General features: G+C 42.7%; 2 protein-coding genes and 1 pseudogene across 4 annotated transcripts; 2 read left to right on the forward strand and 1 right to left on the reverse strand.

The window, feature by feature from the left end:
* Positions 1-5,639: 5,639 nt before the first annotated feature.
* On the reverse strand, positions 5,640-117,343 carry LOC142435926 (histone deacetylase 8-like). 3 transcript variants are annotated; one of them, XM_075539966.1, is made up of 5 exons: positions 116,989-117,343; positions 116,452-116,504; positions 102,277-102,407; positions 101,201-101,342; positions 5,640-5,919 (listed from the first exon to the last, which is right to left on the reverse strand). In XM_075539966.1, the coding sequence occupies exons 1-5, from the start codon at positions 117,088-117,090 to the stop codon at positions 5,655-5,657; spliced, it is 693 nt and encodes a 230-aa protein (XP_075396081.1). In that variant the 5' UTR covers positions 117,091-117,343; the 3' UTR covers positions 5,640-5,654. The 3 variants fall into 3 exon arrangements, with proteins under 3 accessions (XP_075396081.1, XP_075396082.1, XP_075396083.1); XM_075539967.1 differs by lacking the exon at positions 5,640-5,919 and adding an exon at positions 24,716-26,237 and having other exon boundaries at positions 116,989-117,334; XM_075539968.1 differs by lacking the exon at positions 5,640-5,919 and adding an exon at positions 91,200-91,619 and having other exon boundaries at positions 116,989-117,334.
* Positions 57,563-58,300, forward strand: LOC142435925 (gamma-interferon-inducible-lysosomal thiol reductase-like). The gene has a single exon (XM_075539965.1). The coding sequence runs from the start codon at positions 57,563-57,565 to the stop codon at positions 58,298-58,300; it is 738 nt and encodes a 245-aa protein (XP_075396080.1).
* A 20,833-nt stretch (positions 117,344-138,176) lies between the features above and the next one.
* On the forward strand, positions 138,177-139,343 carry LOC142435931 (dehydrogenase/reductase SDR family member 7-like; annotated as a pseudogene).
* The last annotated feature ends 4,836 nt before the right edge of the window (positions 139,344-144,179 follow it).

Genomic DNA, 144,179 nt, shown 5'->3' on the forward strand with positions numbered 1-144,179 from the left:
CGTGTACGCACTGGAGTCACCAGAGGCCCCTGCCCCAGTTCCCATGTGACTGCCAACTCATGGGAGACTCCAAGCACGACCCAGTGGCCTCCCAGCAACCACACGATGATGGTCCTTGTTTGAAGCCACTGTGTTTGGCCGAGGGGGCGTTTCTTGCCCAGCCACAGGGATGAGAACCTGCATCTCAACAACATGCAGGTGGGTGAGGGGGCCGTCTCTTGAGCAAGGCAGCCTCCCTTCTTGTCAACTCCTGGGGATTTTTGTTGTTCTTGCCACTGCTGCCCCAATTCCCCAGGAGCTAGAGGAAGGCAGGCAGCAGGCCTCAGGTGGCCAGGAGGCAGGAGCCTCTGTGGGATGCAGTTACAATGGGAGATATAACCTTAAAGGCAGGAGCCTGACTTTACCTTTGCCTCCTGGAGATTTCGGGTGCAGAACACCTGTCAAATCCCATCTTCTGTCCAACCCTGATCATATGTCTGTCTTATGTTTGCACACAGGACGCAGACTTGTGAGCACCCAAAGAACAGGGTCTGGCGCCAAAAAAGCAGCGCCACAAGGAACTGATGTTTCTCCAGCAATGGGGAGGGGTGGGATGAGAGGAAGAAAGGAGTGCAAATCACTGGATCAAAACAAGGTGGGGAAAGGAAGGAGGAAAGGGAGAGAGTGAAGGAGGGAGCCTGGGAGGCTGAGGGGAAAAGGCAGGGAAGGAAAGGAGAAAGGTGGGGGTGGGGAGAGAAGAGCGAAGAAGAAATGGAGGAGTGTGGGAGGGAAGATGGAAGGTGAAGGCAGGCAGGAAGACGTGAGCAAAGGGAGGGAAGGAAGAAAAGAGAAAGAGAAGGGCAAGAAGAAGAAAGGAAGGTAGGGAAGAAAGGAAGAAAACGAGAAACCTAATGTCAATGGCACCCTCTATGTTTTTATTTCCTGTTTTTCTGAGGTAGCCTCTTCAGCAGAAGCAAATGGGCTGAATCGCCTCAAACTCCACCTAGGTAGAAAGCACGGGTTTCATTTCGCCAGGGCCTGTGAAAATGTTTGAACTGAGCAGCATTAACACGGAGACAGCGATTACCCCACGTGGCTGTTGCGCTCTGATGATACCAAGGCAACGGGAATGGGGGCTCATTATTTCACCAGGTGACAAAAAAAATTGTATTTTGACGTTTCACCCTGAACGTGGGGAAGGGGGGCGTGGGGGAGGAATCAGGGGCCCTTTGTGGAGTCTCCTCTTGCCATTGTGATGCCCCTTGGCCTGCCAACAACCTGAGGTCCTGCACTCTGCCAGTGAGGGGCTTGGCTGCAGGCCCTAGCCCAGCATTTCTTATCAGATTTACTGTGACAAGTGATGGGAGAAAAGCAAGATGCTGTTAACAGCGCATCCGTTCAGACCCTGCTATTTAGAAATTTGGATTTATATTTTGTCAGAGAGAAGTAGCACTGATGTTAATCTTTGCACTACCCTTGGAAAAAAAGCATTCATAATCTTAAAACAATAATCCATAGCATTTGTGGAGCTCTGAGAACCAAGGGATGGTCAGAAGCATTTTTAGACAGATGTCTCATTTCATCTTCAAAGCAACCCAGTGAGGAATAAGAAAAGTTGGCTTATGACTTCCCTTTTGGAAAGTGAGTCTTTGGAAGCACAGAGAGGTCCAAGGTCACATAGTCAATAAGTTAGAGAGCCTGGGTTTGAACCTGAGCGGTCTGCTGCCAGAGGTACTTTTTTTGCTCGTGTTTATTAAGGCAACTTGCAGCCCTGGCAAGGATTCAGATAGAATTGAGGATCTTTTTTTTTTAACAATTTATTAGGGGCTCATACAACTCTTATCACAGTTCATACATATACATACATCAATTGTATAAAGCACATCTGTACAGTCTTTGCCCTAATCATTTTTTTTCTCCTCTTTTCTTACATTTTAATAGGGACTCATACAACTCTTATCACAATCCACCCATATTCACACTTCAATTGTATAAAGCACATCCATACATTCCCTACCCCAATCATTCTCAAAGCATTTGCTCTCCACTTAAGCCCTTTGCATCAGGTCCTCTTTTTTTCCCCCTCCCACCCCTTCCCCCCTCCCTCATGTGCCCTTGGTAATTTATACATCGTTATTTTGTCATATCTTGCCATATCCGGAGTCTCCCTTCCCCCGTTCTCTGCTGTCCCTCTCCCATGGAAGAGGTCACATGTGGATCCTTGTAATCAGTTCCCCTTTTCCAACCCACTCACCCTCCACTCTCCCAGCATCGCCCCTCACACCCTTGGTCCTGAAGGTATCGTCCACCCTGGATTCCCTGTACCTCCAGCCCTCATATGTACCAGTATACAGCCTCTGCCCTATCCAGCCCTAACAGTGCTTCTCGCTATCCTTGTGGAGCCCTGGTGATGGGCTGGGCTGCTAAGTAGTAGGTTAAACAGGCTTTCCCCTCCTGTGAAAAGTTACACTCTCGGGAAACTCACGGGTTGCTCTGAATCAAGGTCAACTCAATGGCAGTGAGTTTGGCTTTTTAATGTCTCTCCCTGTTGTTGTTGTTGTTGTTAGTTTGCCATCCAGTTGGTTCTGGTCCATGGCAAACCTATTCACAGCAGAATGTAACAATAACAGCTCCTCCTCCATCCACCCAAGTGTTCCTATGCTCAGTCCTCTTGTTGTAGTCACTGTGTCAATCCAGCTCTTCAAGGGCCTTCACCCTTTTTTCACAGCCCTTCCATTTTTCTAAGCATGATGCCTCTCCAGGGACTGGTCTCCACTGACAACATGTCCAAAGTCTCACCATCCTTACTTCTAATGGGAATTCTGGCCGTACTTCCAAGACAGATTTTGTTTGTTCTTTTGGCAGTCCATGGTACTGTCAATATTCTTTGCCAGTACCATGGTTCAAATTCATACAGTTTACCTGGGTCTTCTTCACTCAATGGCAAGCTTTTCACATGCAGATGAGGCCAATGAAAATACCATGGTTTGGATCAGGTGCACTTCCTGCTTAAAGTAACATCCTAACTTTTCAACATTCTAAAGAGCTCTTATGCAGCAGATCTACCCAGTGCAATGTATCTTTTCATCTCTTGACTGCTGCTTCCAGGAGCATTGCTTGTGGATCCAGACAAGACAAAATCCTTGACAACTTCAAGTTTTTCTCGATTTATCATCATGTTACCTATTGGTTCAGTTGTGAGGACTTTGGTTTTCTTTGTGTTGAGTTGTATCCCACATTGAAGGCTGCAATCCTTGATCTTCACCAGCAAGTGCTTCAAGTCCCCCATCCTTGTCAGTAAGCCTAACTGTGTCGTCTGCATATAGCAGGTTGTTAATAATATTTCCTCCAAATCTGATTCTGTGCTCTTCTTCATATAATTTGGCTTCTCTGATTATTTGCTCAACATACAGATTGAAAAAGTATAATAAGTGGGTGCAACCTGGATGCACACTTTTCTTGATTCTTAAACCATGCAATCTACCCTTGTTCTATTTGTGCTACTGCTTCTTAATCCATGTACAAGTTTCACATGAGCAAGACAAAGTGTTCTGGAATTCCCTTCTCAAAACTATCCATGTTTTGTTATGATCCACACAGTCAGATACCTTGGGTGTTAATAAAACTTAAGTAAACATCTTTTGGGTATTCACTGCTTTCAGGCAAGATCCATCTGATATCTGATATCCTTTGTTCCACATCCTCTTCTGAATCTGGCTTAAATCTCTGGGAAACCAAACTCACTGCCTTGTAGTTGATGACAACTCATCCTGACCCTATAGTATAGGGTAGAACCAACTGCCTCTGTGAGTTTCTGAGACTGTACCTCATTATGGGAGTAGAAAACCTTGCCTTTCTCCCACGGAGTGACTGGTGGTTTTGAACTGCTGACCTTGGGGTTTGCAATCCAACCTGTAACCACTGTGCCACGATGGCTCTTGAATGCTGAATATGGTAACTTTCTGTCAATGAATTAATGCAACTGTTGTTGTATTAGCTTCAGTACAATTTGACTCACATGTGATGCCAATGATAGGGTTACATAATTTGACCATTCCGTTGGTCTCCCTTCTTTGGTATGTATACACATATGGATCTCTTCCAGTCCGTTAGCCAAGTAGCTGTATTCCAAATTTCTGACATAGATGAGTGAGTGCTGCCAGTGCTTTATCGGCTTGTGGAAACATTTCAATAGATATCCCAGCAATTCCTGGCATCTTGTTTTGGGCTAGTGCTTTCCATGCATCTTGGATTTCTTCTTTCCTGACCATTGGTTCTTGCTCATATGTTACCTCCTGAAATGGTTGAATGTTGGTCTATTATTTTTGATACAGTGACTCCATATGGTTTCCATCTTCCTCAGATGTTTCCTTCATCATTCAATATTTTGCCCATAGAAATTTTTAATATTGCACCTCGATACTTGACATTTTTCTTCAGTTCTTTCAGTTTAAGATATGCTGAATATATTCTGTTTTGGTTTTCTAACTCTAGGCCTTTGCACATTTTGTGATAATATTTTACTTTGTATTCTCGAGTTGTCCTTTGAAATTTTCTTTTTAGCTCTTTACTTCATCATTTCTTCCATTTGCCTTAGCTACTCTCTGATTAAGAGTAAGTTTCAGAGTCTCTTCTGATAAGCACTTGTATCTTTTCTTTATTTCCTTTTTTTAAAAATGACACTGTGCTTTATTCAGAGATGTTCTCAAAATTTGGTGGGTTATTATGAAGGTTGTATATTGACTCTCGTGTACTTGTTTGCATTTTCTTGAACTTCAACTTGAGCTCACATATGAACAATTGCTGATCTGTTCCACAATCAGCCCCTGGACTGGTTTCAGTTGCTGATATTGAGCTTCTTTTATTGTCTCTTCCCACAGGTGTAGTCAATTTGATTTCTGTGTATTCCATCTGGAGAAGTACACATTTATGGTCACCTTTTTTGTTGTTGATCATATGTTTGAAGAAATCATTAATCATGCAAAATTCTAACATACAATCAAGATAAATTGGTAATTATTGGTGATTGGAGTGCAAATGTAGGAACCAAAGAGGAAAGAACAGAAGTTGGAAAATATAGTATGTGCTATCAGCAATTTATTGGTCTTGCAAACTCTGTCATGCGATCTCCAGCTTGGTTTCTATCACCAAGACCATATTTTTCAACTACTGATCCTTCCTCTTTGTTTTCAACTTTTGCATTCCAATAGCATTTTGATAGCAAGTCTGACAAATTTGGGACTGAATATGGTGGTAGAATTATTCAATTTCTGTGTCACCAGCTTTGGGTGGTTGGTGCATAAATTTGAACAATAGTTGTATTGATTGGTTCTCCTTGAAGGGGGCTACATAGCATCCTATCAAAGATAGCATTGTACATTAAAATAGATCTTAAAATGTCCTTTTGATGATGAATGCAATGTTGTTTCTCTTGATTGTGTCATTTCCAGCAGAGTAAACCATAAGATTTTCTGTTTCAAAATGGTCAATATCAGTCCATTTCAGCTAACTAATGCTTACAATATCAATCTTTATGTATTCCATTTCATTTTTAATGACTTCCAATGTCCCTAGATTCATATTTCATACATCCCAAGTTTCAATTATTAATGACGATTTGAACTGTTTCTCCTCATTTTGAGTTGTGCCCCATCAGCAAATGAAGGTCCTGATGGCTATACTCGATTTGCATCATTATGGCAGACTTGCCTATGAAAAGTCAGCTCTTCCTCCTCAGCCGTATTTTGAGTACTTTCCAAGTTGAAGAGCTCATCTTCTGGCACACGTTCTGACAATGTTCTTCTGTTGTTCATGGGGGGTCTAGTAACTGACAGTGTTGCTGCTATCCATAGGGTTTTCAATGGCTCATTCTTCCCATGCGGGCAGCCAATTCCTTCTTCATTGTCTGTTCTTTGTCTGGAAGCTCTTTGGGTGACCCTGCTGGTATATGAAATGCCAATCACATAGCTCCCAGTATCACACAAAACAAAAGTCACCACAGTACCACAAAATGCCAGACAAGTGATGGACCTCTATTCTTAGTGAGACGTGGCCTGGTGGGAGGAGTGGGCCCTTAGTTGGTTCTGATCCACTTACTGGAACAAATACTGTTAGTTCTTATTTTGTAAATGTGAAATGCATAAAAGAGACCCCCCAAAATATCCTCCAATTCAGACTTTCTGCCTTTTAAAAGAGGATAACCCACTCTGATTCAAAGTAATTGAGGTGTTTTGTTTTCCCCTCCCTCTGAGGCTACAGAGACTAGACTAATCACAGCTGAGGTGGAGCGACTGAAATGACTTAAAGCACCAGCTAGACTGGCTGTCAGAAGCAGCGACAGTCAACAGCTACAGACTGACAGAGCTGCTCAGCCAAGAGCTGAGGGTTCTCAACTCCCACTTCTACTGATGGGCACAGCCAGTGGCCTCTGGGAGTTGACTGGAAGCCAGCAGCCAGCTGTGAGGAGCAAGCTAATTCATCTCAGCCTGGCCCAGGTCATCAAGTCACTGAAGGAGTATCGGGAAAGAGGGAAGAAATTTGGGGTCCCACATTTGGCCACAGACAAAAGTTGTTCTGTGTTTAGAAAGTAGTTCTGGGCCTGAGTTTGGGGCAGGTGTGATGAAGGAAAGTGGGCTCCTTCCCTGCATCTGGGAACAGATGGTGGGGCTGCCCTGGAAACAGCAGGCCAGTCAGGTGGAGCAAAAAAGGCTTGGACTCTAAAGCCCTGGCAGGGCAACTGAAGCTACCTCGACTGTTTTTTCTTAACCCAATGGCTCCCGCTACCCTCACCACCCCCAACTAGGTAAAAGGGAAGAAAGATGCATTTACTTTACAGAGGCAACTTTCTAGAAAGGAGACCAGCCCACCAGCTGTGAAAGGTCCCCTTAAACCATTTTACTTTGAGCAGGAGGAAGAAATGTTGAGATTCCCAGAGCCACGTGGAATTGTGGATCCTCTAGTTTAGGTTCCAGTGATGCCAGATCGATTTTTCTAGAGAAAGTCAAAATTCCTGTTTTCTTAAAAAGCTCCTGATTTTTTCAAAGGCGATTCAATAACATTGGATAGAAGCCAGTTAGGCCAAAGAGCCCTGATGGCACAGTGGGTTATGTGTTGGGCAGCTAACTAGAAGGTCAGTAGTTTGAAACCACCAGTCACACTGGGGGAGCGGGGGGTTGGGGATAGGGTGGGGGTTGTGCAGAGATGAGACTTTCTAGTCCATATAGAATTTCAACCTCGGAAACCCACAGGGGCAGTTCTGCTCGGTCTTACAGGGTCACGGTGAGTTGGAATCTTCTAGATGGCAGTGAATAAGCAGGCCAACCAGAGTCCACACAGGTCCTCATTTGGCTATGGGAGTCCCAAGTCTGTGACCCTCACAGAATCGACCTTTGTGTATCGATGTTAAAAGTGAGATCCAGAGAGGGGAGCGCCTGTCCGCTTGAGGAGCAACGAGTTGACTTTCCAGTCTCCAATCTGTAGCAGACACTCCCGGTGCTCCTTCTCTTCACTCCCAAATTCCTGATTCTGTGTACTCGCCTCAGTCACCACGGGCCAGCTCTGAAGGTCCCTTTGCTGGTGCTGGCTGAATGTGCTGAGGAACATATGCCCCTGGGAACAGCCCTGACCAGGCCCCTCACTCCTTGGATGGCAAAACTCTGAGAGGCGTGTGCTACACCCTACCCCTGGAGACTTCCTAAGTGATTAAGCAGCAGGTTCCCAGGTTTGTCATTGGATTCACAATCTATTTGTTATCGGTGGCCTTCCCTCCACTGGCTCACAACCCCACATCATTACCTGCATGCTCAGAGTTTCCTAAATAAGCTCATTGCCTTTAAGTCTTTGGCCAGGGTCTGCTTCAGTGAGAACCCAAACTAAGCCCAGGTCTGAATCGTTATGTGTCCTTCCTGCCATCCAGTTGATGCCGACTCATGGCAACTCTACAGTTTGGGGTAGAACTGCACCTGTGAGTTTCTGAGACTGGAACTCTTTTTTTTTTAAACATTTTATTAGGGGCTCATACAACTCTTATTACAATCCATACATATACATACATCAATTGTATAAAGCATATCCGTACATTATTTGCCCTAATCACTCTCAAAGCATTTGCTCTCCACTTAAGCCCTTTGCATCAGGTCCTCTTTTTTTTTAACCTCCCTCCCCGCTCCCCACTCCATCATGAGCCCTTGATAATCTACAGATTGTTATTTTGTCATATCTTGCCCTATCCGGAGTCTCCCTCCCCCCCTTCTCTGCCATCTGTCTCCCAGGGAGGAGGTTACATGTGGATCCTTGTAATCTGTTCCCCGTTTCCAACCCACTCACCCTCTACTCTCCCAGTATCACCCCTCACACTCCTGGTCCTGAAGGTATCATCCACCCTGGATTCCCTATGCCTCCAGCTCCTATATGTACCAGTGTACAACCTCTGCCCTATCCAGTCCTGCAAGGTAGAATACGGATCATGGTAGTTGTGGGGAGGAAGCATCCAGGATCTAGGGAAAAGCTGTGTTTTTCATCAGTACTACATCGCACCCTGACTGACCCATCTCCTCTCCTAAACCCCTTTGTGAGGGGATCTCCAGTGGCCGGCAAATGGGCTTTGGGTCTCCACTCTGCACTTCCCCCTTCATTCACTATTATATATATATATATATATATATATATACACACACACACATATATATATACCATATACATACCATATATATGGTATATATATATATTTTTTGCATAATACCTTATACCTGGTCCCTTTGGCACCATGTGATCGCACAGGCTGGTGTGCTTCTTCCATGTGGGCTTTTTTGCTTCTGAGCTAGATGGCCGCTTGTTCACCTTCAAGCCTTTAAGACCCCAGACACTATCTCTTTTGATAGCCAGGCACCATCAGCTTTCTTCGCCACATTTGCTTATGCACCCATTTGTCTTCGCCAATCGTATCATGGAGGTGTGCAGCCAATACTGTGATTTTTTTGTTTTTTGATGCCTGATAACTGATCCCTTCGGGACCTCGTGATCACACAGGTTGGTGTGCTCTTCCATGTGGGCTTTGTTGCTTCTGAGCTAGATGGCCGCTTGTTTATCTTCAAGTCTTTAAGACCCCAGACACTATCTCTTTTGAAAGCCGGGCACCATCAGCTTTCTTCACCACATTTACTTGTTCACCAGCTTTGGCTTCAGCAGTTGTGTCGGGAGGATGAGCACTGTAGAGTGCCAATTTAATAAAAGAAAGTATTCATGCATTGAGGGAGTGCTTGAGTTAAGGCCCAAGGTCCTGCCACCACCTTAATATTAAACCTATAAATATAGACACAGAGATCTATTTCCCCATACATATATATATATATTTGCATGTACATGTCTTTGTCTAGACCTCTATAAATGCACTTTGACTCCTAGCTCTCTCCTCCATCTCCCTTGACTTTCCTCCTGTCCCACTACCATGCTCCGTCCCAACCTGGGTTACAGCTATACCTCTTCTTTACGTAATCTTACCCTTGATCATTCCCTACCAGGCCTGCCACTTCCCCCTTACTACCATTTTGAGTCCCATATTGTTCCCTTGTCCCTGTGTTTGTTAACACCACTTCCTTACCCCGCCCCCCCGCACCTCCCCCTATCCCAAGTGCCCCCGGAACTGTTGGTCCTGTTGTTTTCCTCCAGATAGTTCATCCAGCCTGTCTTATTTAGACAGACCTGTGGAGACACTAACATGCACGAAAACAAGACAGAGGAAAACAGAGCAACAGTATACAACCAGACAACAAAACAACGAAAACAAACCACTGACAAAGAACAAAACAAAACACATCAAGAAAGAAGAGCTTATAGTTAGTTCAAGGATCATTTGTTGGACCTTAGGAGTGTTTTCCAATCCATTCTGTTGAGGCACCACAACCTGGCCCCAAACTCCACTTTCAGCATTCCCTGGGGACCTTGCCACTCCATTCCCTTGCTGTTCCACTGCACTCCACCACACTTTGCCTCGGTGTGGTGGAATCAGGTTAGGTGCAATTCGCACACTGTGTCTCCAGTGCTGTCCCCTGTATCAACCTTGGTCACTGAGGGGCATCCTGTCTCATAGTGGGGCCAGCCATGTTGTTCTCTTTGTCGACTGGCTGCTCTGAGACTAGAACTCTTTAGGGGAGTAGAAAGCCTCATCTTTCTCCCTTGGAGTGGCTGGGGATTTCAAATTTGCCATTTCAGACATTGCGTTTAGCAGCACAACACATAACCCCTATACCCCACCATAGCTACAGAAAACAATAAAGAAACAAAATCCAACAACACTCATTGCCATTGGGTGCATAACAATCCTATCGAGAGAAAATACTCCGGCCTCCTGGGTTTCCAAGGCTATAACTCTTTGTAAAAATAAAATTGTGTTATGTTTACAGTGAAAGTTTACATAACCGATTAGATTCTCATTTAACAAATTCTCTACTTGTTTAGTGACATTAGTTACTTTTTTCAATAAAAAGGAAAGCAGAATATTAAAAAAAGAACAAATGAAAACGTGTTAAGAGTAAAGACAAATGATAAGATGTTAATGTTTAACCTAATCATATCTGCAACAATACACTTTCTGATGTACTGACGGTGAGCAGGGTTTAATCCCATCCCTGGTGAATGGTCCCAGGGGATTTAATGGAGGCTTATTCTCTGTGGAATCTCTGCCAATGCATTTTGAGTTTTTATACTCATCTAAGGCTATAACTCTTTATGGGAGAAGAAAGCCTCATCTTTCTCCAAAGGAGCGACTGGTGAATTCCAACTGCTGACCTTGCAGTTAATAGCCCAACACATAACCCATTATGCCACCAGATGAGAGATTTGTCTCTGGGTGCCTTCCAATGCAAGCACTACAATTATGCAAGGAGGATATTTTTTTTCTGTACTGGAGCCAGGTCAAGTCAGAACCAGTGTGTCCATGGTTTGCAGCGAAGTCAGAGGAAGAAGAGGGTAGACTGTCTATAACTTCTCATAGTCCAGGGAAATGCTAGGCCTGGAAGGGGGCATGCTGGCTCAACCATATTCAGAAAGTCCGCACATTAACCTCCCCGGCTCAAATAATTACCAGCACCATGTCTCTGAATATCACCTAAAAGCAAAATAGTGAAAGCACCATTTCCATTTCATAATACTTTTATTAAAAGTAAAGTTCAATTCAGTGATGTGAAGAAGCTGGGAAAATTATCTTTTCATTTCTTTCTTTTTCTTTCCCTCCCTTTCCCCTTCTTCTCCACAGAACTGAGAGGCAGAGGGAATAAAGGCAGCATGGCACCAACTGGAGGACACCGTGGGGTCAAGGTCACCATTTAACTCATGCTTGTCCAGTTTGGAGGGGCAACTGGATGTCCTCATTTGTGAAATTGCTTGTTAATCTTTTTGAGTTAACAAGGTATGGTAAAAAATGATTGTTGGTGTTTTTGTTAGGAACCTTCTAGTCCAGTCCAACTCATAGTGACTCAATGCATCAGTGCAGAGCTCTCTAGACCAATGGTTCTCCACCTGTGGGGCCCTTGCACAGGGTGACTGTAACAAAATTACAGTTATGAAGTAGCAATGAGAATATTTTTATGGTTGTGGTGGTCACCACAACATGAGGAACTGTATGAAAGGGTTGTGGCATTAGGAAGTTTGAGAACCACTGCTCTAGGCTTTTCTATGCTGTAATCTATACAAGAATGAGTTGCCTGGTTTTTCTTCCAAGAACAGAGCCACTGGTGGGTTCAAACCTTCAACCTTTTGGATAGCAGCTGAGCACTTAACCATTGTGCCTCCAGGGCTCTTTGATAAACTCTATTAGAGGGTCTTAACCATTGCAACCCCATGGATCCTTTTGGCATTTAGGAAAGGCTATGGAACACCTGCCCACTCCCCAGAATAATATTTCCAAATACCTCCAATGAAATACAGAATCACAAAGGCACAAATTGTATTGAAATGCAGTGATAAAAATAAAAGACATTGGATTTGTGGCAAATATACATGTTAATAAAAACATTAAATATGATCTGATAGTGGGTCTAATAAACCAAACCAACACCATTGAGTTGATCCTGACTCATTGTGACCCTATATAAAATTCCTCAGGCTAAATCTTTACAGGAGCAGATCATCTCACCTTCCTCTCAGTGAACAACTGGTGCCTTTGAACTGCCAACCTTGAGGTTACCTGCCCAACGGCTCACCCACAGCGTCACCGTGAGTTCTAGATAGTGATGAGCATGAACTGTACTCAACGATGGCTGCAACGAGTAGCATGGGGTGTGAAAGCATGTAGAATTTCTCTCGGTGGTAATCGCATGGCTATTCTGAACACAGCTGTGGACATGCTAAACTGCCCTGCGAGCTTAGGGAAACTAACTCAACCAGGATTGTCCCTCATCCAATTTGATATTGCTCCCCAGCCTGCTGGGGCTCAGTGGCTCAGTGTTAGGGTCCCTTGTCTAGATACCAGGGCTGGCATGGAGAAAGTCATTCCTCTGCAGCCTTCTAGTGTGTGGCGGAAGATATTAGTGTTAAGCCTTGGCAGGAAATTGCTGGATTTTCCTGGCAGCCACATTCTTAATAACCATTTACTGGATACATATTATATTCTGAGGGTAAATTGGTGGTTCAGTTGTAGAATTCTCCTTTTTCATGTGGGAGATCTGGGTTTGAGTCCAAGACAATGAAACTCATGTGCATCCATCCAACACTCATTTGTCAGGGGGATGCTTGGTTATTGCTGAGGTACTGAACTGATTCTGTGTTGCTATGTCACTGAAATGGGGAAGCTTGGTTGGGTGCGGCTTTGAGACTGAACCTGTTTCTGTGATGTGTCCAGACTAAGATGAGCGATGAAGAAGAGCGTGGCTTTCTTCTTCTGAAAACCAGTTAACGAAAACCCCTGTGAATCACAATCTGATGCACAACCAAAGAGATGGTGCAGGACCAGGGAGAATATTGCCCATGGAGTCACTGGGAGCTGGTTGTCACAGTGAGTTGGAATGGAGGCTGACTCAACAGCAGCTAACAACCATTGTGTTCCAGCCACTCGATTTGCTTTAAAAATCTAGCTCAGCCTTCTGGTACAGGGAAGTGATTAATCATGCCTACTTTATAGCACACCGTGAACCCTGATCAATGTCAGGCCCTGCTTGTGTTTTGTCCCTCCTTTTCCACATTCACATCACTTCCATTCCCCTCTTCAGACTAATACCCCCTGCTGGGTGCTTGGTGTGTGTGTGTCCTTATAGGCATACAGCCATGTGCACTAGACCATGCTGCTTGGTGAATGGGCTTTCAGCTTCCATGAATGGTACTGCAATATAAATCTCATTCCGTTTTTGACCTTTTCAACTCCTTGCAATGTCATTAAGAGTTATTGCCATGCTGCATATCAATTGTATGTGCTGCTGCGTGCCACTTGGTCATGAGCAATCATCATCTTTCTTTTGTTTCCTTCTTCAGTTGTCTGTTGATTGGCATCCAATTCAGCTCCAACTCTTCTCTACTGCAGGTATCAGTGTGGTGACCATTCTTGTAAAAATGTCCCAAGGGCCCTGTGAATTGGATAAATAGCTTGGCCTATATACCCAGGAATTATGTGTTGGGCTGCTAACCCCAAGGTGAGCAGTTCCAACCCACCAGCTATTCCATGGAGCAAAGAGAGGCTGTCTGCTGTCGTAAGAATTTAGTTTTGTTAACCTAAAGCAGCAATTCTACTGTGCCTTGTAGGGTTGCTAATGAGGAAGAATCAACTGGGGTTTTGTTTGTTTTTATACATCCAGGAGAGAGCTTTGATGGGGGAGATATTAAGTGCTTGGCTGCTAACCCAAAGGTCAGTAGTTTGAAGCCGTCTTCCACACACTGTGGGATAAAGGCATGGCTGTCTACTTCCCAATAGAAGCCTTGAAAACATCATGGGACCATTCAACTTTGTTTGATAGGGTCACGAGGAATGAAAGTCAACTCAGTGACTGCGCTTCTTTGGTTGTACGCCCAGGAGGGGCTCACTAGGTCCTAGGGTCCATTCAATGGACTTTTACTAAGCTCTGCCAGATTACTGTGCAGCAAACCTGCATCATTAGCAGTGTTTCTCTGCTTTCCCCGGATCTCCAATGACACTTGGTATGTTTGACTTTCTAACTGTTGCCCGTTTGATGGTTTTAAAAGGCCAAGCACAATAAACTCATCTATCCCAGGCACTTTATGGTTCTGTAGCAGATTCTTAGGGTTGCCATGCCACATTCCTTTGACCCATCTCTGACACCATCTCACTGCCTTCCAGTCAATACCGACTCATAGCGATCCTGTGAGGCAGTGTACAATTGCCCCCTGCGAGTTTCAAACACTACAACTCTTTATTGGAGTAGAAAACCCCATCTTTCTTCCTTGGAGCTAGTAGTTTTGAGCTGCTGACCTTGAAGTTAGCAAACCAACTTGTAACCACTGCACTTCCAGGGCTCCTCCTGATATCCATCATAGCAGTGGCGAACGGCTCTATGTAAGTGCAGGCTCCTGCTGAAATGGTGTCTTATCACAACTGTGCAGCACGCAGCTCTCCATGTCCTTCTGCCTCGAAGCCTTTTCAAAGGCATGGAAAGCCAAACCCAGGAAGGTAGGAGAGGTCACCTTACTAGGAGGAATGCTCAACACCACTACAGGCGAAGAAGAGCCCAGCCTCCTGTTTCTGGTAGACAATTCTAGGACAGAACCCATGTTCCTCAGAAGTCCTGGGGGAATCAAGCCCCTGTATCCTACATTAAAAGCCTCAACACCCCATTCCCATTGTGATTGCTTCTCCCCCTAACTCAGTCTTGCGTCCGCTTTCTTATTCCCACTCCCTGCCATCAGATCTCAAATAGACTCCCTGCACCCAGGCCTGAGGAATAAGCTCGGCATGCACGGGCACTCTATCAAAGACACACATATTACTCTGATTCTCCAAAAGAACCCTGTGGGCTACGTGTGTAATCCCCAGTTCACAGATGAGAAATGGATTGAAAAACAGTGACACACCAATGATCACACAGGCAAGGGTTCAAGTCTGTGTCTATCAGTTATTCTTTTATTCAAGTATGCCTGAGAAGACTGGGTCTTAACACTTGAGCAATCTTCTTGGAAGAATAAGGCAAACTACAGAAAACACAAAATGAATATCGCTTTTGTTCGTTTATCCATTTGCAAAAGACATAATACCTACAGTGCTAAGAATAGTATTCAAAGTATCTATTACTACCCCCTCAAAGCTTACATACTAGTCACCAAACTCAAACAAATAAAATGCTATCAAGTTGATTACAACTTATAGCAACCCCATATAGGGCTTCCAAGACTGTAAATCTTTACAGAAGCAGAGAGCTTCACTTTTCTCCCCCTGAGTGACTGGTGCATTTGAACTACTGACCTTGTGGTTAGCAGCCCATTGCTACATGATTAGTTCCATAATCATTACGCTTACTTAACTCTACATTCTTTTATTTATTTCTCTATCAGTCCAAATTGCATCTGGCTACATGGGAAAAAAACAAACCGACTCTAGTGGTCTAATCACAAAAGCTTCATTTTTCTTATATTAACACCAAAAATACCAAACCAGTTGCCACTGAATTGATTCTGATACAGTTACCCCATATGATTCAGGGTAGAACTGTGCTCCATGAAGTTTTCAAGGGCTGAATTTTTAAATGTAGATCGCCAGGTTTTTCTTCCAAGGCATCTTTGGCTTAGGAGTGAATTGTGTTAACCCTTTGCACCACACAGGGGTTTGTCTTATACAATAGTAAGTCTTGAAATAGGTAGCCTAGGTCTGGCGTATTTGCTTAGGGACTCATCTTGGATATAGGAGAATGCATGCTTTTTGGTCTGCCAAACTCATGTAACCTATGTGACTCTCCCATCTTTCAATATTCTGACTAGGGAGCATGACAGCAGAAGAGCCAAGGACAAAAATGAAATGGGTTATGCCAGACAAGTGTTTTGCCTTAAACAACAACAAAAACTTTCTTGGGAGTCCTACTCAGTATCTTTCACCTACACATATTTGGCCCAAACTGGGTCAAATGTTTATGCATAGCTGCAAGGCAGCCTAGGAGTGAGCGATTTAAGTAGGTACATTATCACCCTAAACAAAATTGAGCTTCTATTAGTAGTAAGAATGAGAAAAACGGATACTGTTTAGGCATATAGCAGGGTTGGGTAGAATTCTATTTTGTGTCTTAATTTACATTTTGAATGAACTCAGAAAAAGTCATAGAGAGTAGAACAAAGGGATGGATGTGCATCCAACCACCTCAACTACTCATTTCTTTTCATGCTCTCCCTCTAGCTTCCCTGAATAGTTCTTGGTTACACATTGGGCTGCTAATTGCACGGTCGGTATTTTGAAATCACCGGCTGCCCTTCGGGAGAAAGATGGGACTCTACTCTGTAAAGAGGTACAGTCTCAGAACCTCACAGGTACAATTTTACCCATGTCCTGTAGGGTCGATATGAGTTAGCATTGATTCAATGGCAGTGAGCTTGGTTTGGATAGATCTGTAGAATCTTAAGGATGGAATAGTTTGAATACACAGAAAAAAATTCAGTGGAATCATAACCCTCCAAATAATTACCCTCTAAAGTCACAAAGATCAACTGTGTCCAGCATGGTGACAGTTTAGCATATGACATGGGGACATTGCTCATATCCCAGTGTTGTTAATCAACAAAAACTCACACACTGCCACTTATAGTGACCCTATGCACAATAGAATAAAAGCCTTTCTAGTCCTGTGACATCCTCACAATGGTCACATTTTAGCCTATTGTTACAGCCACTGTGTTGATCCATCTCATTCCGGGTTTACCTGTTTTTTGATGATGCTCTACCAAGTATTTTGTCCTTTTCTAGGGACTAATTTCTCCTGATACCATGTTCAAAGTATATGAAATGAAGTTTTACTATCCTCACTTCTAAAACACATTCTGGCTGTACTTCTTCTGGGACAGACCTCTTTGTTCTGCTGGGCATTCGTGGTATATTCAATATTATTTGCAACATCATATTTTAAAGGTATCATATTTTCTTCAGTCTTCCTTAATTATGGTCCATCTTTCACATGCATATGTCAAACATTACCATCAAGTCTATTGTTATTCATAGTGACCATATAGGGTTTCCAAGGCTGTAAATCTTTACAGGGTCAAACAGCTTCCTCTTTCTTCTGTGGAGCAGCAAGTGGGTTGAACCACCAACCTTGCTGTGAGTCATTCAACCCATACCAGACACTGAAATTAAGACTCCTTTCACATGTATCTAAGGTGATTAAAAATATCAAGGCTAAAAGCAGGCATAACTTGCTAATCCCCAGAGTAAAACATTTGCTCTTTCACATTTTAAAGAGGTCTTTTACCACAGATTTTTCCAATGAAATACGTTGATTTATTGACTGCTGCTTCTGTGAGTATTGATTGTGGGTCCAAGTAAAATAGATGTTAGCTACATTTCTCTATTTGTAATGATGTTGTGTGTTTATATTTGTCAAGTTGAGAAGACATTTGTATTCTTAGTGTTGAAGACTAATTTATATGAGCTTTATCAGTAAGTACTTCAAGGCCTATTGACTTTCAGCCAGCAAGATTGGGTCATCTGCATAACACAGGTTGTTAATGATTCTTCCTCCAATTCAGATGCCTCAACTTCTTCATACAGAGCAGCTTCTCAGATTATTTGAATAAGTATAGTGTGATAGATAGGTAGGTTTATAGTGCCAACCTGGCCAATAGGAACATGTGGGATTAATAAGTTCGCAGTTTGATTCGTGGGCAAAGAGATAAATGGCTCAGCAAGCCACACCTATCTCTCAGTTGCTCTCTGGTGATCAGACCAGTGTGTGGCTGCCTTACCTAGTTCTGCAGTTTGCTGCCTGGCTGTACTGCCATATTTACTGTTGCATGGAAGTGAGCTAAACTGAGTCCTCTGTACTGCTATGTGGACTAATTAGCTGTTATATTCCTTCGTGTTCTATCTATCTATCAAATCATAAATGTCCTGGTTTTGTTTCTCTAGAGAACCCTGTCTAACACATATGGTGAAAGGACATAACCACAACACACACTCTCCTGATTTTAAACCACGCACTATCCGCTTGTTCTATTCGAACCACTTCCTGTTGGTTTATGTACAGGTACCACAGGAGCACAATTAAATGTACGGGAATTCCAATTGTTCTCATATGTATTCATATGCTACCCAAAGTTTGTTATGATACACAGTAAAGTCCTCTGCATAGTCAATAGTACATAAGTAAGCATTTTCCTTGTATCCTCTGTTTTCAGCCAAGGTCCATCTGAAATCAGCATTGATATACCTTGCCTCATGCCCTCTTTTAATACAGCCTGGATTTCTGGCAGCTTCCTGTTCACATATTGCTATAACTACTTTTAAAGTTATCTTCAATAAAATTGTACTTGCATGTCATATTAATGTTATTTTAAATTAATTTGCAGATTTTGTTGCGTCATATTTCTTTAGAATGGACACAAATATTAATCACTTCCAGTTGGTTGGCCAGATAGCTATCTTCCAAATTTCTTGACATGGACTATCACTGCATGAGCGTGTTGAAATATTTCCATTGCTATCCCTTCCTTGCTTTGCACTAATGCTTACATTGCAGCTTCAACTTCCTCTTGGCCTTTTGAACTAGTAGAACCTCAACTAATTCTTGGGTAGAGAGACTCTGTATACTCCTTCCATGTTCTTTGGATTCTCCCTGCATCATTCAATAGTTTGATAAATAATCCTTCAACATTTTAGTCCAAGGCTTGGATTTTTTCTTCTGTTCTTTCAATTTATGATATGCTGACTGTACTCATTCCTTTTGCTTTCCTAATTCCAGGTCTTTACACGTTACAATATAATTGCTTACTTTATCTTCTCAAGCTGGCCTTTCAAATTTTTCTGTTCAACTCTTTTATTTCATCATTTCTTCCATTTGCTTTAGCTGCTTTAGGTTCAAGAGCAAGTTTCACAGTCTTCTCTGATATGCACTGTAGTATTTTCTTTCTTTCCTATATTATTAATGATCTTTTTGAGGAGCCCCCAATAAAATAATTTATGATAAATAAATAAATAGCCCCTGTTCACATGACAAAAAAAAAAGATTGATGACCTTGATGCTATTTCACAAGTCTTCTGGTAGCTGATCATTAATGTTCAATATGTCTGAACCATTCTTGAGATAGGCTCTAAATTCAGGTGAGATATTGTGATAGTAAAGTTTGGTGTCAATTTAGCTTGACCAGGATCTTCAGAAGGTGCAGGTCACAGTCTCCTTGGGGGTGTGACCTATTTCATAGCTATAAGTAGACTGTGGAGAATGGGCTCACTCTTTTTCTTCCTGATGAAAAGACCCTGGACCCTATGGCTAGCTTCTTGGGATGGCAATCACCATGAGACCTGCTGACCCTAAGAGCTGTCTGTGGCCTGCCAACTGCCTGCTGACTTTGGATTCTCCCAACTCTGCCTCCACCAACCTGTGGTTTTCCTGTTTCTTGGGCTATTCCTCCAACAGCTTCATGAGTCTGGAAGGGCCTCTAGTTTGCATCTGATTTATGGGCTGGAGTTGGACTGGGGTTTCTTGTTGTGTGGACTTCTTAATGTAAAATTCTTTATTGATATAAATTTCCTTCTTCTACATGTATCAGTATCACTGGTTTGTTTCTCTAGAAACCCCAGCCTACCACAGATATAATGTAGGCTGTATTTGGGCTCTATTGCGTTCTTATTTTAATTTTCTTCAGGTATGACTTGAACTTGCATATTAGTAATTGATAGTCTGTTACATAGTTGGCCCCTGGTCTTATTTTGTCTCAATGATATTGAGCTTCTCTATCATGTCTTCCCACAGATTTAATCAGTTCCATTCCTGTGTATTCCACATGTATATATGCCGCTCCTGTTGTTGAATAAAGATGTTTGCAATGAGGCAGTTATTGCTCTTGCAGAATTCTTTCGTGCATTCTTCAGCTTCTTTTCGATCCCCAAAGCCATAGTTTCTAATTACTCTTCCTTCCTTTATGTTTCCATGTGTGCATTCCAATTGTCAGCAATTATTAATGCATTTTCAGTACATGTGTGATCAATTTCAGACTAAAGAAGTTGGTACAATTCTTCATTGGCTTTAGTGGTTTGTGAGAAAATTTGAATAATGGTTCTATTAACCGGCCTTCCTTGTGTGTGAAGATAGATATTATACTGTCACAGGCAGCATTGCATTTCAAGATTGATCTAGAAATGCTCTTTTTGAGGATGAAAGAGACATTCTTTTGAATTTGTCATTGTCAGCATAGTCATTCTTATCATTTTAAGATTCAAAGGGACTATTTCAACTCACCAATGCCTAGGATACTGATCTTTATAGATCAGATTCCGTTTTTTATGATTTCCAATTTTCCTAGATTCTTATTTTTCACGTTTCATGTTCTGATTATTAATGAATGGTTGCAATGATTTTTCTCATTTTGAATTATAATCCATCAGCAAATGAAGGTGCCAGAAAGCTTTAGTACACTTTGTTGCTAGATGCCTTCAAGTCAGTTCTGTCTCATAATAATGCCTACACAACAGAATGAAACATTGCCTGGTCCTGCTCCATACTAAAAAATTTTGTTATGTTTGAGCCCATTGTTGTAGGAATTGTCTCGATCCATTTGATCGGGTGTCTTCCTCTTTTTGCAACCCTTCCACTGTAATGTGTATGATGTCCTCCAGGGACTGGTCTGTCCTGATAACATCTGCAAAGTACAGGAGATGAAGTCTCACCATCCTATCTGCCAAGGAACATTTAGCTGCACTTCTTCTCAGACAGATTTGTTTGTTCTTCTCTCCACCCATGGTACTTTCAGTATTTTTTTGTCAGTACCTTAATTCAAATGCACCAGTTCTCCTTCAGTCGTTCTCATTCAATGTTCAAATTTCACATGCATAAGATGTGGCGGAAAATACCATGCCTTGGGTCAGGCGCAACTTAATCCTAAGTGAAATTCTTGATCTTCCGTACTTTAAAGTGGTTATGTGCAGTAGATTTGCCTAATGTAATATGTTATTTGGTTTCTTGATTGTTGTTTCCATGATCATTAGTTGTGAATCTAAACAACACGAAATCCTTGATAACTTCAATATTTTCTCCATTTATTATGATGTTATCTCCAGCTCCTGTTGTGAGGTTTTGAGTTATCATTAAGGTGGACTCTACTTTGAGGAAGCTCTCTTTCTCGGTGATATTTTGATTGTTTTGCAATCTGAGGGGCTCATTTTCTGGCATTATATCAGACAATATTTTACTGCTATGCAGAAAGTTTTCAATGGTGAATCCCTCAGAAGTGGACTGATTGTTTTGTCGTCCTGTCAGTTCTTAGTCTGGAAGCTGTGTTGAAATCTGTTCACCGTGGGTGATCCTGTCTGGTAATTGAAGTACTAGTGGACTAACTCCCAGCATTACAGCAAAGCACAAGCTACCACAGTGCAGTAAATTGACAGATGGGGCGGGGGAGGGGAGTTGTCATTGTTAGACACTGTTAATTTGGCTCTAACTCATAGCACCCACATCCTGTTTCCTCACAGTGAATGTTGGAGACCGTTTTTGCAGCCAGTATGCCAATTCATCCCATTGAGGACCTTCTTCTTTTTTTCACCACTCCAATTTATCAAGTATGATATCCTTCTCTAGGGACTATGCTCAGCTGTTAACATGTCCAAAGTATGTGATATGAAGTCTTGCCATTCTCACGTCTAGGAAGCATTCTGGCTCTACTTACGCCAAGAAAGATTTGTTCCTTCTTCTGAAAGTCCATGGAATATTCAATATTCTTCACCAGCATCATAATTCAAAGACATCAACTTTTATTTTACCTTTCATAATTATTGTCCATTTTCAAGTACATATGAGGTGATTGAAAATGCCATAGTATGATAGTTATATAATTTTATGTCAGTTTGAAGATATGTAAAAGTGTAAGGTTGGTATCCAATCTGTCAATCACACCATAGCCTGATGGTGCCTCTTTGTGGCCATGGCTTTCTCATAAGGAGGGCCCTGGGAACCTCCCCTTCTTTTTGCATTCACCTGACTGCTTCCTGCCCACGTTGAGAGCTGCCAGAGTCTTGCCATGCTTCCATCGACCTTGGGTCCACAAGACATTGCAATCACTGGCCTTTGACATCCCTGCATTCTGCATCATTGCATGTAACTGCGTAAGTTGGAAAGGAACTTATGGGCTAGTGTTGGACTTATGGACTTGAGTTGGACTGGCCTGGGATATTTCCTTGAAATAGAAATACTATAATGACTTCTTGATAGAAAACTATTTATTGCACATATATGAGTAGCACTTGATTTGTGTCTCTAGTCAGCCTGGCTTACATCCAGTTCACTGCCATCAAGTTGATTCCAACCCTTAGCAACTCTATAGGACAGGGGAGAGATATCCCTGTGGGTTTCCAATACTGGAACTTTGTATGGGAGCAGAACTGTTGATCTTGTGTTGAGCAACCCAACTGGGTTGGTTCTGACGCATTATATTTGTAACCACTATACCACTAGGGCTCAGCTGTGCCTTATTCTTCAAAGTGACATCTTTTAACACTGGAAATTGGTTCAGCAAGATTTACCAGTGTACTCGGTCATGCGACTTATTTTCTTTTTACACTGTCTTGATTGTCATGTGAGGGAAAATCTACAGAGTAAATTGATTTTCCTTACAATTCATGCAATGTTTTATGATATTGATTGCAATACCTATAATGCAATACTACTTTTCCTATTCCCTCCCTTTGTTTGCCGTTTCCATTGGTCTTTCGTTCCCATTCCTTCCTGCCTTCTGAGTAACTCCCTGACAAATGCTGGGCTCTGAATTGTACATCGTTGACAGTATAGGTCTCCTATTTGGGGGCTGAAAGTTGAGCCATGGAGGTGAGGTCAGGTGTCAAATGGGAATTCCACTAGTGCCTATCATATCCTAAGGTTAGTCTTCTTATTTTGAGTTCTACATTTTCCCAAGTTGATCCAGGGCCTACTACTATGAGTACTCTCAGAGCAATCTGCAGTGAGAACCCTATGCTATCTTGGTCTTCTGGACTCAGCGCTGTGGAGCCTGGGCTTCATGTGGTCAGTGAATCCCTTTCATCTTCTTTTGATGCTATCTGTGTAATTCTGTATTTTGAATTTCTCTTCCATTTTTTCAGCTAGTGAAATGCACATGCTTTTCATTTTTGCTGTCCTAATTCCAGGTCTTTGCACCTTTTCATATAATTCTTTATTCCATCTTTTTAAATTCCCCTTTGAAATTTTATGTTCAGCTTCTTTATTCAGCGTCTTTACGTCATCAATTATTTCTATATTTCTCTCTCTCTCTTTTTCGTACTTCATCATTTCTTTCATTGGCTTCAGCTACTCCACATTCAACGTGACATCCATTTTGTCTTTTCTTTAGTTTCTATCTTTTTAATTATCTTTGAATTTCTTTATTTATGATGTTCTTGATATTATTGCAGAACTCGTATCATCTCAGGTGATTTGTGTTCAATGTGTCAACTTTCATCTTGAAGTATCCTCTAATTTAGATGAGATGTACTCAAATTCATACTTTGACTCTTGGGGACTTGTTTTAATTTTATTTGAATTCGAGTTGAATTTGCCATTGATGGTTTGTTCCACAGTTGGTCTCCAGTCTCGTGACTGATGATATTGAACTTCTTTATACCGTAAATACTTGAGTATAAGCCGAGTTTTTTTCAGCACATTTTTTATGCTGAAAAAGCACCCCAGCTTTGGGGGGTAAAATTAGTTGCCTTGGGTTATACTCGAGTATATATAGTAGTTTATTTCAACAGATGTAGTTGATTTAATTCCTGTGTATTTCTATCCAATATACATGATCCATGTCTATGGTTACTGTTTACATCACTGAAAAATATATGTTCAATCAATAAGCCATCCTTATTGGAATATTCTGTCATGAGATCTCCCATATGGCTTCCATCCCCATGGCCATATTTTCTAACTAGTGATCCTCCTCCTTAGTTTCCAATTTTTGCATTCAAGTCATCAGTAATCTTGATTGCATGTTTCATCAATTTCAGACTGAAAAGGTTGGTAAAAATCCTCAATGGCTTTATTGTTAGCATTAGTGGTTGGTGTGTCAATTTGAATAATAACTTTATTAATTATTCATCCTTGTAGGTGTAATATATCCTACACCTAACAATGGTGAACATTGGAATCGATGTTGAAACATTCTCTTTTTTAACATGAAAGTCATCCATTCCTTTCAAATTTGTTACTCTGGTATGTAAACCATATTATTATGACATTCAAAATGGCCAATACCAGTCTATTTCAGTTCAATAACACCTAGAGTGTTTGATCTTTATGTGTTCCATTTTTTCATGGCTTCCAATTTTTCTAGATCCATATTTCATGCATCCCATCTTCTTGTTAGTGGTTATTGCAGTACTGCTGTTTCTTCTCATTTTGAGTCATTGCCACATCAACAAATATAGGTCCTGAAAACTTTATATCACTAAGGTCAACTCTACTTTGAGGAGACAGCTCTTCCCCAATTATATTTTGAGTGTCTTCCAACTTGAGGGGTTCATCATCCTGCACTATATGAAACAATATTCCACTGCTATCAATGTGCTCCACAAACACCACTATTTTTTTTCAGATGTAGATTGGCAGGTTATTCTTTCTAGTCTATTTAGCTTGTAAGCTTTTCTGAAAATTTTCCACCACGGGTAACTATGCTTGTGTTTGAAATACCAGTGGTATATCTCACAAGTTATGATAGTGCAAGAACCTGACATGTCTGACAACTTGGCATGCTAGCCTAATTCCGAATGGCCAGCATGTCTCTCTTCCTGCTTTCTCTAGTTTCTGTAGACCACTGTACCTGAGCATGCATGGCTTAGGAGGTTGTGGAGTTAATTCTTGCTTCCTGGAGTAACCCTTAACCAATGACCCATAGGAGTTGTTGGACAAATAGCCACACTCCCTCACATTCTGGGCAGAATAACTAGTGGATTTTCTACAGTGTCTCCAGTAAGATTAACCTCCAGTTGCTCACAATTTTAAATTGTTTGATAATGTACTTTTCATTGGCTGCCTTCGTTCCCTTTTCTGTTTCCCATTTCCTTATTGATATCTCCCCCCAAAAATGGCTTAATTAAAACCTTTGTCTCAGGATCTAATCCTATGGGGAACCAAAACTCAATCACACAAGACATTTGTCAAATCATGGACTTAGTGGTTATATCTATTATATGTGTAGGTCATGGAAGACGAGGATTCATACCATCACTTTGAATAGTCATTCGGAGTGCCAACTGGGTCCCCAGCATAGATCCTGGACATCAAAACTCACTGTTTCCTGTATGATAACACTTCCTTTTAGACTTCTGTCATTCAAAAAACTCAACAAATAGCTTGCTGTCTCACTTCAAATTTTGTAGTGTGCAAATATGGCTATGTTTTCATTGTGTGTTCAGCACTGGACAAATCAGCTTTGACCAGGAAGGTGAAGTCATGTGGAGAAAAAAACCAAAAACACTAGCAGCTGTGTGTTGTGGAAGAAAACGCTGTGGATGAAGTGCAATTGTTAGGGAACAGAGACCAGAAAGATAAACCAATAAGTGTCCACTGTTCTGATATTAAGGAGAACACTGGTGAGGCAGTAATTAAGCACTTAAGGGCTAATCAATCAGCAGTTTAAACCCCCCATCTTCCCCAAGGAAGAGTTACGATGTGGCAGTCTGACCCCCTTAAGATTTACATTTATTACCACTACCAACTGATCTGAGAGGCATAGCATTAGGGAATCCTGGATAGCATTCTTAACGAGCTCTAATGGCAGAGTGGACTCCTCATTGATCTCCTAACCACAAAGTAAGTGGTTCTAACCTATCAGTTGGTCCATGTGAGAAATATGAGTTTGTCTGCTCTGGTAAAGATTTAAGCCTTGGAAAATGAAAGGGTGAAGTTCTATTCTATCTTGTAGGGTCTCTATGAGTCAGCTTCAACACAATGATAATGAGTTTGCTTTGGAATTTTGGGATAGAAAGGAGAAATATGTGCAACAAAGTTTAAACTTATTTTAAAAGTTCAGGGGTATTGCTCAGAGAGAGATTCTTGGAACCCACAAGACTGTTGTCCTTAGGCACCTTCAGATCTGGAAATGAACTCACTCCTTTGGCTCAATCTTCAGCCAAACAATAGGTAGATCTATAAGGTAAAAAGTAACACTAATCAACTATTTGAATCAAAAGGATATAATTTATTCAAAGATAAAGTTCAGAAGGGTCAGGAAAGAAGGGGGAATGGAAACAGGAAATACAAGGAGGAAGTGCGATAAGTGATATTACGTTGAGCAGACTGCAGTCAATATCATGAAGCAAAATATGTGTGACCTGTCACATGGAAAACGGATGTATTCTGTAAAGCTTCACCCATCTCACAATAAAGAGATTTTTTTTCAGCCTTGGAAACCTATGAGGCAATACTATTCTGTCCTATAGGGTACCCATGAGTTGAAATCAACTCAGTGGCAATGGGATATTGATGCTGATGCTTTCTTCCGATTCTAAAAAATAGGGTTATTAGCAATTATTGTGGAAATAGCATGAATGAGACTATGTAAATGGGGTTGGTTACAGATAAATTCTTGTAAATGTTAAAGGATAAGTGATTCAGGATGGACTTACCCAAACAGAGAAAATTATTGCAAGATTTTGTTCCAGGGATAAAATAAAAATAGGCTTCCTGTGGGTAAGGCTTAAGCCTATAGATATGGAATTTAAGGAACTGGTATTCCATGATGGTCACCTTCCCGACACAATCACTCAAGACAAAAAGTGGGTGTATAAACAAATGAGGTGAAGAAAGCTTATGGAGCCAGCTATCAAAAGATAAAGAGTCTAGGGTTTTAAAGACTAGAAGGTTCACAAGTGGCCATCTAACTCAGAAGCAATAAAGCGCACATGAAAGAAGCACACCAGCCTGTGTGATCACAAGATGTAGAAGGGATCAGGTATCAGGCATAAAGAACAAAAAGAATCATATCATTGTGAATGGGGGGGGGTACAGTTAGGGGATCCAAGATCTATCTGTAGGCAACTGGACAACCCCTTACAGAAGGGTCGCTGGGAGGAGATGAGCCAGTCAGGATGCAGTATAGCAACGATGAAACATATAACTTTCTTCTCGTTCCTAAATGCTACCGCGCCCACTATCATGATCCCAATTCTACCTTACAAACCTGGCTAGACCAGAGAATATATACTGGTCCATATAGGAACTGGAAACACAGGGAAACCAGGACAGATGACCCCTTCAGGACTGGTGCTGAGAGTAGCAATAACAGGAGGGTGGAGGAAAGGTGGGGTAGAAAGAGGGATCTGATTACAAGGATCTACATATAACCTCCTCCATGAGGGAGGGACAACAAAAAAGTGGGTGAAGGTAGATGTCGGACAGTGAAAGATAGGACAGAATAATAATTTATAAATTATCAAGGGTCCATGAGGGAGGGGGAGGGGGAAGGAGGGGAAATGAGGAGCTAATACCAAGGGTTCAAGTAGAAAGCAAATGTTTTGAGAATGATGATGGCAACAAATGTACATAGTGGATTTATGTATAGATTGTACTAAGAGTTGTAGGAGCCCCCAATAAAATGATTCTTTTTAAAAACCTCAAAGAGCAAAATACACTACGGTTTATTGTACATCAATGATACTTAAATAAAATTACATAAAAGAGGGGAAAAAGAAATGGAATTTAAGGTAAAGAAAGTACTCCCTTTGAAGACCATATTGCAAATATATATTTAGGCAGGCAATTAGATAAAGACATTTTAAGTCTGGGCTTCTATACCTGCCATCTGTCTGTTATGAAAAGTATAATTAGCAACTAGAATCTCTCATACAAAATCAACTCAATATGGTCTTTCTGGTCTGACCTCCGTGGTGTTCTACTCTGCTTTGATGGAGCTCATCATATCATGACTCTATAACAAGATTGAGGAGTTATTTGCATTCTTATGTGGAAGGTAAATCTGTTTGGCCATTCTGTTAGACTAGTTCATTTTCTTTCCTACCATCCCATCTGCCATTTTAATTCAAAACAAGGAGAAAGGCATGTATGTGCCTTTTGAGGAAGGACAAGATTTTGGTGTGGAAGAAATTCTCTTCTAGACTGCAAGGTAAGTATTTACCCCCTCTAGCCCTGTTGGAGGAGGGGAAAAGGAAGAGAGACAAGGCAAAGAGAACAACATAGTTAGTTTCATGCCTCCTTACTTTACCTGGGGATTGAGGGGAATATCAGTGCTATGGACCTGTTGTGCTCCCCATTTAAAAGCATGAAGAATAGAGGCTGCCAGGCAGAGCAGCCCTATGGGAAGTCACTGAAGACAAACATATAGAGTGCCATCAAGTCTACTGTGATCCATGGAGACCTTATATGAAATGGAATGGAGTGCTGTCTTATCTGGCACCATTGTCACACATTCCTGAATGTTGAAGTCCATTGTTGCAGCGATTAGGTCAATCTGCATCAACAAGGATCTTCCCTGTCCCTCTATTTCATCAAATATGTTGTCTTCCTCTAGCAATTGTCCACTGATTGTGTGTCCAAAACACATTAGTCAGTCAGTGTTCTCTTGTGATCCATAAGGTTTTCTTTCAGTAATTTTTGGAAGTGGACTGTCAGGCCCCTCTTCCTTGTCTGTCTTAGTCTAGAAGCTTCACTGAAACCTGTCCACCATGGGCAATCCTGCTGGTATTTGAAATTCTGGGAACTGAGCTTCCAGCATCATAACAATACACAAAGCATTATAGTACAACGAACTGTCAGATGAGTGAAGGATATCTATATCTATATCTAAATGTATATCTAAATCTATATCTATATCTATAGATAGATAGATATATGGAGGGAGAGAGTAAAACTGGCAATGCAGTCTGATTAGGCAGTATTCTGATGATCTGCTGCTAACAGAAAGTATCCCCACAATTAAGATCTTAAAGTAATGATAATATAAATTTTGCTCACAAATCTGCAATCTGGGCAGAGCTCAGTGAGGACACTAGTTTTGGCTTCATCAAGCATTAGCTGGGGTAGCTCAAAGAAAGAGGCTGCAGCTCTCTTAAGACTCCCTCACACGACTGATACTTCTATTGGTTGGAGCTCAAGAAGAACCCTACATGTGACATTTTCATTTGGCTTGGTCTTCCTTGCAATATCCTGACAGGGTCCCAATGGTGAACAACCCAATACGACCAGGTGGAAGTCACAGAGCAACACTTCTGCCATAGTCAAAGGCCTGCCAAGATGCAAGGAAGTGGGAAAGCAGGCCCTGTTTTTGGAAAAATGAACACAAACTCATCTTGTAACAAGAGAATGTGCGATGTGAAACATTAGGACAGTCATCTTTGAAGGACACAACCTGCCACGAGCCAAGATACAGAGACAGATTTCTATGAAAGCGGAAGGGCAGGACTTAGACTTAAAGATAAAGCCACAGACTTCATAGGACAAGAGCAATAGGGAGACAAGCAAAGGAAAGCTCTAGGACGCAAGCCTAACATGGCTAAAGATAAGGACAATGTCAGGACTGAACTGGAAGCAAGCAGACACCTGTGCAAGGCAGAACCCGTGAAGTTGTGAGTGCCTTCAAAGCTAAGTCAAAGTACCTTGGGGCGTGAGAAGGGAAGGAACAGGAGAAGGAATTAATGGGTATGTTTATGGAATTTGTAAGTCTGGGGACAGAGCATCAGGAATAGCTGGGTTCTGGCACTCAGTTGATACCATCAGAGTTTGAACCTTTTCCGTTCAGTGCTGTTTCCTTTTGAGTTTCACGCAGGCTTCCTGATGACAGCTGTAGTTTTATCTAGAAGCTCAGGAATTCTATTAGAGAGAGGCTCTTTTCCTTTCTAATCATTGGTGGTACTATCAGGGAAGCATTGGATTGCTAACTGCAAGGTTGGCAGTGCTACCCTACCAGCTACCTCATAGGGAAAAAGATGGAACTTTCTGCTCACATAAATATTTACAGTCTGAGAAACCCCACAGGGGCCTTCTATGATTCAAAATGGACTCATTGGCAATGGGGTAATTGTTTCTGGGGCATTTTTAGGGTTAGATATCATTAACCTAGCATGAGTCAAATACTGAGTCTGACCCAGTCCCTTTGGACAGAGCAAAGTCATGCCCTGACTAGGCAGGCCTGGAGCTGGCAGATTGGATCAATGCCAGCAGAAGCATGGAGATGGAGCATGGTGGAAGAGTGATCCCAAAGATACAAGCCATGTGCTGTGAGTGGAAGAAGGGCAAATGAATGCTGCATTAATTAACCAGTCATTGACAAAATGAGGTTGCATAACAAATGGCTCCAAAACCCAGCAGTTCAACACACAGCCCAACCCCTTCCCTCCCACACACACAGTTCTTAAAATTCAGCATCAGGGAGATTAACTGTAACTGTGAACTTGGCACTTCAGGGCTTGGAAGAGATGACAGTGCATGTAAAGTCCTTGGGGCAGGAGAGATCTTGGTGTGACTGAAAGCCCAGAAGAAGACTAATTTGGGGGAGGTGAGATAATAGGATGGAGTTTTCAGTGAGCATTTCCTTGAGAGCTTTCAAGCAAAAGCGATTTTTCTATATTCATGTTTTAGAAGTAGATCTCCACCCATTGGGTAAAGCTTTGGGTAATGGATTGGTGTCGGTATGCAGGGAAAAAATAAATGGGCTTGTTATGGATTAGGAGCCTGTGGTAGTCACCTAATCTTGTGTCGAGTTAAGGATTAGGAGTGTAGGCGTGGAGTGTAGGCTGCCAATCTGGAGATAGTCAGTTAGATTTTTATGTGGGCATAGCCTTCTCCTGAGAACTCTGAGAAATCTGGTACTTCCTCCTTGGAGGTGGAAGACCTCTCTCTCTCTCTCTCTCTCTCTCTCTGCTACTCGTTGGGAGACATCACAGAAGGCAAGCCAAATGGATGCGACCAGACCTCTGAAGCCAAAGAAGCCTCAGAGAGATCGCTGCCAGCACTGAGATGCTTACAATGCCACTGGATCCACAAGACTTTCCACCCATTGGCCTGTGATTATCCTGCATTCAGCATCACTGCACAGGTTTTATGGGTCTGAAAAGGAATTTATAGATTGGTATCAGACATATGGGCTAATATCAGACTTATGGATTTGATCTGCACTGGGCTGGGACGTTTGCTTAATGTACAAATACTGATTGATATAAAACTCTCTCTCTGAACTTATAAGGCAGAATTAGACCAGAACATGTACTCTGGTACAGACAGGAGCTGGAAACACAGGGAATCCACGACAGATGATCCCTTCAGGACCAGTGGTGAGAGTGGCAATACCAGGAGGGTGGAGGGAAGGTGGGGTAGAAAGAGTGAACCAATTACAAGGATCTACATAAAACCTCTGGCCTGGGGGACGGACAACAGAAAAGTGGGGGAAGTGAGATGTTTGACATGTAAGATATGACAAAATAATTTATATATTATCAAGGATTTAAGAGGGAGGGGGAGGAGGATAGAAGTGGGGAAATGAGGAGCTCATACCAAGGGCTCAAGTAGAAAGCAAATATTTTGAGAAGGATGAGGGCAACACATGTACAAATGCACTTGACACACAATGGGTGGATGGATGGATGGATGGATGGGTGGATGGATGGATGGATGGATGGAATGACTGTGATAAGAATTGTATGAGCCCCCAATAAAATTATCAAGGGTTCATAAGGAGGGGGGAGTGGGGAGGGAGGAGAAAAATGAGGAGCAGGTGCCAGGGGCTTATGTGGAGAGCAAATGTTTTGACAATGATGAGGGCAATGAATGTATAAATGTGCTTTATAATGGATGGATGGATTGTGATAAGAGTTGTATGAATCCCTAATATAATGATTAAATAATAGGGAAATGATTTTTAAAAACCACCAACTCTCTCTCATACACATGAGTCTCCCTCGATTTTCTCTAGCATACCCAGACTAATACACAGTTCGCCCCTGTCCTATAGGGCAGCTATGAGTTGGCATGGACTTGAGGGCAGTGGGTTTGTTAGGGCTTTGGAGTTCAGCAGGCCTTTGTTGGTGTGTTTGAGTCTATTTTTGTAGCTGTTGTGTGCAGGTCAGTGGCTCACCTTCCAGCACTCTATAGGACCATATTTTGTTGTGACCCATAAGGCTTTCATTTGTTAATATTTGGAAGTAGATCACCAGGTCTTTCTTCCTAGTCTGCCTTAGGCTAGAGCAGTGGTTCTCAATCTGTGGGTTGTGACCCCTTTTGGGGTCCAGCGACCTTTTAACACGAGTCACCCGATTCATGGCAGTAGCAAAATTACAGTTATGAAGTAGCAAGGAAAATGATTTTATGGTTGGGGGTCACCACAACATGAGGAATTGTATTAAAGGAAGGTTGAGCACCACAGGGCTCGAGGTTCCACTGAAGCCTGCCCATCATTGCTGACCCTTCTGGGGTTTGTCATATCGGTGGCACGGCTTCCAATTTCACAGCAACACTCTAGCTACCACTGCACCACGAACTGATAGACAGGTGGTGGACTGTTCTTAAAAGCCACCTGATTTACGATGCTTTGTTTTGACAGCCCTGGAAAATGGATACAGAATCTAGTTTCATAGTCAATGCAAGACACACCTTGGGGCAGTAGGGATGGCATGAAGTGAATAGATTCAAAGTATATTTTAGGGAGAGGAAGGATGACAGTTAATGCCTGGGGGGGGGGGGGTGTGCAAGAAGGAAGGAAGCAGAGACACCATTGATATTAAGTGCCTGAGTTAAGACAGGAATATCCAGGGAAGCTGGTGGGTCATGATGGAAGAATTTCACACTCCCCGGGGACAGGGGGAGCATTGATTAGTTTATATGTCTGCGCATCTTCTCAGACAATAGAGGCTTTGTCATCCTCAAATGAAGCATGCAGTTGGAGCTCAGAGAGGGCATGCAGTGCAAATGAAGACTGGGTTGGTTGAGATGGGTGGACCAGGGCCACTAGTCAATTCTGAAGAGCTTCAGAAAACCTGCCCAGTGTCTCTTGAAGAGTGGGCATGTCTCATAGCCACAGAGGGCCTTTTAATGTTTTACCTCCCACTGCAGCAGCGTGAGGCTCTATCAGCTCATCCTGGAAAGGAAACATACTACCTGCCATCAGGTTCATTTCTTCAAAAAGGATGGAAGAATACAAATGAAAGACTACAATTTGAAGGGGTCTTAGGCAGACTATCAGGCTCATTAAAGCTTCATTTATTAAAACTTCATTATTCAGAGACATTCTCCCAGTAGGATGTATGCTGGGGTGGGGGTGGGCATGAGGAGGAAGGCTTGGAGCAGGGTAGGGGAACAACCCCACACCCCCAAAAAATACCTTCCCACGAAGCAATTCCAGTGGGCACAGATTAGATAGAAGTTTCATCCTCTGGTCACTTGATGTTTGTCCCTCTCTTTTATCTGAGTGCTCTTTCCACATTGCTCAGATGAAGCATCAAATTTATATTAAAATGCAAGTTAGGAAGCATCATCCCCAACCAACCCTGTTCATCAAAATGGTAGTGCTCTCTCCGGGTACCCTGAGTTCAGTCTGACAACAAGCTGAACCAGTTGAGCTGGGGCTCTGTGAGGCCCGGGAGCATGAGTTCATTAATATCCGACCCATAATGCCTTGCTGTGTTTGTGCCAACAAAGCCCTGTCACTCCTTACCTAAGGATTTACTCACTCCTTGAAACAGGCATTTATTTACACACAGTTTGACCTCATGATGGTGTTCAGCAGATGTGGATCTTACTTATTTGCATTGTTCTGTGACAGTTGCAAAATTCGTTAGTGGCTCAGGGATCAATCCTCTGTGGACTGCCCTGAAGCTAGATGAAGCAAGCTGGTTCTTGCTGATTCATCCTCCCTCCTTAGGATTGCTTGCTAGTCAGAATAACATAGTGTCCATTAAAGAAACCGCCTGTATCAGTTTAAATTTGTGACCTGGGGGGGAGGGAGGGTCATGATCACAAGTGACAGAAACTGACGCTTGACTAACTTAGGGGAAAAGGCCTATTGGTGGATAAATGGTGGGAAGACAAGAACATGTGGCAAATGCCTGGGCAATCTCAGGGCTGTGAAGCAGGTACTGGCGAAACACTCCTCCTGAGGCCAAAGCGTGCCCTCTGTAGTACATTAAATCACATTCACAAACACACATTCATGTTCACATGGAACCTGAGGCTATGGCCTTACTTGGAGAGGAGGTCTTGGCAGATGTGCTTAGTTAAGGATTTCAAGAGCTCCATCTTTCTGGGTTTAGATTTCAGATGGATGCTACATGCACTGATTGGTGTGTTCTTATAAGAAGAGGAGTGGGAAAACAGAGACCCCGTGTGAAGACACTGGCAGAGATTGGATCAGTGCATCTATAAGCCAAGAAATATCAAGGATTAGCAGCAGTGACCAGAAGCAGAGAGAGGCTACTTTGATTCTCCTTCAGAGCTCTCAGAAGGAATGAATCTTGCCCACACCTTAATTTTAACCCTTTGCCCTTCAGAAAACTGAGAGAACAGATGCCTGCTGTTTAAGTCACTCGATTGGTAGCCATTTGTTACAGCTACCCAAAAGAACCATTATGGATTGATCTGTAGCCCCCTCAAAATATGTGAGAAATTTGAACCTTGGTGGACATGATCCTGTTTGAAAAGAATGGAGTTCTTTTGTAATATAAATGAGGCCCTATGGCCACTGGAGATCCCCTCATTGAGGGGTTTAGAAGAGGAGATGGGTCAGTCAGGGTGCGAGGTAGTACCGATGAAGAACACAGCTTTCCCCCAGATCCTGGATGCTTCCTGCCCCCAACTACCATGATCCAAATTCTACCTTGCAGGGCTGGATATGGCAGAGGTTGTACACTGGTGCATATGGGGGCGGGAGGCACAGGGAATCCAGGGTGGATGATACCTTCAGGACCAAAGGTGTGAGGGGCGATGCTGGGAGAGTGGAGGGTGAGTGGGTTGGAAAGGGGGAACTGATTACGAGGATCCACATGTGACCTCCTCCCTGGGAGATTGACAGCAGAGAAGGGGGGGAAGGAAGACTCGGGATAGGGGAAGACATGACAAAATAACAATGTATAAATTACCAAGGGTACATGAGGGAGGGGGGAGCGGGGAGGGAGAGGAAAAAAAAGGAGACCTGATGCAAAGGGCTTAAGTGGAGAGCAAATGCTTTGAGAATGATTGGGGCAGGGAATGTGCGGATGTGCTTTATACAGTTGATGTATGTATATGTATGAATTGTGATAAGAGTTGTATGAGCCCCTAATAAAATGTAAAAATAAGAAAATGATTAGGGCAAAGAATGTACAGATGTGCTTTATACAATTGGTGTATGTATATGTATGGATTGTGATAAGAGTTGTATGAGTCCCTAATAAAATGTTAAAAAAAAATGAGGCCATATGAGAATAGGCTTGAGCCTAAACCTAAACACTTCTGAGTTAAAGGCCAGGATAGACCCAGTAACACACAGTACGGGGAGAAAAATAGCGAGGAATGCCAAGGAACTTTCTGGTATCCACAAAGAAGGACCCTGACCTAGAGTCGCACCCCAAATTTGAACCTGTAAGCTCCAAAGCAGGGGGAAAAGTGTTTTAAGGCTACTGACTTGTTGGATAATTTTTGGTTAAGGGGTTTAAGACAAGAACTTAAGACATCCTCCAATCCTTCCTCTGGGTTCGTTCCATTTTTCTCACATTCAAGAGTCCTCCCAGAGGATTCAGTCAGGTGGTGGTTGTTGTTCAGTGTCATAGGGAGGGTTTGGATTCATTGTGACCATACATACAACATAGTCATACACTACCCGGTCCTGTACCATTCTCACAGTTGTTCTTAAGTTTGAGCCCATTGTTGCAGCCACTGTGTCAATCCCATTTGTTGAGGGCCTTCCTCTTTTTCATTGCCCCTCTACTTTCCAGAACACGATGTCCTGCTCCAGGGACTGATCTCTCCGGACAACATGTCAAAGTTAAGGCGAAGTCTCATTATCCTTGCCCTGAGGAACATTCTGTCTGTACTTCATCCAAGTTAGATGGGTTTGTTCTTTTGGCAGTCCATGGTACATTCATTACTCTTTTACATCAATACTAATCAAATATATCTATTCTTCTTTGGTCTTCCTTATTCAGTGTTCAACTTTCACATGAATATGAGACAGTTGAAAATACCATGGCCTGGGTCAACCCGCCCCAGTCCTCAAAGTAATCTCTTGCTTTTCAACACTTTAAAGAGGTCTCATGTAGCAGATTTGACTAGTGAAATGTGTCATTTGTTCTCTTCTCTGCTGCTTCCATGAGAATTGATTGTGGATTCAAGCAAGACAAAATCCTTGACAATTTCGATCTTTCCTCCATTTATCATGATGTTATCAATAGGTCCAGTTGTGAGGGTCTGGGCTTTCTTTACATTGAGTCATAATCCAAACTGAAGGCTTTAATCCTTCATCTTCAACAGCAAGTGAATCAAGTCCTTCTCATTTTCAGCAAAATTGTGTCATCTGTATAATGCAGGTTGTTAGTAAGCCTTCCTCCAACCTGATGCTCCATCAGGCACTGCCCCTTAATGAGTTTAGGTCATGAAGGATAGTCCTCCATAGGCACATTGATTATTACACAACCCCCCTCACATAATAAATTCAGAGAGAGAAAATTTCCCCAAAGCAATGGAAAGCTTACTAGAGAAGTGGAGGGTGCTCAAAGCCAAAGGTGACACAAACTGGAAGTCAATACTAGTTTTCAATACTTGCAGTTATCTAATAGTTCACTGCACTATCTACGAAAAGGTGAGGAGAACTGGGGCAATTCCATTAAAAAAAGACAATGCAGGGTATATAAGTCCGTCATTCCTCTGGAGAAGAAAAACACATAGTTGGGTTGTAGAGCTTTGTTTGCTTATCAACCGAATGTAGTTGTAAGGCAGGGGTGTGTGTGCACGCATGTGTGCGTGTGTGTGTGTGTGTGTGTGTGTGTGTGTGTGTTGAAGGGAAGGGTTTTGCTCTGTGGCAAGTTACTGATCTACAAGGAACTTTTATTTGACAAGGACATTGCCGAGAAAAAAAACGGGAAGCTTGTGTTCATCTCTGCTGAGAGGTGGAGTCAAAGAGATGGGCTTTATGACAGACACCCTGATCGTGCAACCAAACTATGAAATGGCCTCATACATTCAACACACATTTGCTGCACCTCCCCAGTGTGCTGCCCACATATTACCAGGCAGAGTGTTTTATGGGCAGCATTTTAGAGTTAGGCAGGCAGAGGGAGTGTCTTTGTGGGTGTTGCCTTTACCAGTCCTTGGATTGTTCTGGGACAGGCATGTCTTTTTCCTCTAAAGTAACTGATCGCGTGTAAAGAAGGAATATGTATATACTCAGTAAGATGGGTTAAACCAAACCCAACCTATGACAATCATCTCAATTGGAACACATAGCGACCCTATACAAATACCCGTAGGGTTTCCAAGTTTGTAACTCTTTTGGGGGGTCAACTACCATATCCTTCTCTTGCAGAACCACTACAGAGTTGACCGTTGTGTTAGCAGCTGAATGCTTAATCACTGTGCCCATTTTGTTTGCTGAGCCGCCCTCAAAACACTGAACAGGTTTTCTGGGTACCAAGTATGTCCACTTCTATGTCTGACATAGGGTGTTTGCTGAGCCGCCCTCAAAACACTGAACAGGTTTTCTGGGTACCAAGTATGTCCACTTCTATATCTGGCATAGGGTGTTTTCTCCAAGTTGATAGGAGGTGCAAATCAGTTACTAGGGGTTTGGCAGAGTCAGTATGGAAACTGGGAGGGTGTGTGAAATTTGAACCAGAGTAGAACAATTCCAAGACACTTCCTAGGGATTCCTGGCATATAATATGCAAATGATAGTCAAGATATATAACTGTGTCTCTGTTCTTGGTTCTGTCAGTACCTGGTGTGGCCACAAAGGAGAAACCTGTTCTCCTGCTATTTTGAGCATCTAGTGTGAATGACAGGAGATAAGTCACATGCTAATGAACCCTGGTGGTGTAGTAGTTAAGCACCATGGTGCCCGGCTATCAAAGGATATAGCGTCTGGGGTCTTAAAGACTGGAAGATAAACAGGGGACCATCTAGCTAATAAACAACAAAGCCCACATAGAAAAAGCACACCAGCCTACCCCAACATGATCGCTGAAGACAAAGCGGGTGCATAAGCACATGCGAGCATGTTTTCTTGATGTGCAATCACCCTTTACATGCAACTCTCTTATACATACGTGTTTCTGTGGATTTGTTTCTCAAATGCACCCAGACTAACATAAGCAGCGTGGAACGCATTTAAGAAGCCTAGACAAGGGCAGGGCAGGATATTCGGAGGGACTGGATCCAGAATTAGAGAGGAAGGAGCCCTGGTGGCAAAACGGGCTGCTAGCTCCCTGTCCCAAGGGGGACAATGAGAATGCTGGCTCCCATGAAGATTTACAGTCTTGAAAACTCCATATAGGGTCACTGTGGTTGGAATCTACTGGACGGCAGTGACCTTTTGGGATTGAAGGTGGAAGCCACCAATGACTTCCTGCCATTGAGCCAAGGAGCCTCCGGAGAGTGTGTGAATTTCTGGAATGTAGTGAACAACCTCTGCACATCTGCTTTTCGTGCTGCCCAAGTCATGCCCTTGGCCTTTGCTTAAACATATTCATCCAGAAGTGAACCATCACAGCTGCTCCCTCGGGAAGCTGGGGGCTGAGCTCTCTGGTTCCACTCTGTCAGTATTTCTGGTCCAGGTACCTCCCCTCTGCCCCGGCACAGGCAATGTGCTTTTGGAAGCAATGCTCCCTGGGTAGTGGGTGTGCTTTGCCTCCTCTGGCCTAACATGATGAATGCTGAGAGGGGGTGGATCCTAGGGGGTTAAACTCTCTGAACTTTACCTAGCCCAGGGGAAAACTTATTATTTAAAGTAAGTTTTAGACAGAATCTTTAGAAAGATAAATTGTTAACTTTATGTACACAATAACTCCCCAACACATAGGCTCAACCTCATAGGCTGTGGATGACCTTGAGCAGGTGCTCAGTCACAATGGGTTTCTATCAGGATTGAGAGTTCAGCTCTCTCAACTCTCCAACTGGTTATTAGCACCATAGTCGCGTTTCTATTTATGTAATTACTTTGTTTTAAGGGGGAAAAGACTCCCAATTCAACTATATTTTATTAGGAACTCCTTTGCTAAGTTTTACACAAGAAAAAGGCACACACTGCTGTTCTGGATGAAGGAGTGCATCCGCATAAGGCCAAAATGGTGTCGGAAGGACCCACAGCCACAGTGACTTAAATAAAATGACACCCATTCTGTCCTGCTGACTCTGACTCATAATGACTCTGTGTAGGGATCCTGAAGTTGCTACCTTTCCAGGAAGCAATAACCTCATCTTTCTCCTGTGGAATGACTAGTGGCTTTGAACCAGCGACCTTGCTCTTAATAGTCCAACACTATCCAGCATTACCACCTGGGCTCCTGAAAACTTAAACAAGACATAGAAAACAAACAACTTTGTCACAAAATTGTGACCAAAGACAGATCAATTCATGGAGTTTCAGGAGGGCCTGTGAGAGCATGAGCGGGACCTTCATTGGGATGTGCACACTACCGTATATCGTTGAGTCTGGACCGGGGAGTGGACGCAAGCACACTGCCTGAGGGACAAGCTTTCCACTGCCAGTCAGCAGTAGGAAAGAACTCAATGGCGGCTGAATCTGGGGCCCCTCAAAATGGATGTAGGGTCTCCACATAGACTCTCACTCTGAGCCACAGCCTATTGCTCAAAATTTAAGCTCAAATAAGACTTAAACGCCAAACATTCTGTTTCCTTAAAATAGGGTACTTCCAGGATCAGCTAGAAGTCTGCATGACCTATCAGATCTCAACGCCGATCTCAAATCACTTCACATGATCCCTTCTACCAGTCATGTAAAGGACAACTAGAGGTCTGCATGAGCGAGCCCAAATCGCCTCCTCACTTACCCATTCCAGAGGCTGTGCCTGTATAACCTATCGACTAACACATTCCCATATGCCGTGGTTATGAAACCAACCATCATGCTGGAATAAGGACCAATCACGATGCAAGGGTCAGGGTCAATGGGAAAGCAAAATAGAGACTGTGGGGAGCCAAGAGGGGTCCCTTCACTCAATCCCTAAACCTGATCTAATGTCACTAGACTGGGGTCTTCCTCACATCTCAAGGGCACCCGATTCATGATTGAAGTGAATTGTGCTTATTCAATCTTTGTTCTGCTTGCTGTCCTGCTGTGCTGCATCCTCTTCTTGCTTTTTTGTGCATGGCTCCCTCTGTTGTGGTGACAAATGGCCTGAGATGGCTTAGGGAGCCTCAGGCCTGGGGCACCGCAGCCCTTAGGCTTAGGGAGCCCCAGGCCTGGGGTGCCCCAGCCCTTAAGCTTAGGAACCCCAGGCCTGGGGCGCCCCAGCCCTTAGGCTTAAGTAGCCCCAGACCTGGGGCACCCGAGCCCTTAGGCTTAGGGAGCCCCATGCATGGGGCGCCCCAGCCCTTAGGCTTAGGGTGCCCCAGGCCTGGGACGCCTCAGCCCTTGGGCTTTGGGAGCCCCAGGCCTGGGGCGCCCCAGCCCTTAGGCTTTGGGAGCCCCAGGCCTGGTGAGCCCCAGCTCTTAGATTAGGGAGCCCCTGGCCTGAGGCGCCCCAGCATTTAGGCTTAGGGAGCCACAGGCCTGGTGTGCCCCAGCAAATAGGCTTAGGGAGCCCCAGGCCTGGGTCGCCCCAGCCCTTAGGGTTAGAGAGCCCCAGACATGCGGCGCCCCAGCAATTAGGCTTAGGGAGCCCCAGGCCTGGGGCGCCCCAGCCATTAGACTTAGGGAGCCCCAGGCCTGGGGCGCCCCAGCCCTTAGGCTTTGTGAGCCCCAGGCCTGGGGCGCCGCAGCCCTTAGGCTTAGGGAGCCCCAGACCTGGGGCGCCCCAGCCCTGGGACGGCCCAGCCCTTAGCCTTAGGGAGCCCCAGGCCTGGGGCGCCCAGCCCTTAGGCTTAGTTAGTCCCAGTCCTGGGACGCCCCAGCTCTTAGGCTTTGGGAGCCTCAGGCCTGGGGCGCCCCAGCCCTAAGGTTTAGAGAGCCCCTGGCATGGGGCACCACAGCCCTTAGGCTGTGGGAGCCCAAGGCTTGGGGCGCCCCAGCACTTAGGCTTAGGGAGCCCCAGGCCTGGGGCGCCCCAGCCCTTAGGCTTTGGAGCCCCAGACCTGGGGCACCCCAGCCCTTAGGCTTTGGGAGCGCCAGGCCAGTGGCGCCCCACCCCTTAGGATTTGGGAGCCCCAGGCCTGGGGCGCCCCAGCCCTTGGGCTTAGAGAGCCCCAGGCCTGGGGCGCCCCAGCCCTTGAGCTTAGAGAACACCAGGCTTGGGACGCCCCAGCCCTTCGGCTTAGGGAGCTCCAAGCATGGGGCGCCCCCACACTTAGACTTTGGGAGCCCGAGGCCGGGTCGCCCCAGACCTTAGGCTTAGGGAGCCCAGGCCTGAGGCGCCCCATTCCTTAGGTTTTGGGAGCCCCAGGCTTGGGGCGCCCCAGTCCTTAGGCTTTGGGAGCCCCAGGCTTGGGGCGCCCCAGCCCTTAGGCTTTGGGAGCTCCAGGCCTGGGGCGCCCTAGCTCTTAGGTTTTGGGAGCCCCAGGCCCGGGGCTCCCCAGCCCTTAGGATTTGGGAGCCCCAGGCCTGGGGCGTCGCAGCCCTTAGGCTTAGGGAGCCCCAGAACTGGGGCGCCCCAGCCCTGGGTCGCCCCAGCCTTTAGCCTTAGGGAGCCCTAGGCCTGGGACGCCCAGCCCTTAGGCTTAGGGAGCCCCAGGCCTGGGGCGCCCCAGCACTTAAGCTTGGGAGCCCCAGGCCTGGGGCGCCCCAGCCCTTAGGCTTTGGGAGCACCAGGACTGGGACGCCCCAGCCCATAGGTATTTTGAGCCCCAGGCCTGGGGCTCCCCAGCCCTTAGGCTTAAGTAGCCCCAGACCTGGGGCGCCCGAGCCCTTAGGCTTAGGGAGCCCCATGCATGGGGCGTCCCAGCCCTTAGGCTTAGGGTGCCCCAGGCCTGGGATGCCTCAGCCCTTGGGCTTTGGGAGCCCCAGGCCTGGGGCGCCCCAGCCCTTAGGGTTTGGGAGCCCCAGGCCTTGTGAGCCCCAGCTCTTAGATTAGGGAGCCCCTGGCCTGAGGCGCCCTAGCATTTAGGCTTAGGGAGCCACAGGCCTGGTGCGCCCCAGCAAATAGGCTTAGGGAACCCCAGGCCTGGGTCGCCCCAGCCCTTAAGGTTAGAGAGCCCCAGACATGCGGCGCCCCAGCAATTAGGCTTAGGGAGCCCCAGGCCTGGGGCGCCCCAGCCATTAGACTTAGGGAGCCCCAGGCCTGAGGCGCCCCAGCCCTTAGGCTTTGTGAGCCCCAGGCCTGGGACTCCTCATTCCTTGGGATTTGGGAGTCCCAGGCCTGGGGCGCCCCAGCCCTTGGGTAGGAGAGCCCCAGGCCTGGGGCGCCGCAGCCCTTAGGCTTTGAGAGACCCAGGCCTGGGGCACCGCAGCCCTAAGGCTTAGGGCGCCCCAGACCTGGGGCGCCCCAGCCCTGGGACGCCCCAGCCCTTAGCCTTAGGGAGCCCCAGGCCTGGGGCGCCCAGCCCTTAGGCTTAGTTAGCCCCAGTCCTGGGACGCCCCAGGTCTTAGGCTTTGGGAGCCCCAGGCCTAGGGCGCCCCAGCCCTTAGGCTGTGGGAGCCCAAGGCTTGGGGCGCCCCAGCCCTTAGGCTTAGGGAGCCCCAGGCCTGTGGCGTCCCAACCCTTAGGCTTTGGGAGCCCGATGCCGTGGCGCCCAAGCCCTTAGGCTTAGGGAGCCCCAGGCCTGGGGCGCCCCAGCCCTTAGGCTTTGGGAGCCCGATGCCGTGGCGCCCAAGCCCTTAGGCTTAGGGAGCCCCAGGCCTGGGGCGCCCCAGCCCTTAGGTTTTGGGAGAACAAGGCCTGTGGCGCCCCAGCACTTAGGCTTTGGGAGCCCCAGATCTACGGCGCCCCAGGCCTTAGGCTTTGGGAGCACCAGGACTGGGACGCCCCAGGCCATAGGTTTTGGGAGCCCCAGGCCTGGGGCGCCCCAGCCCTTAGGCTTAAGTAGCCCTAGACCTGGGGCGCCCCAGCCCTTAGGCTTTGGGAGCGCCAGGCCTAGGGCGCCCCCGTCGTTAGGCGTAAGGAGCCCCAGGCCTGGTGAGCTCCAGCTCTTAGACTTAGGGAGCCCCAGGCCAGGGTCGCCCCAGCCCTTAGACTTTGGGAGCCCGAGGCCGGGTCGCCCCAGCCCTTAGTCTTAGGGAGCCCCAGGCCTGGTGCGCCTCAGCCCTTAGGCTTTGGGAGCCCAAGGCATGGGACGCCCCAGCCCTTAAGCTTTGGGAGCCCCAGGCCTGGGGCGCCCCAGCCCTTAACTTTAGGGAGCCCCAGGCCTGGGATGCCCCAGCCCTTAGGATTGGGGAGCCCCAGGCCTGGGGCGCCCCAGCCCTTAGGCTTTGGGAGCCCCAGACCTGGGGCGCCCCAGCCCTTAGGCTTTGGGAGCGCCAGGCCTGTGGCGCCCCACCCCTTAGGATTTGGGAGTCCCAGGCCTGGGGCGCCCCAGCCCTTGGGCTTAGAGAGCCCCAGGCCTGGGGCGCCCCAGCCCTTGAGCTTAGAGAACCCCAGGCTTGGGACGCCCCAGCCCTTCGGCTTAGGGAGCTCCAAGCCTGGGGCGCCCCCACACTTAGGCTTAGGGAGCCCGAGGCCTGAGTCTCCCCAGACCTTAGGCTTAGGGAGCCCCAGGCCTGAGGCGCCCCATTCCTTAGGCTTTGGGAGCCCTAGGCTTGGGGCGCCCCATCCCTTAGGCTTTGGGAGCCCCAGGTTTGGGGCGCCCCAGCCCTTAGGCTTTGGGAGCCCCAGGCCGGGGGGGCCCCAGCCCTTAGGCTTAGGGAGGGCCAGGCCAGGGTCGCCCCTGCCCTTAGGCTTAGAGAGCCCCAGACCTGGGGCCCCCCAGCAATTAGGCTTAGGGAGCCCAAGGCCTGGGGCATCCCAGCCCTCAGTATTTGGTATGGCCAGACCTGGGGCGCCCCAGCCATTAGTCTTAGGGAGCCCCAGGCCTGGGTCGCCCCAGCCCTTAGGCTTAGGGAGCCCCAGGCCTGGGGTACCCCAGCCCTTAGGCTTTGCGAGCCCCAGGTCTGGGGCGCCCCAGCCCTAACGCTTTGGGAGCCCCAGACCTGGGGCACCCCAGCCCTTAGGCTTAGGGAGCCCCAGGCCAGGGTCGCCCTAGCCCTTAGATGTTGGGAGCCCGAGGCCAGGTCGCCCCATCCCTTAGTCTTTGGGAGCCCCAGACCTGGTGCGCCCCAGACATTAGCATTTGGGAGCCCCAGGCCTGGGGCTCCTCAGCCATTAGGCTTTGGGAGGCCCAGGCCTGGGACGCCCCTGCCCATAGGTTTTGGGGGCCCCAGGCCTGCGGCGCCCCAACCCTTAGGCTTTGGAACCCCAGGCATGGGGCGCCCCAGCCCTTAGGCTTTGGGAGGCCCCGGCCTGGTGCACCCAGCCCTTAGACTTAGGGAGAACCAGGCCTGGGACACCCCAGCCCTTATGCTTAGGGAGCCCCAGTCCTGGGACGACCCAGCCCTTAAGCTTAGGGAGCCCCAGACCTGGGGCGCCACAGCCCTTAGGATTAGGGAGCCCGAGGCCTAGGGCGTCCCAGCCCTTAGGCTTAGGGAGTCCCAGGCCTGGGTCGCGCCAGCCCATAGACTTAGGGTGCCCCAGGCCTGGGATGCCTCAGCCCTTGGGCTTTGGGAGCCCCAGGCCTGGGGCGCCCCAGCCCTTAGGCTTAGGGAGCCCCAGGCCTGGGGCGCCCCAGCCCGTAGGCTTTGGGAGCCGCAGGCCTGGTGAGCCCCAGCAATTAGGCTTAGGGAGCACTAGGCCTGGGTGGCCCCAGCCCTTAGGCTTAGAGAGCCCCAGACATGTGCCGCCCCAGCAATTAGGCTTAGGGACTCCCAGGCCTGGGGCGCCCCAGCCCTTAGGCTTAGGGAGCCCCAGACCTGGGGCGCCCGAGACCTGGGTCGCCCCAGCCTTTAGCCATAGGGAGCCCCAGGCCTGGGGCGCCCATCCCTTAGGCTTAGTTAGCCCCAGTCCTGGGGCGCCCTAGCCCTTAGGCTTTGGGAGACCCAGGCCTAGGGCGCCCCAGCCCTTAGGCTTAGGTAGCCTCAGGCCTGGGGCGCCCCAGCCCTAAGGCTTAGGGAGCCCCTGGCATGGGGCACCCCAGCCCTTAGGCTGTGGGAGCCCTAGGCCTGGGGCGCCCCAGCCCTTAGGCTTAGGGAGCCCCAGGCCTAGGGCGCCCCAGCCATTAGGCTTTGGGAGCCCCAGGCCAGGGACGCCCAAGCCCATAGGTTTTGGGAGCGCCAGGCCTGAGGCGCCGCCGCCATTAGGCTTAGGGAGCCCCAGGTCTGGGGCGCCCCAACCCTTAGGCTTTGTGAGCCCCAGGCCTGGGACTCCTCATTCCTTGGGCTTTGGGAGCCCCAGGCCTCGGGCGCCCCAGCCCTTTGGCTTAGAGAGTCCCAGGCCTGGGGTGCCCAGCCCTTAGGCTTCGGGAGCCCCAGGCCTGGGGCGCCCCCGCCCTTACGCTTTGGGAGCCCCAGACTTGGGGCTCCCCTGCCCTTAGGCTTAGGGAGCCCCAGGCCAGGTGAGCCCCAGCTCTTTAACTAAGGGAGCCCCTGGCCTGGGGTGCCCCAACACTTAGGCTTAGGGAGCCCCAGGCCTGGGGTGCCCCAGCCCTTAGGCTTAGGGAGCCCCACCCTGGGGCGCCCCAGCCCTTCGGCTTAGGGAGCCCCAGGCCTGGGGTGCCCCAGCCCTTAGGATTTGGGAGTCCGAGGCTGGGGTGCCCCAGCCCTTAGGCTTTGGGAGCCCCAGGCCTGGGTTGCTCCAGCCCTTAGGCATTGGGAGCCCAAGGACTGGGGCGCCCCCGCCCTTACGCTTTGGGAGCACCAGGAGTGGGATGCCCCAGCCCATAGGTTTTGGGAGCCCCAGCCCTGGGGCGCCCCAGCCCTTAGGCTTAAGTAGCCCCAGCCCTGGGGCGCCCCAGCCCTTAGGCTTTGGGAGCCCAAGGCCTGGGGCTTCCCAGCCCTTAGGATTTGGGAGTCCCGGCCTACGGCGCCCCAGCCCTTAGGCTTTGGGAGCACCAGGACTAGGACACCCCAGCCCATAGGTTTTGGGAGCCCCAGGCCCGGGGGCGCGCCAGCCCTTAGGCTTAAGTAGCCCCAGACCTGGGGCGCCCCAACCCTTAGGCTTTGGAACCCCAGGCCTGGGGCCCCCCAGCCTTAAGGCTTAGGGAGCCCCAGGCCTGGGGCGCCCCAGCCCTTAGGCTTAGGGAGCCCCAGGCCTGGGGCGCCCCAGCCCTTAGGCTTAGGGAGCCCCAGGCCTGGGGCGCCCCAGCCCTTAGGCTTTGGGAGCGCCAGGCCTGTGGCGCCGCAGCCCTTAGGATTTAGGAGCCCCAGGCCTGCGGCGCCCCAACCCTTAAGCTTTTGGAGCCCCAGGCCTGGGGCGCCCCAGCCCTTAGGCTTAGGGAGCCCCAGGCCTGGGGCTCCCCAGCCATTAGGCTTTGGGAGCCCCAGGCAAGGGACGCCCAAGCCCATAGGTTTTGGGAGCGCCAGGCCTGGGGCGCCCCCGCCATTAGCCGTAGGGAGCCCCAGGCCTGGTGAGCCCCAACTCTTAGGCTTAGGGAGCCCCAGGCCAGGGTCGCCCCAGCCCTTAGGCTTATTGAGCCCCAGACCTGGGGCGCCCCAGCAAGTAAGCTAGGGAGCCCTAGGCCTGGGTCGCCCCAGCCCTTAGGTTTAGAAAGCCCCAGACCTGGGGCGACCCAGCAATTAGGCTTAGGGAGCCCCAGGCCTGCGGTGCCCCAGCCCATAAGATTAGGGATGCCCAGGCCTGGGGTGCCCCAGGCCTTAGGTTTTGGGAACCCCAGTCCTGGGGCGCCCCAGCCCTTAGGCTTAGGGAGCCCCAGGCCTGGGTCGCCCCAATCTGCGGCTTAGGTTGCCCCAGGCCAGGGGCGCCCCAGCCCTTACACTTTGGGAGCCCCAGGCCAGGGGCACCCCAGCCCTTAGGCTTTGGGAGCCCCAGGCCCGGGCGCCCCCGCCCTTAGGCGTAGGGAGCCCCAGGGCTGGTGAGCCCCAGCTCTTAGATTTAGGGAGCCCCTGGCCTGGGGCCCCACAGCACTTAGTCTTAGGGAGCCCCGTGCCTGGGGCGCCCCAGCACTTAGGCTTAGGAAGCCCCAGGCCTGGCGCGCCTCAGCCCTTAGGCTTTGGGAGCCCCAGGCATGAGGCGCCTCAGCCCTTAGGCTTTCGGAGACCCAGGCCTGGGGCACCCCAGCCCTTAGGATTTGGGAGCCCCAGGCCAGGGGCGCCCCAGCCCTTAGGCTTAGGGAGCCCCAGGCCCGTCGCCCCAGCCTTTAGGCTTTGGGAGCCCCAAGCCTGGGGCGCCCCAGCCCTTAGGCTTAGGGAGCCCCAGGACTGAGGCGCCCTGGCCTTTAGGCTTTGGGAGCTCTAGGCCTGGGGCGCCCCAGCACTTAGTCTTAGGGATCCCGAGGCCTCAGGCGCCCCAGCCCTTAGGCTTAGGGAGCCCCAGGCCTGGGGCGCCCAAGCCCTTAGGCTTTGGGAGCCCCAGGCCTGGGACGCCCCAGCCCTTAGGCTTTGGGAACCCCAGGGCTGGGGCGACCCAGCCCTTATTCTTTGGGATCTCCTGGCCCGGGCCGCCCCAGCCCTTAAACTTAGGGAGCCCCATCCTGGGGCGCCCCAGCCCTTAGGATTAGGGTGCCCCAGGCCTGGGGCGCCGCAGCCCTTAGGCTTAGGGAGCCCCAGACCTGGGGCGCCCCAGACCTGGGTCGCCCCAGTCTTTAGCCATAGGGAGCCCCAGGCCTGGGGCGCCCATCCCTTAGGCTTACTTAGCCCCAGTCCAGGGGCGCCCCAGCCCTTAGGCTTTGGGAGACCCAGGCCTAGGGCGCCCCAGCCCTTAGGCTTAGGGAGCCCCAGGCCTAGGGCGCCCCAGCCATTAGGCTTTGGGAGCCCCAGGCCAGGGACGCCCAAGCCCATAGGTTTTGGGAGCGCCAGGCCTGAGGCGCCGCCGCCATTAGGCTTAGGGAGCCCCAGGTCTGGGGCGCCCCAACCCTTAGGCTTTGTGAGCCCCAGGCCTGGGACTCCTCATTCCTTGGGCTTTGGGAGCCCCAGGCCTCGGGCGCCCCAGCCCTTTGGCTTAGAGAGTCCAAGGCCTGGGGTGCCCAGCCCTTAGGCTTTGGGAGCCCCAGGCCTGGGGCGCCCCCGCCCTTACGCTTTGGGAGCCCCAGACTTGGGGCTCCCCTGCCCTTAGGCTTAGGGAGCCCCAGGCCAGGTGAGCCCCAGCTCTTTAACTAAGGGAGCCCCAGGCCTGGGGCGCCCCAACACTTAGGCTTAGGGAGCCCCAGGCCTGGGGTGCCCCATCCCTTAGGCTTAGGGAGCCCCACCCTGGGGCTCCCCAGCCCTTCGGCTTAGGGAGCCCCAGGCCTGGGGTGCCCCAGCCCTTAGGATTTGGGAGCCCGAGGCCGTGGCACCCAAGCCCTTAGGCTTTGGGAGCCCCAGGCCTGGGTTGCTCCAGCCCTTAGGCATTGGGAGCCCAAGGACTGGGGCGCCCCAGTCCTTACGCTTTGGGAGCACCAGGAGTGGGATGCCCCAGCCCATAGGTTTTGGGAGCCCCAGCCCTGGGGCGCCCCAGCCCTTAGGCTTAAGTAGCCCCAGCCCTGGGGCGCCCCAGCCCTTAGGCTTTGGAACCCAGCCCTTAGGCTTTGGGAGCGCCAGCCCTGTGGCGCACCAGCCCTTAGGATTTGGGAGCCCCAGGCCTGCGATGCCACAACCCTTAAGCTTTTGGAGCCCCAGGCATGGGCACCCCAGCCCTTAGTTTTAGGGAGCCCCAGGCCTGGGGCTCCCCAGCCATTAGGCTTTGGGAGCCCCAGGCCAGGGACACCAAGCCCATAGGTTTTGGGAGCGCCAGGCCTGGGGCACCCCCGCCATTAGGCGTAGGGAGCCCAAATCCTGGTCAGCCCCAGCTCTTAGACTTAGGGAGCCCCAGGCCAGGGTCGCCCCAGCCCTTAGGCTTATTGAGCCGCAGACCTGGGGCGCCCCAGCAATTAGGCTTAGGGAGCCCCAGGCCTGGGTTGCCCCAGCCATTAGGCTTAGAAAGCCCCAGACCTGGGGCGCCCCAGCAATTAGACTTAGGGTGCCCCAGGCCTGGGGCGCCCCAGCCCTTAGGCTTTGGGAACCCCAGTCTTGGGGCGCCCCAGCTCTTAGGCTTAGGGAACCCCAGGCCTGTGGCGCTCCAGCCCTTAGGCGTAGGGAGCCCCAGGCCTGGGTCGCCCCAGCCCTTAGGCTTTGGGAGCTCCAAGCCTGGGGCGCCCCAGTCCTTAGGCTTAGGGAGCCCCAGGCCTGAGGCGCCCCAGCCCTTAGGCTTTGGGTGCCCCAGGCCTGGGGTGCCGCAGCCCTTAGGCTTTGGGAGCCCCAGGCTTAGGGCGCCCCAGCCCTTAGGCTTAGGGAGCCTCAGGTCAGGGGCAGCCCAGCCTTAAGGCTTAGGGAACCCCAGGCCTGGGGCACCCCAGCCCTTAGGCTTAGGGAGCCCCAGGCCTGGGGCGCCCCAGCCTTTAGGCTTTGGGAGCCCCAGGCCTGGGGCGCCACAGCTCTTAGGCTTAGTGAGCCCCAGCCCTTAGGCTTAGGGTGCCCCAGGCCTGGGACGCCTCAGCCCTTGGGCTTTGGGAGCCCCAGGCCTGGGGCGCCCCAGCCCTTAGGCTTTGGGAGCCCCAGGCCTGGCGCGCCCCAGCCCTTAGGCTTACAGAGCCCCAGACCTGGTGCGCCCCAGCATTTAGACTTAGGGAGCCCCAGGCCTGGGGCGCCCCAGGCCTTAGGCTTAGAAAGCCCCAGACATGCGGCGCCCCAGCAATTAGGCTTAGGCAGCCCCAGGCCTGGGGCGCCCCAGCCATTAGACTTAGGGAGCCCCAGGCCTGAGGCGCCCAGCCCTTAGGTTTGTGAGCCCCAGGCCTGGGACTCCTCATTCCTTGGGCTTTGGGAGCCCCAGGCCTTGGGCGCCCCAGCCCTTGGGCTTAGAGAGTCCCTGGCCTTGGGTGCCCCAGCCCTTAGGCTTTGGGAGCCCCAGGCCTGGGGCGCCCCCGCCCTTATGCTTTGGGAGCCCCAGGCTTGGGGCTCCCCTGCCCTTAGGCTTAGGGAGCCCCAGGCCAGGTGAGCCCCAGCTCTTTAACTTAGGGAGCCCCTGGCCTGGGGTGCCCCAACACTTAGGCTTAGGGAGCCCCAGGCCTGGGGTGCCCCAGCGCTTAGGCTTAGGGAGCCCCACCCTGGGGCGCCCCAGCCCTTAGGCTTTGGGAGCCCCAGCCCTGGGGCGCCCCAGCCCTTAGGCTTTGGGAGTTCGAGGCTGTAGCGCCCAAGCCCTTAGGCTTTGGGAGCCCCAGGCCTGGGGCGCCCCAGCCCTTAGGAGTTGGGAGCCCAAGACCTGGGGCGCCCCAGCCCTTAGGCTTAAGTAGCCCCAGACATGTGGCGCCCCATCCCTTAGGCTTTGGAACCCCAGGCCTAGGGCGCCCCAGCCTTAAGGATTAGGGAGCCCTAGGCCTGGGACGCCCCAGCCCTTAGGCTTTGGGAGCCCCAGGCCTGGGACGCCCCAGCCCTTAGGCTTAGGGAGCCCCAGGCCTGGGACGCCCCAGCCCTTAGGCTTAGGGAGCCCCAGGCCTTGGGCGCCGCAGCCTTTAGGCTTTGGGAGCCCCAGGCCTGGGGCGCCGCAGCCCTTAGGCTTAGGGAGTCCCAGACCTGGGGTGCCCCAGCCCTGGGTCGCGTCAGCCCTTAGCCTTAGGGAGCCCCAGTCCTGAGGCGCCCAGCCCTTAGGCTTAGTTAGCCACAGTCCTGGGGAGCCCCAGCCCTTAGGCTTTGGGAGCCCCAGGCCTAGGGCGCCCCAGCCCTTAGGTTTATGGAGCCTCAGGCTCAAGAGTAGGTACCCTCCCCAGGGTGCTGCGGGGACCCCGTTGGCCGCGGCTCTGAGCCTGAGCGGAGGACAGGTGCAATTGCCCCCTGCAGTTTTGCGCCAAGCCGCTGCTGTCCGCCCGGTTCTGGGCTCTGAGCGGGGCGGAGGATGAGCACCATTGTCCCCTGAGCTCTCGCGCCAAGCCGCCACTATCTGCGCGGTTCTGAGCTCTGAGCCAGGGTGGAGGATGGGCACCATTGTCCCTTGCAGTTTCATGCCGCTGTTTGCGTGGCTGTCTGAGGGGCCTTCCCGCGCCTGCTCACAGCCCGGGCAGATCAAACATTCCATCTGCAGCGGAGCCTGGGACTCGACTTTGCAGTCCCTGCGGAGCCGTCAGTGAGCTCCAGCAGACTCTCACCACCTGGGGGCCCTGTGGGGTACCCAGTGCCAGACCTAAGCCTGCTGCAGCCCTCCCCAGCCACCACAGGAGACGGGCACGGTGGCCTGTGCCTCCACACAGTACCCTTAGCTGCCCTAGCACTTCCCAGCTAGAACACGAGGACCGCCAGTGGGGAGCGGCCGGACCTGGGAGGTCTTGCTGAGCTGAAGAGCATTCCCAACAACACATAGATCAGCACCACATCGTGGGACAATACGAACTCAGCCACCTCTGCGCTCTATTAGGCATCACCAGCGCTTAGAGGGAAAGGGGGAAATTTTCAGACATACACATCCACACATCCTCCATCTAGCATAGGTTTTTGTGTGTGTGCGTGTGTTTTTTCCTTTGTTGTGTTTATGGTTTTTTTTATTCCTTCTTCCCTTTCTTTTACATTCTGTGCACAGACCTCCACTACCTTTACATGTTGTTGATTTTATCTCTTTAATATCCTCTTTAACCTCTTCTCTGCACACTTCACTGCCAATCTCAGGCCATACTTTCATAAAGGGGTGTTGATATAGTTAAGGTTCATTGTGCTAACCTGGCCAATAAACACATGTAGGATTAATTGAAGGGTGGATAGCTAAATTGGTCGGTGAGCCTAACCCTTTTCAGGTCTCTGGTCTATTGTTCTCTGATGGTCGGACCAGTGTGCGACTGCTTTACTTGAGATGACTCTCTTCCTGAGAGACATTCCTAAGTAGAAGCCACATGGACTTACCCTGATGCAGCCCTGGGTGCTGGAGAAGCTGCAATGGAGACCTCTGCCAACGCTGAGATGCTTACACCGCCACTGGATTCAAAGACTTTTTACCTCCTGGCCTTTTATCCTCTTGCATTTGGCGTCATTGTGTGTTCTGTGAGTTTGAGGACAACTTTGTAGATCAGTGTCGGACATATGGGCTAAGTCAGACTTATGGGTTTGGACTGGACTGGGTTGGATGCTTTCTGAATGTATACTTACCATATAAATAAAACTCTCTTATACATATGAATTTCTGTGGGTTTGTTTCTCTAGTTTACCCAGACTGACACAGGTGTGTTAAGAAGAATTCTGAAGGCCTCATCTGTGCTACAATAAATTAGCAGTGACTGTCATGGGTGTAAAAGTGAGAAATAGCACTAAATCTGTGTGTTAGTGTGGGTACTTTAGAGAAACAGATCCACAGAAACTCATGTGTAAGAGAGTTTTATTTAAAGGTTGAGTGCATATTAAGAAAACATCCCAACCCAGTGATGCCCAATCCCACAAGTCCAACATTAACCCATATGTCCAACACCAATCCACAAAGTCCTCCTCCATCTCACAAAACACACACTATGATGCCAACTGCAGGGGGAAAGCAAAATTAGTGAACGTGTAAACATCTCAGCACTGACAGGGGTCTCCACATGGCTGCTCCAGCACCCAGGGCTGCATCAGGGTAGGTCTATGCAGATTCTCCTTGGGGGTGTCTTGCAGGAAGTGGGCTTTGCCAGCTGAAGCAGGGAACTGGCTAAGGCAGCTGAATCCTGGTCCGATCATTACAAAACAAGAAACCTGAGAACACAAGGCGCGGCTCTCCGAGCCATTTATCCCTCCGCCCTTCAATTAACCCCACATGTGTTTATTGGCCAGCTTGGCACAATGAACTAACTACCTCAGCCTGCATGCTACATTCCTGAATTAAAGTATAGACTGGGAATTGTCAGCAGACAATACCTTAGCATCTCATTAAAACATGTTAAAATTGGAGTGTTGTAAGCTGAAAGTGTTCAGTAGATAACTGGGCAGAAGAACTCAGAAGATAACTCAGTACGGAAGTTTTTCTACAATGACCCAGATAGTAAATACTTCAGATAAACTGTAAGCAGTAAAGTCTCTGTCCTACATACTCAACTTTGCTATTGTAATATTTTGTTGACAATCATTGAATGAATGAGTATGGTTGTGTGCCAATAAAACTATTTAAATAGAACATATGACAACCTAGATCTGACATGTGAGCTATAGTGTGCTGACCATTGATTTTACATACACACACCAAGTCAGGGGATGTACTATAGTATAATTGGCATGAGAGAATACTTGCATTTGAGTCCCTGCTTGGTACCCATTAACTTTGCAAACTTTCGTCTTAAAGATACCAGTATCTCAGTATCTAAAGTCACTGAAACTTTCTTGACGCAATTTGCTTCTCCGTAAAATGGAGAATTAAGATAAACTTTGCTGTACATGGTTGTCAACCGCTTGTACGTTGTCTTTGGTAAATTGTCTGTTCATGCCTTGTGCCCATTTTTTTTTGTTTTTTTATTGTATTTTTCTCATTAAGATATAGTTTTCTATAGATTTTAGAGATTAGCCCTTTATCTGATTATTACTGGTTTTTAATTTTTCTAATCTGTGAGTTCTCTGTTGATTCTATTGATGAAATTTTTTGTTGTGCATAAAATGCTGATCTGGTTTTCAACATTTTCTGCACATGTTTTATATTGGGGTTATAGTTTGTCATTGTGGGTAGCTCTCTTTAATTTTTGTTATGTTTTCTGTATATGTAATTGAAACCAAAGATTGACGAACCCCGACTTGCTCGGTGAATGCTGAGAAGATGTGGAAGTGCAGGTTGGGAAGACTTGGATCTGCAGTGAAGTGGCTTCTAGAATCTGGATAGACCTTGCAGAGCTTGGGTTGTGGCAGTTTCTCTAGAGCAGTGGTTCTCAACCTTCCTATTGCCGTGACTCTTTAATACAGTTCCTCATGTTGTGGTGACCACCCCCAACCATAATATTATCATTGCTACTTCATAACTGTAATTTTGCTAGTTATGAATTGGGCAACCCCTCTGAAAGGGTTGATTAACCCCCAAAGGGGTTGCAACCCACAGGTTGAGAACCACTGCCCTAGAGTATCAGAACAGACCATCTCCAAGTGGTTGAAAAATCAAAAGGACATTATGAGGTGAGACGGCTCAGTAGTGGGTGAGCCCTAGGATCCAAGACTCAAAGTACTAACACCTGCATATTCAGGGACTATGCCCAAATAACAATTGAGCTCAACATCTACAGGTCTCTCAGTAGGAGATGGTTTTGATGAATGCTCTAATTGGTTGCTTCTCTCTTCTCAATGCACTGGTTTGATCAACAATTACCAGGACACCCCTGGCAAATTGGGAACCAGCCTCAAGAGCAGGATTTTGGCTGAATCCAAAATTAATTGTTTGTATACTACGGCTCCTGTTGAGGCTAGGATGGTGCGGAATTGCCTGCCTACCAAGGTTTCACAGCAGGTGTGCGAGGAAAAAAATCAATGAGGATAAATCTGTGTTCAGAGTCACAAATATAAACAAATTAATAATAACACTATGTCTCGAAAGCAATAGTCCGTTTCCACACACTTGTGGAAAAAGGAGAACACAGCACAAATAATTACACCACACGGATGTGTACTGGGAAGAGCTCCTGGAAGAGGAGAGGTCCACTAATCCTCCCAAGATAGAGATTACAGCAATGGTCCCCAGTTACTTTAGGCAACGGGAAGAAAAATTAGATAGACATAGTGAAGAGACACATACCATAATTCAAGAACTCAGATGTGCCTTGAGAGACTGTGCTGACAAAATGAATGAAAAATAGAAATAATACAATTTCAAACAGAAATACAAAAGGCAAACAGCAGAATACTAGAACTCAACACCATTGTGAAAGAATGAAAAAAATAATAAAAATATTGGAATAAAGAATTGGTGATCTTGAAGATGAATCTCTCCAGAACAAAACACAAGAAGAACAGGTTAGAAAAACAATAAAAAATACTGATGATAACCTAACAATACTATGGGACATAAACAAACGGAACAACATGTGCCCGATAAATGTCCCAGAACAGAAAGAAGAAATAACCAACTACTGAGAAAATGGTTGATGAAATATTAAGAAATAACCTTCCTATCATCATGTTAGAACATAAAATAATTATGCAGGAAGTCCACAGAGCACCAAACAAAATTGATCCTAAAAGGAAATCTCCTCAACATATAATAATCAAACTTTCTAATATTACTGATATGGAAACAATGCTGAAAGCTGCATGGCAATAAAATAACAATTACCTACAAATGTCAAGAAATCAGGATAAGTTCAGATTTTTCTACCTAAACGATTCGGGCAAGGAGGTAATGGAATGATATTTTCTAAAGACTGAAAAGAAAAAAATCACCAACCAAGAATCCCATATCTGGCAAAATTATCCTACAATTATGAGGGAGAAATAAAAACATTTACAGAAAAGGAAAAACTAAAGGAATATATAAAAACAGGACCATATACACAAAAGAAACAGTAAAAGGAATTCTATGGCCATAAAAGGTATAACAGACACCAACTTAGAAATATTGGAAAATAAATTATTAGGAAGAGTACATTCTACTGAAGCAATACTCAAAGTAAAATGGAACTAAATAAATTAAAATAAATCACAGAACATATGGCATTTAAGGGCTTCCACAATACAAGACTTGCATACTATATCTAGTTTCATCGTTCTTATTTTGTGCACTAGCAATACTGAAATGCATATGCCATTTTTTCTTGCCTTTTTGGGTTTGCTTTTTCTGTCCCTTTTACCTGAAATACTCTTCCTTCTCTTTCTATGCTCTTTCTTTCTTTTTCAATGTGGCTAATAACTCTGATTCCTCGCTCAAGATTCCACCCAGTCCTTTATCTAGAGAGCTTGCCACCTTCTCCTTCAAATTAGATTTTGCGCAGCAACACTCTCATAATATACTCTGCACACATGCCTCTGTCATTGCATTTCCATAATGCCTTTTTTCCCCTATTATCCTGTGTTCTTAGAGGACACAATCTATTTCATTTATCTTTGTATACTTACTACCATGTATTTCATCCTCTATAATGCTAGTTATTGTTTGTCAAGAAAAATCTGATTGTGTCACTTCCCTGATTAATGATTTTTTTCCCTTGGCTTCCCACTGCCTTTAAGATAAAGTCCAAACACAGGTTTTCTTTTAAATCATTATACTGGAGTCTCATACATTTATCATAATCCATACATACATCTATTGTGTCAAGCACATTTGTACATTTGTTGCCAACATCATTCTCAAAACATTTGCTTTCTACTTGAGCCCTTGGTATCAGCTCCTCATTTTTTCCCTCCCCCCCATCCTTCATGAACCCTTGATAATTTATAATTATTATTTTTTCATGTCTTACACTGTCCGACATCTCCCTTCACTCACTTTTCTATTGTCTGTCCCCCAGAGAGGGGGTTATATGTAGATCCTTGTGATCAGTTCCCCCTTTCTAGCCCACCTTCCCTTCACCCTCATAGTATCGCCACTCGCACCACAGGTCCTGAGGGGTTCATCTGTCCTGGATTCCCTGTGTTTCCAGTTCCTATCTGTACCAGTATACATCCTCTGGAATAGCTGGATGTGTAAGGTAGAATTGGGATCATGATAGTGGGGTGGTGGGGGGGGAAGGAAGTATTTAAAAACTAGAGGAAAGTTGTATGTTTCATCGTTGCTACACTGAACCCTCACTGGCTCGTCTCCTCCCCGAGAACTTTCTGTAAGGGGATGTCCAGTTGCCTACAGATGGGCTTTGGGTCCCCACTCCACACTCTGCACTCCCCTCATTCACAATGATATGATTTTTTTGTTCTTTGCTGCCTAATACCTGATCCCTTCGACACCTCATGATCACACAGACTGGTGTGCTTCTTCCATGTGGACTTTGTTGCTTCTCAGTTACATGGCTGCTTGTTTACCTTCTAGCCTTTAAGACCCCAGATGCTATATCTTTTGATAGCCGGGCACCACCAGCTTTCTTCACCACATTTGCTTATGCACCATTTTGTCTTCAGTGATCATGTCAGGAAGGTGAGCATCATGGAATGCCAGTTTAATAGAACAAAGCGTTCTTGCATTGAGGGAGTACTTGAGTGGAAGCCCAATGTCCATCTGCTACCTTAATACTAAGCCTATAAATATATGCACATAGATCTATTTCCCCATCATCATATAAAAATATATTTACACGCCGTGTTGTCCTGCTGCTCCGCCGCTATGCCTTTAATGTCGCTCCTGCCTTTGCTGCTGCTGCTGCTGCTCCAGGGCCCCGCGGCAGCGCCTGTGTCCCGGCGGGGAGCGTTCCCTGAGGTGGCGGCCGCCTGCAAGGCCGGCATCCTGTGCCCAAAGGTGCCCGTCAATAACTGGGCCCCGCCACCTGTTAATGTCACCCTCTACTACGAGTCCCTGTGTGGTGGCTGCCGGGCATTCCTGATCCGAGAGCTCTTCCCCACGTGGTTGATGGTCCTGGACATCTTGAATGTCACGCTGGTGCCTTATGGGAACGCCCAGGAAAGGAATGTCAGCGGCAAGTGGGAGTTCCAGTGCCAGCACGGGGAGCGAGAGTGTTTCTTCAACAAGGTGGAGCCCTGCCTGCTGGACAAACTGGACAAGACCACAGCTCTTGTCACTATCGTCTGCTTAGAGGAAATGGATGACATGGAAGACAACCTGAAGCCGTGCCTGCAGATCTATGCCCCGGATGTGTCCTCAGACGCTGTCGTGGAGTGTGCAAAGGGGGACCGGGGCACACAGCTCATGCACACCAACGCCCAGCTGATGGATGCGCTGAAGCCTCCCCATAAATATGTGCCCTGGGCCGTCATCAATGGGACACCCATGGGTGAGCATGACAACCTGCTGAACCTTGTTTGCAAGTTATACCAGGGTGAGAAGCCGGATGTCTGCAATAATGGAGCCAAGTCCCTGCGGGAAGTCTGTTTCCAGAGACAGTAGTGAGAATCTGGCTGCCCCCCACCCCCAACACACACACACACACAGTGGTTTTCTGATTCCCAGCTCTCAGACCTGGATAACTCCTATGCCTCCTGAGAAGCCCTGTCTCAAAAATCCCACCTCAAGATCAAGAATCGCGTCCTTCTGAGAATGGTGCTAAACTGCAATGACTCAAATAAACTTCTGGCGGTTGTCCGTCATTTGACAAGTCAAAATATATTTACATAAATGCATGCCTGTATTTAGACTTCTATAAATGGACAGGTTTTTAAGGGTTTGGCCTTTATCTATTAAGTTTCCAGTCTCATCTCCTGCCACTGGTCCATATATACATTATGCCATAGCCATGATGAACTTTTGATAGCTCTTGACACAAGTTCCATTTTCTCAGTCTTCTAAGATCTCCTTTTCTCAGGCTTCTTCCCTGCATCTGCCTGGTTAACAATATTTCTTACCCATTAATAGTCAGCTCAAGCATGACAACCATCTAAATGTTTCGAAAAGGTTGCTTTTATCTCAGCACTTCCTAGAACCCTAGCTAGTTTCATTGCCTTTATTTATGTGCTTTCATTAGTACCTGGTGCCTGTTGCAATAATACTCGAGTATAAGCCGACCCGAATATCAGCCGAGGAACCTAATTTTACCACATAAACTGCATAAAATTGTGCTGAAAAACTCAGCTTATACAAGAGTACATAAGATAATCACATTACAGTCCTTTTATTTGTCTGTCTTTCCCACTTGATTATGAGTTTCTTGAAGCCAAGGATATAATATCAGTGATGTTATTTCTGTTTCTTTAGGGATTGACATATGGAACATATCCCTACCCCACCCTCCTACACATGCATTTTTAAAATAAATAAATGCTTTCTTGACGTTATCATTGCTGACTTCTTTGCCTGGCATAGTCTGGTCAACCACTAAGTCACTATTGTCTCCTTAGCACCTAGCAGAATAGGTACTCACTAAATCTGAATGAGTGAAGAAATTAAAAAATGAGGTCTAGCTCAAATGCTCTTTCCCTGACCTCGTTCTTAGCAGCCCTAGGGTTAGCTGGCTGGTCTCCAACTCCAGCTCCTAGAGCATTTGTATTTCCTTCTCATAGAATACCTGTGAAAGTGAACTATTCCCATGTTTGTCTCTTTGCTAGGCTGTCCTTAAACAGGAATTTCATCTTATTCATCTTTATATCTCGAGCCCCTAGTACCGTATCAAGCATATAAGAAATGCGCAGAAAAATACAGAATGAATAAATAAGTCCTAGAAATGAATCCCTAGAAATACTTGAATGACTGCCATAAGACTGGGCAAAGTAGGTATGTGGCTGCGGAAGGAAGAAGAGCTCATAAGAGTAGTGGTAAAAGTCAAAGGGAGGAATACTTTTTAGCTCAGTGGAAGAAAGGATTTTGCTAATTTTCTTAATGAATTAGGATCAAATTGGAAGCACTGGGTAGAAGTGAGATCCCTGTAATAAAGAGGTGTTCAATCACCCCGTGGAGAATTCTTGGCAGTGATTTGGGGGAGGAAATTTCAATAGTAGAAAGGAAAGTGATGGTGATAAGTGATGCTCAGGGCTTCTTTATTAAACGGTTTCTCTCAGAACAGCCCTGGTTTGGAGAACTGCTTCTCCACAAACTAGACCATTATTAGTCACCCGGGGCACCTGGGGCTACTCACCATTTCTCCTTGAGGGCAGAAGTATGTTAACCATCCTCCTTAGCACTGTCATTACTAGCTAGTATATAGTAAAGCTCAGCAATGATTGGCTGAATTGTATATGATTATCCAGATATCAAAGACACTTCTCTTTCTACCTCGACAAATGCCTGTGGAATGAAGTTAATGAAAATTATATTTATGGAACAAAGTTTGACTCACATCATTAATTATTATTCAATACTGAGTACATACTATAAGCAAGGCCACCTACTAGGTTTTGTGAGAAAGAAACAAGAGATTCTATCCCCCAGGGTTTCGTATTGTTGCACCAGAGAAAACCTATGACCACAATAAGTATAGCACAAGGTAGAAAGTCCTTAGCACCGTGCGCACAATGTACTAGCTACTTGCGGGAGGCTGAATACTGGCCTCCATGTCTTCATTTCCAGAGCCGGTGAATGTTACTTTATATGGCAAAAGGGGTTTTGCAAGTGTGCTTAAATTAAGGATCATGAGGTTTAGATATTATTTCAGATGACCTGGGTGAGACCTAATTGTAAAGTATCCTATAAGAGGGAGATTTGACACAGAGGAGAAGGTGGAAGCAAAGTCAGAGAAGATGCTCCATTGCTGGTTTTGCAATTGGAGAAAGGAGCAAGCCAAGGGCTGCAAGGAACACAGCTTTTAAAACCTGGGAAAGACAAGAAAACAAATTCTCTAGTCTCTGAAGGTAGCACAGCCTTGTAGGCATCTTGATTTTAGCCCTGCCAGACACATTTTAAACTTCTAGCTTCCAGAATTGTAAGAGAATATATTTATGTTGTTTTAAGTTATTTATTATAGCAGCAATAGGAAATTAATATGACACTCAATAAATATTTTTGAAGAAATGGGATTTTTAAAAGTTCTATAAAAGAAGTAAAGATACGAGGTTCCCTAAACAGTAGGCGAGAGCCTAAAAGCCTCAAAAATGTTCCCAGTCCATACAACTAGTTTTCCCCTTAATCAAGTCAGCTAGGGGATTATAGTGGACTTCATAGTTTGCCCAAGGGGAGTGAGCGCAGCCAGTGTAGGTGGTGCTGCTACGGCACAGAACTGTCTGAGTGGAAAATTCGCCAGCCAAACCTACTATATGGATCACAATGAGTGCACATTCTGTTGTACATGGGCTGACCGGATGGCAGCTAGCAACAGCAGCTTGCCAATAATATTCCTGAAAACTGTTAGCCTCCTGTTGCCACTTTGGAAATCTACTTAGTGTTAGTTCTAGGACTCTCAGTTGCCTGAATGCTGTGCCAGCGAATTTCTTTTTTTACTGAGTTGCAATACCTATTTGCTTTAAACTGTTTAATGCTTTATTATATGAGGGGTAGTCCCCCAAACCCGGATTCTCTCCCCAAAGCTATGTATGTATGTATGTATGTATGTATGTATGCATTTACAACATAACCGTATCACCTTCAAAGCACTCTCCATTACTCTTAATACATTTGTCAAATCTGAAATTCCATTCTTGGAAATATGTTTCAAACTCATCTGGATGGTTGACAGAACCTCTCTTGTTTTTTTCTTCACCTCTTCTAACGTCATCAAATCGCTGTCCTTTCATTTGCGGAAACAAAAGTTACATGGAGAGAGGTCAGGTGAGTAAGGTACGTGGGGCAAGAGGAATGCTGGTTTTTGCCCAAAACTGGCACACTGAGATGGCTGCGTGAGCAGGTGCATTGTTGTGGTGGCAAAACCAGTTCCATCTGCCACAAATTAGGCCTTTTTTTGTTATGCAATCTTTTCAGAGCCTGTAAATAGAAAGGCTGATTAACAGTCTGACCTGGTGGAACAAACTCCAAATGCATTATCACCCCTCATATCACAACCTCTTTTTTGTAAAGTACCCACTCGTATAGTATTTTATGTTGTTTTCAAGTTTTCTCAAACATGTTGAAAACATAAGAGCCTTACAGACAAGGACCGGGATTTATATATATCTGTACCTTCCACAGAGGAGTCCTGGTGGCGCAGTATATATGCATTGGGAAACTTTCCGAAAGGTAAGCAGTGTGAAATCATCAGCTGCTCTGGGGAGAAAGCTGAGGTTTGCTGCTCCTGTAAAGAGTTACAGTCTTGGAAGCCACAGGGGTAGTTCTACCCTCTACCCTATAGGGTCACAATCAGCTGCAATTGACTCAAGGGTGGTGAGTGTAGTTTGGTATCTTTCATAATACTAGTTATTCCAGAGGTGCTCACTAAATATTTATTTATTGCTAATAATCAAGAAGCTGGGTACAGGGAGTAGAGGAGTGCTATTTTGTGTTTCTATTTTTAGGCCATAACTAACTAGATGACCAACTTTACTCAGCAATCAAACATGAATTGCTATCTCTAATATGGGCTAGGCCTATATTTTATACAGTCAATGTATACACAAGTAAAACAAATAAAATTTGGTCTCTATTACTGAAGGCTTGAATGACAAAGGCTGATTAATTAACACACTAAAATATAACATGATATACTATTGGTAAAGCCAGACACTCCTAAACGAAATGAAAGCAATTAACTCTGTCTATGAAAGACAGGAACCAATACAAAGGTGACAAGTAAGTTGTACTGTGAAAGAAAATCAGCTGCCCAGAAAGAAAAGAGGCAGGTAGGGAAAAAGTCAGAAGACACAGAGGATTAGTATAATCCTCGAGCAAGGAGTGGTAGGTAGGTAGGAATGTTAGAAAGGCAAGTATTATCGATAGAACTGTGTCGGTCCAAAATACACATTGAATCATGTGAAAGTCTTAGCAAACAAAAAGAAATTAGGAGAGTACAACTGGACACAGAAGTAAAGCTCTCGCTATTTTCAGACGATATGATTTTATAGAGAGAAAACGCTAAGGACTCCACAAAAAGACTCTTGGAAACAATTGAGAGATTTTGTAAAGTAGCAGGATACAAGAATAACAAGCAGAAATTAACCGGATTCTTATATACCAGTGAAAGCTTCAAAAAAGACATGAAGAAAACAATACCATTTACAATAGTCACACAAAAGATATAATCCCTAGGAATAAATCTAAGCAAAGAAACAAAGGACCTATACAAAAAAAAATACTGAACGTTATTACAAGACACCAAAAGAGATCTACACAAATGGAAGACAATGCCATGTTCATGGTTAGGAAGACGTAATGTTGTGAAAATGTACTGCTGATTGCACAACACAATCTACAAATAAAATACAATTCCGATCCAATTCCTAACTTCATTCATTTAAAGAAATGGAAAAATTAGTTACCAACTTCATATGAAGAAGGAAGAAGCCCAGGGTAAGCAAAGAATTCTTGAAAATGAGGAACAAAGTAGGAAGTCTTGCTCTACCTGACCTCAAAACTTACTACACAGTGACAGTAGTCAAAACAGCCTGGTACAGGTATACTGATAGATACATAGACCAATGTATGGATAGAAAGCCCAGAAATAAAAGTATCTACCTACAGGCAACTGATTTTCAACAAATAACCAAAGAATATTAAATGTCAAAGGGATACTCTCTTCAATGAATGGTACTTGATATATTGGCTCTCCATCTGCAGAAAAATGAAACAAGACCCATATCTTAGTCCATGTACAAAAATTAACTGGAGATGAAACAGAGACCTAAATGTAAATCTCAAAGCTGTAAGGATGATCAATGAGAAAATTGGGACAAACTTAAGGGCCCTATTGCAGGACATACACAGACTACCAAATATCATAAAGGAGGCACACATAATAGAAAACAAAATAGAATGAATAGAATATAATAGAAATAAAGATCTATTAAAAATAAAACACTTAAGCACATCAAATGACTTCATCAAAAGAATAAAATAAGAGCCCACAGATTGGGAAAAATTCTTTAGCAATGAAACAACAGACTAGGAATTAATTACAAAATCTACAGAATTCTGTAATATCTCAATAAGAAAGAATCAAATAATCCAATTAAAAGGTGGGCAAAGGACATGAATAGGCATTCACGGGAGACAACACGCTACACGTGGATAGCTAACAAACACATGAAGAAATGCTCACAAACACTAGCCATCCAGATGATGCAAATCAAACCGAGACACCACCTTACACCCACAACCATAGCCCAATTAAAAAATTTTAAATAGAAACAAAACAACAAATGCCGGAGAGTGTGTGGAGTGATTGAAAATACACTGTTGGTGGGCTTATAAATATGTACAACCATTGTGGAAAGCAATAGCTACTTAAAACAATTGGAAAGAGAAATCCCTTAAGACCCAGCAATACCTCTGCTGTACCTAAAGAAGAGACAAAATACAAACAAATGTATGCCCCCATGTTCGTCACAACACTGTTCACATATAACAAGATAGGAAAAGCAGCCCAAACATCCATCAGTAGAATGGATAAATAAACTCTGGTACATACACAAAACTGGTGAAACCACGAAACACTACATGACAAGGATGGGTCTAGAAACTATTATACTTAGTCAATCACAAAAGGACAAATACTAAGACAAAGGCAAGCACCTGTTCTCAGGTCATGTAATTTCTTATTTGGTCTCCCCCTCATGATCCACTTCTCCCCTCCTGTTTGTATATCTTAATAACCAATTCAACAAAGGAGGCCTCACCTCAGCTCGGGTCAGTTTCTGGAGTAGAGAGAGTGGAACAATCAGTCCCTGCTATATAACATGTCTACGGTTACCCCAAATCAACAGACACTTCTACAAGGGTGCTCAATGAACCCCAATAGAAATTCAAGTGCAGAGGTGATGCTGATGGGGTGGCGGGGGTGGGGGGGGACAGTGATCTTTGTCTCAGAGGAGGTGACTTCACATTGGCTGATGGATAAACTAGTCCTCAATTGGGAAAAATGCTTAATATTACTCCAACAGGAGAATACACCTGGTATTTATTGATTATGTTCTTAATTGGGTACTTTTGATCAAATTTCTATCCAGCCCTTGGTGACCCAGGCTGCATGCTATAGACAGCCTGGACTTTAGACTTTGTTCTTTCAAGGTGTTTCATAGGTTACGCCAGAAGAATCAGATTTGGAAATCCCACTAAGCAAACTGGACTTTATCTTTAATTCACCTGCAACAAATTAAAGGAACTGAAATAATCCTTTGGAATTAAGGCTGAAATTCCTTAGTGTGAGAATAAGTACATGAGTACTATCCTAAGGTTAGGGAATTGAAAATTATTGGACTTCGGTTAAAATCTCTTGCACAAAAATCTGCAACCTAAAACTACCACATAATTGCTTGTTTCATACTCTTTATTATGACATATATCCCAGCAGGCATAGTTCTGCCTTAGTGAGCGTTATTTAAAGTTGCATACAAGTGGTCTTCAAAAATTCATGAAAAATTTGTTATTATGAAAAAAACTACACTGGTTTAAAAAAAGTTTACAGCAAAATATGCTGTTTTTATCACATATATGAACTAAGTTTTTATACCACGTATGAACAGGATCTAGATTGAGGCACTAAGTAGGTTAAAACATCAGTTTGAATAGAGCCCCTATCAGAGCAACATGAATTCTACTAAAATTGAAGCAAGAACAAACACCAAATTTATGGTAAAGTCTGAATGGAAGAATGGTGAAATCACTGCTATTTCACAAGAAGTTTACAGGGACAATGCTATGAAGAAATCAGCAATTTACAAATGGATAACTTGTTTTAAGAAAAATAAGATGATGCTGAGGATGAAGCCCACTGAAGTAGACCATCCATATCAAGTTTCGAAAAAACAATCTTGTTGGTACTCTAATTGAGAGTTGAGAAGACAAAGATTAACAGTAGAAACCATAGCCAACACCGCAGATTGTTTCAGTTGACACAATTCTGACTGAAAAATTAAAATGGAGCACATGCTCTGTTCAATGGGTGCCAAAACTATGTGTCCTGATCATAGAAAGAGGAACGCTTTCTGTGGAAATTTTAACCAGTTAAGAACCTGAAGCATTTCTTTGAAGAATTCTAATCAGAGATGAAACATGATTTTACTAGTATAATTCTGAAAACAATGTACACTCAAAGCAATGACTATCATGAGATGGAAGTGCTCTTGTCAAAGCAAAAGTGGACCAGTCATAAATTAAAGGTGATGGCAACAGTTTTTTGAGGATGCTCAAGACGTTTTGCTTGTTGACTTTCTGAAAAACCAGAGGGTGTTGAGAACATTAGCCAAAGCTTTGGCAGAAAAACATGCCCAGCAAGACTTCACCAGTCTCCGTCATCATAATGTTCCTGATTGTTCCTCTCATCAAACAAGGGCAATTTTCTGACAGGAAGCTACTTTATAGTCCTGGTTTGGCTTCTTCTAACTTCATTTTGTTTCCTATTCTTAAAAATATTTTAAAGGACATCCATTTTTCTTCAATTAAAATGTAAATCAGACAGCACTGACATAGTTAAATTCCCAACATCCTCAGTTGTTCAGATATGTACTAATTGGCTGGTATTATCATTTACAAAGGTGCTTTGATCTTGATGGATCCTATGTTGTGAAATAAACATTATACTTTCTCTTTATCTTCTAATTTCATTTTCCAAGAATGTTTGAAGCACCTTCATATTTTGTATTATTGCATTACCAATAAACCTGAATTCTCCCTTATGCAAAAGCCATCTCTTAATTAAAATGTTATACTGCAAAGAGTGTGTCTCAACTGGGGAATTACTTTATAAAACCCTATATTGTAAACAAAATAATGAACAGACTCAGTTTTTTGAAAAGTGTAGATCTGAAGAATTCCCAAGTCCTCATTTTCCTCTACCCATTCTTATACTGAAGAGAAAAACAGAATGCTAATAGTTCAGGGGGGAAAAAATCTGGGATCGTTAAAATACATGAGTATACTACAATATCTAAAAGATCTGATATTTCTTTTCTAAAAATAGCCTGAGATGTAATTCACATACTACACTATTCACCCATTTAAAGTACACAATTCAGTGCCTCTAAGTATATTCACTGAGTCATGCAGACATTCATCAGCAAAATCAATTTTACAACATTTTCATCACCCTAAATAGAAATCCCAAATGCATCAGCAGTCACTATTTTCTACAACCACACCCAGCCCCTGAATACCACTAATTTTTGTCTTTGTAAATGTACCTAATCTGGACATTTCATACATTTGGAATCATTCAGTTTATGGTCCTTTGTGACTAGATTCTTTTTAGCATAATATTTAAAATATATTTAATAGTATTTTTCATAGCTTATATAGCAAAACAGGTTCCCATTGTCAATTTCCCCGCATAATATTCATTAACATTGGTTCAATTCTGCACATTGTATCAATAGTCTTAATTTTCCATTCTAGGGGTTCCACTGCCATTAGCTTAGTCACACTGCCCCACCATTCTCATCTTTGCTTTAAATTAACTGTGTTCATTTGGCCTCATACAGCTAATTTATTTAAAAGAGTACAGTACTCGAGAGTAACATTTTTGACTTTTTAGGATAACCTGTTATTTGGTTAAAAGATTGTTTCAGGAGTTAGTTTTGGGTCAAGGTTTAAGTTGTATTTCAGGGCAATATGCTCAGCGATTACTCCAGCCTCAATGGGTCTAGTAAATCTGGATTTTTTTTTTTAATTTAAAGTTCTGTTCCACATTTCTCTCCCTCTCTTTCAGGATCCATCTATTGTAACCCTGAATAGAACCTTTGGTAGTGGTTATTAGGCACCATCTAGTTCTTTTGGCGTCAGGGGAAAAGAGGCTGTGGTTTATGGAGACAATTAGTCCTACAGTTTGGTCCCTTCTCTGATTCTTAGGTTTCCTTCTTTCCCTTTTGTTCTAGATGAGTAGAGATAAATAGCTAAATCTTCGATGACTGATCACAAGCTTTTAAGAAATGTAAGCAATGAAATACAAAATATGGCTCTTCCACTTGGAATCTTTCTAATTGCAACTAAATCACTGAGTAACAGTATGCAAATTCGTAGTGTTTGTGGCCCACCAAGGGGATTCCATAGCTTGCCAATAATGTAAATAAGGTGCATGGTATCCAGAAGGAAACACTTCCCATTCCTGTACCATCCTTATAATTGTTCTTAAGTTTGAGACCCTTGTTGAGACCATTGTTCAATTCATCTCATCAAAAGTTTTATCCTTTTCCCAGCCCCTTCATTTTACCAGTCATGATGTCCTTCTCCAGAGGCTGGTCTCTCTTGATAACATGTCCAAAATACATGAGACAAAGTCTCACTATCCTTGCCTCTAAAGAGCATTTTGGTTGTACTTCTTCCAAGACAGATCTGTTTATAATTTTGGCAGTCCATGGTATAATTTCACCAATACTATAGTTCAAAGGTACTGAATTTCCTTTGGTCTTCCATATTCAAGTAAATTATATGGAACCTTCTACCTAACTGATCACTGAGAAAGGGCTACTAAAAACATTAAATGGGTAAGAGATGGTCTCTTCAGCAACTGGTGCTGGCAAAATTGTATTTCTACCTGTACAAAAATGGACCTATAACTCATGCAATATACAAAATAAACTCAAGATGTATTGAAGACCTAAATGTAAATCCAAGAATTATATAGATCATCGATGAGAAAATAAGGACACATGTAAGGGTCCTAATTTATTGCAGAAACATACTACCAACCATAAAGAAAGACAAACTAGGTAACTGGAATCTACTAAAAATAAAGCACTTGTGTGCAAACATTTTAATTAAAAGAATAAAATGAGAACCCAGAGACCAGGGTGGAAAATGGAAATGACACATTGGACAAAGGACTAATTTCGAAAATATTTAAGAAACCATTATCACCTAAACAAATAAAAGCCAAATAATTCCATTAAGAACAGGACAGACCCCATGGAAGTTACTTTATTATCTTTCAAAAAGCTGATAATACTACCACTAAAGCAGAACGGGGCTATATAAACACCTTAGAGAGTTGCTTAGCAGTATGGCAAGAGAGGATGGGAGGAAATGTGGCGCTAATAACAATGTTTACAATAAAGAAAAAATGTTCTAAAATTGATCGTAGTTACGAATGTACAACTCTTTAAATCTGATTAAACTATTGAATAGAATGTTATACAAATTATATGTCAATAAAACAGGTTTTATTAAAGGAAGGAAGAAAGGAAAGGAGGGAGGCATAGCACCTAGTGGGCATCTTTGGATTTTGGAAGCAACATGTCCCTCATTTGGGTTTGCTACTCTCGCCTAGATACACCGAGTGAGTTGAAGAGCTACCAGCTTTGAGTACAGCCCAGGAGCTGGATGTGCTCTAAACCAGTGCACACCCTCACGATTTGGAGCAAAACTCTGCAGTCCTCTGCTTCCAAAGTCTGTGAAAACTCTATGGAAAGCATACAACTATGTTGCTCAAAACAAACTATTGATAGCCCTGAGAAGAATGGGAATTATGCTTATGTACATGAATCAGGAGGCAGTTGTGTAAACAAAACAAGGGAATACTGCGTGGTTTAAAATCAGGAAAGGTGTGCATCAGGGTTACATCCTGTCACCATACTTATTCATTCTGTATGCTGAGCAAATCATCAAAGAAGCTGGCTATATGAAGAAGGATGTGGTATCAGGATTGAAGGAAGGCTTAAATTAACACCGTGTGATATGCAGATCATACAGCCTGGCTTGCTGAAAGTGAGGAGGACTTCAAGCACTTGCTGATGAAGTTCATGGATTGAAGTAGTTACTGTGGATTACAGCTCAATGAAGAGAACACCAAAATCTTCACAACCAAACCAATAAGCAACGTCATGATAAATGAAGAAAAGGTTCAGGCTACCAAGGATTTCATTTTGCTTTGATGCACAATCAATGCTTATGAAAACAGCAGTCAAGAAATCAAATGCTGCACTGCATTAAGTAAATTAGCTACACAACACCTCTTGAAAGTGCTAAGAAGCAAGGATGTTACTTTGAGGACTAAGGTGCAGCTGACCCAAGCCATGGTATTTTCAATCACCTCATATGCATGTGAAAGTCAGACAATGAACATAGAAGATCAAAGAAAACTGAATGCATTTGAACTATGGTGTTGGTGAAGAATATTGAAAGTACCATGGACTACCAAAATAACAAACAGATCTGTCTTGAAGCAGTGAAGGGAGACGCCGGATAGGGCAAGATATGACAAAATAATAATCTATAAATTATCAAGGGCTCATGAGGGAGGGGGGAGTGGGGAGGGAGGGGGAAAAAAAGAGGACCTGATGCAGAGGGCTTAAGTGGAGAGCAAATGCTTTGAGAATGATGAAGGCAAAGAATGTAAAGATGTGCTTTATACAATTGATGTATGTATATGTATGGATTGTGATAAGAGTTGTATGAGCCCCTAATAAAATGTTAAAAAAAAAAAAGAAGAAGTACGACCAGAATGCTCCTTAGAGGCAAGGATGGTGAGACTTCATCTTATACTTTAGATATATTATCAGGAGAGACCAGTCCCTGGAGAAGGACATCGTTCCTGGCAAAGTAGAGAGGTAGGGGAAAAGAAGAATACTTTTGATGAGATGAAATTTGCACAGTGGCTGCAACAATGGGCTCAAACATAAGAACAATTGTGAGGATGCTGTAGAAATAGGAGATGGTTTCTTCTGTTCCACATAGGGTCACTATGAGATAGAGTGGACTCAACAGTAGCTAACAATAATGACAATAGCTACATCTCAACTTCGGTCTCCCTTGTAATATAGATATGCTTTATTTTTTAAGCAATGATTGGCTAAGGTAAATTATAGTTAGCAGCATGAAAATGAGCCAAAACTAACCAGTTTATATAGGGAAATTTCATGAATTGAATTATGTTCCCCCAAAATATGTCTCAACATAGCTAGGCCATGATACCTAGTCTTTTTTTTTTTTAGGTTTTCTTAAGGATTCCATTTCTTTTATACATACATCAATTGTATAAAGCACATCCATACATTCCCTGCCCCAATCATTCTCAAGGCATTTGCTCTCCACTTAAGCCCCTTGCATTAGGTCCTCTTTATTTTCCCCTCCCTCCCTGCTCCCCCCTCCCTCATGTGCCCTTGGTAATTTATACATCGTTATTTTGTCCTATCTTGCCCTATCCGGAGTCTCCCTTCCCCCCTTCTCTGCTGTCCCTCTCCCAGGGAAGAGGTCACATGTGGATCCTTGTAATCAGTTCCCAATACCTAGTCTTGTGTCATTGTTCTCCAGGTTGTATCTGATATAATTATCCTCCACTTTTGTTAGTCATTTAAAATCATAACCTCTATACATTAATGAGGCATGATTAGTGTGAAGTATACCTAGAGTCACAGACTTGCTAGAGGGTGTGAGTCAGGTCCCTCCATTACTCAAATCACCAGTTGACTCAAGTCGCCACTCTGATTAAAGTCACACATTTTATCTTACAAGAAATGCATGGAAAGAAAAGCAAACTGAGAAAGATGGGCTTCACCACTGCCAAGAAAAAACAGCTAAGGGAAGAACGTGACCTTTAGATCCAGACCGTGTGCTGAGTACTTCCCTAGAACATGGGGATTACGACACCATGGGAAAGAATGAAAGCAAGACACTTGCAGATCTCTACTTAATACTAGCCCCACAGTTGAGACAAGGACCTTTCCTTAGGTGACATCCTGAATTCAGATTTCTAGCCTCCTTAACTGAAAAAAATGGATTTTTTTTTGTTAAAGCAATTTTACTTGTATAGTTTCTGTTATAGCAGATTACTAAACAAGATTACTAAAACGGGAACTAAAATCACCATCTTGGGTTTGTTAGCACTATATTCTAACTGCCTGAGCTAAATAGCCACAGATATTGCCAGAAAGCAAACAAATCTTTCATCAGGAACAAAAATCCATTCAAGCATGTAATGTGAGGTAAATCATCCCACCTGAATGAACTGCATTCAATGTTGAGCCTTTTGGAAAATTATAATCTAATAGGGTAGAAAGACTTCTGACTTATCTGAACAGTTTTAAATTTTCCACAATTTGTATCATTCCTCCTAACAATTTTATTTCATTTGAATGATGCAAATTCCAAAGATTCACACCACATTTACTACAAAAGTAATATACATTTTAAAGAAAATTTTAGTAAATGTTGCCATTCTTTAAAATGAAGTACACCTGGAAGGGCAAACAGAAGTCTATAAAGTTAACAAGTGTTTAGTAAGTTCTTTATGAATGTACATCCTCTTATAGAAATTTTACAGATAAGGAATCCTGGGCCAAGGCATTAATAAAAGCTTCAGAATCTTCAAGCTAACTCCTAGAGGAAGCTGTAATAATCCCTCAGAGACATTTTGTTAGTTGTCTGGAATAAAGTCCACAACTACCACTTGACTCATCCTGTATGTTTTGTTATTACTATTATTATAAAGCACATAAGTCAAAAGATTAGTTATTTCAGTTCTTCTCAATCTATACCTTACCCTGATTTGCTTCAAGTCTCCAGAAGAGTTTAAAGAGCCATTTTTACTAAAATTCAAAAGACCATATCTTTTTTTAGACTAAATTATATATGGCACGGAAAGTAAAGATTCACAGAAGAAAAATTCATTGAACTCTAACAAAGAATTTAGAAAGCTAATGTACCATACTAGCATTCCAACTAAATTAAGTAGTATCACTTGTATAAGAATCTGTGTCAGTATTGGATTTAAACATGTGAAACTATGCTTTAAAAAGAAAGCTGAATTTTTATCTCATAGTAAAGACAGGTTGGGATAAAAAATTAAATTTAGGTAAAGCTATGAAACAATATGTGACTTATCTAGTTGATACTTTCTTCTTTTTCTTTTAAGTTCTTATATTTAAATTCTGACACTAAAAATTAAGACTCTCACTATAGTTCAGATGTTGGGGTAGGGAATAAAACACCATAGTTCTAGATATTGGCTTTGAATTTCAACCAATAATTTCCATTTTGTTTTCTTTAAAAAATTATGAACACATCAGTGGGTTTGGTGACTATAAATAATAAACAGAAAAGTTTACTCCTATGGCATTCTGTATTAGAACATTTGCCAATGCCATAAACCATAAACCATAGGTTCCCACACTTATTTGATCTACTGCCTCCTTTCCAGAAAAATATTATTCAGCACCCCCCTGGCAATCAGAAACTTATGTCCTGTAGTCCATAATCCAGGATAAAATATAGGTATCTGCTTTTGCAGACCCCTGGAGCCCTGGTGGTGTAGTAGTTAGACATTGGGCTGTGATCCACATGGTCGGAAGTTCAAAACCACCAGCAACTCAGTGAGACTGGGATTTCTACTCCCATAAACAGTTACTGTCTCTGAACCCCACAGGGGGGTTATGAGTCAGCATTGAATGTATGGCAGTAAGTTTGGATTTGATGGATCATTGCAGCACACACACACACATACCCCAGGGGGCAGTATCACCCACGTTGGGAAACAACTGCATGGACAGTTACCCTTCTCTAGCAAGAAGCAGCTTCAAGAACTGTTCATATTTTAAAATCAGATGCTAGAAAGAACAATAAAAATGGCTACATTTCTCATGCTATTTGGATTGATCCCATTAAACATATTGAGAAATATTTTTAAATATATACAAGGCGGACTTCAAAAAAGTTCATGGAAAATTCCACTATCATTTAATTCCATTTTCCACAAAACTTCTTGAAGTCTCCTTGTAAAATAGAAAAATTGCTAATATTGAGAACTATAACCATTCTTCCAAACTATCAAGGTTATCAAAAGCAAGAATATCGAACAACTATCACAGCCAAAGAGGAGACATGGTGATTAAATGTAATGTGAAGTTCTGGAACAATAAAGGGCCACTAACTGACAACTAAGGAAATCTGGATAAATTAGAATTTCACTTAATAATAATGTTCTAACATTAGTTTATCAATTATAATAAATATATCATACTAAGGCAAGACGTTAAGCTATGGGTAGGAACTCTCTATTGTCTCTTCAATGTTGATGTAAATCTAAAACTACTCTGAAAAAATAGTCTATCAAAACATAAAAATTGGGCTGTATTTCTCAGGCTATTTGAAATGGTTGCACGGTACTGCAATACTGAGGGCCTAGGCTCATGGGGCTAGATCAAGGACAGTCAAAGACTTCAGCCACCAGTGCCAAAAGAACCAGGCCAGACATCCAAAATCCCTTCAGTGGAGAATTTCAATGAAAGCAATTAATTATTAAAAGGCAGCCAGGGAAGCTTGTTGTTGATAAATTTCTTTATCCCAAACAACCCTCCAGCTCTAAAACACATCGTGGAAATCAGGTTTCATGAGCAGCTTAATCCCCATTTGGAGAAACAGAGTTAACAATTCTGGCAGGGACAAAAACTCCAATTGAACTACATCCTCTATTAGCTGGCAAACCCTGGAGAGAGGAATTTAGTGCAAGAGCAGAGTCCGTTCATGGGGCTTTAATGACTATTAACTCACACATTACAACATATATCATTGTCTGATACTATCATTTGCACAAATAAAGAATATAAATTCCAAGCTTGAATCTTTTCATCCTCTTTCGTAGATGTGTTTAGGTAATAAAAATCATGGATATTGTATTATTAGCCAGGTTATAAAAACTGATAGTTTCTTGAAACTACTGACCACAGTTAATTAATAGAAAGCACATGTCATGATTTGGAATCTACTGATTCAAAATATGAATCCCTTAGTTCAAATTATAAATATTTATGGAAGATCTATTATGAGCCAGATATTAGGCTGATGAAAATAAATTAGTTCAAGAGAACACTGTGAACTGATGAAATAGTTTAGAGGAACATCAAATCAATAAATAGAAATGTGAAGCACATTAATAAAATCTTGTTAAATAGGAAACATTCTTGATTTAACATCACATGCCCTCTAGTGGTCTCGGTTAAAATGTGAAGCTTACATAACAGTTTGGTAATGTCTACTTTGAATGGAACCCTGATGATGTAGTGGTTAAGTGTTAAGCTGTGATATGCAAGGTCAGCAGTTCAAAACCACCAACACCTCTGACAGAGAAAGACAGGACTTTCTACTCCCATAAACAGTTACAGCTTCAGAAACTCATAGGGGCATAAGGTCATTATGAGTCAGTATTGACTCGATGGCACTGAGTTTGGTATTTTTGGTTTTTAACATCCACTATGCTGAAACTCTGCTTATTTGAATCTGTGAGCACTCTAATCTCTGACTGTTATGTGCAGTGAATTGCTGTGTGTCTTTCTGGGAATTTCATATCTATTAATATATTATCATTACAGGAGGATCCAAACATAGTGGACTAGGCAAATATGATACACAGACTTTCTAAAACAAAGGCTCAAGAAACTAAGTCCAAGGGATCCTGATGATAATCCTTGAACCCACAGCTTCAAAGGAGAGGATAAAGAAGTAGATCAAACATTGACAAGGAAGAATGAAACAAAAATGGCAAATAGGCAAATGGAGCAGTGAACCGCCAACTGGTAGAGCATACTATTCTGAATTATCGCAAGTAGAATCTGATCTGAGCAGGAACCAGATTAATGGGCTCTACTCGCCTACAACTGTACCCGCACCCACATCAGTGATCAGTGACAGGAGCGGTGTGATCTTTCTGCTTACTTTGCAAAACCTCCCAGTGACCAGTCTCCCCACCTGGTAGCCAGCCCAACTATACCTCCCCACACATACTGCCAATGTTAAGCGACTTTTTCTTTCCTTTTAACTTTCTCCATAGTTCTTCCCTCTTGTCCTCGTTTCTATTTTTCTTTTCTCCCTCTTCCTTTACCCCTCCTCTTTTCTGTTCTCATAGAGCAGATGTTCCTCCCTCCACTGACTCTGTTGTTAGTAGTGCCAACCCTCATCCCTCCTAGATGGGGCAGCTAGCACTTTAACCAGTACTATGCTTCTTTCCTCTTTCTTAGTTCTTCCCTCTACTCTTTTTCATTTTCGTTTTCCTCCCCCAGTCTTTTTTTGAGCCAGGAAGCAAGAGCCTATACCCATGCCCCCTGCATCTAGGGTCAGCAGCACCCACTCATCCCTCCATGGAAAGCAGAGTAAACTCCACAATCCAGCTGCAGCTGTTTTTGGTGGCTAAGGCTTGTACAAGTATGATGCCATTTTTTCCTTTTCGTCTTAGTTATTCTGTCTTTACCTTCTCTTATTTAGTTTCTTTCCACTATCTCTTCCCTTCTTCATTTTTTCCAATCCATCGAGTAAGCACACTGCTCCCTGACACCACTCCCACTTGGCAGCTAGCACTTATGCAAATATTATTCTGCTTTTGATGATTTATTCTTTCTTCTTTCCCTTTCTTATTAAGTCTCCTTTCTTTCACATCCCCCTTTTTATAATTACTTTCTTTTTCCTCCCCTCTCTTTCCCTAACAGTTAGGAGCCAGAGACCCTACTCAGCCATACACACCATATCTACTGCACCAGTGGCTAGGCAAATGCCACTACCTATTTTGGCACCACTGGATCAACAACAGATGGCAGCCAACACCACACAGCCTGTGTTATGCTGCTCTGCATGATTAGAGACTTGTGCCAGCACTCTCACCCACTACCAAATTTACCCAGAAGGAGTTCGTGAGTTCCCCACTACCAAATCAACCTAGAAACCGGTGGCAAACACCCCAGTAAGCCAAATGAATAAACCCAGGAACCTATGGTGGCATAATGGTTAGGCACTGGACTGTCATCTGCAAGGTCTACCATTAGCCCCTCCTCAGAAAAAAAGTTAGGGCTTTCTACTCCCATAAACAGCTACAGTCTTAGAAACCCACAGGATGGGGGGGGGGGAAGCTGCAAAGCCAATGGCAACCATAAAAAGGCTAGAGTAGTAAAATTTAATTTCCAGTAAAATAGACATGAAGGCAAATAACATAATGAGAGAAAAGAATACACATTACAAAATGATTAAAGAAATAATATACCAGGAACATAAAACCATAAAAAACACATACACACCCAATGAAAGACCCTCAAAATACATTAACCAAATCCTTGTAGAATTGAAGAGATAAAGCAACCATTTCACAATAATAGGAGATTTCAATATACTGCTCTCAAGGAAATACAAATCATTGGGAGAGAAATTCAATAAAGAAACAGAAGAACTAAACAATACAATCAGGTCACTCCTAGATATACATAAAGCACTCCATTTGACAATTGTACAGTGTATGTTCTGCAGCACACACGGTACATACTCCAAAGTAAAAAACACAAGCTAGGCCACAAAGAAAGCCTTAAAAAAGTCAAATACATTGAGATCCTATGATCCAATTTTCTCATATCACAATGCTATAAAACTAGATATCAACTATAGAAATTTCAGGAACATTTACTGGATACTTACCTTCATGAAAATATCATCAAAGATAGCAAAGTGTGGTGAAGAAAGCAGATGGTGCCAGGCTATCAACTGGAATAGTGTCTGGGTATTCAAACAAGCAGCCATCTACGTGAAGCGGCAACTAAGTGCACACACCAGCCTGTGTGATCCAAAGATGACGATAACAAAATCCCAATATGATGAAGGAAAAGGTATCAGAGCTTAAATTGTGAACAGCTAATTTATAGAAGGCAATGGAGGAAGTGGGAGCCCAAAATCCATATATAGAGTATCTAGTCAGATTACACCTCTGGCAAATCCCCTCTTACCACAGGCGAGGGACTGGAACAGCTTTACTATCAGACAGAGATCATTGTAACCTTAATTATGGTGGATCCAACCATGGTATACAGTAATAATGATACTTGGTCAGTTGAAATCCCTCTTGACCCAACCTGAATGTTCTCTAGGCTCAAGTATTTCTCACTTGTTCCATGACAGAAATTTCTTCTTTCTTTGTATTTTTCCTTATATATTATTATTATTATTATTACTTCTTGCTGTTTTATTTTTGTTTCTGTTGGGTTTCCCAGTTTGTGGAGCACAGAAGGGATGGATTCATAGAGATAATAACTGATGAAATAGTTTATCAGTGATGTCAATGGAGGGTGTTTAGAGGGGGAGAGGTTGAGGAATTTGGGGAGCAAATAATGAATGCGGGAGGAGGGAGAGAGCATTAGAACTCATTATAATGATGTATATACAATTTTAAAGCAATTTAACCATGGAAATGTATGATATGTGACTATTATATCAAGAAAACTACTTTAAAAAATGAAAGAAACCAAACTTGACCTAGGGTTACCATGGGTGAAGGAGAAGGAATTGTTGCTTAGGGGACATTGAGTTTATGTCAATGGTGGTGGCATAATTTGGAAAAAGATATCAATAAAGTTATATAACATGAAGTGCATCAACACAGTTAACTATACATGTAAAGTTATGGAATTGGAGAATGTTTTGTTGTGGATATTTTGGCCACAATTAGAAAAAAATTTACATGAATAGCAATGAGTACAAGTAAGAAGAAAATGTTCTAGAAGTGAATGTGGAGATAATTATGCAACTCTTTTTGATATGATTTAATTATTGAATTTTATGACATGGATAAAGAGCTAATAAGGCTGTTTTAAAAAAAGAAATAACGGGAACATAAAGACAAGCACTGAACAGACACACCTTAAAAATGACAGGGTAATAAAACAGATGATGGATGAAATTAAGAATTTCCTTGAAACAAACTAGAATGATAACATAGCATATCAAATATTTTAGGATATAACAAATGCAGGTATCAAAAGACCATTTATAGCAATGAAGGCACACATGAAAAGAGGAAAGAAACAAAATCAATACCTTAACACAGTGCCTCCAACAATAGAAGAAGGGCAACAGCATAAACCCTCCAATATCAGAAGAAATCACAAAGATTAGTACAAAAAATAATGAACTGGAAAGCAGGGAAACAACGGGGAAAAAATCAACAAGACAAGGTGATTCTTTGAAACCAAAGCCAAATCAAACTCACTGCCATCAAGTCACACAGTGACCCAATAGGGCAGGGTAGAACTGCTCCTGTGAGTTTCTGAGACTGTAACTCTTTATGGGAGTAGAAAGCCCCGTTTTCTCCCTCAGAGTAGCTGGCAGTTTCAAAATGTTGACCTTGTAGATAGCACATGAACACTATGCCAGCAGGGCTCCAATGCTTCTTTGAAAGGATCATCTAAATTGACACACTACTGGCAAACACACCAAAGGAAAGAAGGAAGATGTAAATATCTAGAATTAGAGTTGTAAAGGGCTACATCACAAGAGATTCAAAAGAAATAAAAAGAACAACAACATACTACTACAAACAGCTGTAGTCCAACAAATTTGATAGCCTAAAACAAGTGGACAAAATACCTGGAAATATACATCTACCCAAATGAACACAGTCAAAGTAGAAAATCTAAACAGACCATTAACCAAAGAAGAAAAAAACTCCTAACCAAGAAAAGTCCAAGACCAGATGGCTTCACCAAGCTTTCAGTGAAGAACTGTCACCATTTCAGCAAAAACTATTCAGAATATAGAGACAATAAATTCCCAAACTTATTGTACAAAGCAAGCATAACCCTGATACCAAAGCCAAGCAAAAACTCCACAAAGACAGGAAATTAAAAACCTATATCCCTCAAGAAAAGATATAAAATTCTCAACATAATTTTTATCGATGTAACAAATGACATATCCAAAAAAAAACTCATTGTGGCCTATTGCAATTTATAACAGGGATGCAAGGACAGAGTTCAACATTAGAAAAATATCGAAATTAATGTAACGCACCACATAAACAAGGCAAAGAAAGAGTCACATGATAATATTGATAGATACAGAAAAGGTGTTTGCCAATATCCAACACCCATTTCTGATAAAGAAAACACTCGATGAACTAGGAATCAAAGGAAATTCCTCAACATAATAATGATCATATTTTTTAAAAGCAATAGCCAACATCACACTCAATGGGAAAGTGTATTTTTACCTGAGAATGGGAACTAAGCAAGGGTGCCTTCATCACCACTCTTAACATTTTGCTGGAAGTCCTAACCAGAATCACCAAAGAAATCAAGGGAATGAATACAATTGGGCAAAGAAGAAATAAAGCTCCCACTATTTACAGATTATATAATCTTATATTTAGAGAAGGCAAAGGAGTCCACAAAAAGTCTGTTGGAAACCATTGAGAGATTTAGTAAAGTAGCAGGATATAAAATTAGCAAGTAGAAATAAATTTCATTCCTATATAACGATGACAGCCCTGAAAAAAAATCAAGAAAACAAAATCATTTAAAATAGTCACATAAAAATGAAACACCTAGAAATAAACCTAAACAAACACACACCAAAAAAAAAAACCTATACAAAGAGATCTACAGAACATTATTACAAGAAACCAAAGAGATTTATACAAATGGAAGAATATCCTGTGTTCACAGATAGGAAGATTTAATAATATGAAAAATGTCAATACTACCTAAAATAATCTAAAAATACAACATAATTCCAATCCAAATCCCAACTTCATTCTTTAAAGAAATGGAAAACTAATAACCAACTTCATATGGTGTGGAAGAGGCCCAGGATAAGCAAAGAACTTCACAAAAAAGAACAAAGTAGGAGGCTTTATACGACCTAACCTCTAAACTTATTATACAGCCACAGTAGTCAAAGCAGCCTGGTACTAATACAATGATAGATAAATAAATCAATGTTAACAAAATAGAAAACCCAAAAATAAAAGCATCCACCAACAGACATTTGGTTTTTGACAAAGGACCAAAAATAATTGAATGGGAGATAACCTCTTCAACAAGTAGTTCTGGAAAAAATTGGATCTGCATTTGCAGAAAAATGAAACAGGACCTATAACTTGCCCCATGTACAAAAACAAACTCAAGGTGCATTAGAGACCACCTAAATGTAAACTCCAGAGCTAGATGAATCACCAACAAGAGAACTGGGACAAATGTAAGGGTCCACATGCAGCAGGGGCATACATACACTACCAAATACAATAAAGGAAACACAATCCATATAAGACAAAATAGACAACTGGGACTTAATAAAAACAAGACACACACATCAAAAGACTTTACAAAATAGGTAAAATAAGAACTCACAGACTGGAATTTTTTTCGCAATGATACAACAAATAAGGAGCTAATCATTAAAATCTACAGAACTCTGCAATACTTCAATAAGAAAAAAAAACAAATTATGCAATTAAAAGGTTGACAAATAGCATGAACATAGAATTCATCGAATAGCTAACAACCACATGAAGAAATGCTCAGGGATCACTAGCCTTCAGGGAGGTGCAACTAAAATCAATGAGATACCATCTGACACCCATAACAATAGCCTAATTGAAAAACAAACAAAACAGAGAATGAATAATGCTGGAGAGGGTATGAAGAGATTGGAATTTCTCATACAGTGTTGGCAGGACTGTGAACATGTATCACTGTGGAAAGCAATATGGCACTTACTGAAACTGGGAATAAAAATACCACACAATCCCGCAATACCTCTGCTGAGCATATATCCCAAAAGAGTAGGAGACAAAACACGAACAGACACATGCTATTCCTTGTCCATTGCAGCACAGTTCACACTAGCAAGAAGCTGGAAATAGCCCAAATGCCCATCAGTTGATAAAGAAACTGGTACATGCACAGTGTACATAACAGTGATGAAAAAACAAAACATCTTTTCACATGGATGGACTTGGAAATGTTTATGTTGAAAAGGACATATCTTGTATGAGTCTACTACTGTAAGGATAAAAAACAAGACAAAGGCAAGCTACTGTTCTCAGGTCATGTAGTCTTCTAATACAGCCCCCAAACAACAACGTAGTGTGCCTGCCTAGTTACTATAAACCACATATTTCAGTATCTTAAAAAGCACCTCTAGTAAGGTAGCCTCACCTCAGATGGGGTCAATCTCCCATGTTTGGGGGAGCGGGAGAAAATCAATCAATTCCTGCCATAGAAGTGTACTATGATCGTCCACGGCCATACTACCCTGAACGCGCCCGATCTCGTCTGATCTTGAAAGCTAAGCAGGGTCGGGCCTGGTTAGTACTTGGATGGGAGAAGTGTACTATGATCATACAAATTAGCAGACACACCTATAAGAGTATTTAGTGGGTAAGCACCCCTTTGCCCCCGCTACCCATTTCTTCCTTATTTTCATCCTTTTTTTCCTTTCCCCACCTCCTCCCCAGTTGTCTACCATGTACAACATTCCAGCGTGGAGTAGTCTGGGGGGTTGGCCCCAGTACCGAATACTAAGTGGATACTTGAACTTCCCCCCAGAAGTATTTATTTCAAAGGACAGCATTGAATCTGCAGCTCCAGGAGAGGGACATATCTGACCAGAACACACGGGAGCAGATGAAGGGGGAGGAGAGAGTGGAGCACATTCTGGCCCACCAGGCCCTGAGGATGATAACCCCAATTAGAGCAGCCAGTCCACAGAGAGGACCACATGGACAGCCCCACTATGAGACCTGACGTCCCTCACTGACCCATGGCCTTGCAGGGGCCAGCACCAGAAACACAGTGTGGGAATTGCGCTCGACCTGATCCCACCACACTCAGGCAAAGCACTGGAGGAGTACAGCGGAAAAGCAAGGGAATGGAGCGGCAAGGTCCCCAGGGAATGCTGTAGGTGGACTTTGGGGCCAGGGTGTGGTCCCCAACAGACTGGACTGGAAAACACTCCTAAAGGCCAACAAATGATCCTTGAACTAACTACAAGCTTTTCTTTCTTGTTGTGTTTTGTTTTTGTCATTGGTCTGTTGTTGTTGTTTTGTTGTATATTGCTGCTTGGTTTTGCTCTGTCTTGTTTTTGTGCATGTTATTATCTCCGCAGGCCTGTCTAAATAAGATAGGCTGGAGGAAAAACAACGAGACCGACAGTTCCAGGAGGAAATGGGATAGGGGAACGTGGGGGGTAAGGAAGTGGTGTTAAAAAACCCAGGGACTAAAAAAAAAATAAAAAAAAATAAAATAAAAAAAATAAAATAAAAAACCCCAGGGACAAGGGAACAACAAGTGATCCAAATTGGTGGTGAGGTGAGTGTGGCAGGCCTGGTAGGGCATGATCAAGGGTAATGTAAAGAAGAGGTATTGCTGAAACCCAGGTGGGGATGGAGCATGATAGTGGGACAGGAGGAAAGTCAAGGGAAATAGAGGAAAGAGCTGGGAGGCAAAGGGCATTTATAGAGGTCTAGACAAAAACGTGTACATATGCAAATATATATATGAGAATGGGGAAATATATCTATGTGCCTATATTTATAGGTTTAGTATTAAGGTGGCAGATGGACATTGGGCCTCTACTCAAGTACTTCCTCAATGAAAGAATATTTTCTTCTATTAAATTGGCATTCTGTGATGCTCACCTTCCCGATGCAACCACTGAAGACAAAGTGGGTGAACAAGCAAATGTGGTGAAGAAAGCTGATGGTGCCTGGCTATCAAAAGATATAGCGTTTGGGGTCTTAAAAGCTTGAGGATAAACAAGTGGCCATATAGCTGAGAAACAGCAAAGCCCACATGGAAGAACACACCAGCCTGTGTGGTCACGAGGTTCCAAAGGGATCAGTTATCAGGCATCAAAAAACAAAAAATCATATCACTGGGTGCACACCTCCATGATATGATCGCTGAGGACAAACGGGTACATAAGTAAATGTGGCGAAGAAAGTTGATGGTGCCCGGCTATCAAAAGAGAGAGTATCTGGGGTCTTAAAGGCTTGAAGGTAAACAAGCGGCCATCTAGCTCAGAAGCAATAAAGCCCACATGGAAGAAGCATACCAGCCTGTATGATCACGAGGTATCGAAGGGATCAGGTATAAGGCATCATCAGAACAAAAAAAATTTTTACCATAATGAATGAAGGGGGGGAAGTGCAGAGTGGAGACCTAAAGCCCATCTGTCTGCCACTGGAGATCCGCTTACAGAGGGGTCTAGGGGAGGATATGAGTCTATCAGGGTGTGATATAGCACCAATGAAGAATACAGCTTTCCTCTTGTTCCTAAATGCTTCCTTCTCACCCACCCCCACCCCCACTATTATGATCCGAATTCTACCTTGCAAGTCTGGAAGTCTGGATAGCCCAGAGGATGTACACTGGTGCAGATAGGAGCTGGAAGCACAGGGAATCCAGGGCAGATGATCCCTTCAGGACTAGTGATGTGAGTGGCGATTCTGTGAGGGTAGTGGGAGAGTGGGTTGGAAAGAGGGAACCGATTACAAGGATCTACATGTGACCTCCTCCCTGGGGGACGGACAATGGAAAAGAGGGTGAAGGGAGACATTGGATAGGGCAAGATATGACAAAATAATAATTTGTAAATTACCAAGAGCTCATGAGGGAGGAGGGAGCGGGGAGGGAGGGGGAAAAAAGTGGAGCTGATGCAAAGGACTTAAGTGGAGAGCAAGTGCTTTGAAAAGGATGAGGGCAATGAATGTACAGATGTGCTTTATACAATTGATGCATGTATGGATTGTGATGAGTTGTATGAGCCCCTAATAAAATGTTTTTTTTTAAAGAGTATTTAGTGAACCTTACTGGGAACTCAGATCAAGAGGAAGGGTGGGACATGTCTGTATTAGAGAAGATTACATTTCTGATGTTGGGTCAATCTGGTGAGGCAACCCACCACTGACACAAATACACCCAGTATTATGTTCCTAAGTGGGCACTTTTGACCTAGTTTCTATCCAACCTCTCGTGACCCGAACAACATATTATAGACAACTGTAACACTAGACTGTCCTTTCAAGATACACAATACCCATTCACAGACCACACCACAGCAGAATTTGAATGGGAAATTCCACTAAGGGAACTGGATTTACCTTAAACTCACTTGTAGCTGATCTAAAGGACTGAAATACTCTCTTGAACTTAAAAGTGAAATGATCTAATGGGGAAAGAAGCAGATGATTTCTATCCCAAGATTAGGAAATTGGTTCACACCAATTGCTTAGAGGTTGTCCAACAAAAGGCAACCTAGGATCAACATGTACTTGCCTTTTTAATGCTCTCTCTACTTATTTGGGACATGTTAGCCAACCAGGCATGGTCCTTCCTTTGCAAATGAGTGTTACTGAAAATATTGCCATATCTCTAACCCTCATGGTTTGTGTAACTAGTGTCCAATCACCTAATTTTCAAAGCTGTACAGTATAGGGTCTAAAAAGATGTCCTAAACATGTAGTCTCCTTTTTTAACAGTGTTTTCTATACCACTGACTAAAATAATGTAACTATCAATAGAATTACTATATGCCTCAGTGGATGATTTATGATGCACTCTAATAAAGTGATAATGGTATCTACAAAGCAAACCAGGGAGATATATAAATATATTACATATATGAATGGATTTTGAGCTCCCACTTAATTGTGACCTTAAGAACAATTAGTTCTTGTGAGATGGCCATGCTCAGTACTTGCTCTGAGATCACCGAAGATAAGCGTACTACAGCAAAGTGTTGTGAAGAAATTAGACAGTGCCCGGCTATTAGAAAAATAGCATCTAAGGTCTTAAAGGCTTGTCTCCAAACATGCAGCCACTTAAGTGAGCAATCAGCTACTCCACAAAGAAGCACGACAGCTTGAGTGATCCAAAGATCATAAAGAATAAAACCCAGAGGAAGGAACTGGACCAGATCCTAAAATGTTACGAATAATAGTGGAAGCCCTAAATCCATTTGCAGGGTGAGTCCCCACTGACCATAATGTAGGAATGTCAATAGCCATACTATCAGGAAAAGAGTATTGTCTGATATTGGCAGCTGTCATTAGGCTAGAATGTAACAACGTGTCATTATATCTCCCACCTGAATTTATTCTGGTTTTAAAATATTTTCTGCTATCTGTTCTATTGAGGTTGTCTCTGTTTTATTTGGCCAATTTTTTTGTTCTTTGTCCACGCTTTATGTTTTTCCGTATAGGAAAGTCAAGAAGGGTGGCTCTATGAAGATAATAATACTATTAATAATTATTGAGAGGTACAAAAGGGGAGGTGGGGGAAATGGGCAGTCAACAGCAATGGGTACAAAAAGAAAGAAAATGTTCCAATGTTGACTGTGGTGAAGAATATATTACCCTTCTTAATATGATTAAACTATTGAATTCTATGATATGTTCTTTATATCTCAAATATAACATTTTAAAATAAGTAATAGGAAAGCTGTAACTACATATCTATCAATAATTACATTGACTGTAACTGGAGTAAACGCCCCAGGCAAGAAACACAGAATCAAAGGATAAGCAACCATGATCCATTAATAGGATACCTGTAAAAGACATATCTTAAAATGAAAATAAGCTAAAAATGAAAGGATGGTTTGTTTTATAGTGCATTTCTATATATGATACCCAGAATCGGTAAATGTATAGATACAGTAACTAGATTACTGCTTCCTTGATGATATGACAGGAGAGGTTGGGGAAAATTGGGGAGCTAATAGCGATTAGTAAAAGAATGAAGAAAATATGCCAAACACACTATGCCGATAATTGTAACACTCTTCTTGATGTGATAAAACTACTGAATTGCATGATTTTTGAATTATATACTAATAAAATTGCTGGGGGGATGAAAGAACAAAAAAATACTGAGCAAATGGCAGCAAAATAGGAGCAAAGTGACAATGCTAATTTCTGGTAAAATAGATTTCAAGGAAAACACCATAAAGAATACGGAAGGGCATTATCTAATGATTAAATGGTTAATCCAACAATAAGACATAACCATGATAAGGATCTACACACCCAATGAAAGAGTCCAAAGACATAAATCAAATTCTAACAAAACTGAAAAGAGAAATAGATAACTCCACAATAATACTGGGTGGATTTGATAAACTTTCAATGAAGAACAAAATAACTAGAAAAAAACTCAACAAAGATGCAGAATATTTCTACAACACAATCTCAGATCACAATGCTGTACTATTAGAAATCAACAGGAAACTCAAGAAAAATAAATAAAATATAAGCAAATGAATAGTAAACTGCTTAAAAACTACTGGGTAGATAGGCTGGATGAATAATCTAGAAAGAACAACGGGACCAACAGTTCCGGGAGGACATGGGATAGGGGCACTTGGGGGGAATGGAAGTGGTGTTAACAAACCCAGGGACAAGGGAAACAAGTGAACCAAATTGGTGGTGAGGTTGGTGTGGGAGGCCTGGTAGGGTATGATCAAGGGGTAATGTAAACAAGAGGAATTGCTGAAACCCAGGTGGGGACGGAGCATGATAGTGGGACAGGAGGAAAGTCAAGGGAAATAGAGGAAAGAGCTGGGAGGCAAAGGGCATCTATAGAGGTCTAGACAAAGACATGTACATGCAAATACATATATGAGGATGGGGAAATAGATCTATGTGTCTATATTTATAGGTTAAGTATTAAGGTGGCAAAAGGACCTTGGGCCTCTACTCAACCACTCCCTCAATGCATGAATACTTTCTTCTATTAAATTGGCACTCTATGATGCTCACCCTCCCCACACAACTGCTGAAGCCAAAGTGGGTGAACAAGTAAATGTGGTGAAGAAAGCTGATGGTGCCCGGCTATCAAAAGAGATAGTGTCTGGGGTCTTAAAGGCTTGAAGATAAACAAGTGGCCATCTAGCTCAGAAGTAACAAAGCCCACATGGAAGAACACGCCAATCTGTGTGATCACGTGGTCCCGAAGGGATCAGTTATCAGGCATCAAAAAACAAAATATCATATCATTGGCTGCATGATACAATCCATGATACAATCACCGAGGACAAACGGGTGCATAAGGAAATGTGGCGAGGAAAGCTGATGGTGCCAGGCTATCAAAAGAGATACTGTCTGGGATCTTAAAGGCTTGAAGGTGAACAAGCGGCCATCTAGCTCAGAAGCAACAAAACCCACATGGAAGAAGCACACCAGCCTGTGCGATCACGACGTGCCAAAGGGATCAGGTATAAGGCAATATCCACAAAAAAAAAATTACCATAGTGAATGAAGGGGGAAGTGCAGAGTGGAGACCCAAAGCCCATTTGTCGGCCACTGGAGATCCCCTTACAGAGGGGTCTAGGGGAGGAGATGAGTCAGTCAGGGTGCGATGTAGCACCGATGAAGAATATAGCTTTCCCCCAGATCCTGGATGCTTCCTCCCCACCAACTACCATGATCCAAATTCTACCTTGCAAAATTGGATAGAGCAGAGGTTGTACACTGGTGCATATAGGACCTGGAGGCACAGGGAATCCAGGGTGGATAATGCCTTGAGGACCAGGGGTTTGAGGGGTGATACTTGGAGAGTAGAGGGTGAGTGGGTTGGAAAGGGGAACCGATTACAAGTATCTACATGTGACCTCCTCCCTGGGGGACGGACAACAGAAAAGGGGGTGAAGGGAGATGCCGGATAGGGCAAGATATGACAAAATAATAATCTATAAATTATCAAGGGCTCATGAGGGAGGGGAAAGCGGGAAGGGAGTGGAAAAAAGAGGACCTGATGTAAAGGGCTTAAGTAGAGAGCAAATGCTTTGAAAATGATCATGGCAAAGAATGTACAGATGTCCTTTATACAATTGATGTATGTATATGTATGGATTGTGATGAGTTGTATGAACCCCTAATAAAATGTTTAAAAAAGAATGATGAGGGCAATGAATGTACAGATGTGCTTTACACAATTGATGTATGTATGGATTGTGATAAGAGTTGTATGAGCCCCTAATAAAACGTTTAAAAAATAAACACAAACAAAAAAGAAACCATCAGGGAAGGGAGACAGCAGTGCGTGTAAGATATGAAAATAATAACAATTTATCAAGGAGTAATGATGGTGGGAGGGGAGGACGGGGGTATGGGGAAAGAGCTGATATCAAGGGCTCAAATAGAAAGTAAATGTTTAGAAAATAATGATGATAACATGTACAAATGTGCTTGATACAATTGATGTATGGCTTGTTATGAGCCCTCAGTAAAATGATCTTTAAAAAAAATAAAAATGAATAAAAGATTTTTAATAAGTTGAAGATTTCCCAAGATCCCATGTACCAACATCACTGTGTCAAACCAGTGCTTTTACATTTTATATTTTAAGGTGCAATTACACTGAAGACTGTAGCCATTGATCTTCAACAGCTGTGTTTCTCTTTGCTTTCAGCAAGCAAGGTTGTATCATCTGCATATTACAGATAGTTAGTCTTCCTCCAATCCTGATATCATATTCTTCACATAGTCCAGTTTCTCTAATCATCTGCACAGCACACACATTGTTTAAGTACGATGACAGGCTACACCACCATTCCTGATTTTAAATCATGCAGTATCCCCTAGTTTTGTTTGAAGAATTGTCTATTGGTCTATGAGTAGTTTCTGGGAGAACTCAAATAGGTGTTCTGGGATTTCAATCATTCACAATGCTATCCACTTTTGTTCTAACAGTTTTATTGGCACTACATCCATATACCATGTGACTCAATAGTTCAATCATATCAAGAAGAGTTGTACAATCATTACCACAATCCATTTTACTTATTTATTTTAAATCATTTTATTGGGGCTCACAACTCTTATCACAATCCATACATACATCAGTTGAGTAAAGCACTCTTATACATTCGTTGCCCTCATCTTTCTCAAAATTTGCCTTCCACTTGTGTTCCTGGAATCAGCTCATTTACCTTTTTGTCCTCCCGCTCCCTTCCCACTCTCCCCTCCCGCATGAACCCTTAATAATTTATAAATTATTATTTTATCTTATCCTACACTGCCCGGCATCTCCCTTCACCCACTTCTCTGTTGCCCATCCCCCAGAGAGGAGGTTTTATGTAGAGCCTTGTGATTGGTTCCCCCTTTCTACCGCTCCTTCCCTCCCGGTATCGCCACTCTCACCACTGGTCCTGAGAGGTTCATCTGTCCTAGATTCCCTGTGTTTCTAGTTCCCATCTGTACCGCTGTGTATCCTTTGGATTAACCAGGTTTGCAAGGAAGAATTGGGATCATGATAGTTGGGAGGAAGCATTTAAGAACTAGAGGAAGGTTGTGAGTTTCATTATTGCTACATTGAACCCTGAGTGACTCATCTCCTCCCCACTACTCCTCTGCAAGGGATGTCCAGTGGTCTACAGATGGGCATTGGGTTCCCATCACGCACTCCCCTCAAATTTTTCCCCCGCCTTTGTTGCTGGAAACCTGGTCCCCTCAGCCCTTCATGATCCGTTGGTATGCTGCTTCCATGTGGGCTTTGTTGCTTCTGGGATAGATGGCCGCTTGTTTACTTTCAAGCCTTTAAGACCCCAGACACTATATCTCTCGATAGCCAGGCACCATCAGCCTTCTTCACCACTTACTTATGCACACATTCGTCTTCAGCGTTTATGTGGAGAAGGTGATCACACAATGATGGTTTTTGTTCTTTGGTGTCTGTTATCTGATCCCTTCAACATCTCGTGATCACACAGGCTTTTGTGCTTCTTCTCTGTGGGCTTTTTTGCTTCTCAGCTAGATGGCCGCTTGTTTGCCTTCAAGCCTTTAAGACCCCAGATGCTATATCTTTTTGATAGCCGGGCACCATCAGCTTTTTTCACCACATTTGCTAATGCACACATCTGTCTTCAGCGATCATGTCGGGAAGGTGGGTGTCATGGAATGACCTGAGCAAGGTGCTATTGTATTGAGGGAGTATGCGCAAGGTGGCCCAATGTCCATCTGCTACCCTACTACTGAACCTATAAATAATGTACCTAGGTCTATTTTCCCCATAATTATAAAAATATTTACATATGTACATGTCTGTATTTAGGCTTCTATGTATGTCCTTTGCCTCCTACTCCTTTCCTCTATTTCCTTACGCTTTCCTCCTGTCCCACTACCATGTTCAGCCTTCATTCTGGTTTCAGTAATTCCTTTCAGTTACCTTGCCCTTGGTCACTCCCTACCAGTCCTCCCATCCCCTCCGTCCACTAGTTTTAAACCACTCGTTGTTCCCTGTCCCTGTGTTGGCCAACACCTCCTCCCTTCCCCTACCTCCCACACTTTCATGTGCCTCTTCCGGGACCGTTGGTCCTGCTATTTTCTTCTCACATTGTTTGTCCAGCCTATCTTATCTAGGTGGACCTGCTGATATAGTAATATGTGAATACAAATGCAGATGGCTTCGAAAGCACCAAAGTGGCACATAAGAACATGGCGTCGACAGCAGCAACACCAACACGCTGATAAACAAAAAAGCCACTAACATACAAAATTTAAAAGAAGAGAAAGAAAAAAAAGCCAAAAAATCCAAAACACCTGTTAGTAGTTCGAGGTATGTTTATTGACCTTCAGGAGTGTTTTCTGGATGAGTCTGATGGGGTGCCACATCCTGGCCCCAAAGTCCATTCTTTATACTCCCTCGGGACATCCTTGCTCTGCTTCCCCCGCCACTCCATTGCACGCCCCCAGTGTTTTGCCTCAGTGTGGTGGGGTCAGCTCAGTCGCACATCCCCCACTGTCTCAGGTGCTGTCCCATGTAGGGCCATGGGTCAGTGCAGGATGTTGCATCTTGCCATGGGGCCAGGTATATGGTCCTCTCTGTACATTGGGCCCTTCGAGCCGGGCTATCGTCCTCTGAGCTTGGTGGACCCAGGTGTGCTCCGTACCATTCTTCCTCCTTCCTTTGCTTCAGCTTTCCTCTGGTTGTACCACAATCAATTTCAGTGCACTTTCTTCTTCCTTATAATCATTGTTATTCATGGTTTAATTTGTTGTTTTAATTGTGGTAAAAATATACACAACTAAATATTCTCCAATTCAACAACTTCTATGTGTATAATTCAGTGTCATCAATTATACTTTTTGTGTTGTACAACCAATACTGATTTTTTTCCAAATTATTCCACCACCATTAACATAAACTCAATGCCCGCTAAGAAAATACTCTTCCTCCTTCATCTCTGCTAATCATTGTTCAAGTTTGTTTTCTTATTTTTCAAGTCTTCCTCATATAATATTCACAAATCATACACCACCATAATTAAATCACTTTTTAAAAGAGTTGTATATACATGTACATCATCACAATCAGTTCTAATGCTCCCTTCCCTCTCTTGTATTCATTGTTTGCTCCCTCAATACCCTCGTCCACCCCACCCCACCCCATCCCCAATTAGTCATTCTATCAGTTATTGTCTCTATGCATCCACTCCTTCTGTGCTGAACCTAACAAGAACAATAAAACAAAATGAAACAGAAAGAAAATCATAAGAATATAAAAACAAAAATAAAGAGTAAGGAAGAAAAGACTACTGACAATATTTTAAAAGCCAGAGAAAAAAATTCTATCATGGAACAAGCAAGAAATACTTGAGCCTACAGCAAATTCAGATTGGTTCAAGAGGGAGGTCAACTGATCAAGTATCATATCACACCATGGTTCAATCCACTGCCATCAAATTAGAAACTGTCACTGCCTGCTAGCAAAGCAGTTTGAGTTCCTCACCTTTGGCCAGAAGGGATCTGCCAGAGGCTTAATCTGACCAGATACTCTGCACATGGATTCTGGGCTCTCATTTCCTCCACAGCCTTCTATAAATTGGGTGTTCACAATTTAAGCTCGGATAATTTTCTCTTCATCATATTTGGATGCTGGTATCATCATCTTTGAATCACACAGACCAGTGGACTTAATTGATGTCTCAATTAAAGGGCTGTTTGAATACAAGCCTTTAAGAACCCAGACACTATTCCAATTGATAGCTGAGCACCATCTGCTTTTTTTTAACCACACTTTGCTGTAACACCCTTATCTTCAGTGATCTTTTCATGACGGCAAGTATCGAACAGGGCCATGTTATAAGAACTGTTCCCAGATTGGGGCTAGAATCACAGGGGAAGCCAGAATCCATCTGCTTGTCCATGGGTTACAAACGGCTCTGCTTTACTTTGGCGGTTACATTATAACAAATACAAAAAACAAATCAACCAAACAACTGCTCCCTCCAAATAAAAACCAAGAAAAACAGTGTTAATCATCCCCCTGGGAAAAGGCGATTTTATTGATGTTATCCAAATTACTTATGATCCACAGTGTTTAATGCTTTTACATAATAAAACATAGACAAAATCTTTTCTTTGTATGTTCTATTTTCAGCCAAGATCCATCTAATATCAGCTATGATATCTATTATAAAATATCCTCTTCTGAATCTAACTTGAACTTTTGGCAGTTCTCTGCCAATGTATTGCTGCAAATGTTTCTATATCATCTTGAGCCTAATTTTACTTGTGTGCAATGTCAATGATATTGTTCAATAATTTCTACATTCCATTGTATCATCTTTTGGGGGGTACTAAGAATGTATGATGCGTATGGTTCTCTTCTAATTAGCTTAGATTAGTGAATGCTTCCAGTACTATATCCATTTGCTACAATATCTCAATTAGAATTCTGTCAACTCCTGAAACCTTGCTTTTCACCAAAGAGTTCAATGTAGTTTGGACTTCTTCCTTCAATACCATTCGTTCTTGATCATGTACACCTCCTTAAATGATTGGATGTCATCTAATTCTTTTTAGTACAGTGACTCTGGACCAATGAGCACAATTCAACCAATATGCAACATCAACATAAATGGGGGAAATACTGATATTGTAAAGGGTTTCATTTTTCTTAGATCCACAATCAATTCTCATGGAAGCAGTAGTCAAGAAAGCAAACAGCATACTGCATTGGACCAATCTGCTGCAAAAGACCTCTTTAAAATGTTAAAATTCAAAAATGTCTTGAAAGCTAAGGTGGGTCTGACTCAAGCCATGGTATTTTCAGGACATTCATATGCATGTGAAACCTGGGCAATACATAAGGAATCCTGATGAATAATTGATAACTTTGAAATATGGCATTGGCAAAGAATACTAAATATATATCATGAACAGCAAGAACAAATACTCTTGAGAATCAAGAATGGCAAGATTTTATCTCTTGTAATCTGGACAAGTTATCTGGAGAGACCAGTCCCTATCATGCTTCGTAGAGAGTCAGTAGAAAAAAGGAATATCCTATAGGAGGCACACATCTAAGGTGCAACTTTGGCTTCTCCTCTATGGAACAAAGAAGAGTGAAGAAAATCCAAATGCATGGGAACAATTAATCCAAGGGACTAAAGAGCCTCGACAACCCTGAGACCAGAAGATTGTTGCTTGGCTACATTGTTGCTTGGCTACCACTGCCAACTCCTCTGAAAGAGATCACCAGACAGTTCTAATCTTGCCCTTTCAGATTTGTTTTTGTTTCCCACACTCAAATAACATTGAAAAGGAACACAATTTGAGTCTCTCAAGGATGCCAAAGCTGCAGTTCCTTCACAATGTAAATCAAACAGTATAGAATTCTTTGGGGAAAGTTTAAGGAAGCAGAAACAATGCCTCCATACATACAGACATAGATGGAAGATGTGTCCAGAAACAACAACTTTGCATTTCTATGTTTTTTATTAATAAAGCTTCTATGATGGTTTCAGCCGTCATTTTTGGCTTACTTTCATATAGGAGAACAGGAGTTGTCCACAGAGAAACAAGAGGACATATGGCAGAAACTGAACAGCAGACAACTCAATCTCCTCTGTCACATCTTTCTTTTTCTCTGGCTTCAGAAGAGGTGGGTCCCATCCTCCCAAAGCCATTTTACTTGCTTCTTTCCTGTAGTCTTCTCTGCACTGTTCATCCATCTCATATGCATTTCCAATATTTTCCTTTCAACCTTTAAATGTACTTAAATATTTTCAAATGGATAATACAAACACTATTGTGTTAGAAAGGGTTCTCTGGTTTGTCTCTCAGGAATGAAGGTCTGGGTCAACTATGCTTTAGCCTTTAATTTCTCTTGGCCACACCTCTCTTCTTTCCTTTCTCATTCAAACCTCTGGAAAACAGTCATCCTTTCCTAGGTATTTCTTTACTTTCTACTCATTACTTTCTCCAAAATTCTCTTATAAAGACCATTAACCTTAATTGCCAAATATGACTGATCCTTTAGTAACTAGCTGGACTGACCAGATAGTACATGGGATCTCTGAGAACTCTGTATTTTAAAAAGCTTTTGATATCTTGACATTCCAAGACCTCTCTAGCTACTCTTAATTGTTGCTTTTCAGTTGAATTCCCTAGTCTTTTCATCTGCTTGCCCATTAGAAATCAATGCTTCCTTGGGTTCTGTGTTCTCTTATCTTTCTTTTTGTACTCTCTTATTTGTCTTTCTCCTCACTCTTTTTATTTCACCTCAGTAATCTCATCCACTTTCAGAATTTATACCACCATTTGTTATATCCATAACACTTTTATTTCTATTTCCGCTTCTACCTCCATATACAACTCCGAATATCCAATTCACCTGAGTATTACTTCCATTGCATACCATCATCCACTCCTTTTTATTGTAGTAGAATATGCAATGGCTAATCACACAGAATTAATAATCAGATTGCTTGTGTGTTGAGTCTCAACTTTGCCACCTAAAAATCCTGAACAAATTGTTTTTCAGTATTTCTGTATCATGGAAAATGGGTAACAATACCAAACCTCCTAATGTTCTTGTGAGGACAGAAGAGCAAAATGCAAGTCACTAGCACTTAGCTTAAAATATATTAGCTATTGTTAAGAATTGCTTGCTTGTATGGGCCATACCCAAACAAGCTAAACAGAAACCTGGTCATCTTCCACTTCTTTCACCTCCTCCCACATGCAACAAGAGCAATAACGGGTGCCCTCAAGCTGATTGCAACTGACATCACTTCTCATGCACTATTCTTGGTAAAGAGCCCTGGTGGCTCAGTAGTTGAACACTGGGCTGCTAACACAAAGATCTGCTCCTCCAAAGGTTACAGCCTAGAAAACTATGGAGGCAGTTCTACTTTGGCATATTGGGTTGCTATATGTCAGAAATTGGCTTGATGGCATATAACAACATTCCATGTTCATGGATAAGACAATATTTTTAACATGGAAGTTCTTCCCAGAATGATCATAGATTCAAAGCAATCACAAATCCCCAGTAAATTATTTTGTGGGTATCAACAAACTAATTCTAAAGTTATATAGAGAGGGAACCAAAACCCGCTGTCATTGAGTTGATTCCAACTCACAACAACCCTTTATAGAATTTCCAGGGCTCTAAATTTTTATGAGAGCAGACCAGCCTTAACTTTTCCCTGAGTGTGGCAGTGCGACACTTACTTGACAGTGCCACCAGAGGTCCTGGAAAGCAAAAGAGTTAGAAAAACCAACACAGTATCTAAAAAGAAGAACACATCAGAAGACTGATGCTATATAACTTTAATACTTAATATGCCTCAAGCCAAACACAAAAATAAATTTACAATGCAGTAAGGACCTAACTGTGCATTCTAAAACCATAAATTCTTAGAAAAATTCAGAAACAACCACATCAGGCTTATTTTTTTAAAGTAGACTCACTAATAAAATAACAAATGTACAAATAGCAAAAGGCAAAAAATAAATGAATGTGATATCATAAAAATTTCAAAATTTTATCCACCAAAAAACTGTTACCAAAAATATGAAAAGACAAGCTACTAACTGGTAGAATATTTGGGGGAACTACATATCCACTAAGAATCTAATAACATATATATATGTAAAACTTAAACAACTTAACAGGAAAACAAATAAAATAGGTAAATGACTTGAATAAACACTTTACCAAAAAGGAATATTCCAATGACCAACACACACATGAAAAGATGTTTAATATTATTAGCCACCAGAGAGGTGCAAATATAAACTACATGAGATGTGTTTTCACTCCCATTGGGATAACTATGGTGAGATAAAAACAAAATCAAACAGAAAATATGAAATGTTGGCAAGGATATGTGGAAATCGAAACTCTTACAACACAAATTGAAACGCACCACATCACTGGTATTTCAAATATCAACAGGGTCACTCAAGATGAATATGTTTCAGCAGAGCTTCCAGACTAAGAACAGACCACAAAAATGGAAGAGGCTGTTCAATTCTGAGGGCTAGCTACAGAAAACCTTATGAACAGCAGTGGCTTATAGTGATGGAAAATGACCCCCTCTAGTTGGAAGGCACTTAAAATGCAACTGAAGTATTGCCTCCTCAAAATAGAATCCACCATAATGATGTGGATGATGAAGTAAAGCTTTCAGGACCTTTATGTGCTGAGGCATGGCTCAAAATCAAAAGAAACAGCTGAAAATAGCTATTAATAATCAGAACTTGGAATATATGAAGTATGAATCTAGGAAAGCTATAAGATGTCAAAAGTGAAAATGGAATGCATAAAGATTGATATCCTAAAAAATTGATATCCTAAGCATCAGTGAGCTGAAATGTACTGGTATTGGCCATTTTGAGATTGACAATCACATAATTTACTGTACCAGGAATAATAAGATCAAAAAGAATAGTATCATAATCTTCATCAAAGAGGAAATTGCAGGATCTATCTTAAAGCATAATGCTGATGTCATAGGATAATATCTATATGCCTACAAGGAAATCTAGTCAATACAAATAATATTAAAATTTACACACCAACAACTACAGATAGTGTTGATGAAACTGGGGGATTCTACTAAATTCTTCAGCCTGAAATTGATCAACCATGCAATGAAAATAGATTGCAAATGATAGGTGATTGGAATGCAGAAGTTTAAACAATGAAGAAGGAACAGTAGTTATAAAACATGGCCATAGGATAGAAATAACGCTGGAAATCATATGATAGAATTTTATAAGGCCAATGGCTTCTTCATTGCAAATACCCTTTTTCAACAACTTAAACAGCAACTGTATGTATACAGTTCAGCAACAGAATACAAAGGAATCAAACTGACTACATCTGTGGGAAAAAAGTATGAAGAAAGCTCATTATCAGCTATCAAAAGGAGGCCAGTTGTGGAACCAATTGAAACAAATTGCTCATTTGTAAATTCAGGTTGAAGGTGAAGAAAATTAAAACAAGTCCATGAGAGTCAAAATACAACCTTGAATATATCTCAGCTGAATTTCAACATCTGAAGAATAGATTTGCTGCACTGAACACTAGTGACAGAAGGTCTGATGAGCTGTGGTAGGACATCAAGAACATCATTTATGAAGACCACAAAAGGTCATTAAAAACACAAGAAAGAAAAAGTCAAAATGAATGTCAAAAGAGACTCAAACTTTCTCTTGAACACAGAATAGCTACAGCCCATGGAAGAAAAGATGAAGTAAAAGAGATGAACAGAAAATTTCAAAAGGCAGCCCGAGAAGACAAATTACTATGAAAAAATGTGCAAAGACTTGAATTTAGAAAACCAAAAAAGAATACACTCAACATATATGAAGTTGAAATAACTGAAAACAACATTTAAGCCTCAAGTTATAATATTGAAGGATTCCATGAACAAAATATTGAATAATGCAGGAAACAACAAAAGACGATGGAGGGATTACACAGTCACTGTACCAAAAAGATTTGGTTGACATTCAATCATATCAGGTAGTAACCTATGATCAAGAACCTACGGTACTGATGGTCCAAGCTGTACTGAGGGTGTTACCAAAAAGCAAGGCTCCAGTATTTGACAGAATAGTAACTGACAAAATAAAAATTGAAATGTCTCAACAAGGTGATGAAGCACTGAAGAAAACTCAAAGATAGCTACCTGGCCAACTGACTACAGTATTTGTGTTGTGCCCATTTTGAAGAACAGCGACCCCACAGAGTCACAGTTTCCTTACTTCTTTGCATTGATGCCTGGGTTCTCGAGCTGCTTTTTGAAATCATACAGAAAATTTCAAACAATATTAATGTCACATGCAAGTAAAATGTTGATAATTCAAAAACAGCTGCATTGATAGTACATCGATAGGACACTGCCAGAAATTCAAGCCAAATTCAGAAGGACATGGCATAAGAAGTATCACTGCTGATGTCAGATGGATCAAGGCTAAAAGCAGAGACCACAAGAAAAGTGTTTCTTGTGTTTTATTGAATATGCAAAGGCATTCACCTATGTGAACCCTAACAAACTATGGTTAATATTCAGAAGAATGTGAATCCCAAAAGGTAAGTCGTTTGAAAAGAACTGAGAGGTTTAAAATCAGAAGAGGTCTGTCAGGGTAGTATACTTTCACAATTCTTATTCAATCTGTAAGCTGACCAAATAATTTGAGAAGCTGGTCTATATGAAGAAGTACACAGCAGCAGGAGTCGAGGAAGATTTATCAACAACCTGCAGTATGCAGATGACACAATCTGGCTTGCTGAAAATGAGGAGGACTTAAAGCACTTGCTGATTAAGATCAAAATGATTAGGGCAAAGAATGTACAGATGTGCTTTATACAATTGATGTATGTATATGTATGGACTGTGATAAGAGTTGTATGAGTCCCTAGTAAATTGTTTTTAAAAAAAAGAATTGTATGAGCCCCCAATAAAATGATTTTTTTAAAAAAGAAGAACTTAAGTACGGATTACAATTCAATTTTAAGAAAACCAAAATCCTCAGAACTGGACATATAAACAACAGTACGATAAAAGGAGAAAAGAACATTATCAAGGGTTTCAGTTTGTCTGGAATCATTTCATTCAGACAGCACACTGATAAATTGTTTTTAAAATCCTTTTCTTCCAACATTCGTTAAATACTACAGACATATCAGAAAAGATGCTGAGTACTAAAAAGGCCTTCTCAAGAGTATTACTGCTTGAAATGTTAATATAAACCTCTATGAAGACTTTTTCCTCTAATCCCAAGCAATACCTAAGAATAGCTTTCTCCTTAGAGAATTGCTCATTTCTAGGTTACTACTTTCTTTAGAGATGGAAGCGTACGTTTGCTTCTTGATTCTTCAGTCTTCCAATTTCGAACTATTCTCATCAATTCTCTATTTGAAAATGTTTGCAACTTCTTTCATGAACGATCTCAAAACTAGTACTTATAAGACTTTTTTCTACTGCTAAATCTCTTCAGTTCACACAGGTATTCAACTGATACCATTATTGATGTTGTTCCCTACTTATTCTTATCTTGCTAATGTTCCTCAAGTGAAATATCCCCAGGAAATTTTCAGAAAGGTGAAGAGGAGTTTAGAGATTGTGCAGTTATCCTTCACACTGCCCATTTCACTGATGAAAAATTGAGGCCTACAAAGTAAGTTACCTTGTTATGAGTAAAACTAGGCTTAGAACCCGGTTATCTTGACTTTCAATAGTATAGTATTCTTTCTACTATGCTGTTATTAGTCACCTTCTATTTCCATTTGTATCTCTTCAGGATGCCTAATACATACAAATCTCTCAGCAGATGTCAATAAAATAAGCATAAGCTTTTACGAGGAGGTACCCCCCAAAACCAAGAGCTTTTGTAGTACTCATTTTTTCATAGTGCTCATCCCTCCACCCCCCGCCAGGTGAGCATGGAGCAACTCGCACTTAATACACCCAGTGGCATTGCCTGGGAACGTTCTCTAGTCACAGTGAATTTTTTGTGTGTGAAAGCAGTTTTGCTTGAATCTTTCATTTTGGGGGGATGGCCGATTTAAGAGAACAGTGTAAAGCTGTGAAATTTTGCTTTCTGCTCAGGAAAATTGCTGCAAAAACTGTTGTGATGTTGAACACAGCTAACAAAAGGAGTGCTGTGGGAAAAACTCAAGATGAGTAGTTTTCTCGTTTAAAAAAAGGTGCAATGTTGATTGATGACAAACTTTGTTCTGGGTGTCTGTCAACTCATAGTGCACTTGGGAGTTTGTTCCACCAGGTTAATCAAGTTTTCACATTGCAGAACAGTGTGCGACCAAAAAAAGGCCTGATTTGTGGCAGACAGGGGACTGGTTTTGCCACCACGACAATGCACCTGCTCATGCAGCCATCTCAATAGGCCAGTTTTTGTCAAAAAAAACTAGCATGCCTCTCTTGCCCCACGCACCTTACTCTCACGTGGCCTTGCTCCATGTGACTTCTTTTTGTTTCCAAGAATAAAGAGGGACATGAAAGGACAGCAATTTGATGAAGTTAGAAAAAGTGAAGAAAAAAACAAGGGAGGTACAGTCAGCCATCCAAACACGAGTTTGAAAAATATTTCCAAGAATGGAATTGCAGATTTGACAAATGTATTAAGTATAATGGAGGGTAGTTTGAAGGTGATAAGGTTGTTTTGTAAAAAATTTAAATACATAGCTAGAAAAAAGTTTTCATTTTGGGGGGAGAGTACCCCCTTGTACATAACAGGAAAATTGATTCAGGTACAGTCAGAAAGTAGGAAAGCAATTTTCTTACTTCTTTGCATGATGCCACCCTCCAGACCAGTTAATTGCTACTTTGCTCTTTCCATCAATCAGGCATTGGGCAGCTGTGATTGTAGCTCCTCCTACAGCTGCTGCACAGTCAAATATCCCTTCAGTGGCTGGGCAGTCATAACCTTAGGGCAAGAATCAGATTACTTTGTAAGAAATGAATTTTACAACAAGGAAAATGTGTTTGAGATGAGACAATTTACCGAAAAGTGACTGCGCTGGCATGAGCTGCAACTGAGACAGAAACATTCTAATAATAGGAAAAGGATTTTTAAAATATTAGAGCTTGAGAGAAAAAAAACCTTACACGTTAACTAGTCATAACCAATAGGTGAAGAAATTGAGGCCTGAGAAATGGTATCTCTTGCTTACATAGCAGAGAGTCAGGTCTACAACTGAGGTTTCTTGATTCTCAGTCCAGTGTGCTTTCTACTAAACCATGGTGACAGCCATTTAGTTTTTAAAATGTAGTTGTTTAATAAAGGATACAGTAGAAAATTTAGCTAGGCCATAAACCTGTATTCAAGGACATCCAAGTCAGCACATACACAATCAGACTAGATATAGACACCACAATTAGAGCCTAACAGGGGTCCTGGTGGTTATGTTTGGAGCTGCTAACATAATAGTAAGGTCAGCAGTTTGAAACCACCAGAGGCTCCACAAGAAAAAGATGAGGCTTTCTACTCCCATGGAGATTTAGTTTCAGAAACGTAAAGGGGAAGTTCTATTATGTCCTATAGGGTTGCTATGAATCAGAATGAACTCAATGGCAGTATAGTTTGGGTTTCATTTTTTTTTTTATGGTTTATCAGGGCCTAAACCTTTGAAAGACTTTCCCCCATCTAATCCATCACTCAGTTTCACAAAACCCATACCGTTTTCTCAAATGATGTTACGTAGCTAAACCAAGAGATTAATGATTAACACATTATTTAACTGGAAATTTATTAAAAATCACAATGCAAATTATAAATAATTAACTAGTTACAATCTATAGATGAAAGTGTTCTACCTCTCATCATTGTCTTGTTAGTCATTGTCTCATTAGAACCTTACCTAGCCCATATTCTATGGAGTCGGGGTGGTCATCATCACCATCTTGGCTGACCACCTGGAGATGCTGCAGATAGGCATCTGTATGAAAGGAGGCCATCTCCTCCATGGACGCCACTTTGGGCTTAACAATCCTAACAACAACAGAGAAAACAAAGGAATGTGAATGAGGCAGACCCAGATTATGCTAAAAGTTGTAAAGGAGTCAGCAATCTGAGCAGAAAATACAACTCTCAGATTCTGATTTCAGTAAGCTGAAGTGATACGCACAATGTGTTTTTCTATCGCACTATATAATCTATACTTCCTCACATCATGTTAATGTACTCACAATGTGAACAATAAGGGGATTGGTTTTCCTTTTGAGTTCATAGGTAGGTAAAAACGAAAGAATATTCATACTTAAAATAAAAATTTTAAATATGCATCAGAAAACTTGTGCTCCACAAGTTACAGCTTTTTTTAATTAATTAATTTATTTATTTATTTTAACAATTTATTGGGGCTGATACAATTCTTTTCACAGTTCATACATATACATACATCAATTGTATAAAGCACATCCATACATTCCCTCCCCAATCATTCTCAAGGCATTTGCTCTCCACTTAAGCCCCTTGCATCAGGTCCTCTTTTTTTCCCCCCCTCCCTCCCCATTCCCCCCTCCCTCATATGCCCTTGGTAATTTATACCTCGTTATTTTGTCATATCTTGCCCTATCCTGAAAGTTACAGCTTTAATGGCAAACCCATAGGCGGAAATGCTTTCATTTTCATTTGAAATACTTTCATTCCTAAGTGGCCATTATAATGCTTTCTGATAATTTTTCACTTCGGTTCTTGTTCCAGCTCTATATTTACTAGCTCAATAACCTTAGGTGAGCTATTTGACCACTCTGCAGCTCAAATTAACTCATCTGTAAAATGGGGATACATTATGAGATGCATATGGAGATTATACAACAACATATGAATATGCTTTATGTATCCCTATCATTATTAATATTAAGGGATAAAAGATAGGCAAAATAAAATATAAAAGTCCCTTTACTTGTTCTCTCACGTCTGTTTCCAAGAGAAGGAACAGAAAGATTATAACCAGGCTTCACTCAGAATCCGTTAAACTCACAAGCAGTAATAAACAGGATTAAGTGAGAGAATAAAGGGAGTTCACCTAACAACAAAATTTACCACTCCCTACCACTAGGAGCCCTGGTTGTATAGTGGGTTATGCACTGAACTGATAACAAGTTCATACCCCAAATCTCAGAAATCCCAAATAGATGTTCTACTCTGTCCTACAGGATCACTAAGAGTCTGAATCAATTCTATTACAGCAGTTTGGATTTTTTTACCCCTGTCTGTCCCACATTTCCTCTTCCTGGCCTCACTACTGTCATTACATTCTCTAGCCCTTGCCATTTAGGTCCAGAGTCATGGTGGCATAGTGGGTTACATACTAGGTTGCTAAGTGAAAGGTTGGCAATGAAAAACCACCAGGAGAAAGATGAGGCTTTCTACTCCCTTCAAGATTTACACTCACAGAGAGTCGGGGGAAGACGGCTGCCATACAGGTAGCTCACATCCAGAACTCAGTGAGTGGCGAAATTTAGGGGCCTAGTAGGGGTATCAAGTCTGTCTGTCGATTCCCAAGACAACTCAGAGTACTTCTCTGAAGCAGAAGCGGACACCCGTGGTCTCTTGCGTGATGCTCAGAGTGCCCACTCTGCTGGCACCACAGGGCAGCCAGGAGCATTGCGGAGGCAGCTGCCCTGCCTCGGCGCTCTGTGCAGAATCACCAGCTAGTACCCCCTACTCTGCCCATGATGCCCGGGGTCCCATGTGGGTGCTCCAACCGGTAATATCGCCCCCCTGCAGAGATTCATGCCCCATCTGGGCACCCCTTGCTGACCAGCCAGCCAGACGATCCCCGCCTCCTCCTGGGAGGCTCGTGCCCTGGCGCCACAGCATAATCAGGTAGATGGCAGATGATGCTGCCATGCCTTTGTGCTCCCACAAACCGCCAATCAAACTGCCTCCACTCCCAGAGGTCTCAACCCAAAGGTGCCCACCCCATCTCTGCGCTCCTCACAAATCGGCCATCCAGCTCCCTCCCTGGCTTTCTTCCCCCCACCATACATACATGCAATGCACACGCACACACAGAGGTTCCCATCCTGCCACACCGTTTCAGGCATGCCAGGGAGCGGACACAAGTCTGGCAGCATTTTCTGCAGTTGTAGCATAGGGACCCAGGCCTTTGGGACTTGCCTACTGCATTCTCCCTTCTCCCTGCTCAATCCACCCCACCCTCTGTGCTCCAAGCAATGGATCAGCACACCAGTAGCGGCCCCCCCTCCCACTCGCCTACCTGTGGGAAGTACTCCTAGCCAGAAGTAGATCACCCAATCCCCAACCCATCCCCAAAATATGTTCCCCTTCACTTGAGTCAACACTTTTTATCAGACCGCAGTGTGCATAGCTGCAAACAACAGCCCCTAAGGAGACCTGAAGGTGGCTGGAGCACAAACCGTAGTTCAAGGGGAGAGGGAAACCCCAGCAGGACAAAGGTGAAACACAACCTTACAAGGAAGTTGGCTAAAAGCAGCCTGCTGAAACATCAGTACCAACCTCCTAAAGAGAGAGCCCAGGGCTCTGAGACACCTGGGAAAATGGTACCTAGTTCCAATAAATCGACCAAACACCAGCAAGCTGCTACAACAGTTTCAACAAGAAAAGAGAAACAAAATCCAATGCCAGAAGACCACCTGGGCCTACCACAGAAAGAAATCTTCAGGATGCTGCTTGGAGCTATACAGGACATGAGGGAAGCATTATAGAAAAAGGAGAAAATGATAGAGAAAATAAAGGCCATGCACCAAAGGGAAATACAGGAGTTAAAGGGCGAGATAACAAAAACTAACAGCAAACTCACGGACTTCGCCCAGATATGGAGGAGGCAGAGAACCTCACCAGTGACCTAGAGGATTCTCAAGAAGAATTTAATAAACATGAGAAAAAGTCTCACAAGCCCATCAGAGAAGATGAAGAAAACCTCAGAGCTATGTCTGACGCTATGAGAAGGAACAACATCAGAACTATTGGCTTGCCGGAGGAATGCACATCAATGAAGCCAACATCCAAAATAGTGATGGAATGCTTGGAGGAAATTTTCCCTAGCTTAAAGAATGAAAACCAGGCAACTATCCAGGTGGCCGAAAGAATACCAGCTAGACAGAATCCCAATAAGAAGGCACCACGACATAAAGTTGTTAAACTAACTATGAGGAAAAGGGGAAAATTTTAAGAGCAGCTAGGGAAAAACTGGCAACCATATATAAAGGCAAGCAGATAAGAATATGCTCAGATCTATCAGCAGACACTATAAAAAGAGCAGACAATGGAGCAGCGTATTCAGAAAATTGCAGGAAAATACCGCAAACCCAAGAATACTCTATCTTGCCAAATTAGCTATCAAAATTGATGGAGAAGTGAGAGTCTTCCTGGACAAGGAAAGTCTCAAAGAATATGCTAAAAGGAACCCAGCACTACAAAAGATCCTCGCCAACCCAGTATGGGCAGAAGAACAACGCTCACCAAGCACATGCAAGAGACCATCCCACAGAAGAACTCCAACCAGAGACCACCAAACGGAAAACAGCTCCCTAGATAACACAGGTTCAACAATGGAAAGAAGGCAAGAATGAACCACTAACACACATATGCACAACCCATGGAAAAGAAATGGAGGTAAGAAAACACCCAACATAAGAGGGATAAAATGATATTACAGAGTCCACAAATAGATGTAATAACCCTGAATATCAATGGATTGAACTCAGGCTTTAAGAGATAGAGACTAACAGACTGGCTTAGAAAACACAATCCCTCCATCTGCTGCCTACAGGAGTCACATCTCAAGATTACAGACAAAAATAGGCTGGGAATCAAAGGCTAGAGAAAAACATACCACGCAAACAACAATTCAAAAAAGCAGGGGTTGCGATCCTAATCTCACATAAAATTGACCTCAAAGGACAAGGGACACTATATAATGCTCAAGGTAACAGTACACAAAGAACTACTATGCATTCTAAACATTTACTCACCAAACAAGTGTTCAGCAGAATATTTCAATCAAACGCTCCAAAAGATGAAAAAAGAAATTACAGCCTCAACAATTATGGTAGGTGACTTCAATACACTGCTCTCTGAGAAAGATCACTGGGAAAGAAGCTCAACAAGGAGGCTAAAGATCTAAACACTAAAATAAGACAATTTGACCTGATAGATATTTACAGAGCTCTCCACCCAAATACAAAAACAATCACATTCTTTTCAAGCCCACATGGCATATATTCAAGAGGGACCACATGCTAGGGCGTAAGTCGAATCTACATAAATTTAAGCACATGGATACCACACAGACCTCTCTCTCTGACCACTGTGTGATAATATTGGAAATCAACAAAAGGAAGATAAAGAAATCAAGGGAAAAAATTGAAGAATGAATAACTCTATTGCAAAAGGAGTATACACTGGTTCAGATCAGAGATGAAATTAGGAAATTTCTAGAAACCAATGAGAATGAAAACATGACATACTAAAACTTATGGGACACAGCAAAGGCAGTCATCAGAGAAAGTCTCATAGTTACATGCTCACATAAGGAGGAGAGGCTTATGACAGATACACTGGCACAACATTTACAGCAAATAGAGCAGAGTCAACAAGATAATACAACTAATAGCAAAAGAAAATAAATCATAAAAAGTAGATCTGAGATTCAGGAGAGAGAAAATAAGAAAACTATGGGGGGGGGGGGAATCAATGCTGTTAAAAGTTGGTTCTTCGAAAGGATATACCAAATAGACAAACCTCTCACGAATTTGACCAAAGAAAGAAAGGAACACATTTTAACAGCAAGGATGAGGGGTGAAAGAGTAGATATTACAATGGAACACAGTGAAATCAAAGGATATTTACACAGTACTATGAAGGACTGTACTCCAATGAATTCAAAAACTTGGAAAACATGGACAAATTCTTGGAAAAACAATTCTTCCCTAGATTATCACTACTGGCCGTCAAGAACCTCAACAGACCCTTATCAATAGAAGAAACAGACAAGGTTATCAAGGGATTACCAAACAAAAATCATCTGGACCAGATGGGTTTACAGGAGACTTCTATCAAGCATACAGGGAAGAACTGACACCAATCCTACACAAACTCTTCCAGAACATAAAAAAAGATGGCAAACTCCCAAATTTCTTCTATGAAGCTAGTATAACTCTGATACCTAAACTGGGCAAGGATCCCACAAGAATTGAGAACTACAGACCAATTTCCCTAATGAATATTGATGCAAAATCCTCAACAAAATACTCGCCAAGAGAATACAAAAATATATACAACAAATAATTCACCATGACCAAGCAGGATTCATACCAGGGATGCAGGGATGGTTCAGTATACGAAAGACCATTAGTAGTATTATAAGCCACACTGAAATGAAAAAGTATAAGAACCACATAATATCGATAGATGCGGAAATAGCATTCGCCAACATCCAACACCAAATCATGTTTAAGACACTCAATAAGCTAGGAATGGAAGGAAAATTCCTCAATATAATAGAAGCTATATATATATAAACCAACAGCCACTGTGGTAGTCAATGGAGAAAAGACAAGATCAATTCTTCTGAAAAAGGGAACTAGGCAAGGATGTTCCTTGTCCCCATTAACATCGTACTGGAGGAAAAGAAAGGACATCAAAGTTATTTGTCTGAGGAAGGAAGAAGTGAAATCATCGTTATTCACAGATAATATGATTTTATATATGGAAAATCCTAAAAGTTCCACAAGAGGAGTACTGGAAGCAATAGAGGAATATGCCTATCAGGTTACAAGATCAACAAACAGAAGTTTATTGCAATACTGTCCACATCGGACAAGGCCACAGAAGAGGGGATCATAAAAAGGTGTACCCTTCACAATAGCCAAACACACATTGAAATATCTAGGGATATACCTAACTCAAAAAACAAAAGATGTGTTCGACAAAAACTACAAAACACTATTAAAACAAACCAACCTCAACAATAAGCGTGGAGATCCTATGCCCGTGGATCAGTAGACTCAATATTGTAAAGATGTAAATTCTACCTAAAGCACTATATAAGTTAAATGTTATCCCAATCCAAATTGCAGCATGTTTCTTCAAAGAGTTGGAAAAACAGATTACCAACTTCATATGGAGAAGGAAGAAACCGCGAATTAGCAGAGAACTGCTCAAGAAGGACAAAGTGGGAGGGCTTGCTTTAACCGACATTAATATAGACTATACAGCCACAGTGGTCAAAACACCATAGTATTGGTGTAATGATAGATATTCAGACCAATGTAAAAGCATTGAAAACCCAGAAATAAAATCATCAGCATAAGGACAACTAATCTTTATTAAGGGGCCCCCAAAAGATCAAATGGAAAGTGGATGCCTTCTTCATTCCATGGTGCTGGAAAAATTGATACATAGCTCCAGAAAAATGAAGCAAGACCCTTACCTCACTCCATACACGAAAATAAACTCAAGATGGATCACAGACCTTGAGGTACAACTATTAGGGCCATTAATGAGGGCATTGGGACAAACTTGAGAATCTTGGCTCAGGGATTACATACCGTATATACTCGTGTGTAAGCCAAGTTTTCAGCACAAAAATGTGCTGAAAAACTGATGTTCGGCTTATACACGGGTCAGTGGTACGAATGGATGTCATCTGGTCAAGCCTGACTAACAAAAGGAGGAAATCTCATGAAGCCTGCCATAGAGTTAATAGCAAAGTGGGTTTGAGATGCATGGAAAGACATTCCAGAAGACATGGTACAATGTGCCTTCCAGAAATGTAGTATTAGTAATGCTATGGATAGCATATGGTAACCCACTAAAAAGGAGTGGGGGGAAGACATGGGTAGCCTGGGGAACAGGGCACTAACCCACACAGGGGGAGGGTGCTGATTGTGTCTCCACAGGGAAAGAGGGACCAGACTTCAACCCAGAGCTCCAAAACAAGAACACAACACACTGACATGAAGCAGGGAACCGATAGAGAGGCCTGAGGGGCCGGCCCCATTACCAACTGAGTATACAGCACCTTCCCCCTCATAAGAATTAACTTCAGAGGACAGCACTGAAGCTAAAGCTCAAGGAGAGGGAACTGTCTAATTAGAGCACACAGGAGCCAATGAGGGGGGCAGGGGAAAAAATAGTGAAGCGCATCCTGGCTGACCAAGTCCTGAGGACAATGTTTCTGCTCAGAGCAGCAATGCAAAAAGACGACCACCAGGCCAGCCTCATCACAGGACACAGCATCTTCATTGACCCATAGCACCACTGGGGAGGACACTAGAGACACACGGCGGGAATTGTGCCCGCCCTGAGTCACTACAGCAAAGCCAGCCTCTGGTGGCATGCAGCAGAGCAGCAGGGGGAGCAAAGCAATGAAGTCCCCAGGGATAGATGTGGGGCCAGGGCATGGCACCGTACCAGACTCGACTGGAAAGCACTCATGAAGGACAACAAATAAACCCTCAACTGTTTATAGGGTTTTTTGTGTTATTGTTGTTGTTGTTGTAGCTATTGTTTTATTTTCTATTGTTGCTTCATTGTACTCGGTCTTGTGATGGTGCATATTATTGTCGCTGCATGTTTACCTGAAAGGGATAGGCGGGATATACAAGCCGGAGGAGAGAACAAGGGGATGATAGTTCCAGGGGGATGTGGGAGAGGGGGAGGAGGGGGAAAGGAAGTGAGTGTGAACAAACCCAGGGACAAGGGAACAAGTGATCCAAAATCAGTGGCAAGGAGGGTGTAGGAGGCCTGGCAGGGCTGGATAATGGACAATGTAACCAAAAGGAATTCCTGAAACCCAAATGAAGGCTGAACATGATAGTGGGACACTAGGAACATACAAAGAAATAGAGGAAAGAACTAGGAGGCAAAGGGTAGTTATAGAGATCTAAATACAGGCATATGCAGATGTAAATATAATTATATACGATGAGGGGGAAATAAATCTATGTACATAAATTTACAGGTTTAGTATTAAGGAAAAAGATAGACAGTGGGCCCCTATGTACTCCCTCAACACAAGAACACTTTGTTCTAACAATTCAGTAGTATCAGATGCTCACCTTCCTGGCACAATCACTGAAGACAACAGGTGCACAAGCAAATGTGGTGAAGAAAGCTGATGGTTCCCGGCTACCAAAAGATATAGCATCTGAGGTCTTAAAGGCCTGACGATAATAAGGCAGCCATCTAGCTGAGAAACAACAAAACTCACATGGAAGAAGCACACCAGCCTGTCCCGACTAGATCGCTGAGGACAAAGCAGGTGCATAAGCAAATGTGGTGAAGAAAGCTGATAGTTCCCGGCTGTCAAAAGATATAGAATCTGGGGTCCTAAGGCTGGAAGATAAACAAGGGGCATCTAACTGAGAAACAAAGAAGCCCACATGGAAGAAGCACACCAGCTTGTGAGATCACAAGGCATCGAAGGATCAGGTATCAGGCATCAAAGACCAAAAAAATAATAATAATAATTGTAGCATTGTGAATGAGGGGGAGTGCGGAGTGGGGACCCAGAACCCATTTGTGGGAAATTGGACATCCCCTTGCAGAAGGGCCATGGGGAGGAGATGAGCCAGTCATGGCACAGTGCAGCAATGATGAAACATTCAATACTCCTCTAGTTCTTGTACGCTTCCTTTCCCCCTCCCCCCATTATCATGATGCCCATTTTACCTTACAAATCCAGCTGGACTGGAGGATGTACACTGGTACAGATAGGAACTAGAAATGCAGGGAATCCAGGACAGATGGACCCCTCAGGACCAGTGGTGAGAGTGGTGATACCCAGAGGGTACAGGAAAGGTGAGGGAGAAAGGGGGAACAGATTACAAGGATCTACATATAACCTCCTCCCAGTAGAGAAGGGGTGAAGGGAGACTTTAGATGGTGTAAGATGTGACAAAATAATAATGATTTATAACTTATCAAGGGTTCATGAGGGAGCGAGGAGAGGGGAAAAATGAGGAACTGATACCAAGGGCTCAAGTAGAAAGCAACTGTTTTGAGAATGTGGATGGCAACAGATGTACATATATGCTTGACACAATGGATGCATGTATGTATTGTGATGAGTTGTACGAGCCCCCAATACAATGATTTTTTAAAAGAAAAAAAAAAGATTTACACTCTGAGAAATCCACAAGGTCAGGCTAGCTAAAATTTAAAATATACATGACAGCCATGGGATATACTGTTGTTTATAGCCTACTACTAGCATCAAGAAGGCCAGAAGAAATCCTGTAATTCAACCTCAAATGTATATTACTGTAGTTCAATCTCAAAAATAAAATCCATTTGGTCTCACACTTAATTCTACCCCCAATCTAAGGATAATTAGTTCTTATAATGAGGTCCTGCTGAATGCTCACCCTCACAGAAGGTATAGTTGCTATAGCAAAGTGTGGTGAAGAAACTAGATGGTGTCCAGCTTTAAAAAAAGAATAGCATCTGGAGTCTTCAATCAAGCAGCCATCTATGTGAGGCATCAACTAAGTCTACATGGAAGAAGCACAGCAGTCTGTGTGATTCAAAGACTAAGCAAGAAAATCCAAATCTAAAGGAGTGAAAGTTATCAGGGCTTAAATTGTGAATACACAATTTGCAGAAGGCTATGGATGACAATGAGATCCCAAAATTCATCTGCAAGGCCCCCCACATGGAGTGAGTCTCCAGTGAGCCCTTCTGACCAGAGTCCAGGGATGTGAATAGCCTTGCTGTTAGAGAGCACTGGAAACTTAAGATGTAAGACCTCATCATTTGATCTACTGTTTGACCCATTTGAAAGTTGTCATAGTTTTTAATACTTCCTTTCTTTTTTACTGGAGTTTTTCACTAGTTTACTTTGTTATTATTGTAGCTCCTTTTTTATTTTGCATGTTTTCCAGTTTATGAAACCCCGGGTAGGTAAATCTATGGGAACAGTAACTGAGTTAAGGGATTAATAGCTTACTGAGGATATAGGAAAGGAGTTTGGAGGGAAATGGGGAGAATAATGAGTGTAAAAAGGAAACAAAGTTCTAGAACTGATTGTAGCAATAATTATACAACTCTTTAATATTAGTGAACTATAAATATTAATGTATGATATGTGAATTATATGTCAATAAAACTATTGAAAAAAATAAGATCCATACTTCAAGAAAAAAATGTCTATATCATCAGAGGTGATTTTTTTTTTTAGTTTCTTGGACCATGTTCCCAGATCCAATAGCTCCAATTTCTACTACTTTTCTATTTATTTAATAAATATCAAAAATCAAAGTCACTATTAATAAATATCTCCCAACTTAACAGTAAAGAAATAGGACATCTTTGCTATGCTTTCTGGTTTGTCATAAAGGTTTTGGGAAATGGTAAATAACTTTAATGGAAAGCATATAATTTTTATGTTTGCCAAATACATAGATGGCTTCAAACAATGCCTGAACACACCAAACCATGAGAGCAATGTAACCGCAAGCAGGAATACATGAGAAGATTGGGCTACAGGGCCAGCCCCAACCAGAGCCAAACTGACCCCCTCCCTAAATGTATGTGCAACAGACCACACTAAACCTACAGGTGAGGTGAGGGGCCGGCACATCACGTCCACATGGAAGCAAACTGAAAAAGAAAAAGATAAAGGGATAGTCGGTCTAGACCCCATTATCGGCACACCAAGCCCCGAGGATGACGTTCCTGCATGGAGCTGCTAAAACACAGAGATGTCTGTAGGGCCGACAACAGCTCATAACATGTTGTCCCTTACTGGAGCATACTGCAATAGAGGACAATACTGGGGACATGTGGCAAGGAGGTAGTGCGGTCTGAACCCCCCACAGTGGGGCAAATCAAGAAAGGAACACAACAGATCAGCAACTGAAGCAAAGCCCCTAATGAGCTACCAAAATAGACTTCAGGCTAGGAGTGGCAAATCCTGGAATTCCCCCAGGACCAATGGGGAGTCATAAAGGTCAGTGGAAAGACCTGGAAGTATGTATGTTTTTCCTGTTTTTCTTCTTTTCTTTTTTCAATCTTTTGTTATCTTTTTGTTTGGTCGATGCCATTGTTGGTATGCCCACTTACATAAGACAGGCATGGGACCTGTCTTGAGGAGAAAGCTTGAGGAGAAAGCAATGGGACCAACAGTCCCGGAGGGACCTGGGGGGAGAAGGGGGCAGGGGAAGGGGTCGGGGGAAGGATAGTGTGAGCAAACAACGCCATAGACAGAGGAACAACTAGGGAATTAAAACCAACAACAGGAGGATATAGAGATCCTGGGGGTGTTAGAGCAGCAGCAATCTAGCTAAGAGGAAGTACTATGAGGCAGAAGTAGGACAAGCATGATGAGGCAGAAGGAAGGTAAAAAGAAACAGAAGAATTATCTAGGAAGCAAAAGCTATGGACAGAGGCATAAGCATAGATGTGTCCATATGTAAATACATTAATCCATAAAAATAGAAGTATTGGCCTATGTACATATTTTTATAAATAATACACTGAAGTAGTGGATGGACTTCAGGCCTCAGCTCATACCCTTCCTCAATACAAGAACACTTTGTTCTGTCATTCTGTGATGCCCACCCTCCTGGCACAATCCCTGAAGACAAAATGGGTGCATAAGCAAATGTGGTGAAGAAGGCGGATGGTGCTCAGCTATTAAAAGATAAGTGTCTAGGGCAGAGGTCCTCAAACTTTCTAAACAGGAGGCCAGTTCACTGTCCCTCAGACCCATTGAAGGGCTGGATTATAGTTTTAAAAAAAAAACTATGAACAAATTCCTATGCACACTGCACATATTTTTTTAATTGTTTTGTTAGGGGCTCATACAACTTTTATCACAATCCATACAAACATCAATTGTGTAAAGCACATTTGTACATTCATTGCCCTCATCATTCTCAAAACATTTGCTCGCCACTTAAGCCCCTGGCATCAGCTCCTCATTTTATTCTCCCCCTTCCCTCATGAACCCTTGATAATTTATAAATTATTATTTTGTCATATCTTGCCCTGTTCAACGTCTCCCTTCACCCACTTTTCTGTTGTTCGTTGCCCAGGGAGGAGGTCACAAGTAGACCCTTGTAATTGGTTCCCCCTTTCCAACCCACCCTCCCTCCACCCTCCCGGTATCGCCACTCACACTATTGGTCCTGAAGGGATCATCCGCCCTGGATTCCCTGTGTTTTCAGTTCCTACCTGTACTAGTGTACATCCTCTGGTCTAGCCAGAATTCGGATCATGACAGTGCGGGGTGGTGGGGAGGGGAGAAGCATTTAGGAACTAGAGAAAAGTTGTATTTTTCATCGGTGCTACATTGCAACTTGACTGGCTCGTCTTCTCCCCTAGACCCCGCTGCAAAGGGATCTCCAGTGGCCGACAAATGAGGTTTGGGTCTCCACTCTGCACTCTCCCCTCATTCACTATGGTAACACTTTTTTGTTCTGATGATGCCTTATACCTGATCCCTTCAACACCTCATGATCGCACAGGCTGGTGTGATTCTTCCATGTGTGCTTTGTTGCTTCTGAGCTAGATGGCCGCTTCCAAAAGCAGAGCTGATATCAAAGAGTTCAAGGAAGAAAATGTTTTGAAACTGATTGTGGTAGCGATTTTACAACACTGCGTGATATGATTGAACTACAGAATGGTGTGATGTCTGGCTTAGCTCCTAATAGAATGGTTTGGGAAAAAAATGAAACAGGTCTCACACCTCACATTATATACAAAAACAAACTCAAGATGAATCAAAGACCTAAATATAAAACACACAACCATAAAAACCATCAATGAAAAATAGGGACATGCTTAAGGGCCCTAATGCCAGGCATAAACACACTACCAAACGTAATGAAAAATAGCCACACTACAGAAGACAAAATAAAGGGCTGGGGCCTCCTAAAACAATGACATTTATGCACATCGAAAGAGTTAAAAAAAAGAAGCCACGTATTGGGGGGAAAAATTACTAATGACACATCAAATAAAGGGCTAATCTCCAAAATTTACAGAAAACTACAACATCTTAAGAAGAAAAATACAAATAACCCAAACAAAAATTGACCACCCTGACAATTTACCAAAGATGACATAGAGGCAGACAGCAACCCTCTGAAAAATGTTCATGTTTATTAGCAATAAGAGAAATACAGATTAAAACAATGAGAAAACACCTCACACCGACACTTCTATCAATCAATAAAACACAAAATAATAAAGAAGGGATGCAGAGAGATTGGAACCCTCATACACTGCTGATGGGACTGTAGAATTATGCAACCACCAGGGAAACGAGCATTGTTCTTCCTGAAACAAATGCAAATGCAATTACCTGATGATCTTGCAATCTCTCTACTGGGCATGCACCGTAAAAAAAAATAAAGAATAAAGCACAAACAGACATCTACGCACTATGTCTACTGCAGCAATTTCCACAATAGCAAAGAGCATGGAAACAATCCAAAACACTAATTACAGAGGTGTGAATAAACAAACTGTTTCACGCATACAATTTAAAAAGACGACTCCTGTGAACACCCAAGGGCAACGCTAGAGAACATTGTGCTTAGCAAAGTTAGCCACTCTTAAAACAGATAAAAAATTAATGACACCATTATTACAGGAAGAGTGAGCTTTACCCTAAAAGATAAGACTCCGAAGACGGTGCCTCCCCCAGGAATAGGGGTGGGGGCAGGGGCAGGGAGAGAGGAGGGAAAGGAAATTATAAAGGGAGGACAGACAGAAGGGAAAAAGAGAAAGTCACATTCATGGAAGGTTTAACGGGATATTTATTATTGATTTCATTTATTAGCAACTATATATAACATGCTTCTTATAAGCCAAAATAAATATATACGTAAATAAATAAAAGCAAGAGCAAAGGGTCACAGCCTTAAAACAAAACAAAAAAACACTCCAGATTCCTTACCCCTCAGATCTAACTATTGGTCTGAGTGGCTTAAAAAAAGGAGGGAAAGTAAAATTGCATTTAGGAGTCTTTAGTGATAAGCAAGTTCATTTCAAACATATGAGAAAAAAGACTATGCTCAAGAAAATAACTTACCTCATTTGCTTATGCAGCGCGTATGCTTCAATCAGAGAATGTACCATACTGGCCTAAAAAAAAAAGCAGCATGCAAAAAAAAGGCAGAAAATAATCTGTGCTTAATTTCTCTTGAAAGTGTAATTGAGCACAATCCTATGTTCTCATCCTCTTGAACCTACACTTTAGACAATATAGGTATTACCTAAATGGCTAAAGCGAAAACACCAGACCTTAATTAATTTTTCTCCTCCAACTTCTTCCATACGACTTCGGAGATTCTCAAGTAAAGCCACGCCATCCTCTCTGTGCCAACCTCTCCCTTGTGCCCCCCACCCCACCTGTCCTTTGGCACCCCGCCGATAAACGCTGCTCTCGGAGAACACTTCCTCCACCCAATATTACTTCACAAATTTGTCACGAAGATCTTCCCAAACTCTAAAATCCTCGGCGCTTCCAAAAGCCGCCCCATCCCCACCCCCTCTGCCCGGTCGACTGCCTCCATTGCCGCCCGCCTCCACCAAAAAGCCCACGATTTTTCGTCCCCAACTTTCTCACCCGTTTGGGGACTTTCGACAAGGAGTCGCACATCCTGACATACTCAGGACTGTAGATGTAAACCGGGGCCAGCGACTGCCCACCATCCTCAGACTCCTCCATCTTCCACTGGCAATCCTTCCGTTAAGATCCGGCTCCTCGCAGACTCAGTTCGAGTCGAGTTCCTGCTCCTGTGAACAGTCGCAGGTGCTCTCTGGTCAACATTCCCTCCTATTCCCGAGCTCTCCGGAAACGCTTTCCCCGCCCCACATCGACTGAGAGAAAACAATGCGCCTGCCTCCGTGGAAACCATCCAGTTCAAAAGAAGGTTTGGTAGCTATAAATTTTTTAAATTCTAAATAGTTGTCCAAAGGGATAGAAATGTACAGCAAAAATAAGTCCAATCAAAGCCAACCATCCTTGTTGCCCAACGGGGCTATTTGTGATTAGGTCCAACCACCTGCAGAGCATGCTGGGAGATGTAGTTTCCAGTAGTTTGAGGCAAGGAAGAGTCGCGGCTTGCCGCCAATTTGATTTTTAGGGCTAAAACACATAACCTCGGCTCTTTATAAAGTCCTTGCAAATACATACTTTTAAATACTTAAAGATGTAGCTATTCATGAGTTTACCATAACCTATTTCTATCAGCCGTGTCTTCCAATGACAAAGTGGGGGCGGTGGGGAGGAGGGAGAGGGGAGAGGGACAGACAGGATTTAGCACATACAAGGAATTAGGAATCCTAGTAGCACAGTAGTTAAGCGCTGAGCTGCTAACCAAAGGATGGGCAGATTGCACCCGCCAGCTACTTTACTTACTTTGCTTCTAGAGAAGAGGATGTGGCAGTCAGTTTCCATAAAGGTTCTAGCCTTTGAAACCCTGCGAGGCAGTTCTATTCTGTCCTATAGGGTAACTATGGTTTGGGTTTTGTTTTTGTTTAATGAAAGATATAAACGATTTTTAAAATTTGACCAGTAAATCCTCGTATTAATATTAGTTCATCAGTTCTCATCATATGGTAGTTAACAATTTCAAATAATTTACTCTGGCAAATGTTTCCCAAGACACTGGCAGGTTCTGATCAGTATATATGTACTAGAGCTTATTTATACATTCCTCAACAGACAGGGATTTTGGTTATTTCCATCATTTTTTGCTATTGTGGATAGTGTGCAATAAACATAGGTGTGCATATAGATGCTCGTGTTTGATTCTTTAATTTTCTAGGATACATGCCAAGTAAGAGATTGCTAGGTCATATGGTATTTCTATTCACATTTGTTTAAGGAAGTGCCATACTGTTATAAATAGTGACTGTACAATTCTGCAACGCCACCAGCGATGTATGACAGTTCCAATCTCTCCATATCCCCTCCAGTATTTATTATGTTTTTTTTGTTTTAAAATATTCCTATTAATGCTAGATTGAGGTGGTATCTCATTGTTTTGTTTTCATTTGCATTTTCCTTCTAGCTAGTGATCTTGAGCATGTTGGCTGTCTGTATGTTATCTTTGGTGAATTGTTTGTTTATGTCTTCTGCCTATTTTTGAATTGGAATGTTCATGTTTTTCTTAGATGCTGCAGTTTTCTACATATTTTAGAAATTGGGTACTTATTTGATATATCTTTATCTGAATTTCCCCGCCTCCCAAATCTATAGGTTCTCTTTTTACTCTTCTGAAATCCGTGGCTATGTAATAGGTTTTAGAATCAGGAAGTGAGGGGTCTCCTATTTTGTTTTTTAATAGTGTTTTCCTTAAACATACTAGCATGAAGAAAGGAACCAATAAAGAGGTCTGCAGGGCCGGCCCCAATCCCAACTATGTGGATACCCCATCTGCAAGAAAATACACGTCACAAGACAGCACTGAAGCTACAGCTCAGGGAGAGGGGCATCTGATGAGAGCACACAGGAGCAAACAAAGATGGAAGGAGAGAGTAAAACACATCCTGGCCCAAGCCCTGAGGAAAATATTCCTGTTCAGAGCAGCCAATGCATAGAGAAGACCATAGGGCCGGCCCCATCACGAGACCTGATATCCCTCATTGTCCCATAGTACTACAGAGGACAACACTGGAAACATAGTACAAGAATTGTACCCCATCTTACCCCACCACACCAGGGCAAAAACACTAAGAGTGTGCAACAGAACATCAAGGGGAGAAAAGCAATGAAGTCCCCAGAGAATGTCAAAAATAGACTTTGGGGCCAGGATGTGGCACCCCATCAGGATCCACAAACAGATCAACAAACAATTTATAGGCTCTTCTTTTCTTGTAGTTGGTTTTTTGGTTGTTTTTGTTTTGTTTTTCTCTGTCTTGTTTTTGTGCTTATTATTGGCTCTGCATTTTATCTAGATAAGATAAGTGGGATAAATAATTCGGAGGAGAAAACAACAGAAGCAATGATTCCGGAGGGACACGTGAGACGGGGAGGAAGGGGAAAGGAAGGAGGTGTCAACAAACCCTGGGACAAGAGAACAACAAGTGACCTACAATCAACGATGAGGAGGGCATAGAATGCCTGGTGGGGCATGGGTAATGTAGCTGAGAGGAATTACTGAAACCTGAATGAAGGCCGAAAATGAGAGTGGGACAAAAGGAAACTAGATGGAAATAGAGGAAAGAACTAGGAGGCAAATTACATTTGTAGAGGTCTAAATACAGACATGTATGTATGTAAATATATTTTATATAACATTAGGGAAATAGATCTATGTACATATTTAATATGTTAAGTAGGTAGCAGATGAACATTGAGCCTCTACTCGGGTGCTCCCTCAATGCAAAAACACTTTGTTCTAATAACCTGCCACTCTATGATGCTCACCTTCCCTGACAAGATCCCTGAAGACAAAGCAGGTGCATAAGCAAATGTGGTGAAGAAAGCTGATAGCTTCCAGCTATCAAAAGAGATAGCGTCTGGGGTCTTAAAAGCTTGAATATAAACAAGCAACCATCTAGCTGAGAAGCAACAAAGCTTACGTGGAAGAAGTACATCAGCCTGTGTGATCATGAGGTGTTGATGGGATTAGTAGCAGGCATCAAAGACGCAGAACAAAAAATCATATCAATGTGAATGAGTCTTTTATGCCTGTAAACCATTGGATATCCCCTTACAGAAGGGTCACAGGGAAGAGGAGAGCCAGTCAGGGTGCAGTTTAGCAACGATGAAACATACAACTTTCCTCTAATATTTTAATGCTCCCCCCACCCCCCTGCCCACTATCATGACCCCAATTCTACCATACAAATCTAGCTACATCAGAGCATGTACACTGGTACAGATAAGAGCTGGAAACACAGGGTATCCAGGACAGATAAACCCTTCAGGGCCAATAATGAGTGTAGTGAGAGGGAAAGGTGGGAGGAGAAAGGAGGAACCAATCACAATGATCGACATATAACCCCCTCTCAAGGGGATGGACAACATAAAAGTGGGTGATGGGAGACAGTGGTCGCTGTAAAACATGAAAAAAATATATAAATTATCAAAGATTCATGAGGAAGGTTGGGGATGGAGGGGGGAAATGAGTTGATACCAAGGACTCAAGTAGAAAGAAAATGTTTTGAAAATGACGACAGCAACATATGTACAAATGTGCTTGACACCATGGATGTGTACATGCATTGTGATAAGACCTTTACAAGCCCTCAATAAAATGGTTTAAATTTTTAAGAAAAGAAAAAAACATTGTTTTGCTTATCCTGATTTTCTTTCCTTTCCATATAAAGTTACTGGTTAGTTTTTCCCTTTTCTTTGAAGGATAGTATTGAGATTTGAACCAGAATTGCATTGTATTTATAGTACTTGATGTCTAATAACTCTGGCTAAGACTTCCTGAACTATATTAAATAAGGGTCGTAATAATGTAAATCCCTTATCTGGTTCCTGTTCAGAGAGGAAATGCTTTCAGTTTATCTCTGTTGAATAAAGTGCTAGCCATTGGTATTATATATATGAACTTCATTATGTTGAGGGATTTCCCTTTTATTCCCATTTTATTAAGCATTTTTATAAAAAATCTATGTTGGGAGGGGAAATGGATGTTTGATTTTGTTGAACAACTTGACTGCCTTGATTGATGTAATCATATGGTTCTCTTGTTTTGATCATATGGTGGATAACATTGATTGTTTTTCTAATATTGAACTATGCTAGCATACCTGGTATAAATCCCCCTTGAACATGTTGTATTTTTTAAAGGTCTTGTTGAAATCCATTAGCTGAGAATATGTTGAAAAACTTAGTATCTATGTTCATACGGGATATTGATCTGTACTTTTTTGTGATGGGAACAACTTTACCTGGTTCCGGTATCAGTTAAACTTCTTAAAATGAGTTTCATGGTGGATTGCACTTTTCTGTATTCTGGACTAATTTGTAAAGTATTGGTGTTAAATCTTCTGTGAATGTTTGTTAAAATTCTCCAGCAAAACCATCTAGTCCTGGATTTTTTGTTTTGGAGAATTTTTTAATGATCTGATTTATTTCTTCTTGTGTTATAGGTCTATTAAGTTTTTTATATCAGTTGTGCTAATTGAAGTAGGTAACATGTTTCTAGAAATGTGTCAATTTCTTCTAGGTTTTCAAATTTGGTGGAGTATGGCCCTTCATAATATTGTGTAGCTATCCTTATTTCACTTGGTTCTTTTATGATGTCTCCTACATCATTTCTTTTTTGCAATCAGATTACTTTATTGAATCGACACTGAAGTATGGAAGGGGTGGGGCAGTGAGGTCTGATGACTGAGGCCCGACCAGATCACTCAGATCTCATAGCTGCTGAACATTTCATTTCTTATTGGTAGTATTTATTTCTTCTCCTTCTTTTCCTTTACATATCACATTGTTAATCCTTTCAAAGAACCAACTTTGCTCATTTTTGTATTGTTTTGATATTTTCTGATTCATTCATTTCTGGAATTATCTATTTATTTATTTATTTATTTTATTGGTTGGTTTCAGCATTTTGTTCTGACACAGTTTAGGCTAAAAGTCTGAAATCAAGGTGCCAACTTTAGGGAAAGGTTTTCTCTCTCTGTTTCTGCAGAGGAAGGTCCTTGTGTTATCTGAGCATCTGTTCTTGGTCAATCTCCATGTGGCTTAGCGTTTCCCTTCCCCATCTCTGCTTCTCTCTGTTCATTTTATCTCTATTACATCTCAAAAGAACATGCCTCAGGATACAACCTACATTAACAATGCCTCATTAATGTAATGGCATTATAACTAAGTGGAATTATAACCACAGACATAGAAGTTAAGATTTACAATACATATTTCAATCTGACATAATTCAATCTATAACAGTCATGCATAATCATCGCTGCCCTCAGATTCCACTCCACAAAGTGATGCCCTTGTTGGTTATAAATTCTGCTCCCCTTTAATTATGGGATTGTATGCTCCCCAAAGTATAGTGTAAGTACATCTCTCCTCCTCCATTGATTTATATATGGTTTCTTGGTGTTTTAATACACTCTAAACTTCATCTTACTCTATATGTTCAATTCCTTTATTTATTTTTATATTATAAGAGTTTTAATGTAAATTAGATGGGAGATTATCTTTTAGCTCACCAATTTTGTTTAACTTTTTTATGAATTAGGTGAAGGTTTACAGAGCAGATGATCATTTTCATAATCAAAAATTCATACATTATTTTGTTTCACTTTATACATTGCAATCCTTTTGATGCATCATCACTCATCATAATTCCTCCCTATATTTCTTGTTTCCATTTCTCCTTCCCTAATCCACTGAAATTTGTCCTTTGGTAGATATTGCCCATTAAAATATCACCAATTGACTCACTCTCTTACTCAGTCTTTCACTGTCTCCCTTACTTTCTCACTTTCTCATTCTCTCACTCACTCTCTCTCTCACTAATTTTCTCCCTCACTCACTCACTCACTCACTCACTCTCTCACTTTCTCACTAACTCACTCACTCTCACTGAACTCTCTCACTCACTTTCTCACTCATTCACTCCCTGACTCTCACTCTCACTCACTCACTCATTCACTCACTCACTCATTTTCTAACTCACTCTGACTCGCTCACTCTCTCACTCTATCTCTCACACACTCTCTCAGTCTCTCACTCTCTCACTCTCTTACTCACATACTCACTATCCCACTCTTAGTCTCTCACTCACTCACTCACTCACTCACTCACTCACTCACTCACTCACTGTCTAACCTGCTCTCTCACTCACTCTCTCACTCAATAACTCACTCACTCTGTCACTCACTAACTCAATCGCACTCACTCACTGACTCTCTCACTTCCTGTCTCACTCAGTCTCTCACTCTCTCACTGACTCTCTGACTCACTCACTCACTGTCTCTCTCTCACTATCTCACCCTCTCAACATATTCCTTCAATCGCTCATTCACTCTCACACACTAACACACTCTCTCTCTTACTCTCTCACTCACCTCTCACTGACTCACAGGAAAAAAATCACCAATTTTGTATTCAGCACTTTAAACTACTATCAATGCCTCCAATAGTTTAATATGTATTTTCTCCTGGATTTCTCTTCTTCCTTTTTGTGTTAGTCCAGGTAAACTAGATAAATGAATTCATAGACACACATGTTCTTTCCAGAAAACCCAGTAAACTGCATGAACATGCCTGACCTCTGGCTAGCCAAAGAGAAAACACTATCGTCAGGCAGAGGTCAAACAAGGATCCACTCTCCATCTTTATGATTTGTGTCTATAGTACCCCACGCCCAATGCACCATAATATGCTAGTGTCGGTTGACTACAGAAACAAATCCAGAGAGGCCCTCATATGTGTATAAGAAAGACCTTTACATAAAGGTAATTATACATTAAGAAAACATCCTAGCCCAGTCCAAATCAAGTCTATAAGCCCAATATTAGTCCATATGTCCAATACCAATCTATAATTCCTCTTCAGACTTAAAAAACACATGCAATGATGCCAAATGCAGGAAAATCACAGGCCAGTGTATGAGGAGTCTTATGGATCCAGTAGTTGGTGTTGTTAGCATCTCATCACTGTCAGGGGTCTCCTAGTGGCTCCTCCAGCTCCACTCTGGCTGCATCAGCATAACTCCATCCAGCTCATTGTCCCTAGTGTCTCACAGGGAATGTGTGTCCCACCTCCAATGAGCTATCTCCTTTGTGCCTCCAAATGAGGTCAGCAATATGGGGCCTGACTGACAGGCTAACCTCCACCCCTTCACTCTTAATCCTCTCAAATCGACAACAGATTATATAACTAGCACACTCTTGTGAAATCTTCCATTTCACCCAAGTTAACACCTTATAACAATCTAACATATTTCTTTTTAAAATAGTTTCATTGTGATACACTTTATCTTAAAATTTAATCATTCAGTCATATTAAGACGATTTGTGCAATCATCACTACAGTCAATTTCAGAATACTTTCTTCTCATACTCATTGTTGTTAGCTCCATATTTTCTTCCATCCTCCTTTGCCATATTCCTGAGCAATTATCAATCAAATTTCTGTCTCCTATCTTGGATTTCATATACAGAAAATCATACAAAACACAAACAGGAAGTAAACAAACAAAGTAAAGCCCAAAAACGACGACACAAAACAGAAAACCCTCTATCAAAAACAAAGCAGAATATAGAAAGTACCCAAATTACTCCACATAGAGATGGTTGTAAGCACTTGAGAGACTTGGTAAAGTAACAGCATACAAGATTAACAAGCAGAAATTAATTGGATTCCAATATACCAGCAAAGAGAGTTCTGAAAAAGATTAAAAAAATAAACCATTTAAATAGCTACATAAAAGTTTAAATACCTAGGAATATACCTAACCAAAGAAACAAAACACCTGTACAAAGACAACTACAGGACATTATTACAAGAAAACTACACAAATAGAAGGATATCCTGTTCTCATGGACAGGACTTAATATTGTGGAATGTGAAAATGGCAATATTACTTAAAGCAATCTACAAATACAACACAATTCCAATACAAATCTCAACTTCATTCTTGATTTAAACAGTCTAATTGGCACTTCAATTACATATCCTACAATTCAATAGTTCAATTATATAAAGAATTGTACAATAATTACCTCAATCAATTTGAGAACATTTACTTCTTCCTTGTACTCATTACTTGTGTAATTATTTTTTTTAGTTATGGCAAATGTGTACACTACAAAACATTCTCCAATTCAGTAATTTCTACATGTAAAATTCAGTGCCATTGATTATACTCTTCATGTTGTATAAGCATTATTGATATTCTTTTTCAAATTATTCCAACTCCATTAACATAAACTCAATGCCCCTAAATAAAAACTCTTCCTCCTTCACCCATGGTAACCATAGGTCAAGTTTGGTTCATTTTTTCTAGCAGTTTTCTTAATATAGTCTTCCCATATCATACACTTCCATAGTTAAATCGCTTTTGAAAAGAGTTGTATATGCATCTTTACAATCAGTTCTAATTTTCCCTTCCCCCTCCCGCAATCATTGTTTGTTTCTCAATTCTCCACACCCTTTCCCCAACTACATTCTTTAAAGAAATTAAAAAGCTAATTACCAACTTCTGAAGGAAAAGGCCCAAGTTAAGCAAAGAACTTCTCATAAGAGAACAAAGTGGAGGGAGGAGTCAAGATGGCGTCCATGTACAATCACCCGCCTGGTGTACCTGTTGTTAGATCAGAAAATTGAGAAGTACAGAGGCCAATAGATTCAGTGTACTAAGGTGGCTGACTCAGACCCACCCCCACCCCCAGCCACCCCCCTAGATAGGACTCTAATCCCCAGAGTGCAGCCTAGGATTTTGCTGAGGGAGCAGGGCACTAATCCACCCAGTGAGAGGGTATTATATATGCCTCCACAGAAATGGGAGTGTGAATGCAGACTCCACCACTGTACGCCAAACTTTGAGGGTAATGTAGCCGCATGGAGCAAATTATGAACAGAGAGGTCTACAGGGCTGGCCCTAATCAGAGCCAATCTGACTCCCTCCCCAGCAGTATGTGCTACAAAGGACAACACTAAACCTACAGGCTGAGGAGAGGAGCCCTCCTGTGATGCCTACACGGAAGCAAACCAAGAAGGAAAAAGAGAGAGGAACTAGACCCCACATCACCATACCAAGCTCTGAGGAGCTGCTAAAGCACAGAGACAACAGCTCGAGACATGATGTCCCCTTGATGGAGCATACCGAGACAGAGGACAATACTGGGGACACACAGAAGGGAGTTAGTCTGGTCTAACACCTTCCCCTCTCCCCCCGTAGGGCAAACCAAGAAGGGAACATGCAATGGGAGAAAAGCCACAAAGCCCCTGAGGATACCCCCACAGTGACTTCAGGGTAGGGGGGACAGTTCCCAGAACCCTCCAGGTCCTGTGGGGAGACAGTCAAAAGGTAGAAGACAGACCTGGAATTATGTGCGCTTTTTCATTTTTTCCCTAATTTTATTTAAGCTTGTGTTTTCCTTTTGTTGTGGCTCTGTTGTTGTTGTTTTGCCTACCTATGAAAAATAGGCATAGGAAGCAAGCCCAAGAAGAAATCAGGTGAACTGAGGGTTCCGGAGAGACTTGGGGGAGTAGGAGGTAGGGGAAGGGAGCGGTGAGCAAACAATGCCATAGACAGGGGAACAACTAGGGAATTAAAATTAATAATGAGGAGGACATAGAGATCCTTGGGGTGTTGGAGCAACAGCAATCTAGCTGAGAGGAATTACTAAGAGACAGGAGAAGGGAGAGTGTGAAGGTGGGCAGGAGGAAAGTAAAAGGCAACAGAAGAAAGATCTAGGAAGCAAATCTATGGATAGACATATAAACATAGATGTGTACATATATAAATATATTAATTCATAAAATAGAGGTATTGGTCTATGTACATATATTCATATGGAAATACATTGATGAAGTGGACAGACATTGGGCCTCTGCTCTAGCCCTCCCTCAATGCAAGAACACTTTGTTCTAACAACCTGGCATTCTGTGATGCTCACTCCCCCAGTACAATCACTGAAGACCAAATGGGTGCATAAACAAATGTGGTGAAGAAAGCTGATGATGCCTGCCTTTCAAAAGGTATAGCATTTGGGGTCTGAAAGTTTGAAGTTTACAAGCAGCTGTCTAGCAGAGAAGCAACAAGCCCACATGGAAGATAGCACACCTGCTTGTTAGATCATGAGGTGTTGACAGGATCAGGTAACTGGCATCAGCGGACCCAAAACAAACAATATTGTTGACAACAAGGGGGCTCAGAGCAGAGACCCCAAATCCATTTGTAGGCAATAGGACATCCCCTCACAGAAGGGTAACAAGAAAGGGATGAGTCAACCAGGGAGCAATATAGCACCGATGAAACACACACTACTCCTCTGGTTCTTTGAGGCTTCCTCCCCTCATTATCAGGACCCCAGTCTTGCCTTTCAGTTCTGGCTGGAATGGAACATGTTCACTGGTACAGATAAGAGCTCATGACATATGGAATCCAGGTCAGATAAACCCCCAGGGACAGAAATGGGAGTAGCAATACCAGGAAGGCAGGGGGAAAGTGGGGGAACCAATTGCAATGATCGGCACATAATTCCCCCACCCAGGGGGAGAAACAACAGAAACATGGGTGAGGGGAGATAGCGGTCAGTGGCAGATATGAAAATAATAATTTATCATTTATCAAGGAGTCATCAGAGTAGGAGGGGGACGGGAAGGGAGGGATAAAAAAGGAACTGATATCAAAGGTTCAAATAGAAAGAAAAATAACTAGAATATGATGGCAACATACTTGATATAACTGATGTGTTATAAGCGCTGTAAGAGCTCCCCAATGAATTGATCTTTGTTTTTTTGATGGATGAGGTAGTTAGTTTATTGTGCCAACCTGACAGATAAACACATGTGGGGTTAATTGAAGGGGGCAGAGGGATACATGGCTCCGTGAGCCTCACCTTTCTAGTTCTCTGGTCTCTTGCTTTGTGTTGGTCAGACTAGGGTGCAGCTGCCTTAGCAGTTCCCTGCTTGAGCCGCCAAGGCTCACTTCCTGCAGGACATCCCCAAGGAGAAACCGCATAGATCTACCCCAATGCAGCCCTGGGTGGTGGAGCAGCCTGTGGAGACCCCTGCCAGCACTGAGGTGTTTACACGTTGTTCACTGGCTGGGCTTTCCTCCTGCAGTTGGCGTCATTGCGTCTGGAGTTCTGCAAGTTTCTTAGATGTTGGTGAAACAATAGTACAGCAGCCGTTGATTTGATGGGTTGTAGAAAGCTGGGCTAGCCCACTGATCTGAACTCCACCGACTGGAAGACGGTGGAATTTGATAATGACGTCCAGAACCAGCACTGCCATCTCTGTTAGATAAGAGGTAAATGGCTTCAGACCGCACTGAATCGCGTATCGTGTGGTGGTCCTCACAGCTTTTGGCTCAGTCTGCAAAGCATCCCTGGGACAAACAAGGGTCCCATCTGATGTCTCTCCCCATCATCTCACTCGGACGAGTACACAGGCGGGAGGCTTTGCAATCTTGCACATGACTTTAGGAATAGTAAGTTTCAGAAAGCAGCGTAGCTAGCCTTCAACCAGAGGTGGTAGAAATGTCACTCAAACCTCTCTTCTTGTGGCCACGGCCACCCCCATCCCCTTGACCTTTTCGTTGTTTCATGCTGAGTCCGAGCTCTTTTTCACCAACTTGGCTCCGGACTCAGCTTGGACATCTTATCCTCCCGCCATCCCTCCACACCGCACCAGCGTTCCCCGGCAACCGTCGCCGCTGGGCAGTCTGGGAGGGAGGAAGAAGACACTCTTCCTCCAACAGTCTCTGGGAAGCCATGAAACAGCAATCTTTTTAAAAATAATAATAAAAATTAAAAATGTAAAAAGAGAGCAAAGTAGAAGGGCTTTCACTACTTGACCTCAACTTCACTACTTGACAGTCAACGTTGGCAAAACAGCCTGGTACTGGTATAATGATAGATACATAGACCAATGGAACAGGATAGAAACCCCAGAAATAAAAGCATCCACTTAAAGACAACTGATTTTCACCAAATGACCACAAAAACATTAAATGGGAAAAGGACACCCTCTTCAAAAATAGTGCTGGACCATCAGAGAATCTTAATCTTCCCAGATCCGTGCCTCAAGTAGCAAAGAGAGGAGAGTCCATGCCATCCAAAGACCTGAAACACCTCAACAGAAGTGCTACAGCAATGAGAGCAGAACAGAGATTATTAATTAGACTGTTAGCCCAGTGACCCTGGTGCCTGTTTCATGGGACAAGTCAGAAGTCAAGGGACCAAGTGACTAGGAGGCTACAAATCAGGGAGAGACCTGATGGCTGGCTAAAGAGAAGTATTGTGTGGTGAAGAAAGCTGATGGTGCCCAGCTATCAAAAGAAATAGTGTCTGGCAAACAAGTGGCCATCTAGCTCAGAAGCAACAAAGCCCACAGAGAAGAAGCACACAAGCCTAAGTGGACACGAAGTTTTGAAGAGATCAGGTAGCAGACACCCAAGAACAAAATCCATCATTGTGTGATCACCTTCCCCACATAAATGCTGAAGACGAATGTGTGCATAGGTAACTGTGGTGAAGAAGGCTGATGGCGCCTGGCTATTGAGAGATATAGCGTCTGGGGTCTTAAAGGCTTGAAAGTAAACAAGTGGCCATCTATCCCAGAAGCAACAAAGCCCACATGGAAGCAGCACACCAACATGTGTGATCATGAAGGGCTGAGGGGACCAGGTTTCAAGCACCAAAGCCAGGGGTGGGGGGGGAATCATATCATAGTGAATGAGAGGAGCACATGATGGGGTCCCAATGCCCATCTGTAGACAACTGGCTAGACCAGAGGATGCACAGCGGTACAGATGGGAACTGGAAACACAGGGAATCTAGGACAGATGAACCCCTCAGGACCAGCGGTGAGAGTGGCAATACCGGGAGGGAAGGGGGCATAGAAAAGGGGAACCGATCACAAGGCTCTACATATAACCTCTCTGGGGGGTGGGCAACAGAAAAGTGGGTGAAGGGAGATGCCGGGCAGTGTAAGATAAAATAATAATTTATAAATTATTAAGGGTTCATAAGGAAGTGGGGAGCGGAGAGGGAGGGGGAGGGAAAAAAAGGAAAATGAGGAGTTGATTCCAGGAACCCAAGTGGAAAGGAAATTTTGAGAATGATGAGGGCAATGAATGTATAAGTGTGCTTTACCCAATTGATGTATGTATGGATTGTGATGAGTTGTATGAGCCCCAATAAATGATTTTTAAAAAGAGAGAAGTATTGTTTTTACCAACAAGTGTCCATTAACCATATATCACCCCCTCTGATGTTCGCCTTAAAAACCACTTTGACAGAGGAGACCTCACCTCAGCTAGGGTCAGTTTATCAAAATGGGGGGGAGGGAGAAGACCATCAGTTGCTGCCATACAACATTGTGCTGTCACTCCAAATCAACCCAGACCCCTACAAGAGTGATAAACAAACGTTTCTGGAGATTCCAGTTTAGATGGGGAGAAAGAAGCATGCATGTCTCTGAGAATATGATTGCATTACTATTGGGTCAACAGGAAGGAGCAACTTCACATTGGGAAAGAAATACATAACAGTGTGTACATAGAACCCAAAGGAAGAGTATGCACTATACTAATTGGACAATTTTGACCTCGTTTTCATCTAGCCTTGGTGATCCAGGCCATGTGCTATAGTCTAACAAACTTTGGACTGTGCGCTTTCAAGGTGAACAACATCCTTCATAGCAGGCCACACCAGAAGGACTCAATGTGGAAATTCCACTAAGTGAACTGGAGTTTACCCCAAATTCACCTGTAGCCCTCGGACTTAAGGCGGAAACTCCCTAGTGTGAAAAGAAGGAGATGACTGCTATCTCAAGGGTATAGGATTGGTGGCTGTTGGACTTTGGTTCAGATATTTTGCCTTGATGGTGCCCAATGCAGGGTGAGCCGGAACTACCATATATTTGCTATTTAAAAAAAAACTTTATTAGGGGCTCATACAGCTCTTAACACAATTTATACATGCATCCGTTGTATCGAGCACATTCGTGCATATGTTGCCATCATCATTTTCAAAACATTTCTTTCTATTTGAGCCCTTGGTATCAGCTCCTCATTTTCCCCCTCCCTCCCCCACACTCCCTCCCTCATGAACCCTTGATAATTTATAATTTTTTTCTTTATGTCCTACACTAACCAATGTCTCCCTTCACTCACTTTTTTATTGTCCATATCCCTAGGATGGGGTTATATGTCGATCATTGTGATTGGTTCCCCCTTGTCCCCTCCACTTTGCTCTTCCCCTCCTGGTCTCATTATTGGTCCTGAGGGGTTTGTCTGTCCTGGATTTCCTGTGTTTCCAGCTCTTATCTGTACCAGTGTACATGCTCTGATCTAGCCAGATTTGTATGGTAGAATTGGGGTCATGATAGTGGGGGGGGTAGGAAGCATTAAAGAACTAGAAAAGTTGTATGTTTCATTGCTGTTATACTGCATCATGACTGGCTCATCTTTACAGATGGGCTTTGGGTCTCCATTCCTTGCTCGCCCTCATTCACATTGATATGACTTTTTTGTTATGGGTCTTTGATGCCTGATACCTGATTCCATCGACACCTCATGATCACACAGGCTGGTGTGCTTCTTTCATGTGGGCTTTGTTGCTTCTGAGTTCGATGGCTGCTTGTTTATCTTTAAGCCTTTAAAACCTCAGATGCTATATCTTTTGATAGCCAGGTACCACCAGCTTTCGTCACCACATTTGCTTATGTACCCGCTTTGTCTTCAGCAGTCTTGTCAGGGAAGGTGAACATCACAGAATACCAGGTTACTAAAACAAAGTGTTCTTTCATTGAGTACTTGACTAGAGGCCCAAAGTTTGTCTGCTACCTTAATACTTAACCTACAAATATATGTCCATAGACCTATATACCTATCATTATATATAAATATATTTACATATATACATGCCTGTATTTAGACCTCTATAAATGTCCTTTGTCTCCTAGTTCTTTCCTCTTTTCACTTTTCTCTGGTCCCACTATCATGTTCAGCCTTCATTCGGGTTTCAGTAATTCCTCTCAGCTACATTGCTCTTGATCAAGCCCCACCAGGCATCCTGTGCTCTCCTTGCCATCGATTTTAGATAATTTGTTATTCCCTTGTCCCAAGGCTTGTTGACATTCCCCTTCCCCCCCCCCTTCCTGTGTCCCCCCGGGAACCATCAGTCTCATTGTTTTCTCTTCCAGATTATTTATCCCACCTATCTTCACACTTGATCTTAGCAAAAAGGCCGAGAAGCAATATCTTACCTAGATAGGTAAGCAGAGACAATAATAAGCACAAAAACAAGACAAAACAAAACAACAGCAAACCAAGCTTCAAAAAAAGAGAGAAAAATCTATAAATAGTTCCAAGTCTGTTTGTTGGCCTTTAGGAGTGTTTTCCAGTCGAGTCTGATGGGGTGCCACACCCTGGCCCCAAAATTTATTTTTGGTATTCCATAGGAAATTCATTGCTTTTCTCCCCTTGGTGCTCTGTTGTACTACCCTTCATGTTTCACCCCGTTGTGGTAGAGTCAAATGGGACACAATTCCCACATTGTGTCTCCAATGTTGACCCCCGTAGCACTATGGGTCAGTGAGGGACGTTGTGTATTGTAGTGGGATCTGCCCTATGATCCTCTCGGTGCATTGGCTGCTCTAAGCAGGGATATCTTGCTTGGGGCTTGGCCCAGGATGTGTTCCACTCTCTCCTTTCATCTTTGTTTGTTCCTGGTGCTCTGATATTTACTATTTTAATATCTTTCTTGCTTCATCGTGACATGTATTAATATGACTGCATGGTTATGCCTTTTAAATGAATGTTATTGAAAGTTTTGCCCTATTATCAACCCCCATTATTTGTGTAAATAATATCCACTTAAGAGTTAAACTGAAAAAAAGAGTTAAACTGTAAAAATCATCTATACTTGTATGGTTTCCTTTTCTCAACAGTGTTCTGAATTCCATACCATTGGCGAAGTTCATGTAACTGTCAACAGAATTACCTTATGCCTCAGGGGATGTTTGATAATGTTCTCTAACATAAAATTATATTGATGTTTCTAAAGTGAAGCAGAAACTTATAAAAATCATTCATAGATGAATCAACCTGGGACTTAAACTTAATTCTAGTCCCAATCTATGAACAATTTGTTCTTGTGATATGGCCCTGGTTGTTGCTTGCTTTCATTAGGAGATCACTGAGGATATGGGTGCTGTAGCAAAGACCTCGACGCTAATCCATTCTAGAAGGAATTTCGAGATATGATGCAGTAGAATTCCAAAGCAATTTTTCCCATAAGAAATAACTGAAAACAGATTAATCCGTTATCAACCATCAAGTTTTTACCCCAACCTTGCCTTTTTTTACAAAACATTACACAGAAACTTCACAGTAAATAAGTTCAGAGTTAAATAATATAATTTAAATAAGAAACACAACGTTAAAAACAGTTTTTTTGTTTGGGGTGTTTTTTTTATGGTAGCATGCTCACCTCAGCCCCCTTGGTGGTGCATGCGGATGTGGAAGGTGGGAGTGACAGGGGAGAGAGAGCAGGGAAGGGAGACAGGGGGAGAGGGAACAGGGGAGAGAGGGACCAGCAGAGAGAGGATGGTAGGAGAGGGGAGAGGGCCAGAGGAGGAAGGACGGGGAGAGAGCGATGTCTTTCTTTCTTTTAAAAATACTTTTATTGGGGGGCTCTTACAAGTTTTGTATCTGGATCTAGAGTCATTGTTTGGAAGGGGAGTCCCCTTCCGTAAAATCAACCGGTAGTTGCTTTTCAGGAGTTTTTTCCCTTCTTAGCCTTTCTTCACTAGGACCTGGCTGGCTTTCTCTTTAAAAAAGCTGTCTAATGTGGTCTACTATTGGCATTTCCTTAACTACTTTCTAAAAGAGTTTACTAATTATCCTTAACAATATTGATAACAAAGTTAACGAGTTCCTTATCATCATGAATCTTGTCAAAAACTCATTCTTATGACCCGTTATTTTAATCTAAAAACTGTACAAAAGTCACAAGAACTAAGAAAATTATAGAAAAACGCTTGGAACACAGCCACAAAAGGTTTAAACAATGTGTACTAACAACACCAACTAAAGCAGAGTGAAACACAAACTGCTTTTGTTTACAAAAACCACGTGTATCAGTTCAGATTGCACTGTTTTGTTCCAGCTCTGATGAAAAATGTTCTTGACATTCCAATTTTGTTGAGTACTGATGAGGTTGAATACTGGGGGTTCTACTGTATTGACATTTTCACTGTTAAGTCCACCTTCCATGAACATGGGACAGTTTTGCATTCATGTAGATTTCTTTGGGTTACTTATAGTAGTGTTCTGTATTTTTCTTTGCTCAGGTCTGTTATGTATTTTGTTATGATTATTCTTAAGTATTTCATTTTTTGTATGGTGACTGTATATCATAGTTTTCTTGATGTCGCCATTGAGAGTTATCTCAGTTGGTTATACGGGAATCTAATTTATTTCTGTTTATTAATTTTGTATCCTGACACGTTACCAAACTCCTCGATTATTTCCAACAATCTTTCTGTGGAATCCTTGAGGTTCTCTATATGTAGGATCATGTCACCTGAAAGTAGTGAGAGTTTTGATTCTTCTTTGCCTAATTTGATTCTCTTGATTTCTTTCTGTTTTCTAATGATTCTGGATAAAACTTTGAACACAATGTGGTATGAGTGGTGATAGGAAACATCCTTGTCAAGTTGACATGGAGACTCTTTTCCGTTTTTCCCCATTGAGCCTGATGTTAGCTGTTATTTTTTTTTGTATATGGTTTTTATTATGTTGAGGACTTTGCTTTCTAATCCTATATATATTTAATCATTTTATTAGAGGCTCATACAACTCTTATCTCAATCCATACATACATCAATTGTGTAAAGCACATCTGTACATTCATTGCCCTCATCATTCTCAAAACATTTGCTCTCCACCTAAGCCCCTGGCATCAGCTCCTCATTTTTACCCCTCCCTTCCCACTCCCCCCTCCCTCATGAACCCTTGATAATTTATCAATTATTATTTTGTCTTATCTTGCACTGTACGACATCTCCCTTCACCCACTTTCCTGTTGTCCGTCCCCCAGGGAGGAGGTTATATGTTGATCCTTGTAATCAGTTGCCCATTTCCAACCCACCCTCCTGGTATCACCACTCGTAGGACTGGTCCTGAAGGGATCATCCTCCCTGGATTCCCTGTGTTTCCAGTTCCTATCTGTATCAGTGTACATCCTCTGGTCTAGCCAGATTTGTAAGGTAGAATTGGGATCATGATAGTGGGGGGTGGGGAGGAGCATTTAGGAACTAGAGGAAAGTTGTATGTTTCATAGTTGCTAAATTTCACTTTGACTGGCTCATCTCCTCCCCGAGACCCTTCTATAAGGCGATGTCCAGTGGCCTACAAATGGGCTTTGGGTCTCCACTCCGTACTCCACACCTGATTCACAATGATATGATTTTTTGTTCTGATGATGCCTGATCCCTTCAACACCTCATGATCACACAGGCTGGTGTGCTTCTTCCGTGTGGCCTTTGTTGCTTCTGAGCTAGATTGCCACTTGTTTATCTTCAAGCCTGCAAGACCCCAGACACTGTATCTTTTGATAATATTTTGGTTTTCTTCACCTTTTAGGTCATTTTTATCACTTGGTCTTCTAATATTTGGGTCATGAGATATTTATCTTTGGGATCACAAACTCTTGTTTCTATTTTGTTTTTTCACAGTCTTATCTAGTTCTAATATTTTGGTGCATAACTTTTGTATTTCTATTTGGAGTTGTTGAATTATTTTTAGCTTTTCATTCATTTTGTCAGAATTATCTTTTAGAGAAATTGTGGTCTCCATTATAGTCACTTGTTTTTTCTCTATTTCTATAAATCCCCCACCTCCATTCCCTTAAAGTAACTGAAACCTGTCATTTCTGTAATCTCCCACATGGGAGGATGCATGGTCTTCTCCTCCAGGAGCTCCTCTAGGTCCACATCTGTATGTATTGGAGTTAACTGGATTATCCTGTTTCTGCAAGTTGTAGAGATTGACTGTTGTCTCCCAGGCGTGCTTTTAAAAAATATTTCTTAATACAGAGCAACCCCCATACCTGTTGTGGAACATGAGTAATTAAAGATGACCATGCAATTCAGCACTAGCCCACCCCCAGCAGGAGCCAAAGGCAGAAAGCAGTTTACTTTTGCCTTCATCAAAGTCCCACTTTGAGGCTGGCTCCCAAGTCACCAGGGAGTGTCAGGTAATGATCCATCTTACCAACAGGATGGAGTAGAGAATGAACTATTTAGAACACAACATTCTGAAGATTGTATGTCAGTGCTGGGCCCAGTTTCTATTTTGCGTGGGCCAGAGAGCCAGGCAAGTGACAACACTTTGGATCCTGGGCCTGAGGACTCACCACTGAGCTGAGTGTCTCCCCTAATGCAAGTCTTTTCAATTCTGCACCTGCCCAGGGTTGGTTAATCTTCAGATGGCATTGAAGGAGTTCTGCCACAATCCATTCCCCCAAATTCAAGCCAGATGCCGGAAGTCAGTGCAAAGCAGACCTATTTTTTTCTTATCCGGCTGATAGGCAATGAGCCCGTCTAGAATGCCTCAGTCTAGAATACCTCAGTCCCAGGAACCCTCTGAATACTTCCAGTCCAGGTCTGACTTAACCTCTCCCCAGTTGGGGAAGTGGGTCAATTGTGTTGGGAGGGAAGTAGATGGTGATCAGCTTACTACTAAGGTCCAGAAACATTGGGACAGGGCAGAACAACTTGAATCAGAGGCATCCTGCTTGGCAGCACAAAATTCACACTTTTGATTTTTGGGATCTTTTGTTGTCAATTGCTCCCTCTGCAGTGCTGAAATATAATTAACAGGGACTTGAACTTCTCAGACTACCGTAAAATTTCCGCTATTTCTTGGAGAGGGATTCAGAGTAGGTCTGATTATGTGTTGGGTCTCACTTATTAGTTTTTCTTATTGAGGTGTTGCAGAGTTCTATCGATTTTAGTTCCTTGTCTATTGTGTCATTGCTATAGATTTTTTCCCAGTCCATAGACTCACATTTTACTCTTTTGATAATGTCTTTTGATGTGCAGAGGGGTTTTTAACAGGTCCCACTCCTTTATTTTGACTTCCACTGTGTGTGCTTCCTTTACTATACTTGGTACTCTGTCATAGAGCCCTTAAGTTTGTCCCAGTTTTCTCATTGATGATTCTGTTACCTCTGCGGTTTACATTTCAGTTTTTAATCCATCTTGAGTTCATTTTTGTGTATGGAGTGAGGTATGAGTCCGGTTTCGTTCTTCTGCACATGGAGATCCAATTTATGCAACACCATTTGTGGTAGAGAGTGTCCTTTTCCCACTTAAGGATTTTGGTCTTTTTTTTGAAAATCAGTTGTCTGTAGAAGGATGATTTTATTTCTGGGTTTTCTTTTCTATTCCATTGGTCTATGTATCTGTCATTTTACCAGGTTGTGTTGACTTTGTGGCTTTTTAATAGGTTTTGAAGTTGAGTAGTGTAAGGTCTACGACTTTGTGAGGTGTTTTTTATCCTGGGTCCCATCCCTCTGTATATGAATTTGGTCATTAGTTTCGCCATTTATATAAAGAATGAAATTGGGGGTTGGATTGGCTTTGCATCGTATTTGTAGATTATCATACATAGTATTGACATTTTCACAATATTGAGGGTTCCTATCCAAGAACAAGAGATATTTTTCCATATGTGTAGGGTTCTTTTGGTTTCTTGTAGCTATTTTGTACAGAATTTTTGGTTTTTGGTTAGGTTTATTCCAAAGTATTTCATTTTTTGATGACTTTTATAAGTGGTATTATTTCCTTGATGTCTTTTTTGAGCTCTTTTCACTAGTATATAGAAATCCAATTGATTTCGCTGCTTGTTAATTTTTTATCCTGCTATTTTACCAAATCCCTTAAGGGCTAATTGTTTCCAACAGTCTTTTTGTGGAGTTGGGGGTTCTATAAAATTATATTGTCTGAAAATGGTGAGACCTTCACTTTTTCTTAGCCAAGTTACATTGATTGTTTTTGTTTTCTAATTGTTCTGGCTAAGACTTTGAACATGAGGTTAAAGAAGAGTAGTGCTAGAGGGTGTCCTTGTCTATTTCCCATTCTCATGCAAAATGTTTCAGTTTTTCCCCATGAATGGTATTGGCCCTAGGATTTTTGTATGTGGTCATTATTATGTTGATGAATTTTCCTTCAATTCCTTTTTTATTGAGTGTTTTAATCAGAAATGTGTGTTGGGTCGTGTGGCGGAGCTGAGTGAGCATTGCTGCAATGTTCTGAGAGTTTGGGCTAGCTTTGGTCACTCTGCTCTGGTTGTGGTGCACTTGCTATGCTTCCTGTGGGCAGGCAGTGACCTGAGCCTAATGTGGGCTGAGTGCAAGGGCAACACCCAGAATGGGAGCTGATTGATATGACGGTGTGGGTTCCCGGGGTATCAAGTGTAACTGGTGAGGAGTTGGCTTACCAGCTATCTAAACTAGGAGTTTCTCTTGTGATACCCACCAGAAAAATGGACAAGCTGAAGGGGTGAAACAAAAATGTCTTGAGAATGGCAATTTAAAAGGAAAAGATGTACTTATTTTGCCCCTTGACCTAATGAACATAAAATCCCATGAAGTGGCCACCAAGGCTGCTCTCCAGGAGTTTGGTAAAATTGACATTCTGGTCAACAATGTTGGATGATTCCAACGTCCTTTGTCCATGAACACCAGCCTGCATGTCTACAGAGAGCTCATGACACTTAACTAACTAGGGACTGTGTCCTTGACAAAATGTGTTCTGCCTCACATGATCGAGAGGAAGCATGGCAAGATTGTCACTGTCAATAGCATAATGGGTATAGTGTCTGAGCAGCAAGCATGCTCTTAGGGTTTTTTATTTTTAATAGCCTCTGAACTTGCTACATATCTCAGTATTATCATTTTTACCATTTACCCAGGACCAATACTGAAGTCAAATATTGTGATGAATGAACTGAAGAAGTCATGAAGCCTTTAGGTAATGATGGAGACCAGCCCTTCAAGATGGCAACCGGTCATTTTGCCCAATTGATTTTAATCAGTATGGCCAATGATTTGAAAGATACCTGAATCTCTGATCACCCGTTTGTTTATTACATACTTGGGCCAATACATGCCAACCTTGACTGGTGGCTAACCAGAAAATTAGGAAAGAGGAGAATTGAGAATTTTAAGAGTGATGTGGATGCTGACACCTATTATTTTAAATCCTTCAAGAAAAATCACAATAAAAAGAGCAATTTGGATTTTTCAAGCCACTAGAGAGAGATGGAAACCACAAAAACAATTTTCTTATGCACTGAAGACTAATGTATGGTTTCAATTTTTAATAGATGTAAGTTTTACTTCACCATATAACAGATGAAGAAAGCATGACAAGAATCTTATCACAAAAGTAATAATAACACCTATTCCTGGACAAAGAATATTTTAAAATAATACACAGAATTTCCCAAATGACTGCATTTTGAAATGGTAAACAGGACTCTAGAAACCATCATTTATTAAATGCATGTTATATGCAAAAAAGGTTGTTGGTGTCCAATGCTCTTCTGCACATATTTATATGATCTGCTTCTTTTTTGTCTTATGTGGTGGATTACAATGATATTTTTCAAATGCTGTACCATCCTTGCATCCTTACTATCAATCCTACTTTGTCACGATGAATTAATGTTTTTATATATTATTGGAACCTATTGGCCAGAATTTTGTTGACAATTTTTGCATCGATGTTCATAAGGGATACTGGTATGTGGTTTTCTGTCTTTGTAAGATCTTTGCCTGGTTTTTATATCAGGATTATGCTCATTTCATAGAATGAATTTGAGAGTTCTGTCGCTTTCTATATTTTTGAATAGGCAGTGTGGAACTGGTGGCAGCCCTTCTTTGAATACTTGGTAGCATTCCCCCATGAAACGATCTCATCTTACACTTTTCTTCTCTGGAAATTTCATGATCACCTCTATTTCTTGTTTTGTTATTGGTCTGCTTTGGTTTCCTACTCTGAGTTAGTGATACGAATTGCACTCAATCATTGTGTATTTTTTTTTCATTTTTGTTGGCTACTATTGAGTAATCACTTTTTTGAATTTTTTTGCTTGTATGTATTTTTGCATGAAGGCTATTGATAATATAAGTTTCTGTTTTCGTAGTATCTGCCTGGCTTTGGTTTTAGCTTAATAAAATGAATTCTGGAATATTCCCCCCTTTTCTGTATTTTGGAGTAGTTTGAGTAGAATTGAAGTCAGCACTTCTCTGACCAATCGGATCTGACAGTGAAGTCACGTGGTGCAGAACTATTTTGGGTTGCATTTTTAGTGACCTGTTCAATTTTTGCCTTGGTGATAAATCTGCTAAAAATTTCTACCTTAATGTCTTTTCATTTGGATAGGTAGTGTTTCTAGAAAAATGTCCATTTCTTCTAGGGTTTCAAATTTACTGGAGTATATTTATTCATAGAATTCTGTTATTATCCTTTTATTTCAGTTAATTCTGTCATGACATCGCCCATTTAATTTCATATACATATTATTTGCATCTTCTTACTTTCTTGCCAATGGTTTACCAATTTTATTCTTTCAACAGACCTACTTCTAGTCTTGCTAACACTTTACCTTTTTCTCCATTTTATGTCTGCTTGAATCTTTGCTATATTTTTATTTACTGACTATACATATGCTTAATTTGCTGCTGTTTTTCAAATGGTTGCAGATATTGGGTTTAGGCACTGAGTTTGATCCTTTCTTCTTTTTGATGTGTGTATTTACTAGTAGGAATTGTCCTCTGAGTACTGTTTTTGCTGTGTCACAAAGATTTTGGCATGTTGTATTTTCATTCTTGTTTGACTCATATATATATATATATATATATATATATATATATATATATATATATATATATATATAATTTATTCAGTTACCCAGTAGTGTGTGTTTTCTTTGGCTTATCATAATTTATTTTATGTTAAAATGTACAACTTTTTTGTTTTTGTTTCTGTGTGTTTTTTTAAGTGACTGAGTAAAAAGAGAACAGATAAATACAAGAGTGTCACTGGCTATTTAATACAAGGATTACAGGTGCAAAGGTTACAAAAAAGGAAGCAATATAAACAGACACAAATAACCTTTTTGCTTTTCTTACATGTGATTTGAAAGCTTAGTTTGAGCTATTCAGAAGCTACTTTTCTATTTTTCCTTAAAAAATAACTCCACTATTTTATAAAGAAAGAAAAATCTACAGATGGAATGAAAATGTAAAGTTAGAGGCATTTCCATAAAATAGCAACTTTATACCAAATTCACTATTTTTTTAAATGCTGCCAAGTATTTGGACATATCTGAAATGTTTCAAAACCTGACATATAAACACTGAGATATGCTTCATTCAATAAACAGAAGTCTACATTTATAAAACAGAAAGCTGCCTTTCCCCCCCAAAAAAATCTGTCACCAAAAACGTTTAGCAATAAAACCCCTCTGACTAATCAAATGGGAATAGCTATTATAGCTCTTTACAGTTTTATAATTAACAACAATATAGTTTTGTTCTTTTTTTTCACACTCTCAAAGCAGGGCACCCTAATCAAGGCAAAAAAACCCTTAAGAAATGGCTTACTGTTAGCACAACACTTGTACAGTACTCCAAGACCCACTGTCACTAACAAAGACATTAGCGGCATGCTCAAGTGTCACCTTAAACAAAATATACAGTAACTGAAAGCCTAACGGCATTTACATGGAGTGGACACGCCATTAAGCAACACAGGGCTTGTTCAGCTTTCTCAGTCGCCATACTCTGTCCCTGGGGAGACTCAAGCACAAGCAACCATGACCCCACCCCCCAAACCTGACTCCTTCTCCAATGAATCTGCCGCCACCCCTTCTGCAGCGGAACCTGGCTGCATCAAATTTTGGCATCTCCCACAGCCAACGACTGCAAACCCAGATCGCCAGCAAGGGCCACATCTCCATGAGAACCAAGTCGGCATCTCTGTCACCAGTGGCTGCCACCCATCAGTCACAAATCTATGGTCGCTCCCAGACCGTAGCCATGCAGGGTCCTGCACGGACTCTAACCATGCAGAGGCATGAACACGAGTGTGAACTTGATGCCAGCCCCAGCGTATAATGTCAACTCAGTGAACATGAACAGCCTCAATGCCATGAACGGGTACGGCATGTCCCAGCCGTTGATGAACAGTAGCTACCACAGCAAGCATGGCTACATGAATCAGACCACCCAGTACCCTGTGCAGATGCAGATGGGCATGATGGGGAGCCAGCCCTATGCCCAACAGCCAATGCAGACCCCTCCCCATGGTAACATGATGTACACAGCCCCTGGCCACCATGGCTACATGAACACAGGCATGTCCAGTCTCTCAATGGGTCCTACCCAGTAGTTTTTAAAGAGGATGTTATTCAGTTTCTATGTATTTGATAGTTTTCTTTGATCTTCCTGCTTTTCATTTCCAACTTTATATTGTGACTTCTTAGTATTTTGATATTTTTAATTTATTCATGTTCCCTTGTGACCTTGCATAGGATGTATTCTGGAGACTGTGCATAAGCAGTGGAAAAGACTATGTCTTATGCTGCTGTTGCCTCGAGTGTTTCGTAAATGTCTGTGAGGTTAAACTAGTTGATTGTGTTATTTAGCTCTTCTGTGTTATTGGTGATTTTCTTTTTGGCTGTTCTGTTCATTCTCAAAAGTGGTGTATTACAGTCTCCTATTATTATTATGGAGTTGTCAGTTTCTCTGTTCAATTCTATTAAAGTTAGGTTTGTGTCTTTTAGAGCTCTTTCATTGTTTGCACAGATGTTTATTATGTTATGTTCTCTTGTTGGATTAATTCTTTATTGTACAATCTTTCCTTGTCTCTTTTCTGGTTGTTGCCTTAGTTTATTATATTCCATTCCTGCTCCATTTTGGTTGGCTTTTTAGTTATAAATTAATTTTTTTCATTGCTGTTTTCACTGTTCACTGAATTTTTATGATTTTCCTTTTTAAAACATTGGTGGCAAAGGTCTATTTTCTGTTTGCTAATCCTTCTAAGTTTGTGACAGTCCTTTCTATATTGACATCACCTTGATTTTATCTATATTTGACATTACATAACTACCCACCCCATTTTGCTTTGTAGTTGCTATTGTTTACCAAGTGACATTTGGTTCTCTAGGTTGTGTCATTTTATCTTCCATACTTCTATCTCTGGGTTAATTTCTGGTGATGGTATAAAGTGTCTTAATCTCACGTTGCTTTCTGCCATTACTGATTCTCTGTCTGATGCACTCCCTTTAGCATTTCTTATAAATGTAGTTTGGTTTCCAAAATATTCTTATTTTCTGTTTATCTGGAAAGTCCCACTTTGCGATCATACTTGAGTAATACAGTTGGCATTACTAGGTTGCTCTAAAAGAGTGGTATAAGCCAAACAGTGGCTTTTGAGGGGATCTGTGGGATGAGTGAATTAAATTCAAGGCAGAGAGTTCAACTTAGAAAGATAGCATGAGTGTTTTGGAGAGATCCGAAGAATTAATCTTGATCTGTTGTCTTGAAGGACACACGTTCCCTATCAGGAGTCCCGGTACTACAGTAGGTTAAGCATTGAACTGATAACCATGAAAGATAAGACTCTTTGCTCTCAAAGATTTACAGTCTCAGAAACCCTAAGGAGCAGTTCCATTCGGGCCTATAGGGTCACAATGAGTTGGAATTGACTTTATGGCAGAGGGTTAGGTTTTTGGTTTTGTGCCCTATAAAAAGAGGAGATAAAGGAGGAATTCAGCTTGCAGGGCGTTATGGAGCAAAACCAACAGATTTAAGTGTTGCCTCCTCTTGTGACTGTGAAAGGGAGGAATGAGTTTGTACATTGCTGGGCGGGGGCGCGGTGGGGGCGTCCCTTTTATGGTTGTTCTACAGAAGCTCTGGAGGGCGCTGTGGTTGCCTGCTTGGCTACTAACCTGAAGACTGGCAGTTTAAATCCACCCAGCGTCTTTGAAGTACTGGAGTCAATTTTTAGAATGTAAAACCGCATGCTGTTACCTTATAAAAATGAATTATGTTTGAAAACAAACGAAAGCTTGTGTTTTATCC

Source organism: Tenrec ecaudatus, assembly GCF_050624435.1.
Source record: "Tenrec ecaudatus isolate mTenEca1 chromosome 11 unlocalized genomic scaffold, mTenEca1.hap1 SUPER_11_unloc_2, whole genome shotgun sequence".
Classification (NCBI taxonomy): Eukaryota; Metazoa; Chordata; class Mammalia; order Afrosoricida; family Tenrecidae; genus Tenrec; species Tenrec ecaudatus.

Coding starts and splice junctions, on each gene's coding strand:
- LOC142435925 (XM_075539965.1), top strand. CDS start 57,563: ATGCCTTTAATGTCGCTCCTGCCTTTGCTGCTGCTGCTGCTGCTCCAG.
- LOC142435926 (XM_075539966.1), bottom strand. CDS start 117,090: ATGGAGGAGTCTGAGGATGGTGGGCAGTCGCTGGCCCCGGTTTACATC. Junction 101,343..102,276: donor CTCCATAGAATATGGGCTAG/GTAAGGTTCTAA, acceptor TCTTGCCCTAAG/GTTATGACTGCCCAGCCACT. Junction 5,920..101,200: donor GGGTGGCATCATGCAAAGAA/GTAAGAAAATTG, acceptor TTCATATACCAG/CAGGGTCACCCAAAGAGCTT.